This window comes from Talpa europaea (genome assembly GCF_964194135.1).
Source record: "Talpa europaea genome assembly, chromosome: 7".
Lineage (NCBI taxonomy): Eukaryota > Metazoa > Chordata > Mammalia > Eulipotyphla > Talpidae > Talpa > Talpa europaea.
Window position 1 is genome coordinate 62774042 of NC_140074.1, and position 122590 is coordinate 62896631.

At 41.7% G+C, this 122590-nt stretch overlaps 1 protein-coding gene across 1 annotated transcript; it reads right to left on the minus strand.

Moving 5' to 3' along the window:
* Nucleotides 1–6042: 6042 nt before the first annotated feature.
* On the minus strand, nucleotides 6043–94441 carry SUSD1 (sushi domain containing 1; the record flags this gene model as incomplete). Its single annotated transcript, XM_084237804.1, is given in 16 exon segments — nucleotides 6043–6174; nucleotides 8961–9219; nucleotides 12338–12434; nucleotides 28602–28788; nucleotides 29659–29788; nucleotides 39646–39653; nucleotides 39796–39896; nucleotides 39899–39904; nucleotides 48013–48199; nucleotides 49074–49171; nucleotides 57558–57737; nucleotides 71486–71665; nucleotides 72306–72458; nucleotides 77198–77353; nucleotides 80352–80465; nucleotides 94336–94441. Coding segments are annotated over 16 exon segments (2094 nt in total).
* Nucleotides 94442–122590: the final 28149 nt, after the last annotated feature.

Sequence of the window (122590 nt, forward strand, 5' to 3'; positions counted from 1 at the left end):
CTGCATAACAGGACTTGGGTTTTGGCTCCAGGTCCCATTCATTTTGGTAGAACATTTCCCAATTATGTTTTCTTGTTGTTTACTTTGTATATCTGAAAATCTGAGTCAATCCAATCAAGAGAGCCCATGGTGTAACCACCTAGGCTTCTAGGGGCTTCCCATGTCATCCCTTACTGAGAAAATTCACATCTGGACAATCTGAATTTCTGTTTTGGAACTTTACCATCCTCTTGTTACCAAGTGGTGACTGATGTGTTATATCCTAGGTTCTCAATGAACCATGTCTTATAATCTAGGTTCTCAGTTACTCATTAAGCCATCAGGCTTAAAGGTAACCAGTGGTTCCTGGTGCAGTGCTCAGGAGTCATAGGGCTCCATAGGCTTATCGTTAACCCTTTCTCTTAGGGAACCATCACAGATGCAAAGAGCAAGTTAGAAAGGCCCTATCTTACTCCCAGACTCTGTTATAGCTTGAGGATTTCCTATGAGTATGGACATTTTCTCACAAATTTACACAACCAGGCTAATTTCCTGAAAGCAACAATTCTCCAAAAGGTACACATAATTAGCACTGTGACTTTCATTTAGTGTGTTCAGTCTCTCCTTGCTGTTCTCACATCCCCTCACTTGAATTTCCAAGCAAGAAATGACACAGGAGACCAAAGTAGACAACTAATTTAGCGCTAAGTCAAGCCAATGATTCAGCAACATTATTGATTTTATTTTCTATTGCAGCATAACAAATTATCATAGGCTTAACTACAAGCAGTCATTTATTAGCTCAATGTTCTGTGAGTCAGAAGTTCCTTTGCTCAGGTTCTTACAAGGCTGAAATCAAGGGGGGCTGCATTCCCTCCTGGGCTCTAGGGGAAGAACCTACTTCCAATCTGATTCAGGTGATGGGATAAATTCAGTCTTTGCAGTTGTAGGACTACAGTCCCCACATGACTGGCTGTCAGCCATGGGCCTCTCAGCAACTACAAGCCACTTTCATTCCTTTCCATGTGATCTCTAGATCTTCAGAGCCAGCTTTGAAAGTCACCCTGGTGTAAATCCATCACCCTTTAAATCTCCAACTTCCAGTCTCTGACTTCTAGGCCCCAGATGGAAAGGGCTCAGTGATGAGGTCAGATCCAGCTGGATAAGCTCATTGGTTGTAACCTTAATTACATCTTCCAGTCTTCTCATAGCAACATCCTTGAATGAATAACTAAGACAGGTGGGTGGAAACCAGGAGTCAAGAATTTGTAAGACCATCTTACAATTCTGTCTACTACAATTAGGAAGTTGTACATGTGCGGGCATGTGTGTGTACATATACACTAGGATCTATCCTGTGTAAACGTCTATGATTTACTTAATTTGATAAGTATTGTACCTCTAGTGTCTCACTTTTTATCAAACTGTACTTCTGGTTCCCTGGTAATCATTCAAACCAATTTGATAAGTTCTGATTAAGTACCTAGGATACGCAAGGCATGGCTCCAGCCTTCAAACACACCCCTCAAGAGCATGACATCTAGTAAGAAGAGACAAGGACATCAGTTGCTCTAAAACATGGCAGAATGGCTAAAGAAAGGGACAGAGGGAGACCTGACCCATTGAGGAAATTAAAAAAAAAAATTAGGGAGGAGACAGAATTTTATTTTCATCTTGAAGAACAGGCATGACTGGAGTAAGCAGACATTCCAAGGGCTAGGGCAATCCAGGAGGAAGTGATCAATTAATTGTATAAGCAAGGACACTGAGGACTGAGCAGGGGCCCCCAAAGGAGAGCTGGCACATGCAATTGAATGGAGAGGAATGAAAGATGCAATGAGAAGGGTATGATGGTGTAGGGTAAGGGAAAATGTCAGGCTTTTCTGCCCTCCCGCCATTAGGATTGATGAAGGATCCTGGTCCTGAATGCATGCCTGATGGTGGGCACCTGGAGTAGGGTGTGGGCATAGGTAGATTCACCTGGGCTAAGACTGCGTTTAAGGGCGGCGTCATGGGGACGCCAGCAGCAGCAGAAGCCGAAGCAGAAGCTGAGCAGTAGAAGCCGAAAGAGAAGCCAAGAGAGAAGCAGAGAACGCCAGAGCCCAGATAGAGTGAGGATTTGCTGGGGGCTGGGAGGCCTGCCAGCCTGGCGAACCCCAATAAAAGACCTGCAAAAAAACCACTGAGGACTCTGACTGCTCCATTACCCGGTCTGCTGGATCAGAAAACCTGCACTGTGTCCTGTCCTGCCCTTTACAGATGGTGTCAAGTGGAGGTACTTGAAACCAGGTTAGGAAGCAATGGAGAATTATGGAAGAACTATCAGGGAAAGTAATAAAATTAGTACTGCAGTGCAGAAATGTGAATTAGGGTGTGGCCTTTAGGTTGGATTGAAGAGGGGAATCCTGAACACTTGTAATGAGAAATGAGAAAGGAGGCTCTGCCAGTGGCCCATTGTAGGGTAAAGAAAATGTCAGGCTTTTCTGCCCTTCCGCCATCAGGATAGATGATGGATCCTTGTCCTGAATGCATGCCTGATGGCGGGCACCTGGAATAGGGTGTGGGCATAGGTAGATGGGATTCAGCTGAGCTAAGACTGTGCTTTTAAGGGTGGCGTCACAGGGGGACGCCAGCAGCAGCAGCAGCCCCAGCCCCAGCCAGCAGCAGCAGAACCTGAAGGAGAAGCCGAAGCAGAAGCAGAGAACACCAGAGAGCCCAGATAGAGTGAAGACTTGCTGGGGGCTGGGAGGCCTGCCAGCCTCCCAGTCCCCCAGCCAGCACCCCTGCCTGCCATATGCCTGGTGAACCCCAAATAAAAAACCTGCAAAACTACTGAGGACTCTGACTCCTCCTTTACCCGGTCTGCATGGGATCAGAAAACCTGCACTATGCCCAGTCCTGCCCTTACACCCATGTTACAAATAAAGGCCTATGCTCAGGGGTGAACCAGCAGTGAAAGTCAGAAAGGCATACTCGAGGTGGAAAATGTGGTCTGTAAGAGAAAGAAGAGCAGTTGCTATGACTCAGAGGTTTCATGCTTATGACTGAAGAATGTTCCCTGGGTGCAGTTTATTATCACATATATCAAGTGACCTTGCTATGTTACTCAAGACATCACAAACCCATAGCACTTTGTGGCTGGAAGAGATCTCAGGGGTCTCAGAAAGAGGTAATTGAGAACCGTCCAGTTAAATATCATTTCAAAGACACTCAGCTGATTTAAGCCTTAGTGGCAAGGAAGTCCAGGCGTCTGCAATTCCCATCAATCCACCCACTGGTTTCTTAATCATCACAAAGCTCTTTTCGGGTGACTTAGCAAAAGGTAAATAGCATAATTTGTTGCTGAGCAAATGCAATAATGGGGCTGTTGCTGGGCATGTGTGAACTGAAACAATTTCAGGACTTGCTTAGATACCAGTTTTCTCCAAATTACTTTCTAAAATGTCAGTCTTTAAAACTTTTGCAAAGGAAAATTGCCAGAGGTGAGGCCACAACAATTTTGTACAGAGACAAATATGTGCTAGAACCATCTTCAGAATTTCAACAAAACCAGAGTTTTCCAGTAATTCGAATTCAAAGGTCTGACCTATTTTTCAATACTGATTCTTAAGTGGGCACTTCCAAAAGCAACTTAGATATTTATTTCCAAAACAAAATCCTTCCTGCTAACTTAATCATAGTAAAATGTCTACAGCTGGCCCTTCGGCCATTTCTTTCACTAGTTTGAGTATCTGCCGATTATACCAAACAACAGCTTAAAGGATTGGACTCTGGAAGATCTTGATCCTGTGTTTGTCCTGGTCACTCATACACCTTGATTCTTCTGATAAAAGCACCTGTTTTTCCTTATGAGAATTCCATTCACACCCTTACAGCTTTAGGACATGGATAGGCAGAAAATCTCTAAATAATGGGATGTGTGGTTTTCTTATGGGCTTTATTAAACACCAAGAAAGGGAGCTTAGCCTATCTGCAATGGAAGCTGACCACACACATCTTTGTTAAGAGAGGCCCTCACTTATTTATTAAGTCAGACCGAGGAAGACAAATACTATCTGATCTCATATATGGAATCTTAAAAAGCCAAACTCACAGAAGGAGAGAGTAGAATAGTGGTGGCCAGCAGCTGGGGATGGGGAAATGTTGCTCAGAGGGTACAAACCTCCAGTTATGAGTAAGTTTTGGGGCATCTAAAGTGTCTATAATTAACAATACTGGATTATATACTTGAAAGCTGCTAAGAGAGTAGATCTTAAATATTTTCACACACATACAAATATGTATATGGTGATTACGTGAGGAGATACAGGTATTAACTAACTTTACTGTGGTAATCATTTTGCAATATATGTGTGTGTATTAAATCATCACACTGTATACCTTAAACAATATTACATGTCAAGTATATCTCAAAAAGTTGGAGGTGGGGGAAAAGAGGTCTCACTGATCTACAATCTAAGATGGCTGACAGTAAGGTAATATGTCTTACCCAGTTGAAAAACTAAGTTGTCTACCCTTGTTGAAGTTGGTATAAGAAATGAGATTAGGGCTTAAGCAGACAAATGAAGGAAACCCAATTCCCTAGGTTTCTCCCAAACATTTCCTGCTAAGTACCCTCTGCTGACATGGTAACAAATCCCCCATTGTAAAGTACCATTCACTGTAATCTTCCTGGAAGAGAGGTTATGTTGGCTCTTCCTCACCACTTCAGCCTATTGTTTTATGCTGCACTGAGATAAGAGATAAGATATTAGGGGTTAAACTAATATTGTGAGTTGAGAGCAGGATTCCTCAGGATATTGTTAAGACTCATAAACCACAAGAAAATGTCCAGATTCAAAGGTCATAAACTTGACATTTCTGCTATTAGCTACAAACTAATGGAATTCCTGAGACTCAAATTCCCTGGCTGGCAATTTATTGGTTTAAAGAATTACACTGCCAGGGAAATCCCAAGCCTGGCAAACAAGGTCCTGTGATTGCTCAATCCCTAAGGGGATTCCCTGCCTGGATAACTGCCCATGTGTGAAGTAGAAGGTTTAAGCTGCACAGAAGTCAGCAGAGCTCCTCCACTGCATGTCCTAGGGCTGGCTATAAAGGAAACAGACATCAGGAAGACCCCAAGGCAGTCAGACTCCCTAATCAAGTGACCTACTGTGCTGCCAGGCCAGGGCATGCTTGCATCTCCTTCCAGCAGGATATGGTCTTTGAGTCCCCAGTGCATATTATTTTATCTTCCCCTTCCTCTAAATAAAAGTACTCATTGTGGTTATCCATTTTTCCCTTTTCATATTCTATTTTATGGCTTGAAGATGGTTAAAGTTGCCAGTTAGTCATAGATTGCTAAATGGATCACATGAAGCACATCTGGATTTCATCAATGGTTCATCTGCAAGAATCCTTGTCCTGGGGCTGGATGCAGTAATCGCTTACCTTTGAGTTCTCTCTCACTAGGGTTCTATTTTTGGTTATACAGACAATAAGTCCTCTTTCTTAACTGTGTGTGGGGGTAGAGGGGGGAAGAAGGCTCTTAATACCTTCTAAGCAGCCCAGTGGTAGAAGGTAGTGACTGTTGTAGCTCTTTGCTTTAGTCTACCAACATGTTTTTTGGTGCCCCTTTTCCTAATGGGGACCATATCTTCTCAATACAACCCTGGTGGGATTGTCAATCACAATGATCAGCCCCCAACCAGCCACATGAGTAAGCCTAAAGTTCAAGACCATCCATCCACTGGATGGTCAATTAAACTAGCAGAAAAGACACTCCCTGAATAGGAAAACTTTCTGTTCACACTGAAATTGCTAAGCTGGAGTGTCTGGTGCACCTCCCTCCCTCCCACATCCTTATAAGAAAATAAGACCAAGGCACACTTAGAAATAGAGAGGAGACAAGAGATGGCGAGAAAGGCAAATTCCCACTGATGGTGTCAAGTCCGGGTCCCAGTCCTGGAGTCCTGGTGATGTTGCTTTTGTTCTGATTCTGTAAGCTCCCTGCCCCCATCCTTTTCAAGCCACGGTTTTGCTTAAGCTAGTGTGAGACCAGTTTCTGCCACCCCAGACAAGTTAAAAGGAAATCTCATTAACATATGCTTGATGAGGCAAATTGGAATGAGGAGAAATAAGGACATCATTCTTAGGCAGAACATGGTTTTTACCTTTCACCTGAGCCCACACCGCACAGGAGCATCTTCTCACCTATAAAGGAACACAGCAACATATTTCACTAGGAGGCACATGATATCAATTTCAATAATACGTGGTCATCCTACAAGTTTCACAGTTTTCTCTCTTAATTTAGACTACAAGAGCTTTAAAATCTCATCTAACTCTATCATCTTACAACTTAGCCACATGATCACCATGTGGATAAACAAAAGGAAAGCTCTCAGCAGTTGGCTCTGGCTGCCAAGAGAACTATGCTGCAAAGGATCAACATACCTGCCAGGTTTGTAAGTAGTGGTGCATATTTCGGCAAGGCTGTGAGAAGTCCTGGTGTTTACTAATACTTCATCTTTCTAGATGATATTTACCTGCCACCTCATTTACGCAAAATGTAGCCAAGAACAAGGAAGAAAGCAAAAAGGGCATGTGTGAAAGCTGATCTGTAGGACCCACGAGTTCACTGGAATGAAGCACCTTCTCTTAGTGCCCCGCACCGTTACAATGTGCATGTCTGTCTAGGCAGGATGCTGAGATGACTGTCTATGATGGAACTCAGCAGAATATTCCCCAGAGGAAAATGAATAGCAGGAGTAGAGTAAGATTTTTTCCAACTTCCTTCAGAGTTTCCCCTTCAAATGACAGCCTTGGACATTCTGATTTTTATTTTACTAAAAATTGAAAAAATATACATTTATACTGAAAAAAAATCTGGGGAAAGGTTTAAATGGCTATAAGGTTAAATTGTGACTAAATTTTGCCTCTATGCTAACTAAGTGCATCAAATGCATTTAATGGAAGTTAATATGCAAGAATAACAAGTAAGGAAAGGGGACCTCAAATAGCAAGGCAGTTAATAGGGAACAGACTGCATTAAAGGAGAGAAATTGGCAGGGTGAGGTGAAGAAGTCAGCTCATGAAAATTGAGTGTCTTGATCAGATTTGTGTTTTATAAAACTTATTATAGCAGTACTATGGATCAAGAAAATAAGTAGAATCAGAGACAGGGAGATGAACTAGGAAATTGATCTTCAGACAAGAGATGACAAAAGCTCAACAGTGCTAGTGAAGGAGAAAGAAGGATGATTTTAAATAGCACTGAGGTGATAGAACCGACACCATTTGATGACAGACTAGACATGAGGATAAGAAAAGGGAAGGAGACAAGAATAATTCTTAGAATCTGTCTTAGCAAGGAAGAACAAAGTGATGGAAGGAAACAGAAAAAAATGGGAGAAAGGGAAAATTCACACTTCCTGATTTCACATTTGATTACAAAGCACCAGTAATGAAAACAGTATGACACTGGCATAAAGGCAGACATATAGACCAATGGAGTAGAATAAATTATTGTTTTTTTTTAATAGAGGCATTTTATTTATTTATTTGTTTGTTTGTTTGTTTGTACATGCACTGGGTACAGTCAGAAGCGCGGGAGGGTGAGAGAATTCACCAGAGCCAGAGCAGGGAGCAGAGCAGGCAGAAGGACCAAAGTACACTGCTGAGGGGAGTAGCGAGCGGCAGGAGAGGTCTGCGCGCCATGTGGTACCCTCCTCTGGTGGCTGGGGAGCAGCCGGTGGGACCCTCCTCCGGTGGCCGGGGAGCAGTCGGGGATCGAACCGGCACCGCAGAGGCCGCGGGCAGCTTCGCAACCCAGCGCTCAACCGCTGCGCCACCGGGGAGGCCCATCAAGTGGTTTTTGACAAGGATACCAAGATCATTCAGTGGGGAAAGGAAATCATTTCAACAAATAGTGCTGGTAAAGCTAGACATCCACATACAAAATATTGAAGTGACACCTTTACCTAATGCCACACAAAAACTTACAGTGGATCAAACCTAATATAAACAAAACTCCAAAAAATAAAACACAGAAGAACTTTAGGAAATTGGATTTGGCAATGATTTCTTTCTGTTTTTACACAGTTACTTTTTTTATATATATAGTTATAAGCACTGGTTATAACATTGTATGTTTTAGGGGTATAGCCCCCACCAAACTAAATGTATGTCATCACACCTTGCCCACCACCAAAGCTCCATGAAGGTTTCTCTATACTGTTTTTATAAAGACAAAGTATGCAACATATTTTTTTTTAAACACTTTTTTTTTTAATAGAGGCATGTTTTATTTATTTGTTTGTTTGTTTGTTTGTTTGTTTATATAAGCACTGGGTACAGTCAGAAGTGCGGGAGGGTGAGAGAATCCACCAGAGCCAGAGCGGGGAGCAGAGCAGGCAGAAGGACCGAAGTACACTGCTGAGGGGAGCAGCGGGCGGCAGGAGAAGTCTGCGCGCCATGTGGGACCCTCCTCCGGTGGCCGGGGAGCAGCCGGGGATCGAACCTGCGCTGCAGAGGCTGCGGGCAGCTTCGCAACCCAGCGCTCAACCGCTGCGCCACCGGGGAGGCCTGCAACATATTTTTTAAAGATTTATTTATTTACACTTACAAGAGCCAGGATGTAAGCCAGAGGTACGGGGGATGAGAGGATTAACCAGAGACAGAGTGCAGAGCAGAATAGGTGGATCTATTAAAATACACTGCTGAGGGGAGCAGCAGGTGAGACAAGAGAGGTCTGCTGTGCCATGTGGATCACCTCCTTGGCTGGGGATCGAACTCACTCTGCAGTGGCTGCAGACAACTTCATAGTGCTGCAACTTAACCCCTTCTGCCACCAGGGAAGCCCCAACATACTTTTAAGCTATAACATGCAGTGTCCATCTCAAACACTTGGAAAACAAATATTCAAACATTTAATGATTAACTGTTAAATTTCATGGGAAGAAAATACAGAGTTTATCAGAGCTTTTAAAGAAACATACCTTATTCCATTCACTGGTGATTCGTAATATAATGCAGTAATCACTGCCTGTTTTCAAGGGTGCATTATAATATTTCCCATAGTACAGCCTGTCTCCAATAGAGATCTCCATGGCATCATCTTTAACATCTTTGGCCAGTAGTTCTGCAGCCACATACCCATCAGCATCAGAGGTGTTGCTAAAAAATGAGGTAGCCCGTACAGAAGCACAAGAAAATGTGTTTTGGAGGACCAGGGGCAGCACCAACACCTGATAAGAACTGGAAGAAAAGAGAAAATGCCTATCAGACTCAGTCACTCATTTTTATATTTATTAAACACCCGCTATGAGACAAGCACTCTTCTAGATATAGGAGACACTGCACTGGACAAGAAAAAATTCTTGCCTGCATAGAATTTATGGTCTGAGGGCTTTAGCAACATCAGTTTTAAGCAACATCAGGTTTAACCTGCAGTGTGTTAATAGTGGCTGACAATGGGTGACAAGTTCTGGCTGTGGAGGCAGGTGAAATTTCTAGCTGGGAAAAGGGTTTGCATATATTCTGTCCTGTGCAGAGTATCGGAAGGTGGACCTAATTGGTGATCTGCACAAGGACAAATAAAGCTCAGCTGTGGGAAGTGTTTAGCAATCACATGGTGGCCAACTTCCTACATGAGTTAATGCACAAAGTATACAAAAAGGCTCCAGATACTCACATGGCAACCTAAAATGGAACTCATATGATCACATGCCCTACAGTTCAGAGTGATACCAAAGTTCATGTGAAATAAATGAGAGGCAAGAAGTGCAAAGTCATCATGAGCTCATTTAGTCTGACAAAATCCTGAAAGAACCAGAAAAGTAAAATGTCTTATGTATACCATGAAAGTGCTCCCTGAATGTGGACACAGAAACACACAAGTCATCAGCTGTCACGGGGTTTATAATTATTTATTTAATCAAATAGAAATCTGTCAGTGAAAGTAACTGAAAGAATAAAACTGCAGGGACTGAAACATGCCTTCCTTTTGATTCCTGTCTATTCAGTATTTCTCTCCTGCCTCTTATAGCAAGTGTGCGAACATCCACTTTCTCAATCAGGCTTTGAAACAGGGATTTGAAAGATTTGCTCTTATATCCTTACAAATCCTTACACAGTTCTTTGGCCACAATTGACTCTCATTCATGTTTCTTGAGCTGAAATTTTGATAAAGAGGAGGAACATGAATCCAAACAGGATTAGGATAATTGCTAAAACTCCTATTTTACCAGTAAATATATGCACTTCCTGCTCCACGTTCCTCATGCCCTAGCTCCCCTCTTTAAGAATCCAGGAGCCACTACTCAAGAAAAGGGTGCCCTTCTCCACAGTAGGTGCTGGCTCACTAAGCAACCAACATCCTGGGTGTCCTCAGGGTCTTGATTTTTGCCTCATCTGGGTTCACTTTCAGTCAAGGGCTTTCTACAAAAGGTACAAAGCAAAGCCTGCAGGCAATGCGTTGTCATCTCCCTCACCAGTAAACATTTACTAAACCTCCAATGCACGCAGGAAACACCTGCAACAACACCCTTTCCTCGGAACTTGAGGACACCTTTATGAGTCATGGTCTCAGGTAAATGTTGTCAATGTGGCAGTAACTGAGTCAATGTGGCAGCAATCCATGTCGTCCACCAGCATATCTTCACATCCCTGGTAGTTCCATGTAGGTCGAAGTGCTCAAGGACAAATTCAAAGTTCATCTGAATTCTCCTTCCTGACATTGCCCACAGGAAGCACTATTGACCAAGCATGAAGCATGATTCCCAATTATCATGATCATATCTGAGTTCCTTGATAATTAAACAGATCCCCAGGACCCAGGCTAGACCTATTGAATCAAAATCTCCCAGAGCAGAATATGAGAATTTGTACTGTTGGTAAAGCATGCCAGGTGATTCTGTAATCTGGCAGGTACAGGAGACCCTAGCTTGAAGGGAGCCCAGCAAGAGAGCTTATCATCCACAAAGATCACCAAGCGAAAGAAGGAAGTCTTGGTCCCAGAGCCCCCACTCCACTGGGGCCCCACCCACCATGCCCCCCAAAATCCACAAAGCAGACTCAGGCCTGTCTCACTGTGGCAAAACTGTACCCCCAGCTCAAAACAGGTAGTCAGACCAAAGAGCTGCCCGACTTGCTGCTGGTAAATCCTGATGACGTAAGGGAAGCAGTTGTGGCTGCATGAAACATGACTATTCTGGAAAGACTTCTCTTCTCTCTCTCACCACCACCCTCCCCTGAATGACTCACAGACCTCCATTTCCTGTTTTGGAGGTACCGGCCAACACAGAGCCACAAGGCCAGGTTGTCATTTGGCTTTTCCTTTTGCCTTACGTAACTGGCTTAAATATCACGTTTGCTCTCGTAAATTCTCATGGGCAGTGATATCACAACTTCTGTTCTCCTTATGGCACACAATTACAGTGCCTTCCAGTAACTTGTCAGGAATCAAGGAACAGAACAATGTATTCAATATCCATCCCTGGAAAGATCTCTGAGCACTTACTGAACTCAATCTAATGGAAAGGCAGAAAAAGCCTAAGCTGCATTAAGAAGCTTAAATTTCAAACAGATAACACCTCCAGACTTACTTTTTTACAATTTTGTATTATCTTTCTTCATTTTTACCATGATCTTACTTAAGGGTCATTAGATTGAAGGGTCAAGAGAGACATGGATAATGGAGGTCACGCCAAGGGCAACCAGATTATTGCCAACTCCTTGACTTATTCCTGTGAGTATCTCTCCAAGTGAACCTCAATCTTCCTCTCTAAAAAGGGAATGATTTCACATTCCCAGTCTTACTATGACCTTTGTAAAGAAAATGCTTAATTGAACACAACAGAGTCCTTCAACTGAGGTCAATTAATTCCATCCTAATACCACCTAGTATCCTAGAAGCAGCCATTAACATAATTCAATATGTGGATAAGTTAAAAGGCTTATCCATACAACCCTTTCAGAAACCACTACATGCACCCCAAGATCATACTTAGAGGAAAATATATTCTGTCTTTGGTAAATGAAATTGATTGGTCCCCAATCCACCATCACCAACAGATATGCATGAAGCCGTGAATGTGAAAGATAATGTAATAAGACAATCAACCAACGCCTGTTCAATGACCTAATCAACCAATGCTTGTCCAATGACCTCATTTCTTGAGCTAAGCTGCCAATGCTTGTGTCTGGTGCCTTAGATGTCTCATTACTCATTTGGAAGGACACCGCTTAGAATTAAAGGCCCAGCATGGGCCCAAGAAAGCAAAACAGATGTTCTGACCACACTGCCTCAACCACTCTATTGCAACTGCCAAAGAAAACATGCCATAGAAGCCATGGAAAATGGACAGCTACTGACCTGATAGGCCCATTATCCTCCTTAGCTTTCCTCAGTCTCAGGCGTGGAAGAGGCCATCCATGCACTGTAGAAAAGTCTACTTCTGGAAGAGGAGGCTCTGCAAACACATTGAAGAGAAGAAAGGGTTATCATCAGAACACACAGAAGAAGGAAGGCATCCCCATGAGCCAACAAAAAGAAAGTGTTTGTTTGTTTTTTTAAGATGTATTTAATCATACATACAAGAACTGGGTTACAGGGCAGAGGTGCAGGAGGGTGAGAGGATTCACCAGAGATAGAGTGGGGAAGAGAACAGGCAGACTGACTGAAATACACTGCTGAAGGGAGCAGCAGGTGAGACAGGAGAGGTCTACTGCGCCATGTGGCTATCTACGTGGCCCGCCAGGATTGAACCTGTGCAGCAGAGGCTGTGGACAGCTTCACAGTGCTGCGCTCAACTGCCTGCAACACCAGGGAGGCCCCCAAAAGAAAGTTTTAATGTAAGAAATAGTGAGCATATTCTGAAACATCCACAACACTGATGAATTTTGAAAACATTCTGCTAAGTCAAATAAGCCAGACACAAAAGAACAAACATCATATGATTTCACTTATATGAAATATCTCAAAGAGGCAGAGGTTGCCAAGGGTTAAGAGGGTGGGGAGGGAATGGCAATGGATTGTTTACTGGCCCCAGAGCTTCTGTCGAGAATGATGAAATAGACAGTGGTAATGGCTGTATAATATTGAGAATTACTGACCGCTGATGAATCATACGCTGGAAAATGGTCAAAACAGTACATTTTACATTATATGTATAGTACCACAACAAAAAAAAATTTTTAATCAGTAAGAGAAGTGATACCCTAGAACTGACAAAGAGTGGAAACCGTGGTCCTTGCAGAATACTTAATGGATAGGTTCCTATCAGGTGGGAAAGACCAGCAGGTTAGACTTTTTATCCTTTATAATCACAGAGCTCTCTGCCCTTATTTTGCTCTCCCAGCAACTGGATTTCCCAAGTAGATTTCCACTGGGAAATCTGAACACTGACATCAGTGTACTAACAGCTAACCGGGAGTTGCATTCATGGAATAAACCCAGCAGCTGCCTTATGCAAAACACAGCTAGGATGTACTGGGAACTAACCAAATATACTTGATGTGTTCTATTTGCCTCCTCTTGTGCTATCTTCTTAACAGTGCTAGCAAGTGAATGAGATTTACTAGAAGCAATTGCTTCCTTCTTGTCCTGACATGCCTACATGGGCCCAGTGCAATAGGAACATCTTTCCAAACTATTAGGGGAAGAGCTCTCCACCCCCCTGACTTGGGACACAGCTAGAATTTGGCTCTTGTTCCCACTGGTGCCTCTCCTGGCTGGGGCTGGGCACACCTGCCTACTTTCTCTTCCAGCTCCTACTCCATGCACTAGGCAACCTTGATTCAAGGTAGGTCTACATTCGTCCCATAGATTCAATTTCCCCAGGAGTGGGGCCCCAAATCTCCATGTGGGAGGAAATCCCTGGAAACGTCATGTGGACCGCAGGCCCATACCAGTTCTCCCACCAGTACAACTCATTTGATTCCTATCTTACTCTTTTGTATATTTTTCAATTACCCAAAACTTGGGAAGCAGGACAAGTATCTTTATCACCTCAGAAAAATCCCATTGTATTAACTCTAAATGTAAATGGACTAAACTCTTCAATAAAAAGACACAGAGTTGCAGCCTGGATTAAGAAACAAAACCCAACCTTTTGCTGTCTCCAGGAAACACATTTAGCTACAAAAGATAAAAATAGGCTCAAAGTTAAAGGATGGAAAACAATCCTACAAGCAAATGGACCAAAAAAGAAAGCAGGAACAGCTATACTTATATCAGATAAAACAGATTTCAAACTCAAAAAGATAAAAAGAGACCCCAATGGTCACTACATTATGATCAAGGGGACAATACTTCAAGAAGAAATAACACTCATTAACATATACTCACCAAACGAAGGAGCACCAAAATATATCAGACAACTGTTGTCCTCTCTGAAAACAGACATCAGAGAAAACACATACGTAGTGGGAGACTTCAACACACCACTATCAACAATGGATAGATCAACAAGACAAAAAATAAGTAAAGAAACCAAAGCTCTAAATAAAGACCTAGAGCAATTGGGCTTAACAGACATCTATAGAACACTAAACCCCAAAAAAATGGAGTACACATTTTTCTCAAGCGCACACGGATCATTCTCCAGGATCGATCACATACTGGGGCACAAGACAAACATCAACAGATACACCAAGATTGAAATCATATCAACCATCTTTTCTGACCATGAAGGCATCAAACTAGAAATAAACCATAAAAAGAAGGCAAGGAACTTTCCTACCTCATGGAGATTAAAAACCACACTACTGGAAGACCATTGGACTAATGAGGAGATCAAAGAAGAAATTAAAAAATTTTTTGAATTGAACGACAAGGAGGACACCAATATCCTAAATGTATGGGATGCAGCAAAAGCAGTAATAAGAGGAAAATATATAGCAATAGAAGCTCACATCAAGAAACAAGAAAGAACGCAAAGAAACAACCTAATCTCGAAGCTCAAAGATCTAGAAAAAGAACAACAAAAAAACCCCAAAACCAGTAGAAGAAAAGAAATAATAAAAACCAAAGCAGAAATAAATGAAATTGAAACTAAAAAAACAATCCAAAAGATCAATGAAACCAAGAGCTGGTTCTTTGAAAAAATCAATAAAATAGACAAACCCCTAGCCAGGCTCACAAAGGAAAAAAGGGAGAAAGCACAAATAAACAGGATCATCAATGAAAGAGGAGAAATCACAACGGACACAGCAGAAATCAAAAGAATAATCAGTAACTACTATGAACAGTTATATGGAAACAAGTTTAACAATCTAGAGGAGATGGACAAATTCCTACAACTCTACAATCAAAGCTAGATAAAGAAGAAATAGAACACCTAAACAGACCAATTACAATTAGCGAAATTGAAATGGTAATCAAAAACCTCCCCAAAAACAAAAGCCCAGGACCTGATGGATTTACAAATGAATTCTACCAAACATTCAGAGACGAATTAGTGCCTATCCTTCACAAACTCTTCCAAAAAATTGAGAAGGAAGGGACAATACCAAACACGTTCTATGAAGCCAACATTACACTAATACCAAAACCGAACAAGGACAACACAAAAAAGGAAAACTACAGGCCAATCTCCCTAATGAACACTGATGCAAAAATCCTCAATAAAATTTTAGCTATCAGAATCCAACAATGTATCCATAAGATAATTCACCACGACCAAGTTGGATTCATTCCAGGGGCACAAGGATGGTTTAACATCCGAAAATCAATCAACGTTATCCAACACATCAACAAAAAGAAATATAAAAACCATATGATAATATCAATAGATGCTGAGAAAGCTTTCGACAAAGTGCAACACCCATTCATGATAAAAGCCCTTGAAATTCTTGGGATACAAGGAACATACCTCAACATCATAAAGGCCATCTATGACAAGCCAACAGCCAGTATCATTCTCAATGGTGAAAAGCTGAAAGCAATTCCATTAAGATCTGGAACAAGACAAGGATGTCCACTCTCACCATTGCTTTTCAATATAATACTGGAAGTCCTAGCCAGGGCAATAAGACAAGAGAAAGACATCCAAGGAATCCAAATAGGAAAAGAAGAAGTCAAACTATCACTATTTGCAGACGATATGATATTATACATAGAGAACCCCAAAAACTCCACAGAAAAGCTAATTCAACTCATCAATCAGTTCAGTAAAGTGGCAGGATACAAAATCAACACGCAAAAGTCAGTAGCCTTCCTATACACAAACAATAAATCTGAAGAAGAAGAAATCAAAAAGACCATCCCTTTTGTTATTGAAACAAAAAAAATCAAATATTTGGGAATAAATCTAACAAAAGAGGTAAAGGACCTATACAAAGAAAACTATAAAACACTGTTAAAAGAAATAGAAGAAGACACAAAGAAATGGAGAGACATCCCCTGCTCATGGATTGGAAGAATAAACATTATTAAAATGGCCATCCTTCCAAAAGCAATATACAGATTCAATGCTATTCCAATCAAAATTTCAATGTCATTCTTCAAAGAAATAGAACAATTATTGATGAAATTCATATGGAATCACAAAAAACCCTGAATAGCCAAAGCTCTCCTGAAAAAAAAAGAAGGGAATGGAGGCATCAGACTCCCAGACTTCAAACTATACTACAAAGCCATAATCATCAAAACCGCATGGTATTGGAACAAGAACAGACATACAGACCAATGGAATCGAATAGAAAATCCAGAAATAAACCCACAGGTTTATGGTCAACTAATCTTTGACAAAGGAGCAAAGACTATGCATTGGAGCAAAGAAAGTTTGTTCAATAAATGGTGCTGGGAAAACTGGGTCGCTACATGCAAAAGAATGAAGCTTGACCACCACCTCACACCATACACAAAAATCAACTCAAAATGGATTAAAGAACTAGACATAAGACCTGAAACCATAAAATATATAGAAGGAAATATAGGCGAAACACTACGTGATTTGCACATCAAAGACATCTTTACAGACACATCACCCAAAGCAGTGATAGTGAAGGCAAAGATAAACAGCTGGGACTATATCAAATTAAAGAGCTTTTGCACAGCAAAAGAGACAATAACAAAAACAAAGAGAAACCCCACCAACTGGGAGAACATTTTTGCACCCAACACTAATGATAAAGGACTGATCACAAAAATCTGCAAAGAGCTGATGAGTCTCAACAACAACAAAGAAAATAATCCAGTCAAAAAATGGGCAGAAGAGCTTAAAAGAAACTTCTCTGAAGAGGAAATGCAAATGGCCAACAGGCATATGAAAAAATGTTCAACATCACTTGTCATCAGGGAAATGCAAATCAAAACTACCATGAGATACCATCTTACACCAGTGAGAATGGCACATATTAAAAAAACTAGCAACAACAAATGTTGGCGAGGGTGTGGAGAAAAAGGAACTCTTCTGCACTGTTGGTGGGAGTGCAAACTGGTCCAACCACTGTGGAAAGCTGTGTGGAGATTTCTGGACCTACTAAACATAGAGCTTCCATATGACCCAGCAATTCCACTCCTAGGTATTTACCCAAAGGACACAGAAACATCAATTCCAAAGAACACCTGCACCCCTATGTTTATAGCAGCACTGTTTACAATAGCTAAGCTTTGGAAACAACCCAAATGCCCAAAAATAGATGACTGGATCAAGAAGATGTGGTACATATATACCATGGAATATTACTCAGCATTCAAAAAAGATAAACACATGCAATTTGCTGCAACATGGATGGCGCTGGAAGGGATCATGCTCAGCGAAATAAGCCAAAAAGAAAAAGAAAAATACCGGATGGTCTCACTCATAGCAGGAATCTAGAAAACTTAAATAAGGGACCAGGAAAATGAATAACTATAAGAAAGTGAAAATCAAAATCAACAAAAAACTATGAACCAGAGACACTTTTAGGGGGGCGGGGGCGGGAGGGGAGGGATTGGGGTCAGAATGGGGGGCTGCAATTGTATGGGGAATATAACAATAAAATTTATAAAAAAAAAAAGAAAAATCCCATTGTATAGATGAGGAAATTGAAGCATGGAGGGATTAAGTAACTTGCCCAGAGAGCACCACTGGCATGCGGCAGAGTCAGGGTCTGACCCCATGATCTGCTACATGCCTGTCCTGCTCACCTGGGGCCCCCTGAGGGTTTGGCTTCACCACATTGATCCAGCAGGTTTTTAATCACCTTCAAGTGAACTAATAAAATCTCTTCTAAAAACCTGAATTCATAAAGATTCTATGAACACATCAATTTCAAGAAAAGACTTTGTTTGCATCATGACTGTGGAGAAAATGTTCTATGCAGCTCATGTTTGAGAAGCTGGACTATAATGAAGCAGTAGGAATCACCACTCTAATGTAGTGAGGAGGACCAGGGGCTCTGTGTTAGTGTGCCGGTCCTATCACTCATGGCTCCAGCTGTCTCATCTATAATACGGGAATAAAAATAATCCCACCGTTTAGGCCAGTTGAGGGATGGACGAGTCAACACAAGAAGGGAGCTTGGACAGTGTCAGGAACACACTGAGTGCCCGGGAGTGGTTTCCATAACAGCACCTGAGCTACATCTACTGTGTGCTGAGTATTGTGCTCAGAGTATTGGTGTTTCCTCCAATCCCCATGGCAGCTGCATGCAATGCTCTCTCTGCTTTATCGATTGCCCAGTCAGGCTGAGTCACATCATCGATGATGACAGCAGAGCTCTGGGTGGCACCCAGTTAAATTCACTCCGAAGGCGGTTCTGCCACATCGCCATGCCATCACCATGCCTGTGTTTACATTGCCAAAGACCAAACTGTGTCCTCGAAGTGGAAACCCAGAACTACAACCCCTGAAGGAATGATGGGGCTCCTGCCATCCCAGCCTCAGATGATAAGGACAGAGGTTGAGGAGCCTGAGGGTGACAGAGACCAAGGATCCCTTAAGGAACAGGTGTTCAAAAGGAAGAAGAGACTAGAAAAGAAAACTTGGGAACAGCCCCAGGCAGGGAGACCCTGGTGACAGATCTAGCCCCTCTCCAACCAGTGCACAGCGAACGTTATTAAGAAGCTGGGGTCTACAACACAGCAAGGGTGTTCTCCACAGTATGAGGGTTGGCAACATAAACCAGAAGAGAGACAGTGTCTCTAACGGGGGTGGAGAGGGCTTCCACTGAATGAAGAGCAAGCCAAAAGCGAAGCCAAAAGTAACCCCATCATTGCAAAGTTCTCAGAAGATGGGAGAATCAGGCCCATCTTCAAACACATGTACATGGCCTCTTTACATATCACATATGTTGCATGTTGGTTTTATATGCTCACATCCATACTTCTGGGAGAGTGTCTTCACAGTGCTCCAGTGTCCCTCCACCTGAAGCCGAGTCAAGGCCCACCACTCCCCAACCACAGGGTTGATCAGTGAGAGTCACCATTTAACTTTGGTAGACCTGAGGGCCTTACACCTCCTGGGGTATAAATGTGAATACCAGGAAAGCACAGAGGGCAAAGTTCATCCTTGCAGGCCAGTCTATAAGAGCTCAAAGGTGCAGAGCTGGGATAAAGACAGCTCTGGTTGCCTCATGGGTGGCTGAATCTAGCTGTGCTCCACGTGGCATCCACTCCTGGACTTCCCAGCTCTGTGAGCAAACAAATCCACTTGCTCGAGCAGATCTGAATTTGGAGGCTGTAACAGCCAAAAGAGCCTGATACAGAACACACTGGCACCCCAGTGTTGATTTTCGGCAGGTGCCCAGCACAGCAGGGGTGCAGGAACTCTAGTACTGGGCCAGCAGGACGCAGGAGGAAAGGAGCTCTGTGCATCTGTGTAAGAAGCGTAGTGCGAAGGCCAAGGACAAGATCATTGAAGTAGACCCCCCTCATCCTGGGGTGCTGGATACGAGGAAGACATCAAGGAGTCATGCTTTAACCAGACTGTGGAACAAACCTTCTGTCCTTCCAGGTCTATTACAGCATCAGCTCAGGAAGGGGAAGGAAGGCGGGAGTGAGAGAAAAAGAGCGAAAGAGAAAAAATACATAAGCATTCTCCCCACACTAGGACTGGCCCCTGCCACAATGAAATGAAGGGTCAGGAAGCCAAAGTAGATACTCGAGACTCTACTGACCCAATTAGAAAATAGCACTGGGATAGAAATCCTCAATGCAAATGATAGTAAAAACTTGGGCTTGCCCGGGTAGTTTTTAAAGCCCTATCAAGCATGTTATTCATGTATCCCCATTCAACACACTGATTAGCCAGATTTGTGTGCCCAGCACCATGGGGGACTGAGAAAGAGCTACAGAAGACACAGTTTCTACTTACCAAGAGCTTAGAGTCTGCTGGTAGAGACAGTTTTGTAAACAGGCAGCATTTAATGTGATTATAAAGTTCTACACAGCGTGCTGTGGGAGTGCAGAGAAAGTCCCCTGACTATGTGCAGGGGGTGGAGCCCATCAAGTGCAGAAATAGATAAACGTGGGGGCAGGAGGTAAGCGAGAGCAGAGATAGGACCACAGGTAGGCTGAGTCCTGGGTAGAGGTAAGCAATGAAGTGAGAGTCGCTGGGAGTAGTCAGATCTGAGGTTCTGAACATAATGAGAAGTTATTTAAAGATTCCACGCAGACATTTAGTTTAGAAATATAATTTACATGGTTGGCAAAGAGTAGACACACAGGTTGTCCAAAATCTAGGTAAGGAGCACCTGAGATATGAGAATGGAGACAGAGGGGACAGAGGAAGAGTCATGCAGGAGAGAAGTGAGCTAGTCTGTGATAGAAGGTGAGGAAGGAGGACCTCCTTGGTGGCGCAAGGGGTTAAGATGAAACCTATGAAGCTATCTGCAGCCACTGCAGCATGAGTTCAATACCCAGCCAGGGAGCTACCCACATGGCACAGCAGACCTCTCCTGACTAACCTGCTGCTCCCCTCAGCAGTGTACTTCAGTCAGTCTGCCCGTTCTGTTCCCCACTCTGTCTCTGGTGAATCCTCTTACCCACACCTCTAGCTTGTACCCCAGTTCTTGTATGCATAAATAAATAAATCTTTAAGAAAAAAAAAGGTGAGGAAGGGGAAAGAAAATGAGTCTTGGTTTTGGCAACTGAGTCAGGCATCAAGGTCTGTGGAGAAAATACAGCTAGGTTCCTGCAGCAGCTACTAGGAGAGGCTGCAGTTCAAAAAGCCTCTCTCAGGTCCCTCAGGGAAAGGTGCCCCTTCCAGTTTGAGAATTTCTCCTCAATGCTCTATGGTGTCAGTGAAGTGCCCTTTCACTTGTGATATTTTGTTGTCACAGTTAAGTAAGTGGCTTTTATCACAGATTTCCTGTTTTCAGCCCAAAGGGAGATAAACTGCTTACACTTTTCTGTGTGAGTACCCGCCTTAAGTTTCTTTTCAATTATTCCTCTGTTTGCGTTTCTCTAAGATTCATAATTCTAGTTCTTCTAATCTCTTGGTTGATCTTTTAAAACCACCCCATTTCTCATCACCCTCAGTAACACCAGAACAAAGCACCCACTGAGCCTGGAAAAGGCCATTCCCTGCTTGTTTTCCAGTCTGGCATCATTCTTGAAGATCTAAATGTGCCACTATCATCTGGTTGAGTCAATCAAATTGTAGCTTAGAGTCTGAGTTATGCTCTGCTGGTTCAGTCTTTCCCATCTTGCATTTTAAATAGAAGACTTTCTCTAAAATAAAAGCCTGAACTTCTTTAGACAGGTTCTCAGCCACATTTCCCAGTAACCTCAACTTCCAGTCATCTTTCCCAGAGCGCTGTCCTTGGCAGATCTCTCCTTTCCTTTAGCGCTGTGATTGATGTAAACCAAATCAGACCCAAGGCAAGAAATGTGCTGGAGAATGCAGTTCCTTTGCTAGGTGTATGTGAACTAGAAAAGACCCACAAGGGTGACCTTCATTATCATCCCCTGATGCCAGCAACATCCATCTTCTACTAGAAGCAAACAACAAAAATATCTGGGGGCTACCATAAGAGAAAGTTTTGAAGGATAGAGGGGGAAGTAATGTAGGAAAATGTGTTCTGCAAAATATTAAATATATTATAAAATTGCAAAAGTTGAAACAGTAAGGTGTAAGTACAGAATATGCAAAGAAATGGCAGAAACTAGGCCGTTAAGAAAGAGATAGTGCAAGACAGTGCAAGCCTCTGCAGCACGAGTTCGATCCCCGGCCAGGGAGCTACCCACATGGCACAGTAGACCTCTCCTATCTCATCCACTGCTCCCCTCGGCAGTGCATTTCAGTCAGTCTGCCTGTTCTGTTCCCCACTCTGTCTTTGGTGAATCCTCTCACCCCCACCCCCTGTACCTTTGGCCTGTACCCCACTTCTTGTATGAATAAATAAATAAATCTTTAAAAAAAAAAGAGAGAGAGAGATCCAAACAAATAAATGAGAATATAGTGTGTGATACGAACAGCTTTCAAGAGTGGATGGGAGAAAAAAATTACCATGTACATGTAGCCTTATGGCATGCACTGAAACAAATTCCAAATGTGTCTAAATTTAAATTACAAAGAAGCATTAGAAAATATTAGATAATATGAATTGATTTGGTAAAGGCTTTTCTTGGCATGCCAGTGGCAGACACTAAAAAAGGAATCAATGGAATTTATTAAATGAAAATCTTAAATGCCTAAATGTCAAAAAGCATGTGGAAGAGAAAGTTCAAGAGTAAATAACCTGGTGAGGGAAGCTGTAATATGGATGACAAAAGATTAGTATTGTTAATGTGGGTAAGCCATTAAAATCAGTAAGCAATAGGGATAGTGCACTGCAAAAGTGTTGAAATTCCTCTCTCAAAAACCCACCAAAATGTTAATTCAAAACAAAAATAAAATTTTATCGGCCCCAAACTAAGGTTCTAACTTTACACTATCAACTTCAAGTAAATGCAAGAAAATAACATACATAAATAAATAGGAACATACACCAGGCATTAGACATCAAAGTTGGTGGCAATAGAAAAAACAATGGCAACCTTCATCTCCCCTATCAGGAGTTAGGAGACCCGGCCTTCCAGGGAGAAGGAAGGAGTTCCTTTTCATCTTTACATCCCCATCAGCACTTAGCACTTAACCAATCAATAATGATGTGCCGAATTAAACTGTTAAGTTGCAGCATGCCCCACCCCCACTCCTACCACCCACAGAAACCCTGAATTTTAAGCTTCTGGTTTAAAGAAACTTTCCCATTCACAGTTTGTAAAAAAATAAAGTTAACACAAAGACTGCATCCAGCCTGTTTTTCATAAGCTGTATCAGTTTGCCTCGGTGCGGCCCGGGGCCTAAGATGTGACGTGTTAGGGAGAGGAGTAGGGAGAAAGATACCCATCCCCACATGAGGACCGGGATTTGACTGGAAGCAAGAAAGCAGCTGGGAAAATTTCTAGGGCTGAGAGGAGCAGGCGGCCATGGAGGAACGGGAGGATATGTCTGCCCTACTGTTGTCGCAGCCTAACATGAGGTCTCCAGACCACCTGGTCCACAAAAGGCTTTGAGAGTCTGGACAGAGAGAAACAACTGTGCAGAAAACCAGTTTCTCTCCTGACCTCTGCTGCAGTGTCTGCCCCTGGTGCCAGAGGGACCCACAAGGATAGGGGTGGTGCTCTGGAACCAGCCTGAAGTAATGAAGTTCTCACTGAGGACACAAAAGTGAGGTGTCCTTGGAAGGTTTGTGGGTGACCAACCAGGGAAAAGAAACTCATGGCAGAAGATATCAAGAGACTAGGTGCTCGGTGGTCCTTCCTGAGGACCCCCAGGAGGAAGATGGGAGGTTTGAGAGGCAGGGCTGTGGCCCCTGGACAGCAGGGGAGTCAGAAGTATGGTGACTGGACCTCCCTGTTAAAGGGACAGTTGTAGGGCTTGGGACACACCTGTGTTCTCCTCAACATCTTTTTTTTTTTTTTTTTTTTTTTTTAAATAGTTTTCATGTTAGGTTTTTTTATTATTATTATTAATTTTATTTATTTTTTATTTATTTATACAAGCACTGGGTACAGTAGAAGCGCGGGAGGGTGTGAGAATTCACCAGAGCCAGAACGGGGAGCAGAGCAGACAGAAGGACCAAAGCACACCGCTGAGGGGAACAGCGGGCTGCAGGAGAGGTCTGCGTGCCATGTGGGACCCTCCTCCGGTGGCCAGAGAGCAGCCGGGGATCGAACCGGCGCCGCAGTGCGGGCAGATTCGCAACCCAGTGCTCAACCACTGCGCCACCGGGGAGGCCCCTCCTCAACATCTTATGAATGCAGGTAAAGATGAGACATTTCCCACATAGATTGCCAGCCTTGCTGCTGAAGGTAAAGATTTCATGGGAGGAACTGTCAGGTGGAAAGGATGTCCTGGGCAAACTCCATACGGGTTTTGCGGGCGCCACCCCCACTCCAGACCAAAGCCATCAAGACACCAGGAACTATAAATCCCATCATCACTGAAGGGAGGGTTGCTGGGACCTGAGGGTGGAGTTTCGCAGCCAAGTTGGCCTGACTCTTGGCTTTTCGCCAGCTTTCAGCTGCCGGTGGGATTCTAGTTGGGCAGAACTGGTAGGACATGTTCACGAATTATCTTCCTCTTTTTCTCCCTGAGTTATTCATTTCTTCATTTCCCCTTCTTTCGTAAATAAACCCTTTGTTAACCTTTTTGTGTGTGCCTGCAGCTGAGTCTTATTATAAGTCCCTTTTAAGCGTGATGGTGAGGACCCACAGCCAACCACAGGCAACCCATTTCATGTTGGGGTTCCCCTGTAACAGAACCACTTTTTTCAGGTCTTTTCACTCCAGCACTCTAGGCACTATTAGAAACATTCAACTTCAAATGAACATCAAGTGTTTCATCTCTACACCGATGCATGCCTTTGCGCGCTCGCTCTCTCTCTCTCTCTCTCTCTCTCTCTCTCTCTCTCTCTGCCCCCACTCCACACACTTTTCCTTCGCAGGTTTTCTTTTTCCTTTTCTTATTCATTTATTTTTTATTTTCTCATATCATTCATTTTTGTACAATATCATTCATTGTACAATATCATTCATTGTACAATATCATTCATTTTGTACAATATTTGATTTCTCCCCTCAAGTGTACAATATTTGATTTCTCCCCTCCCCCGACCCCCCACGGCACCTGTGACCCATCAGCATCGTCTCAGGGCTCTCCCCTCCCGTTTTCTCTACCAATGAAAATGAAAATTGCCTACACGCCCTTTGACTTGGCTAGAAAACAGCATAACCGATGACAGCGCCTGTGGCTCTTGGGTTGGCATCAAGGGTTTTTCACCCTGTCCTGGAGGGAGGATAAAGAGCCAGGCTGTTGGAAGAATGCAGATCCATGGCTGTTGGAAGAATGCAGATCCATGGCTGCCAGACTGTAGGGTAAGGTAAAAAGTGTCAGGCTTTTCTGCCCTCCCGCCATTAGGATAGATGAGGAAACCCTGCGGTCCTGAATGCATGCCTGATGGCGGGCACCTGAAGTGGGTTGAGAGACTGAGTTTATAAGGGCGGCATCACGGGGACACCAGAAGCAAACAAGAATGAACGGAAACCGAGAGAAAGCCAGAGAGCCCAGATAGAGTGAGGATTTGCTGGGGGCTAGGAGGACTGCCAGCCTCCCATCCCCCCAGCCTGCCGTGTACCTGGTAAATCTAAATAAAAGACCTGCAAAAGCCACTGAGGACTCTGACTCCTCCTTTACCCGGTCTGCTGGATCAGAAAACCTGCTCAGTGCCCTGTCCTGCCGTTACACCGGGGAAGCACAGCAGCCACAGTCAGAAAAGTGCCGCATCTCCGTCTCTCCCACCCCCATCTCCATCTCTCCCTCCCCTCACCCTTTTCTCACTGTGACATTTGTCTCTGTCCTTCAGCCTGAAACTTTAACTCTCCTCTGAGGTCAGCAACATATTTAAAGTGCTTGTCTTCATCCTGTTCCCATCCGTAAGTTTAAGCTTAACTTAAGGTACTCAGAAGGGATATTCCACTCGCTTTCCTTCTGGGAAATCAGCTGTATTTCCAAGGCCAAATTCCTGGCTTTGCATTTCTGGTAAATCTTTTAAAAGTTCATGATTTTGAAACAAAGACTTGCATTAGTCAGCTAGGGTACCTCTTCACATCAACATATAAGATTCTTTCCCCTCCTTCTATTAAAAGGAGGGTGGGGGAGCTTTATCTTTTCATAAGATCTCAGCAACTTGAATTTACATTGTTTTAAATTGTAAATTCCTTAAAGTAGGGAAGAGTTGAAAAATCGTGGTCTCAAAAGAATTTAAACAGCTCAACAGTGCCCCCTGGTGGTGGTAAGCCCAGACACAGTGTACTTAAGCTAGTAGGGCTATACTTAAGCCACAAAACACAGAAGTGTCTCAAGAGGGGGCTCACTGCCCCAGCTCAAAAAAACAAGAAATTCTAATTTGAATCTGCAATACAAGCCACTCAAACACAACAAGAACTGAAGATCAGGAGACCGAATAACTGTACATTTGGATAAGTCAACACAGACAGGAATGCTCAACTTGAACATTACTCTCTTTTGCAGCTCCAAATTCAGTGAATTCTAACTAACCAGGCATCTCCTCATTACCAATAGCATCCACCAGTCATTTGGGGGTTGCCCTGTTGTAGGGTAAGTGAATTGGTCAGGTTCATCACCTGCATCCTTGAATACAGAGGCTCTTGGGAGCGAAGGCATGGGGCACACATGCCTGGTTGTGGACACCTGGAGTATGGCGTGGACACCCATATGTGTGCACACCTGAGCCTAGAAGCTGAGGTTATAAGGGCAGTCACTCAGAGACAGAAGACAGCTAAGGCGGAACAGCTACAAGAGAGCACAAAAGAACACCAGAGAGAGCTGAAAGAGATAAAAGAGTCTCCGGGGGCTAGGAGGCTTGCCAGCCTACAGGCCTGCCCTATAACAATTGACTTAGAAAGAGCATTAAAGCCTGAAAAAGCCACTGATGGCTCCTGGACTCTCCTTTATCCATCTGCCCCAATTGACAGAGAACCTGCCCCATGTGGGCTTGGCACTACACCTGTGTAACCAGTCTTTACAAAAATATTTCCTCATTGTGCCATGTGCTAGCATAGTCCATCCTTATTGGGGATTCAGTATAGAACCCACAGATGAAAATCTCTGTCTTTGAGGAGCTCCTATTTTAGTAAGGTAGCAACAAAATGAACATGTACATTTTTAAAATAGAATTTCAAAAAGCAAGCTCTATGAAGAAATTCAAGTAGGGTGTGTGGATAGAGTGGTGGGGTGGAGGGGGGTTTATTTTTGGAAGGATGGGCAAAGATTCTCTAAGGTGAGAATAAGTGGATAAGTGGATAAGGAGCAGGGTCTGGATGATTCTAAGATAAAGAAGCCATGTGGAGAAGTGTCCCGGGAAGAATAAGCAGTAAGTATGACCCATTTGAAGAACAGCAAAAAGGCCAGGGAGGCAGCTAATGCTTAGTGAGAAAGGGAGAGAGTGGGGGAGATGGAGTCAGTGAGGTAGACTAATATACCACAGTGAAGAGCTCAGATTCTATTCCATTCTAACATGAATGCAAATTCTTTGGAGAGTTCTGATCTGGGATGACATGCTCTTGTGTGCATTTTAAAAAGATTACTCTGACTCGTGAGTCAGAGTTACAGTAAAGTTACAGTGAAGAGTAAGACATGGGGGGGTGTTATTTATAGCCAACTGTGAACGTAGGAGACCTGTTTCAAGAAGGACAGTGTCCTATGCTGTAAAGGAAATCAGGAAAGAACAAAATTGGCCAGTAGCTTTGGCAAGATGGAGATACTTATAGTTAAGCAGGTCTCCAGTTGGAGCCAGTTAAAGAGAGAACAGGAGGGAAGAATGTGGAAAGCCCACACAACAGGCCCTTCTTTCTAGGAGTTTACCATAAAGGGGCACTGGCAGAAGACAAAGTAGCTGGTGGGGATGTAGGATCAAAGGAAGTGTTTTTATTTTACTTTGTTTTTATTTTAAAAGGAGATATTGCAACATGCTTATACAGTGTGGTGACCCTTTCTGTGTTGGGGAAATGTGATGATTAGGCAAGAAGGGCTGGAGTCCAGTGCACCTGTTGGTAGTTGGGGTTGGAAGCGCAGGTAGCAATGGGAGATTTGGGAGTGACATGCCCTCACCTGCTTGCTTATTTCTTGGTGAAATAAGAAGCAAGAAGCGAATATGCTGAGTACTAGCTCAGAGAGGGAGAAAAGGGTATCACGGATTTGAAGATGAGAAAGTAAGTGGAAAATTAGTTTGCTAGGGGAGTGGAGTGGGATTGACAATCATCTTCCCCTGAGAGTAACCAACTCGTAAACTTGTGATTCTTGCGACAGAATCACAATTAAATACGTTACTGAAAGAAACAGTAATAGGAAAAAATTCTAAGTATGAAATGTTTAAATATTTCAAATACCCAAATTTCAACACTCATGAAGATACCACCCAATTCAATCAATGTTACTCTTTGTTGCGGGTATCTTTTTAAGAATAAAACATGACGGTCACAGCTGCAGAATCTTAGTAGTTACCAGTCTCCCATTCCACACCCTTCCTCTTTCTCTTAAAGTTCATTACATAATGATAGAAAGCAGCTGTGTTCCTCTTGATCCAAGTATATCTACTGCTCTACAGTGACTTCATTCATCCATACGCTGCTATTCACGATTTACCTGTTATTGGGGTTGTCAGGGAGATGACCACAGGGAATTCAGAAGACAGAGCCTGGATGCTGACACTGTAGTTGGTGCCTGGACGCAGGTCCAAGCATACCTCAGGAGTCTGGCTGCTGATAGTGACATTAAAGATCATATCCTGGGCAAATTCCTTCTGATAACATCTCTGGCCCTGAATGTGGAACTGAAACATGGAAAGGTAAATTGCTAGCTTGAAAGGCTCTGAATGTCTGAATACTTGACTTGTCTTTTCTAACAAGCTCTCTTGCTCTCAACTATAAAGTTTCTTTAAAAAGTGAAATGCAAAAGTGAGCAAATACTAGAGTGGTAATGCCATAAATATTATTGTTACAATGTCAGGATAATAAATATATTCCTAAATAAAAATGTATGAAAGGCCAAAGCCCTCTTGCTGGCCACTTTCTCATTTTTGTGCTCACATACACCAGCACATGCCCAACACCGAAGTCTATTGGCAAAACTGCAAGACCAGGGCCAAAGAATTCTCCTACAAAGAAAACTGCAAATTGAAGCCTCTTCCAAAGCAGGATGTGAATTAGAATACTCTAAGGAACTGGGCTGGTAAAACCTAGGAAGGGTTGTTCTCCTCTGCCTACCCACTCCTGACACACCCTATGCTTTCCTGTAACACCCAGCTGCCAGGCCAATGCACACACCTTTTTTCTTACTTAACCAGTAGCAGTTCACCTTGTGATCTTTCCCTTTCTCACTCAACAAGCATATCTAGTTTCAAAGGTCCCCTTGACTCTGCAGACAATATATTCAGTGCCCGGTCAGAGACAAACATGCACAGGCACCCCCGAACATCAACTCTGCACCAGGACAGGTCCAGGGAAACTCCCGGAGCTTTCCCATCAACCCCCAAGCACTCTGTCTTCAAATCTGCAGCAAAAGTGCCCATTTTCCTACTGCAATTGTCACTACAAATCTCCCATTGACAATGGCAGCTTCTAAGTAGATTTTTAGGTTTGCTGATATTTGTTAAACCTCCTACATGAGACACCTATAACTAGAATAAGTTTTAGCGACTTACTAAATACATCTCCTGTGTATCAGCGGTCTTCATACTTCTCCATTTCAAGCAGGTTTCATTAAATATTGAAATGTTACCAATGGTCTGTTTTACTGCAGGAAAAAAAGAATGAGAAATGAATTTCCGGCCTCTACAAAAATAATGCCTTTGAATTGTACCGTTTTCCAAAGATATACAATTATACAGGATGATTTCAGCAGTATTTTCATTTAGAAATTACCAGTAGCTGTCCAAGAAACTCCACTTTTATACGGATGTAAACTCAGTCCTAATGAAAAGCTAATATCCAATATCCAATCAAAGTATTCCTCTATGAAAATATTTAAATCTATTTACTGCAAATGTCTTTGGTTTACTCAGTTAAAGCTGCAACTCACTATCCTGGCCTCGGACAACCTCGTTTATACAAATAAGCACAGTGTGAAAGGCTGAGCTGAGAGCGGAGGGTTGGTAATTGCTCCATGAGGAACTGAAAAGGGCTATCGCAAACAGTTCAGTTTTTCACAATGAGAAGCAGGAAGGGGTCCCGCTGGGTTTGGGCTTCCTCATCTATTATGATCAAAGAAGCATCTATGGCCTCTGTTCAACTTCATGGTAATCAATCCAGAAGACAGTTCAGATCTGGTGGTTTAGTATCGGGGCTTCTCCTCCAGTCTCATTAAAATAAGGACTACATGTTCAATACTAGGTATTCAAAACTCTATCAGAGTCACTAACTGCAACCCTGGCCCTTTTACCTAAACCGGAAATAAAACAAACTTGCCAAGAAGTTTCAGAGGAACACTCTGATGATAAAGACAACTCCCAAAGCAACTGAAGAAAGAAGGTCTCACGGAAGCCAAGCCTTCATTGTGTGAGCCCTGGCCTGACAGGTTCCTTTGAATGAAACCAGACTGGTAGACATGACCCCTCTCTATGAACCGAGCAGCTCTACACAGAGAAACCTGTTCCACAGGTCACAAGCTATACTTCAAATGTTGCAAAACAGAGCAGGTAAGAACTTAAGCAAAGGTGATTCAGGGTAACACAGCCTCACTATGGGATACATAAGGTGATTACAGAGATTAGTATTGGGGGTCTAAAGAACCCCACATTTATGAAACTTCCAAAAACCAAGTAATTCTATTTGTATTCCATATTCTACCATACAGAAGGATAGAAAGTTTTCCAATTCATCCACTATGATTAGGTAAGCCACAATGCACAAACTGGACAAGAATGGCAAAACCAATCATTAAACACATGAAGTCAAACTCACAGAAATCCCAAATAAAATATTAGCAAGTAGAAATCAGCAGGGCGTTCAAACAATCCAGCTAAGGGACTTTTATTCCAGGAACGCAGAGATGATCATTATTGGAAAAACCATGAGTAGGTTAAGAGAGAAAAACTATATGGTTACTTTTATGATCATAATAGTTAGGACATTTAATATACATTTCCTGACTTTAAAATCTTAGGTAAACTAGGACTTAATTTGACAAAAATGTCTTAATTCAAAAGTGCTTATCAGAAGCCATCATTCTGAGCAGTAAAACAATGAAAAAATTTCTAGTAAAATTAAGAAAAATACAAGGATGCATGGTCTCATAGCTATTAGTTAGCCTTAGGAGATTCCAAGCCATGCAGAAAGAGGCAAGAAAAAAAGGTGGGGGGGTGGGGGCAGCACACAGGGGAAGCATAAATATCAGAGAGGGCACAAATGAAGCAAATGCCAGTAAATCTGAGTGAATCAACTAAGAAAAAGATATGAAATTATTTTAATACAATAAAAAAATACAAATAGAGTTTCACAGTGTGCAGCCAAATACATGAACAAAAACTAACATCTTCTCAACAGCTACAAGAGTATGACAGACTGGAGTCCCCCCTAAAATGTGTACATCCTAGTACCTGGAGACTCTGACTATGGTACCTTACATGGTAGAAGGTCTTTGCAATGTGATTAAGATAGGGAGATTATTCTGAATTATCCAGATGTCCCCAGTGTGATAACAAAGGCCTTATACAAGGGAGACATGAAGATCAGGGTTAGAGAAAATATAAGGATGAAAGCAGAAGTTAAATGGATGAACTTGAAAGACAGAGGAGGGGACAATGAGCCAAAAAATGCAGGCAGGCTCTAGGAACTGGAAAGGACCAGAAAGTGGATTCACCCTGAGGGCCCCCAAACCTACTGAAACAGATTTATACTTCTGATAGTAAATTCACATTTAAACCACTAAGTTTGCAGTAATTTGTCATTCCACCAATAGAAAATTAAAATAAATCACAAAATACAGTAGAAAAATTAAAACATTCCTATTCACAAGAGAAGAAACCACCACCATACTTCAAATATGCTGAAGCAAATCTAACTAGAAATGTTCAAGATTCAAGTGAAGCTTTTTTTTTCTGAAGGATAAAATAGAAGACTATAAAGAGAGAAAGCCACATTCTTAAATAGAAAAACACAAAAGTGAGAGGGTGTCAATTCTCTACTAATTAATCTATACATGGAACACACTTCAAATGACAATTCCAATAGACCTTCCTGGAAATTCATAAGTTCACATTTTCATTCAAGGAATCTTTAGAAATTTCTTAACATGTGCCAAACAAGCTTTAGGAGAAAGGATAAAATGGTGGGAAAATAAAGTCCCTGCGCCTAAGAAAATTCATCCTAGTGAGAAAAGCAGTAAATAAACAAGCAAACAATGAAACAAAATATATAATCTTGTGCTGCTGTAAGACATCTTATGAGGATAGAAAGGATGGTCAGGGCAAGCCATAAAAGTGATATGTGAGCAGAGACCTGAGATATGAATAAGTCACCAAGAATGGAGGAAGAGGGGTCAGTCAGAGGATCTCCAAGGTCAAATTTATAGTTAGAGGAATCAGTTCAGTACACTCAATGCACAGAAAGCAATTACTGCCAAATTCCTTTGGGAAAATTACAAGAATAGCAAGAAAAAGAAATTTGAAAGGAAAATATTGAAAGAAGACAGAACTAGTTATCAGTAACTACAATAAAGCTAGAACAGCATTTCTCCGACCTTTTTTATTACAGTCCTACAAGGAGCCTTTTAAAACATTTTACCCTAATTTCTCACCCTCTATAAAGTTGTTACCATAGATATGCTACAATATTTTATGTACTATTATGTTTATCTATGCTTCATACATAAAAAGAAAAATAGTTTTCACCTCCTGAAAAACCAATTTTTGCCCCTTTGTGAGTAACACTGCCCTGCTAAGGACAATAACACCCCTAATGAGAATGCTAGAGTAATTAAACAGCCTGTTACTAGCAAAGGAATAAACAACTAGAACAATAGGACAGAGTAGAATCCACAAACTAAGCTAAGTACAGGGATTTCGAATCGGTGGGAAACAAACTGGGTTGGGAAATCACTATCCATATAAAGTAACGTTAGATTCCCACCTTCACATAACAGGCAAAAGTGATTCTAGCTCAGGTTTTCAGTTAAAAAAATATGCTAGAATAGGGTACAAAATATAGTTCTATAATCTTGGGTAAGTAAGAAAAAACTACTGGAAAATATGTTTCAACTTGACTAAATGAAATCTTAAATTTTCTTTATGGCAAAAGATGTGACAAACAAGTTTGAAAGAAAAATAACAAAAAACAAATGTAACAAATTTGAACAATTTTATGACTGAGCAAGAAATAGAAAAAGTGATTCATGGGAAAATGTAATTAGTTATAAATAATCAAGGGGTACAAATTAAAAAAAATAAAATATACTGTTCATTTGTTAGGCTTTCACACTTTATAAAATCATTATGTCCAGTGTTGGTGAATGTTTTGTGAAACAAGTACTCATCTACCATCTTTATTTTTCCATATAGTATCATTCAATGGGCCATACAAGTTTTGGTGAGGTAGTATGGCTTAAAAGGATGCTCTATTTTCGCCTAGATTTTCGGGCAACCCATTGACACCCCTTCTGACACTGGCATTTGCTTTTATACCTCCCTGTTCTGTTTCCACGGTTTTCTACATATACAGTAACTTTTTGTTTCAATATCAAATCATAGGGCAAACTTCTTTAAATAAGTTTTCATAGGCAATTAAACCTAAAATGCAAACTGTACCACCACTGTTCACAATTAAATAGAAGCAGCAACACTACTAGTAGCTATGACCAACCTAATGTATATATAAGGGCAATAAAAATTACGTTCATGGCAGTCATCTGACAATAACAATTGTAAGATTCAAAAAATATTAAAATGTGGGGAGGAAGTGGATGTGAGAATCAATAAAATATAATATACACAAGTAGATTAACCATAATATTCTCTGTAATAACAAAAACTTGATGGGAAAAAAATACCCTAAGTATCCTTCCATAGTGGGTAAGTTACAAATTACTTTGTCTTCACAGAGTGGATACTATGCTCCCCTTAAAAAGAGTAAGATTGCATGGGGAAATGTTCACAGATCATTATAAAGCCAAAAACAAAATAAGAAAACAAGATGAAGAATGGTATGTATATATACATATACAGATTCCATTTTTTTAGAAATGTATATACAAACATACATACACACAAACACACACACACACACATAAATACACACACAACACAACAGTATGGAAGGTCTACAACTTCTGTTCATGGGGAAAGCTAACTGGTTAAATTCAGTTCTGTCTCAAGCAAAGAGCCACTCCCATTGTGGATTCCCTCCCTTCCATTCAAGGGGCTTAAAATTTGAATCCCAGGCAGGTTGAACCTACGATGAGTTCACTGGCGAGAAAAGGATCCTCAAGTAGAGGACAGCTCTTACTAGGTCCCCTCCTACCCTGCTCTATGATTCTTCGCTATAGACAGTACATGTCCTGTTTTTCATACAAATATTCCTTCTTTGGTTCGTGATTAATGACCCTTTCTGTCTTATCTTTTTCTTTTTTCTCTACCCATCACACTAGTCTAACTTAGAATCCTGAAGTCAAAAAATTAGACCTGCAAGAATATCTTAAAGAAGAAAATATTTGGCTTTTAGTTCATCAAACTCTTTGAACCTTTGTCCCTGCTTCACCAATGTGGGTCAGCTACTCTGGGAAAAAGCAATCATTACTTTCTCAGTACTCCCACAGTACCCTGAAAATAACTTAATTTTATTTTATGCATTGGTATTATTGTTGATCCTTGTCTATCTCCCCACTGAACTGACTGCTCCTTAAGAAGACAATGTTTTGTTCAATTCCATACTCCATCTTTGTACTCCAGGACAGTGACTGGCCCAGCATTCCTAATTGTTTAAATGTAAACAGTTAGCAATAAGGAGAAAGCTAAGTAACTGATAACATGTTAGCACACTGGAATGCAGTCACTCTGAATAAAATATGGTTTCTGACTATTGTATTTAAGGTATTATGCTAGTTTTCTATGTACATTAACCTATTTAGTCCTCGTAAGAAACATATGATGTTACTCCTAATTTCATAGCTAAGGCAGCTTAGGCACAGAGAGGTTAAGTAATTTGCCCAAAGGCATAGCAACAGTAAGTAGCAGATCTAAGATTTGAATTTATAGCCTAATTCCTATGCCAAACTATTACCCATCCTTCCTCCCAAAATAGAGTATGTGACTTCAGCAAGAAAAAACTTATTTTTTGCTCATAATGGAAAGAGGAACAATAAGAATGGAAGACAAAAGGGAAGGCATGCCAGGTGGAAGAAATGACAAAGATAGAGTAGGTGGAAACGCTAGTATTCTAGAATTTATTACAACTTAGAGTTCCAGTGAGTTCAAGGATAATGATGACCCCTTATATTCAACTCTTTCCATACATTCTCCAAAACTGTCCTCATAACAACAAAAAAGAGCAAATAAAACTGATGTCATCAGAACTAGAACACAAAACACCAAAAACACTACAAAGGATGAAAAGTCTACAAGACATCAGGTAATGGCATGAGAAAGCTATTCCTTCTGGGAAAGAGGACCATAAAAAGGGAGGTAAAAGAACCCTCTGGAAATCAAGTGGTGATGGAAAAAAGAAACAAGGGCAGGGCCTCCCTGGTGGCGCAGCGGTTGAGCGCTGGGTTGCGAAGCTGCCCGCAGCCTCTGCGGCGCCGGTTCGATCCCCGGCTGCTCCCGGCCACCGGAGGAGGGTCCCACATGGCGCGCAGACCTCTCCTGCCGCCCGCTGCTCCCCTCAGCAGTGTACTTCGGTCCTTCTGCCTGCTCTGCTCCCCGCTCTGGCTCTGGTGAATTCTCTCACCCTCCCGCACTTCTGACTGTACCCAGTGCATGTATAAGCAAAACAAACAAACAAATAAATAAAATAAAACATGCCTCTTAAAAAAAAAAAGAAACAAGGGCAGGGGGAATGCAAAATCCTATGTAGCAAAAGAGAACCCCAAAATAGAAGACTACACAATTCATCCCACCTTTAACGGAAAATATTGAAAATATTCTTTAAAGAAACTGCACTTCATTTAATGACAGAAGAGGGCACTCTTAACTTAGAAATCTGGCTTGAACGACCAGTCTGTCTATGGAATCAATAGATAGAAGCAACTTTCATTTAAAAAAGAAAATTATTACAAAATAAGAAAATTATAATTAAAACATTTCAGTTCATGAAGAACTCTACATTAAAAATCCCCCACAAGCTAGGGGAAAAACTGTAACACAAACTGAAATAGATGTTCTCAAAGAAACATCACAAATGTGAAGGAAACACCTTGATTCAGATATTTTAAAAACTAAGAACAGAAAAGCAGGGAAAAAATAAAACAAAAGTGACTGAATTCAGGAAAGAAATAAAAAGGAAAAGACACTCATATCAGATATGGAGTTCAATTTTATGATAACCAAACAAGGATGATCAGAATGAAAATCTAATAAAGAGCCTTTAAAAACACAGGAAAACAGGGCCTCCCTGGTGGCGCAGCAGCTGAGCACTGGGCTGCGAAGCTGCCCACAGCCTCTGCAGCACCAATTCGATCCCCAGCCACCAGTGAGGGTCCCACATGGCGCGCAGACCTATCCTGCCACACTTGCTGCTCCCTTCAGCAGTGTATTTCATCAGTCTGCCTGTTCTTTTCCCCACTCTGGCTCTGGTGAATTCTCTCACCCTCCGGCACTTCTGACTGTACCCAGTGCTTATATAAATAAATAAATAAATCTTTAAAAAACAATTCTTTAAAAAAATACAGGAAAACAACCACAAAAAGTTAAGATGAGATTTTAAAACAGTAGAAAGATCAAAAATAAAGTACAGGCAAAAATCCAATATATTTATAATTAAGTCTCTAAAAGAAACACACCAGTACAGAATTAATACTCCAAACTATTACAAAATAACTTTACAAAAATAAGAAGACCCTAATTTATATACTGAAAGGGTCTACAAGATAACTGAAAGGTTCACCAACAACAATCAACCCTAAGACTTACCCAAGTAAAATTATTAGACTTTAAAGATAAAGAAAAAAATCCTCATGATCTTCACTTATAGAAATAAATAATAACCAAAGGTCAAAGAATGAGGCTGCATCAGACCTCTCAAGAGCTATATTAAAAGATAACAAAAGAACTAAATTTTAAGAAAATTCAAATCAAAAAGTATTAACCAATATTTTTATATCCAGCCAGACTATCTTTCCAGTATCAAAGCCACAGGAAAACAACTTTAAATCTGCAGGAACTCAGGGAATACTGTGCTGTTGAAGAATCGACTAGAAGATGAGTTTCATTCAGGAGCTATAAGAATAAAAGATACTTTTCAAATAATGAGGGGCATAATACTGAAGAAAACTTTCAAATTTTTTATGAAGCAAGGATAATATAAACACTTAAACCTGATAAAGACAGTATACAAAGGGAAAGAAAACAGTACACCATTGTCACTTAGAAAATACTTAAAAAAAACTAAAACAAATTCTAAAGAAAACATGAATGAATAGAATCCAATGCAATGTAAGAAGTAAAGTACCATGACCAAGTAAATTTATTTCAGAGAGGAAAAGAAGAGGAGGGGAGAGGGGGAGAAATTTTAAATTATATCAAATTTAAAAGTTATAAGGAAATGAAATAAGAATAGCTTATTGTTACTTTTCCTTCCCATGGTATTAATGGTTATTTTATTTTATTTTTTTAAGATTTATCCATTTATGCATACAGCAGCTGAGGTACAAGCCAGAGATGCAGGGGGTGGGGAGGTTAGAGGATTCACCAGAGACAGAGTGGGGAACAGAACAGGCAGATGAAATACACTGCTGAGGGGAGCAGCGGGCAAGACAGGAGAGATCTGCCTTGCCATGTGGGTTGCTCCCTGGCCTGCCAGGGATTGAACTCGTGCTGCAGAAGCTGCAGATTGCTTCATAGTGCAGTGCTTAACCCCTTGCACCACCAAGGAGGCCCCTATTAATGATTATTTTAGACAAAGAAGTAATTCACCTTTTCTCTGATTTCAGCCTAAGAGTTGAAATCTTGGAGGCTCTTTGTACATGTGATCAGAATATAGTAGTCCTGAAAAGAATGAGGGGAACCTCCATAGTTACTGAGGACCCATTTAGTGGAAAGCTCTAATTCTAATAAATGTGTGCAATTTATACCCCATCGGTATGGTCCCAGCTTCCTAAATCAACAACAATGTCTTTTAAAAGCAAACACCCATTTTCCCTCAACATTTTTGGCAGATGTGTGGATATTCTATGCAAAATATATGCCAATTTCTGGCTTGACCAATTGCAAACCACATTGATGGTTTATAAAGAGAAGCAGCCATATTTCAAATATAACTCTTTCATTGGAAAATAACAGAAACAATATTAAATTATTTGTTGTCGTTATTATCTTTTGTTTGGACTTTGATTCTATGAACAGGAATGAGTTATAGGGGAAGTTTTATAAGGTCAACATAGATCTCAAATTATGCATGCTGTTAAAAACCCCACCTTATTCCTAAGCCACTTTAACAGTTCTGGCTTTTCAAAATGGGACAGAGAAAGCAGTGATTTGTTCCCCTCTTCTTTTGATATTTTTTAAATTTAGCAACACTATTTCAGCAATATCTAAATGTATGCCATCCTCTGCTAAAGAGAACAGAAAAATAAGCATTCTCTTATTCATAAATGACAAGGTTTTAAAGCCTCTAATTAGGAGCAGCAAAGATAGACAGTTGGCTTTGTAAGGTAAATATTGTCAGAAAAAAAAATGGCTACAAGTCAACTACTTTCAAAGCAAAGTTACTATTTTTATAACTGCCCTATACATAATGGTCTCATTTTATTATCCTCTAGTTATCCTTGATACACATTTACAGTTTCTCTTAAAGTGACTCAGAAGATATATATATTTTTTTAAGATATATTTTTCAAGTAGGCAACTTTACTATTACTTTGTTAAAATTTTTCTTAAGACAAATGTAGTATCTGATTACAACGATCATGAACTGTTTTAGACTAAATGCATGATAGTATTACAGAGAGAGGAATGGGGATGGGGTATTAAATCACCCATTCACCCATGCAGAGCAGATTCAAACAATTTCCTTAGCTCGGTTCCCTCAAGTTAACCTTCTAACAGAGAAGGCAACCTCTAATTTCAGCACAAATTCTTGTCATTCAACTGGCAACACAGAACGACTGCTCACTGGCTACTGATGAGAGAGAATGATCTTCAAGCTCAATGACACCAAATCTGTATCAAATTGGAGTTGAAAGAAGCATTATTTAGGAAACATTACTTGAAAGTCAGAGTTCTGTCATTCCTCCAAGTGATCTAAAATAACCTACTCCCACCCCTGAATCAAGCCAGACTTCAGGCATGAAGACCAACAGCCTTACAATGAATTTCTTAAAAACCACACCCTAGTCTGAAATAGATGGCAAAATAAAGCAATGATTAAATGCACTAAAATAAAATATACATGTGAAATACCAGGCAGGGAAAACACTAGGAAGATACTAAATATAGTATTTTCTTTCCATTTAGTCCATCACTTACAGCCACCTCACATCTCACATCCGTGTCTAGAGACAAAAACAAACTGTCCAGAAGTTCATTCCATTTGTACTTTTTAAATACTTTGGATCCTCACCTCACTTGGAGAGCACCCAAATCTCTAAGAGATATGATTCTTTAATGGATCACATAAGAGGTCCTCTCTCTTACTTGGTACATTTGCTCTGATCCAGTTTTCCTAGAATGCCTGTTCAACTTCAAACAAACTTCATTAAGCAGTGAAATATTGAAAATGCCACCATCTTCTAAAGATCATCTTCTAAAAGATAAGAGAGAACATATGCAAAGGTTGTACAACCTTAACAAATCATTTCACAGGCTAAGGACAAGTGAAACTGACATCTTAAGAGAAGACAGTTAAGAGAAGGAGGGTATTCAACTGTATCTGCTCCACGCCCTGGCTCTGCAGCTTCTCAATTGCATGACTGCAGCTAAGTTGCTTAAACCCTCTGAACCTCAGCCTCCTTATTTTTGAAACCAAGTAATCCAGTTTGCTTTTCTTACATCACAGAATGTTGAGAGAATCAAATGAAATAATTCGTATTTTAAAATCACTAAACTAATAAAGCTGTGATATTTTTAGAATGTTAATCCTATGATTTGAACAGTCCAATATTCTGAAGGTAAATTTATCAGTATCCAGAAAGCCTGAGAATAAGGGTGAATAAAAGTCAAAGGCCACGGACGAGAACTCTCAAAGCTAGAAGATGGCCAGAAAGCAGATGATCAGAAGAGGATGTTTGTTCTCACAAAAGACAGTAAATATTTCAAGAGCTACTCAGATGAGTAGTAAAGCAGTAAAATAATCAGAGAACAAACTTATAGAATAGTCATTTCATATCTCCCATGGTCTGATTCATTTCTTCAATGTTCCATTTTTTGTCTTCCTTTTGTATTTTTGACCAAAAAAAGAGGTTTGTTACTAATGAAAAAAGAACTCCCAGAGCATCCAGGAGTACCACAAATCATTTTTAAGAAAATCCAAATTTCCTAATAAGACTGTATAATTTCTACCATTAAGAAAAAGTTTAAATATCTATTAGAGAGAAGCTTTTTACAACTACCTCTTATGTGTATTTCTCCCAGAGTCTCAGCTACCTAAGAAATAATGTTGGGCCTCCCTGGTGGTGCAAGGGATTAAGATGCAACCTATGAAGTTACCCACAGCCACTGCAGCATGAGTTTGATGCCCCGGTCAGCCAGGGGGCAACCCACATGGTGCACATGGCGCAGCAGACCTCTCCTGACTCTCCTTCTGCTCTCCTCAGCAGTGTGCTTTGGTCAATCTGCCAGTTCTGTTCTCTGCTCTGTCTCTGGTGAATCCTCTCACCCCCTCCCCCATACCTCTGGCCTGTACCCCAGCTCTTGTATGCATAAATAAATCTTTTTTAAAAAAGATATAACAATGTTAATAAATTACTCTCCTGAAAATCAGAAGTTATAAGTTGATGGTTATGGATCAGAGCAGGCCACTGCTGACTTTCTCAGTAAAGGGCCAGATAATATTTTAGACTTTGAGGGTTGCATGGTCTCTGTGGCAACTGCTAAGTTCTGCCAATGTGGCACAAAGTCAGGCACTGCCAATGTGTAAAGTTAGCATTATACTCAAACTTTAATCTTCTGTAAAAAAAATCAGAATTGGCCACAGCATTTTAAATATCACTGACACAGGTAGTGCAAAGCAATTAGCTGGGAGCAAATATTCTTGGCTATAAATGGAAAATGTAAAAATATAGTTATGGGAGAGAACTTGAAGACCTATCCTCTTATCTTTACAATTATTATTTTAAAGATTTCATAAGGACAATGGAAATAAAAAACTGCCACATGTATGCATGCTATTTTTAGGAGCACCAAATATATGTATGTAAGAAATAGCCCATAAAATATACATCTGTACACAAACAGAACATAAAGCAGAAGTTCTGCCTGCATCGGTTCCATCGCAATAGTGATTTTCCCACTTACTGCAGTTAGAGTCTAATTCGGGGGAATATGGCAACATGAATAAAGGCATCTAGCTCCCACTTCCCACCCCCAATCCTGACAGAAGTGACTGAGAATAGTAAAAATGGGTCAAAATTTGCATTGGGGTTGGAAAGAAGGGTCTGCTGCAGAAACAGAAGATGGCCAGAAAGATGTATGATGTGGAAGAGACCAAGCAAAAGGAAGACACTGAGAACTATTATACATTGCAATATGTCTTCCAAGCAAAGGAGCATGGCCTCAAGTTTCAGAGGAAGGAACTGGAGGAAGACTGGGTGACTAGAGGCGAGGTGGCCAGAAGCAAGGTCAAGTGACTGAACAAAAAACTGATGAATGTTCCACATCAAACCATTTAGTCCTGTGTTTCCAAATCCTACCTGCTCATCAGAATCACCAGACACAGCAGATCTGAAGTAACACCAGACATCTGCACTTCTTTTAAATTCATCAGGCATTCTGCCCAAAAATAGATGACTAGATCAAGAAGATGTGGTACATATACACCATGGAATATTACTCAGCATTCAAAAAAGATAAACACATGCAATTTGCAGTAACATGGATAGAGCTGGAAGAGATCATGCTCAGCGAAATAAGCCAGAAAGAAAAAGAAAAATACCGGATGGTCTCACTCATAGCAGAAATCTAGAAAACTTAAATAAGGGACCAGGAAAAAGAATAACTATAAAAGAAAATATCAAAATCAACAAACAACTATGAACAAGAGACACTCTATGGGGGTAGGGAGTGGGGAAAGGAGGGATTGGGGTAAAAATAAGGGGGTTGTAATTGTATGGGGAATATAAAAATAAACTTTAAATTTAAAAATAAATAAATAAATAAATTCATCAGGCATTCTGATAGGCAGGCAGGATAAAAAGTACTACTACTAATAATACCAATCCTTCCTGAGCACACTGGAGACCAGTAACAGGGAAGGACATCTAAGGCGGAGTTATAGAGACAACCTGACAGAGAGCTTGGGTTTGCAGAAGGAAGGACTTGGCTCTGCCCTGCCTCTGCAGGTAGCAGCATCATAATGAAGTCAGGAAAGACTGAGCTGGCCCCCCAAGCAACAACTTCACTGCTCAAAATGACAAAGTGGTCAGAAATAAAGCTCAGCACAGTGGGCTTTCTCACGGCTGCTCCCCGAAGAATGCTGGATCATCCTGCAGGCAATAAATCCTTCAAGATGAAATCTGCGATAAGTATACTAATATTATCTAAAATAAAGTAAGATCAAAGGGAATGCCATCCATTTTATTATGAGGGAACTATCAGACCAGATAAAACTTTTATCTTCCAAGGATAAATAATCAAAAGGAAAGAAAAATTCTATGACATGATTCTACAAAAACAAGAGAGATCGTGCTTAGGAAACAAAGAATGAGCACATTTTTTGGAAAAAAAATATTGTACAAAGGAGAGGTAAAATTAGGCAGCATCTGTTTTGTACTTTCAGTAAAAAAAATTTTTTAAATGGATTCCAATGGATGAGGTAATGAAAGAATGTGATGGCAAAGAGAAAACTGGTTGAGAGTCAAAAAGAAAAGGGGAACCAGATGAGGCCAAAAGCCAAAAGGAAGTAAAAGTGCAACAACAACACTACAAGTGTGTTAGAAATAGTGAAGATGAGAGATGGTTATGTGTGGTTGAGAACACACTACACACTCACAGGAGCAGAAGAGAATGAGAAGGACATCAAAAAAGAGAAAATAGAAGACCGATGCCGAAAGTCAGGATATTTCATATAGTGGAATATGAAGAGTCAAAAAAAAGCAATCAGAGATTTAATGAAAGAAAATTTTTCTTATATGTAGGTAGCTAAGAGCTGAAGATATGGCCTCCCCATATGGTGCAGCGGTTGAGCACTAGGCTGCGAGGCTGCCCACAGCCTCTGCAGCACCAGTTCAATTCCCCAGCCACCAGCCACCAGCCACCGGCGAGGGTTCCACATAGCGCATAGACCTCTCCTGCCACGCCCACTGCTCCGCTCAGCATTGTGTTTTGTCAGTCTGCCTGTTCTGTTCCCCATTCTGGCTCTGGTGAATTCTCTCACCCTCCCACGCTTCTGACTGTACCCAGTGCTTGCATAAATAAATAAATAAATCCTTAAAAATAAATAAATAAATAAAAGCTGAAGATAATAAAACTCATAGGATACCAAGAAAACTGAAAAACATTAACATTTATATTCCACACCCCCAAGACTGAAGCTTCATGAGAGAAGGGCTTTCTGACTTCTTTGCCATAGAATTTTCAAACCTGAAACAATGACAAACACATTCACTCAATAAATATTTACCATGTATATGAATAAATAATTAAAGTCTTAAATTTCACACAAACTCCTGTGATACCCAAGCTTAAAAGTTAAATTACCTACATAGGATTTTTTCACAATCACACCTTCTTTAAATTCCTCTTTCAAAATTTTAAATTCCCAAAGTCAGCCACAAATGCCTGCAGAATTCCAAGAACAAACCATGCAGCCTAAGAATTTTATCTTTAATCAAATATTCATTCATTTGTGAAGAAAACAAAAAGACATTCTCATGTCTCCTCAGTAAAGAGAAGATAGAAATCATTGTGCAAAGAGCTACATTAAAAGAATGAAGAATCTCTGGTATGAAAGCACTGGCAGTAAGTTCTAAAACTAGTAAAACATATACCTGTTTAAATAATTGTTATAAAAATCACTATAAATCTATATGAATTTCTTAAAGTTGTAATACATGTTAAAATTAATTAATAATAAGAAGCTGGCAATAAAATACTATATTATATCAATAGCATAAGAGCAGAGAGGGGAGATGGAATAAAAGGGGGAAAAGAACACTTATTTCTTTATGCAGGGAGACATTAACATTATTTCCATCTTAACACTGGTAATCAAACAAATAAACATTTAAATGGAATCTTTTGGGGTTTTTTGTGCGTATTATAGAATGAAAGTAAAATCTATACTGCCTGAATTAGTGAAAAGGAAAACCTGGTATATAAAAAGATAGAAAGCAATGGGCTACCAAATCATATCAAAAAGAGAAAAAAAAATAACATGATGACAGAAGACAGGAAAATCATTTCACAACAACACAAATGTAAATTGCTTAATTTATCGACTCAAAAAAGATGTATGCCCAAAAAAGGTTCTCCACATCTGCTGTTTCCTAGAGTACATCTAAGCAATGTTATCCAGATAACTTTTAAGAACTAAAGCAGACAAAGGCAGATCATGTCGAGAGAAGCACAAAGAAATCAAGAAAATGAACAATACCATCAAAGTATAATTCAAGCAAAATATAATTAACAGGATAAAGTGAACCAATTGTTATTCATGAAAATTAGAATCTACAATTAACAGTCATGAAGATAAATATCATATCAAAGTGTGAAACAAAACTATTAAATTTCTTAGAGGAACTGAGAAAAACAGCAATACAATTAAGCAAACAACAAAAAACAGAAGTGATGGATAAATATAGATACCCTCTACTTTATGATCACAAAATTTAACCAAATAGTAAGCCCTAAGAAAATGTCAATAAATCCCCCCAAAGAATACCAAAATGTAAAAGACCAGAAATTAACAATGAAGTGTAAATGTTAAAAAAAACTACTACTTGTGTAACATATAATTAATCCTTCAATCAATGGGGAAATCAAAATAGCAATTATATAGTGCTTTGAAAGTAAGGATAAAGAGAACATATATTAACACACTCACAAATAATTCAACAATCAAAGGGAAAATCAGAATAGCAATTATATCATGCCTTGAAAATAAAGACAAAGAACACGTATCAATGCCTGAGGAATCGTGCCAAAGCACACATCCGGAAGGGAGAAAGAAGCAATAAAGACTTTTACTATCAAACAAGAAAGAATGGAAAGATGTCGAATTGTGCATTCAAGAATTTAATAATAGGACAATATAATTTAAGAGAATCTGGGAGAAGGGAATAATAAAAATAAGGGGAGAAATTAATGAGATAGAAAAAGAAAAATAACTTTTAAACCCAAGAGTTTATTCCTTGGAGAAAAGAACAGTAATAAAACAGAAATAACCCGAGCAAAGTAAATCAATTTTTATAAAGAAAGAGAAAAACAAAATTAGGAATCAGAATAACCTGGGGTTATATAACCTATAACCCAGGAGGAATTGCAAATAAATATTCCACATAATAGTCAATGTATTTTAAAATTTCAACCAGACATTTTTAGGAAAATATAAATTATAAAAATTGACTGAAGGAGGGTCTCCCAGGTGGCGCAGCGGTTGAGCGCTGGGTTGCGAAGCTGCCCGCGGCCTCTGCGGTGCCGGTTCGATCCCCGGCTGCTCCCCGGCCACCGGAGGAGGGTCCCACATGGCGCGCAGACCTCTCCTGCCGCCCGCTGTTCCCTTCAGCAGTGTACTTCGGTCCTTCTGCCTGCTGTGCTCCCTGCTCTGGCTCTGGTGAATTCTCTCACCCTCCCGCGCTTCTGACTGTATCCAGTGCATGTATAAACAAAACAAATAAACTAAATAAATAAAACATGCCTCTATTTAAAAAAAAAAAATTGACTGAAGGAAACGTAGGAATCATATACTGGCATAAAAAAAACTAAAGAAGATATTGACAATGTTATCAAAGAATTATCTTCTACAAGAGGTGAAAATAAAATGATCTTATGAGCAAATATGTCCAACTTTAAAGGAAGTGGATAATCCCAAAGTGGCATAAACCTTCTCAGAACATAAAAAATATGGAAAACTTCCCAATCATTTTCTTTCTTTTCATATATTTATTTATGCAGAGAAGAACTGGAGTGTAGGCCAGAGGTGTGGGGTATTGGGTGGAGATGAGAGAATTCACCAGAGACAGTATAGGGAGCAGAACAGGCAGATGTACTGAAATACACTGATAAGGGGAGATTTCTGCTGTGCCACATCTGAGTTAGCTCCCTGGCCAGGGATCAAACTCAGACTAAAAGGTGATAGTGCTTAACGCCTAGTCCAGCAGGGAGGTCCTCCCAATTGTTTTCAAAGAACCAACACAACTGTGATAATGAATCAGACACCCAAATGTGCAGGATCCAGAGGAAGAGAATGGCAAATCTTTACAAGAGCAGAGAGCAAAGACAAAACTAAGTGGATGGTGAGTAGACAAAAACATGTTCTGACCCCTCCTGGGATGACAACTCCATAGAAATCACAATTCTCACTAGATTTCAGAGAGAGGAAAGATGTTGGGGAACATTAAAAAACTCAGCCATGGTCACTCAACTCTTCGATGTTGAGTTAAAAAGCAAAGCCAGGTCTGTCTGATCCCCAAAGACCATGCATTTGCCAATGGAGATTAACCCAAAGAAGTAATCAGATATTAAGAGAAAACCACCACTCTGACTGAACAGTGACAGATGAGTCTGAAATCCTGGGACAAACTTTAAAGAAGACATATTCCTAATAAATCCATAACAGTTTACTGTTATTACTAATTTTGTACCAAGTTTCTCTAATTAGTTACCATTTTAATTTTATATTACTTAGAAAGAAATCATTTTGTTCTATTTATAAACAAGTATCAGGGACCTAATTTGTGTAATTTTGTAGTTGGCCTTATATTTTTAAGATTGGAATTCTTTTTGCTTTATTTCTACCAAATCTGTGTCACTTTCCAATTTCTAGTGGCAGTTGAGGAATACCTTAAGTAGGACATCAAATAGCTGACTGGGAACTACCTCAACTCCCTCTAAGTGATAAATGACATCAAGGCTTCTCAAGATTTGCTTATAAGGTATTTGAGTATTTCTGAAAACCAGAGTTATGGAAAAAAAAAACTGATTGCATCTGTCACAAGGTTATTCTAAAAATCCATGTGGTAACTATGTGCAATGAGATACATTACTACTTGATGCTCCTTCTTGTCCGCTCTCCTTTTCACCCATTATCTTCCCTCCTGCAACCTAGGGCTTACTCCCTACCCATTCACCCACGTTCCACTTCATTGCCCAGCCCCATCAGTCCTGGGGGGCAGTTTCCAGCCTAGATGAAAAGTTTTGGGTACTTTCCCACCAAAGATAAACCACATGACTACCCTCTAACTGTCTTGGATAATGGAGGACTAACTTCACCATCACTTAATGTTGTCCTCTGGTTGAAGTGGAAGGTAACAGAAGGTTTTTAAAGAAAGACCCAGCAGAGTTACAGTTCAAACTGCCACCAACGGACAGGAATCTCTCCCATACCCACCCTGACTCCCGCACCTAGAGAATTACATCCCCCTGGTTACAAATCTCAGAAAGCAACTATGAGCTCTCCTGCCCAGTTGATCTGAAGCATTTCCTCACATCCTGTGCTTAGCATTTCCTAGGAGAGAATGAGACTTCACCTCCACATACCAGCTGTCCAGATCCCGACGGTGGCTGGCATGGAGCGCCTGGGAGGGGTGGTGGAAATTTTCACAGTGTAGTTGGTACCTGGATAGAGATCCAGGCACACTTCTGGAGTCTGGCTGTCTGTGGTGAAGGTGAGGGTCTCCTTATGATCTGATTCCACAGGGTCCAACTGTTGTCCTTTTATGTTTATCTTCAGGGAAAAGACAAGAAAGCCACATTGCTCTAGTTAAAACAGCTGCAACTTTGTGATGCTGGAGCCTCTCCTACCATTCCCTTTATACCACCTTGCTCACCCCAGGGAGATCAATGGGGTAAGCCTCTGCCTTCAGGTATTTGATGATGAAGCCTGATCAGCTCAGTAATCAATAAACTCTAAGACGTGACATAAAATGAGGAGTCTTCTCTGGGGCCTGCTTTTTTTTTTTTAAGATTTATTTGCTTATGCATACAAGAACTGGGGTGCAGGCCAGAGTTCCAGGGGGTGAGAGGATCCACCAGAGATAGAGTGGGGAGCAGAACAGGTGGATCTATAGAAATACACTGCTGAGGGGAGCAGCAGGTGAGTCAGGAGAGGTCTGCTGTGCCATATGGGTAGTTCCTGCCAAAGGGGACTGAACTCGTGCTGCAGAGGATAGCTTCACAGTGCTGTGCTTAACCCCTTGTGCCACCGGGAAGGCCTGGGCCTGCTATTCTGCAGACAAATGGCCAGAGATCAGTGGCACAAACTGAGAGTCTCTCCTAGCATCCTGCCACTGAGCCAGCAGATGCTTCCAGGCTGGCTCTGGGGGGAGTGAAATTCAAGTGCTTCTAAACAAGCAATAATTGATGATGCCAAATACATCCCCACACATACACCCTGTCAAATGACAAAGATATTAAACATAAAATGCAAAATAAAATAATCCAATATCTGAAAAATTCTGTACACTCTTTAAAAGGGTGATGGGACTACAAAGCAATTTGACTAAGAAGCTTTCCTGGAGCATGTTCCCATCCCTGCTCCCCCATATTCCCACCAGTTACCATTTCTGCCCTAGCAAGAAATAGTAGACCACTATACTTACCACATATGTGATCTTGGGATTTATTCTTCCCGCATTGATTTGCCACCTCACACAGGTATTATTAAACACGGATACATTATTAATTTCTATAATTATTTCTAAAATAGAAAAGCAGAGAGTCCACTCAAAAAATGCTTCAACAGACTTCGGAAAATCCCTAATGGTGACCACATTGGAGGGCATGACTTTGTTTGCCCAGGTCAGCTCTCTGCTGATCACTATGCATGCTCTGATAAGTAAACCTAATCAGGCCAGTCAAGACCTCCAGGCCAATCACCCAACTTATCTTCATCATGAATGAGCCTGGCCCACTGTCTGGCTTAGAGGAAAAGAACCACCACCACCAACCCCCACCCCCCACCCAACCCTCACATTGAGGATGGATGAGAATCCCAGCCTGTGCTTGGCCTGATGGGCCACTGGATGCCACTGGAGTCCTACTAGTGTGGGATGGGAAGAGGCCCAAGGTGAGCCCTGAATCTTGCCTACAGCCACACAGGTAAGATCTGCTCCTGGTTTCCTGGCCCCACCCAGCTGATGAGCACTCTTATTCAGGCTACTGCTGTTCCTGAGGAAAAAGAACACACATCACCACACAAGACTGTTCCTCAGGAGCAGCTTGGGACAAAGTGACAAAATTCACCAAGTCTCCCGATTCTTGTGGGCCTCCTATAGCTGATACCATTTAATCCTGATCATGAGGAGGCCACAGATCTCTTTGCATTGTTCTACTTCTTTTAAATATCTGCACTAAAAGAAAATATCAGGACAATATCTGCACTGGCAAAAGGCAATTCTCTTGCACACCTGTGACTTTGCAGGTGCCTCTATTTTTCTTTCTCCTTTTTTCTAATAAACCCGTCCTTTTAAAATGTAAATAATAATAATATTAAATAAATATTCTGCATGAATACTCAATGCAATGGATTTGGCAATACTGGTAACCATATGAAGGTCTTTGTTCCTGGGAGTAGCGGCTTCCAGTGAACCTAGTAAACACCCAAGAAGTTGTTTAGATGGGAAAAGAGCAAGGACATACCTTTTCAATCATTCAAAATCAAATTCCTACAGATAAGAAAACTAGCTCTAATTACACTTAGCATGATCTTTTTCTATTAAAAAAAAAAATCCTAAGAATTTCACACACCAAAAAATGGAGCTAAGAAAGGAATTTAGCCAGGCTACAGGATTTAGCGTCCATGTGCAAAAACGTCAATTGGACTTTTTTTTTTGGTAACATTGGTTTACAACACTGTATATGACTCAGAAGCGCAGGATTACACCTCTTCAGATGTATGTCACCACACCGTACTTACCACCAAGTCACCGCAGTCTTCCATCATAGTTCACTGTATTTTTAAGCAAGGGAGGAATAATTCAAAATTGAACTTTAAAAAACCAATTTGCTTAAAATACTATTGAAGGGCATTAAAATTCCCTGCAAATAGAAGCTACCATTCTCTTGTCCCTGGAGGAAGGAATCTTCATTCCCTCATTTCACCACAGTGCAAAGTCAGGCTTTCCCATTGAATCAGACATCCCTACCAGAAGTTTTTTGAGCCTCTCAACCTCACCTGTGCCTGCTACCACCGCTGCACTGCTTGGATAATATGACTATATTGTCTCTGATTCTGGAGCTTCACAGCGAGGGCACCCACACCTAGAAGTGCAGGGGAACAAACACCCAGTGGATAATGAATCCTCCCTTTCTTTACCCTGAAGGGCAGGCTGCAAAGACCTTTCAGGGTCTGTTGCACAGACAGAGGACCCCGGGCACTGAGCACACAGCATAACCAGGCAATCTTCGCTTGGCTCTTGCTCCCCCCCACTTCACTCACCTTAGCCCAAAAGCCTGCTTCCTGGGACATCCTTCTCTATTTGTAATGCATGTAAGTCCTCTGCCTCTGGGTCTGTTTCTGGAAAACCCAAGGTAAGAGTCCCAGCAAGAGGAGTGGGAAAGAAAACTCCATCTCAGAAAATGGTTCTCCTCAACCTAGTTCCCGCCCCTCCCTTCCAGCAAATCTCTCCAACCTCTAAGTGGAAAAGGGAGCCTTCACCTTTGGCACCTGGGGAGGTGGCTCACTCCTCCTGTACTTGAACTGTGCCTCCTCTATAAAGACCCTGTCCACTGGCCTCTTTCTCCAGAGGAGGATTTACATCTGTGCTACATTACTCCCGCAGCAGCACAGCTGAGAGGCTATGTCCCACGATATCTGGTGCTAGGGAAGCCCAGGTCATCTATCAGGCTGTGAGAATAAATAGAGGCAGACAGAGGAAAATAGGCAAACTTCTGAATAAACACTAGGAGGTCTGTCTGAAGCACTCCTGGGCTTCTACATCAATATTCCTCTCAGAGCACAGACCTCATGAAACCAAAGAAAAACTCCCATAAACTTGGGTTCCCGAAGAGCTGCAAAGACATATCAATTCATAAAGTTGATTTTGGCATGTGTCCTTGATTAGCTGGAATAAGCCCCATATACTCCTGGGCCCTCCTCCTCTCTCTACTGCCCTGTGAAGGCCTCGGGTGTGGACTCTGGCCACTCACACAGCCTCTGACACTCACCACTGATTGAGAAGGAAAGGGAAACAGCCTGCCCTTCACCTGCTTTCGAGGTTGCCAGAAAGCAAATTTCCTTCTCACTTGAGGTCCCTTAGTCACCCAGCAGAGATAAGAAAGGAGACACAGATATGGAAGTTTCCTTTCTTGTCCTTCCTTTTCGCTCATTCACTATGACAACTGCAAATGACATCTCAAAAGTGCCATCTGTCTCAGGCTGTGCTATGCTCTCTGCACAGATGGGAACCCAGATCTGATTACAGGGATGTCAGATATTGCATCTCAAGAAGTGGTTAACAAACCTTGGTTGCCATTCCCTCCAGGTGTCCACAAATCAGCTGGAAAGCCGTCTTTATAAACATGTCAAATACTAAACATCCACATTAATGCTTCCCTTTTAAAAGAGATGACTTGGGAGGTCATGCCCTATTCCAATAGTACCAATAAATGGAAACGTTTCTGAACATTCTCTTTGGAGCTGACTCTGGGACTCTTGACTTACCCTTCACCATTAAATGATGACCAGTGAATGCCAAGTGTCAACCTAGCCAGGCACCTAATGGGCTGTGCCATGACCATACCTAAGTACTTCCGTCGAGAACAGGGAAGTACTTATCCTGTATCCGATGGAGGGAGCAAACAGAAGCAGGTAAATTACAACTCAGTACGAGAACAAAGCTACACTCAAGCACCACAGGTATAAGAAAGAAGCCACCAGCCCTCACTGGAGGACCCTGGGAAGCTGATTTTACAGGACATGTGACCTTAATGGGTGAAAAGTAACAAATGGGGAAGATGTGGGAGCAGACCGCCAACAGGTGGAAGGCCTGAAACTGGAAAGGGTGCACAGTCAGAGTGATGGGAAGACAACCACCGTGGAGGAAGAAAAATGGAAAGTGAGGCTGCAGAGGGGGCTCAGGGTCAGACAGGGAGAGACCCTTGCCAGACTAGGTGCAGACTTAGTCCAATAAGCAACAGAGAGCTAAAGCAGGAACATGATGGGGACATGTTTTCAGAATAACTGGTGGCTTTTGAAAGGGGCACTGGAGTATCAAAGAACTGGAGGACACAAGGCAAGAATTCCATACCTCTTACTGATTACAGTGTGCCCAGCATTGATAGGTCTGTATAGCCTTGATCTCATCATCTCAGCAGACATGAGGAACAATAATAAAAACAATAAGTGAACATTTATTGAGTTGTTATTATGAACTAGATGGTATGTATACTGCTTTTAAAGTATTATTTATTTAAGTTTCACAATAATCCCACAAGCAAGCTGTTATTGTGTCCATTTTGTAGACCGGAGACTTAGACAAGTGACCAGCCAAGGGCCACATAGCTAGAAAGCAGTCAAGTCAGATTCAAAATCAGCTCTGTTAAATTTCAAAGCGAAGAGCCTAAGCATTAATGCAGTTTTTCAGCAAAGAGGTGACGAGATGAAACAAGGACACTGCATCTAAAACCCTGACACAATTCTGAAGGAGAAGCCATAGTTGGTGAGAGATAAGAAACAAGCAGGCTGACTGCCAGTTTTGGAGCTTGAGAGTATGAATGGATTGCCTTTTTACTGTCCTCCTGAGGGAAGGAGGAAGCTGACCAGTGGGTAAGAGACCTGTGAGTAGCATTTAGAACATGCTAAAACAGAGTTATCTACAGACTACCCAGGTGAAAAAACAGTCTTAAAAGTCGTCAGTGTGTGGACGGCAGCTGAAACCAGGGCTACAGGTGAAAATCCAGGTGGGACATAGAAAGCATCCCTGACAGAGCCCTGGGAAGCACAGAGACCCACGGGGAAACTAGGAGAGAAGGCAGATGAGAGGTGGGAGGCTGACTGAGAGAGTGCTGCCTGGAAAGAGAAGATCTGAAGGAGTGTCTGTTTCCTTGAAAGTTTTGTGTATATTAGAAAAACCAGACCTTGTTCAACCCATTCAAGATATCATGCACGTTACAAAGTGTCCTTGATCACTCTCACTTGACAGCAAAACGTAAATTATAAGTTTTCAAAATAAGCTGTTGTCAGAAACATTAAATAAATAATGCTTTCATTATGGCAAACACTGTCAGGGTGGTGAACAATAACTCAAGTTTGGGAAACACTGCAGTGGAGAGAGACAGTGGGCGTGCAGGGTTCAGATCTGAATTCAAATCCTGCCTTTACCATTTGTTACTCAATGACCCTGTGAAAGTTGCTTAACTTTTATGAGTCTGAGATTACTCATCTAGGAAATGAAAATAGCAATACCAACTTCACAGGGCTTTTCTGAAGACAAAATGAAAAGGAGCTGAGCACGGAAGTCAGGGTTCAATCAACATTAACTACCATGCTTGACGGTCCAAACAGTGGCACAAACATTATATATGTTATCAAAGAAATCCCAGCCATGTGGCTATTTATATAAATGTGTCCATTTATTCCAGCTGACCTTTCTTCTCCATCTGAAATGCATGCAGCGGCACATGACCACTCACTGAGCTGAAGAGGAGGATGAACAAGAAAATCGCTAACAGGAGGCCTGGAAGCAACTGAACTCAACAGCCGAGTCAGGGTAGGGGGCTGGATCAGAAAGGATCCCAGCAGATAAACAGTCTGTGTTTCAACAGAGATGTTACCCTTCTGAGAACACAGAGGGAGTGAGTGTCAACCTTATAATTATTAACTCAGATTCTAAACATAAAAAGCCAAATGACCTGTGCAGAATGAAAGCCAGGGACAAGCTTATCAAGAATGAATCAGCCTCTTTGATCTTAAGGCAAACCAACTCACTAAACATCAAGCTTCCACCTGGGGTTTTTCCAGACACTAAAGTGGCTGCCTAATTCTCAGCTGTCTGGAGTTTCCAGTCCAAACTGGCCTTTAAAAAAAAAGTCCCACCACCTTGCCAGAGTTCACACTCCATGAAAAACATAGACAGACCTGCACGACTAATGCGAAGAGAGAGGGCAGGAAGAAATGTTTTTAGGTAACAAAAAACAACCCAGGTGAAAATAAATTATTCCACCCAGTTTGGAACTGAACATTCAAGTGTGGAAAGAGGGGTGACAGGGTAAAAGAGAAGAGAGGTAGAAGGCGTTCACAGGGTAAGCAGGAATGCAGAAGAGAGGGGCAAAAGTGAACACTGAGGAAGGTAAACACAAATACACAGAGGGAACTGGGAGAAAGGAGGTGTGAAGAAATGGGTAAAACACAGGGAAATGAAGAAAGAAGAGGGCACTCGGGCAAGAGCTATGGTAATCAGCAATCGCTCACTACACTTCCAGAAGCCTTGCCTACCTACCCACCCAGAGATCATGTGCACTGCACCATGAATTAATCAGCATGTAAATCACCCCCTTTATCTGCGGAAATTGAATTTAGCTGCCAATCTTGATTGAGGGCATAGAGGCCTCCTCACAGAAAGATCACAGCTCTCAGGGAGAATGCCTTTTCTCTCCTTAAATCAAAGCTTGCACAAACCCATGGAACAGCTGCAGCTGGAGCCCCAGACTTTGTGAAAGGTGGCAGGCTGAGGACGGTAATTATAATTAGCAGTTACATAACATGTTTGTTCTTCAAAGTGCTCTACAAGCATCAGCTAATTAATAGCTTACTCTGCCCCATGCAGATCCACTGGTTTTTCATGTAGTGACTAATCCTTGTACCCCCACTGAATTCTGAACAGTGGAGGGCAGAGCAGCTTGAGCCACACAGTTAATGGCTCAGGGTCCAGACGCTGTGCCCAGCTCTTACCAAGGGGCCTCAGAGGGTAGCTCTAGGCCAGGAACATGGCCCCAAATGTTAAATTCAACATCCCATGAGGCAGCTGCCTCGATTCCTCCAAATAACTCAAAGAGGTTCTGTTAGAGATGCAATAAAAGGTGGGAATGTCCATCAGTCTGATACAATATGGCATTAGTTCTTTTTAATTTCTCCAATTACTAAGACTGGGACTCTGGAGTTCTCGATGTTAGTTACAGGTTTGCCTTTGCGTCTCTGCACATGTTGGGCAAGTCACTAAGACCTGAGAGAAGGCTGAACTAGATCTCTGGATTCTCATGCATGTCTTCCCGCCTTTGGTCCTGTCCTTGGTCTCTAGCCTGCATCCTCCTGCACTTAAGACGTCTGTGTGGCACAGACAGGGCCTTAGCAGCAGAAATAAGTTCTCCATCTGCTCCAGGCATGATTTATGCAAGGACTTTGGAGGTCCATGAACACCTTGAATTTGTAAGATTGTATGTGTGTATATACATTTCTTTGAAGGAAGGTCTATTTGCCCTATTGTTCTGTAAATCCCAAGAAGGTAGTGTCTAGAAAAGTACCTTACACATAGATACCTAGTAAGTCCTAAACAGTTATTTATTAAATGAAATCACAGCTTTCAACAAATTCCTACCCCCAACATGGTTATGAAGCCCAGCTCTGTGAGCAAATAACCACCATTAATCCACATGCCTTGTTTGCATGGGCTAGACTTTTCTGTATAGAACTCTGACCAGCAAGACCCAATATATTCTACCCTAATTCTGCAGAAGTCAAAACAAGGTTACTTTGAAATTTCACTCTTCAGAGCCAAGCAAGTCAACGTCTAGAATATATTGCCAGAGTCACTGAAGACCACGTGGTGATCACTGACCTACCATCACAAATGCTAAGACCCACTGCCTTTCTGCCTTGCTTCTTGAAAGGAGAGGTGCTTCTGGAAGTATCCACTGTGACTCATGAGAAGCCCTTCAAGCAAGGCTTGAAGTTAAAACCTGCCATGCATATGGTGCTTTAAATTTCTCAAAATGCTCCACCAGATGATTTCCTTTGATTTCCTCTCAACAACATTTTTTTTTTTTTAGATTTATTTATTTACACATACAAGAGCTGGGTTGTAAGCCAAAGGAGCGGGAGGTTGAAAGGATTCACTAAAGACAGAGTGGGGAGCAGAACAGGCGGATTGACTGAAATACACTGCTGAGGGGAGCAGCAGGTGAGACAGGAGAGGTGTGCTGCACCATGTGGGTCAGCTTCCTGGCCAGGGATCAAACTCATGCTGCAGAGGCTGCTGCAGTAGCTGTGGATAGCTTCATAGTGCTGCTGAGACTTAACCCCTTAAGCCACCAGGGAGGCCCCTCAACAACTCTTTGAAGTAGGAAAAGCAGGCTTTACTTTTCCCCTTTTGTATACAAGGAAATAGAGGTTCCAGAGAATAATGCTTTCCCTGATGACACACTGTTAATACATAGTACTACTAGAATATGAACTCAGAACTCCTTTTTTACAGGTAAGTTCATCTGGGGGTATATATTCAAAAGAATTGAAAGCAAGGTCTCAGTGCTAATATCTGTGCTAATATTCCTAGCAGCATTCATCACAGCCATCAAAAGTGGAAGTAACCCAAATGTCCATCGGTGGATGATTGGATGAGGGGGTGCGGGGTTGTTCATGGGTCTAGAGTTTCAGTTTTGCAAGATGAAAAAGCTCTTGAAATTGGTTGCACAACAATGTGAGTATACTTTAACACTTTTAAATGGTTAGGATGGTAAATTTTATGTTGTGTGTACTCTGCCACAATTAAATAAACATTAAAAAACTCTTTTTCATCATACCGCCTTTGCTCTGAAAAACTGTCAACAGAACTAAGTTAGGACTTTTAAGTGTATCCCCCTGAGAAAATGGTTCATGGAGAAAAATCTCTCAGCCAGCCAAGCAGAGAAACCAGGAATTGCTATGATTTAAGGTGAATTTCAAAAGACAGATGCACAAAATTTTCTAAGTTATCTTAAAATCACCCCCTAAATCTTCAGGATTTAGCCGACAAACCTAAAGCCAGGTGCCCACCAGCATACGTGACACCGCCAGGCACAGGTACGGACAGCAAGACAATAGAAGGGCTTTATGTTCTTTGTGCTGATGGCTTTGCTTCTAGGTAGGGAGCCCAGCAGAATGGAGTCCATACCTGTGCATGTCACAGTACTGTCTGTCCAGGTGCCTTTCTCTGTGCAGACAGAAGTGATCCTTCCTCCAGGACTCTCGAAGCCCTCTTGGCAGACATACTGAGCCTCGCTGCCCAGGCGGGAGCTGGGATTCCCCACAAGCATGGCGTGTGGCACATCTGGAGGGCGGCCGCAGCTGACCTCTGTAATGGGAAGCAGCACAGATTTAGGTGTGACCCCCAGCTTCTGTCCCTATAATCAGTATTTTAGAAACAAACATTTAGTAATGATAGAGTTTGCTCATGTGAACAAAGAGAAAATACGAGCCCCATTAAATAATCCAACTGCAGGTATGTAAGACTATTGGGAAGCAGAAGAGGGATGTCTGACTTTCATAACTTTACAGATATGCACACAGAAAATATTCTAATTATGAGATCATTTACATTATAAAGATTTTATAGTCAATGAAATAGTTCATCTCGGGTTTCTTTCAAATATTAAGATTTTCTGGTAGCCTTTACTGTGTACCTTAATTCATTCTTTTTTTTTAAGATTTATTTATTTATGCATACAAAAACTGGGGTACAGGCCAGAGGTGGGGGTGGTGGTGAAAGGATTCAGCAGACACTGAGTGGGGAACAGAACAGAACTCTGACTGAAACACACTGCTGAGGGGAGCAGCGGGCAAGACAGGAGAGGTCTGCTGTGCCATGTGGGTCAGCTCCCTGGCGGGGACTGAACTCTTGTTGCACATTGCTTCATAGTACTGAGACTTAACCCTTTGCATCATCTGGGAGGCCCCCAATTAGGTGTTTTCTCTTAAATGAGCTTCTGACATTGAGTTGGTAGACTTGATGAAACTGCACACTTCTTCAAGCCTTTATGGATGCTGAGTCTGTTGTAGGACCCCAGAGTTAATTCCCCAAGCAAGATCTCCCAAGCACCATTTCATCTGTTGTCACTGCAGTTAGTATAAGACCCTCAATAGAAGAGTTTTACCCACCTGGCCAGTAGCTTGACTCTGAGATTTTTTAAAAAACAGAGTTAATCTCTGGTCAGTACATGCAAAAAATGTGCAGTTATGGGACTGGAATGAGGTGGTCATTTCATGAACCTCCCACTTCCACCTCTGTCTACCTCTCAAGTCCCATGTTTGCTCATGGGATTTGTTCTCTGTTCATACATGTTTACCAGACATGAGACACCTTGGGCCTCATTGTGTTTTCCCAGCATCAAACCTTTGGACATATTTACCAACCCAAAATAATCCAAGACATGAGAATATTTGTGTGTACATGAGCAACCAACCGAACAGCTGGTTAATGTTTCATAAGTTGCCCAGTCATTGCTGACATCCAAAACATCTAGGTTAAGCCAGGGGTTAGTTACAGCAGAAAAGTAGGGGGAACATCCGTGAAGAGATTGATGATACAAGTTTATGGACCTTGAAGCTGGAAATATAATCAGCGCATTGAAAAGGTTTGGGGGGGGGGTGCCAGGCAGCTGGATAGGGGAGATGCAGATACTAAAGGGAAGATAACCAAATTGGCATCTAAGTAAGTTGACCAAGAAAAATGGATAGCATGGTAGCTTTTATTGCAACTGCAAGATTTTTTTTATTAATATCAAAAATATTAATTTGGATGTTGATAAGAGCTCAATAGCCTGGTCTTTGGGAATTAAGGTTCAAAGGCTCAGGCTAATGCCCAGTGGTAGACAACCAAGACCCGTGGCTCCATGAGTTCCCACCACAGAGCTACTCAAGTTGGGCAGTACTTGGCCAGAGATGTTCAGAGCGGTCTCCAGCATGGTTTAAACACATGGTTCCTAACAATAGCTGTACATATGAATCACCTGGTGAATTTTTGAAAAATACACACGCTGGAGCCCCACCCAACCTCTACCCAAAGAAATTCTTCTGAATGAGTAATAACATAGTGAGATGTATTCTTGGCATCCAAATTATACGAAACTTCAAATTTTATATTTTGGCATATGCTCAACTGAGAATCTAAATTAAATCTTTAATGAATGGCTATTATTTATCATCATATTCACCCCAGTAGAGCTGTAAATATAAATCATTACTACTCATAGTAAGCCTCCATGAGGGGATTATTTTTCCGTATTATAGATGAAGATGGTTCAAATATGTTAAATAAACATACAAAAGCACATAGGTAGTTATGTGAGAGCCAGGAGTTGGATCCATGCTCCCTACAACCACTGCCTCTTAAAATCTGCTCCATCTCTGAAATCCTACAATAGGATTTCAGTTTAGTCCCCTCCCTTGCTCACACCTTTCTCTCCCAGGTATATTCTTTTTTATTGATACCTAGCAACCTCCTTCCCAATAACTAACAAAGGGGCCCCTTCTCCCTCTAAACTTTTACAACCCATATTCATTTGTTCATGCATTTACTCATTGAGCACCTAGCACATGTCAGACACTGCGCTAGTCACTACTTCAGTGAGAAAAAAAAGGGCAAGGTCACTCTCTTGGGGGAGAGTAAATAGACAAAATCATAGTAATATATGAACAAGATAATTAGATTGTGGTGGGAAGCAAGGAGGAAGTAAGATAGGAATTTGTGAAGGAAGTAAGATAAGGTGATAGGATGGGAAAGACTTTTTAAAAATATGGTGATCAGGAATGGCTTCACCTCTCTGAAGAGGTAAAATCTGAGTTTAAACCTGAAGGATATGAATGAGCCATTCATGTTTAGGATGAGATGAAGAACATTTCAATTGAATGAAACAGCCAACAAAGTCTCTGATGTGAGCTCTTGCTGTGTTCCAGAAAGGAAAAAACAATGAGTCAGCAAGGAGAATGGCATGAGATGAAGGCGGAAAGAAATGAGGACCAGGTCGTACAGAACCTTGGGAAAGAACTTGGATTTTACTTAAGGGGAATGAAATAATCTGATTTAGATTTTTAAGAGACTATTTTGACTGTTGGTGGAGGCTGGCTGGGAGAATAGGAGCAAGAAGAAAGAGATCAGTTAGGGTCTAGGGCAGTAGCCTAACAGACAGAAGATGAACTTGACAGGAAATGATAGAGATGGCAAGAATAGGATGGACTTGAAATATAGTCTGGAAGCAGAACAGTGTCCTGGTGACAGACTGGATGTGACAGTGAGAGAAAAGGTAGAATCAATAATAATTAGGGCCTCCCCTGGTGGCGAAGGCAGTTGAACGCCACGTTGTGAAGCTGTCCGCAGCCTTTGCAGTGCCAGTTCCATCCCGGCCAGCGAGGGTCCCACATGGCGTGGCAGACCTCTCCTGTTGCGCCCACTGCTCCCCTTAGCAGTGTATTTCGTCAGTCTGCCTATTCTGTTCCCCACTCATCTCTGGTGAATCCTCTCACCCTCCTGCATCTGGTCTGTACCCCAGTTCTTGTATAAATAAATAAATAAATCTTTTTTAAAAAAAAAGAATAATTATCTATGCTATTCATTTGACCTTTACTTCCAACTTGAGGATTTAGTGTCTCTTTACAAATATATTATGTCGGGCCTCCCCGGTGGCGCAGCGGTTGAACGCTGGGTTGCAAAGCTGCCCGCTGCCTCTGCAGCGCCGGTTCGATCCCCGGCTGCTCCCAGGCCACCGGAGGAGGGTCCCACATGGCGCGCAGACCTCTCCTGCCGCCCGCTGCTCCCTTCAGCAGTGTACTTCGGTCCTTCTGCCTGCTCTGCTCCCCGCTCTGGCTCTGGTGAATTCTCTCACCCTCCCGTGCTTCTGACTGTACCCAGTGCTTGTATAAATAAATAAAATAAATCTAAAAAAAAAAACCAAATATATTATGTCTTTCCAAATACATGGACACTTTGTAAAGGACAGACTCTTTTATAATCTCTTGGACCTTCACAATGTCTACTTAAAATGGTAATTTTACATAGCAAATAATAATTGTTCACTGATAGCTTGCTATTACTTTATCATTCTTCAAGATATAATAAATTCTTTTATGTGATAAACTTTGGAGAAGGAAATAGGTATTAGTAAATTTTAAGTATACATATCAAGACAGGAATATATTACCTCTATATTTTTATCTAACAGAGGTAATGCACACCTACCAAACATCACGTTGATGAAAGCTGAGAAAAAGACCCACAAAAATTAATATCAGTCTTGTGCCAGGGAATTCTGGGAAAGTGATTCAAACTGCAATAATTTTAATAATAATAGCATTCCTTGCAATCTCCTAAACACAAAATAGTCTATTAGATATACAGTATCTTATTTATCCTTCACAGAAAAACACTACAAAAGAGATAACTTTTTCTCATATAGTTTGCACATAGGAAAATGGAAATTCTAAGAGCTTAAGTCATATTCCTAATAAAAGACAGAACCAGTATTCAATCCAAGGTTTATATAATCCTAAGGTCCAGATCCATTAACTCTGAGCAACTTCACATTGCAGGGCCACTCTGGACCCTGGCTGGACTGACCTCAGAGGTCGGCTGAAACCTCAGGAGAGGTTGCATGAAGGAGCATTCAAATCAGTCTGGGTTGTTTCTATTACAACTCCCTCTGCATAGCCTTTTCTCTGAGATCTTCCCCAGACAAGAGATCTGCTGGACAGACAGACAGACATCCTCCTGCAGCTGTGGTAACCTGCTAAAACCTTCTTGGCACTGATGTCTCACCCCTGGGTCATGCCTGGAACACAGCCCTGTCTCAGATATTCCCACGATGATTAATAGAGACGGCAGCTACTGGTATCATACCAAATGATACCTAAAAAGGAAGGTAATTCCTAGTAAAAAAATACTCAAATATCAACCCAACAGAGGCTGTGATAATAAAAATACAGTTCATGAAAACCCCAAGATCTCACTATCACAAAGAAAAGACAAAAATAAGCAGCACAAATTTGCATTGCATATGCATTAGGGGTGTTCATTAAAGCACATGTTTCTCTGTTTAATTACATTAAGTAACAACGTTTGGGTCTGCACTGGGAATATGGTCAACTAATTATGAACACGGCTGGGTATTTTTCCTTACTATCCTATTATCTGTGATTTTATTCAAATAATCAGCTTCAAAATAGGTCTCCCTGGAGGGAAAAATGTCTTGCTGATTTCAAGAACCACATTTATAGTCTAGCTTATTTCACATCTTGAAGGTAAAAATGTTTAGCCTTACTGCTAGCTTTAACATTCTGGCCAAGAAATTATCCCTGAAGGAAATCTGTTTGGTGAGAGGTATAGTCAATTTATGGCATCTAATCAACAACTGACTGTATCACCAATGGCAACCACCTCGGCCACTGTTTATTATCAACATCAACACAATAAAATGATTGATGACAGAAATAACATAGTGATATAAGGTGTCATCTGCGACTGCTTTAGAGACCAATAAATACCAAGCTGAGAGGGGGAAAAATGACCAATAATGTCTATAAATTGAGGCAGATATTCTGCCAACTGCCAGGAAATGAATGACAGACCTATTCAACTTGCTGATATTGATCTCCCATTTCTCCCCTCAAAAAAAAAAAAAATCTTCCTGGAAAAGTTAAACATTAGATGGAAAATTGTGGCAAATGAGTAGGAAAAAAGCACCAAAACTCCAAAAAAAAATCACACTATAGTCAGTTTTCACCTTTACTTGACAATAGAAATAATTCTCTATGTACCATAGTATCACATCAGAATTACCCAGAATCAGGGTAATGTGGTTGGTGGTAAGCACCCAAGCACTGCAAAGATCAACCCTGGAGTCTACACTAAATTCATGATTAGACAATTCAGCTCTTATACTTTCTTCATTCGTTTCATGTGTTGCTGAATGGTCAGTTTTTTTATGGGCTGTGTCTATAGCCTACATTTTTAAAATATCCCCTGCAGTCATTCGAGTTATTATCACAAACACTCACCTTTGTGACATTTGTATGTAATAAATATGGCCTAAGGAATGGAGCTCAAAAGTATAACCTTATTACAAAGTCTCATGCACTTTACGGCATGTTCTGAATTGGCCAAATGCCTTCAGCCCCTCATTCCAAGATCACGTGGGCGCTAAATGACACATACCATCGAAGCTGGGGGTTAGAATCTTACCTCTCAATATGTGGCAATTTGAATGTAGAAAATGTTAGTGCAATCATCAAAGGGAAGTGGGGGGGGGGGTTTACAGAGCCATGAAGCACATTCTCAAGAGAAGCTTATTAACTGCTGTAACTAAGCTAATGAGCTCATTAGGACCAAAAAGTCCACTTGCCCTTAAGGCAGTATAAAGAAAAAAAATTACTTTTTGATGTTATTTTGTATTCTAAATTCTTCCATGAACTTTGATCTCAACTAACAATACATTTCCTTCCAATCACATTCATAGAGAAAGCTTATCTAAAGGAAAAAGAACATTTCCATTTCACATAACACGTATTGTCAGCAGATAGTGTCTAATATGGAAACACCTAGAATCTGAACACCTCAGGAACTGCAGAGGAGGTGACAAGTCGGTAAAAGCATGTAGATTAGGAGGGAAAAAAAAAGTTTATCAGCCTATCTCTCAAAGGATCTTCCATTTGTAAAGGTGAGGGTGGTTTGAGATGCTTTCAGCTGCGGATGAGTTTTTTTTTTTTAAAAAAAAATATTAAAACTCTTCATTTTAATGTTCTAGTTGTAAAAAAGAATATTTCAATCAAAAACCAATAATCAAGGTAAAGTGGAAACTGAAGAAGTTTAGCCCTTCCCACTCAGCGATACGAAGTGTCGGAAAGATTGACATTTTTATTAGAAATATTAACTGCCACTCCCCCACTTGATTAAAACCCTCTTATGATGACTACTGCTTCCGCAGCAGCTACTTTACAGCATTACCTCGTTACAGCTTCACAGGATGAAAACCACCTTATCCCCTGCTACCAGGGGAAACTGGAGAATAGAGAATTTTAGAGGTGGACGCATAACTAGGAAGCAGTTAAGCCAAAACTCTCGTACTTTTCTGTTCTAATGCTCATGCCTCACTATCTTTTGATAAACTTATAACCTATATCATTGTTCAAAACTCTAACCATGTATAAGTGACATGTGTTAATATCATTCACTTGGCAATGGGTAACATGGGAGATTTCTTGCAGGCGGTAATTTAATACAGCTTTTTTAAGTATAAGTATATAGTGAGCCACCAGAAAATCTATTTCAGCTAAGCAAAACCTCCTGTCACCTGGCATGCAGATAATAAACACGAGATAAGTATGCTGACACTCCATCCTACCCAGCCAGGTGGATTCTGCCCTGCTACGTCCAGATGTGGTCTCAGAATCCTCTCCTCATCACTGCTCAAAATCCATAGACACACTTGGTTGCCACCCCTCACCTGAATGCACTAATTTGTGTTCCGACTTTGGTCAAAACCTCCCATCTTCCCCAATTCTGTAAAGAGAAGATGGGGCCACACTTTTGCTATGGACTCAGCCATCATTCCTTCTGGAGGATTCTAGATCACACTGAGCAAGCAGATGTGTGTGCCCAGTGTCTTCTTTTAGGGTCCTCCAGTTTTTCATCTTCATCATCAGAGCTCACTAGAGCTCATCTATATAGAATCTGCCTTCTAAAAAAGTGTTTTGGGGGGGCCTCCCTGGTGGCAGAAGGGGTTAAGCACCGCACTATGAAACAATCCACAGCCTCCGCAGCACGAGTTCTATCCCCCGGCTGGCCAGGGAGCAACACATATGGAGCAGCAGACCTTTCCTAGCTTGCCTGCTGCTCCTCTCAGCTGTGTATTTCAGTCTGTCTGCCTATTCTGCTCCCCACTCTGTCTCTGGTGAATGCTCTCACCAACCCCCACACCTCTGGTCTATACCCCAGTTCTTGTATGCATAAATAAATAAATCTTTAAAAAATAAATAAAAACAGGGCCTCCCCAGTGGCGCAGCGGTTGAGCGCTGGGTTGCAAAGCTGCCCGCGGCCTCTGCGGCGCCGGTTCGATCCCCGGCTGCTCCCCGGCCACGGGAGGAGGGTCCCACATGGCGCGCAGACCTCTCCTGCCGCCCACTGCTCCCCTCAGCAGTATACTTCGGTCCTTCTGCCTGCTCTGCTCCCCGCTCTGGCTCTGGTGAATTCTCTCACCCTCCCGTGCTTCTGACTGTACCCAGTGCTTGTATAAACAAACAAACAAACAAACAAATAAATAAATAAAACATGCCTCTATAAAAAAAAATTAAAAAATAAATAAAAAATAAATAAATAAAAATAAAAAAGGGTTTTGGGTTCTCACCTCAAAACACAGGCTTACATAAGGTAAGCCACTTCCTCTCTCTGGTTCGTAATGGGAAATGATACCCACTATCAGTTGGGTTCATATGAAAATACATATTTGTGAGATGGGAAACAATATCAACCTAGTAACCGCTTCAGGAGGCATTTCTACAGATCAAATGAGACAACGTTTATGAAAAACCTCGTAAATCTTGAAGTGCTAGCCACCCCTAGAGAATCAGGCTCTGCTGTTAGCAGGCTTTAAAAACCAGGACCCATCCTTATTTACAAACACAAAGGAGAAACTCTCTCCAATCAGCAGTGCTGTGCCATCCATCCTGTGAAGGCCATTTGTGTGAAGAAAGGGGAAACTGGGAGACAGCCACAAAGTCTTGTTCCTGGTTTATCAAAGGAGAGAGCTGTCACAAGAAGCAAGCAAGAAGGTCCAGAAAGCAAGAAGGTCCAGAAAGTAAACGAAGAAGGTGTGGTATCAGAACAGGTGCTGAAGTTTGAGGGGTGAGGTAAGAGAGGAGGCCAGGGTTTCTACAGACTCAGCCACAGGACAAGCTGGGAGCACAACTCAGGAGCCCACCCCACAACACCTGCCATTGTCTGTGCCACCTTTTGAGGCAGATTCAGGAAGCTTCCAAAGCTCAGGTCTGCCAGACAATGCCAGAGGCTGGAGAGGTCACGCTGGCAATGACGAGGTGATCACTAGCTACCAAATTTAAACCCATGAAAATAATCAAAATAATATACTTATTATTTCTGCCTATTCTGTCTGCCTATTCTGCTCCCCATTGTAGGTCATGGAGTCCCTGACCTATAATGGTTCAACCTGTGATTCTTCAACTTTAGCTGGCGCTAAGTGATATGCATTCAGCAGAAACTTTAAATGTTGAATGTTCAGTTTCCCAGACCAGTGCTTTACTATAACACACAATCACGATGCTGGACATGAGCAGTGGGCACCGCTCCCAGGTACTGTGGCAGAATGGGAAGCAATGCAAGCTTTACAGTGTCCTGTGCAGGCAGCACAGTGCTTCAAGCAGAGGGGAAAGCATATGCAATGGTCCTGAAGCTATCAAGAGCTTGACGTATTGGTTGGGAGAGGGAGATAGGAGGTGTAACCTATACAGAAGCCAAGAGAACCAAAAGCATGGGATTCAGAGGCCTGGTTAGGAGTTTGGATTTTATTCTAAACACAATGGCCACATCAATGTTTTCGGGGGTTTTAACTAAGGGAAGAAAATAATTCAATTTATGGTTCAGTAAGTTCATTTTTGCTGCTGTGTGGAGAATGGACTGGAGGTAACAAGTGTAGAAGTGGATCTTAAAGGAGTGGTTCAGTACCAGACAGGGTGTCCAGGAGAATTCCAAGTCTGAGAGGAAGACAAGGCCCCAGGGAGCAGGGAAGCATGCCTGGAGGAGAGATGTCCCCAGAGGCCTCCCCCGGGTCTGTCTACACTGAAAATCACTTCTCACTAGACTCTGACCCGCAAAGAGAACTACTCGAAGGGAAGACCACAGTAGCCTCCCTCCCCATCTGAACAGCTTAGTCTTCCCCTTTTCTTCTCACATCACACTTAGGATCTCAGCTTAGGTCAGAGTGGGTGCAATGCATACATGCCTCCTCCCTCCAGGATTTCTGGGTCACAGGGTCTCTCAGTCATACACCCAGGCTCTGGATTTGTTGTTGACGATGACCTGGTCCAAGTGACTCCCTCACCTTGCTCCATGCTTGAGTGGACTTTTAAAATCCAAGTTATTTAAACTGTCTCAACTGGGGCCTCCCTGGTGGCCTAGGAGTTAAGTCTCAGCACTATCACCTCTATGGCCTGAGTTTCATCCCCAGCCAGGGAGCTAACCCACATGTGGTGCAGCAGACCTCTTCTGTCTAGCCCGCTGCTCCCCTAAGCGGTGTATTACATCAGATCCACCTGTTCTGCTCCCCACTCTGCCTTTGGTGAATCCTCTCACTCCCGCACCTCTGGCCTATACCCCAGTTCTTCTTTACATAAATAAATAAATCTTTTTAAAAATAATAATAAAATAAACTATCACGACTGGCATCTTTTCCGAATATTGAAAAAATAATACCAAAGTAACAGGAGAGGCAAGCTAAAAGAGTGCTATTTTTCCCCCAGAGAATTGATGGAAATGAGGGACTGATGTTTCAAAAATCCTACCTAAATCAGAAGAATCAAAGGGATCCCTGCCATTGGGAGTTTGGGCCCCAATTCCAGCTCCAGCCTCTGAGGCTGACTCAGAAGAGGGGGAGGGGGACCATGCCACAGTCACCCTGGCCCTCAGGCAGTAGAGCCTCCGCCTACACAGTAATTGGGAGTAGGCAAAAACAGGATCCACCAACTTCCCCTTCTCTGATGGGAAGTTCATGATCAGCCACAAAAGCTGCCATCTGTAATGCACAGCTGCTCCCTTCACAAGGACCCCCGCCTCAGCACATCACCTTCACAGTTTGCTAGTATTTCTAGCGGAATTCCCAATTCCTGCAGCTTTATAACTCCGAGCTAAAAATATAGTGCCGCTGGCACATGGCCCAGATTCTAAAGCCCCAAAAAGACTGAAGGGTAGATAAATAAGAAGGGGTGTGCTGAGAGAGGAGCAGGCAGAGCAAAGAAGCCGTGGCCATGTGGTGAGGTGGGGGAGGAGGAAGAGGGTGTCAGCAAGCCCAGGAAGCAGTTATTAGAGGAGGGAACAAGAAGGGGAGATCCAAATAACAGTTCTTTGGGGGGACAGAACAAGCACTCCCCTCTAAATTAACTTCTCCATTCTCAGTCCAGTAATCCAGAGGACAACTAATTTTCAAAGCAACACAAATGGTTTTATATGGGGTTTTCTATACAAATCCTTAGGGAGTTCTTCCATATGCATTACCGCACATTTTAATCGAAGTTCTGCATATTACTGGTCCATTAAAATATACTTTGTATGTACTTTTTGAATTTCTTAACCCCCAGGTAATAATGATCAAAATGTGTTTAAAGCCTGAATTGCAAATGGAAGAGCAAAAGGATTAATTTAACCAAGAACATCACTGAAGTTTCTTAGCTATGCAATAAATTCAACGAAACTAAGGCTTTTTCTTGCAAAGATAAACAGTTTTGTTTACCCAATGTGTGAAAAATCCCTTCAATATAGAAAACACATAAAATGTAAAAATCATCCAGAATCCCTGCCAGTGGAAATTACCATTGTTAGCATTTTGATAAGGAGCCTTCTAAGGTTAAATATTTATGTATACATTATGGGCCTCCCTGGTGTTGCAAGGGTTAAAGTCTCAGCACTATCAATCTATGGCCAGCCACCACTGAGTCACCAATTCGATGCTGCTCCCCTCAGCAGTGTGTTTCAGTAGATCCGCCTGCTCTGCTCCCCACTCTGTCTCTGATGAATCCTCTCACCCCCAACACACACACTTCTGTCCTATATCCCAGTTCTTGTATGCATAAATAAATAAAAATAAATATCTTAAAAAATATTTATGTTCACATGAACTATTCCAAATTAAGATTATGTTATTCATACAGCTTACAATTCATAATATGTACCTATGTCAATAAAAACTCTTTTCCAACACTTCTATTGGATACACAATATTTCATCTTGCGTATATACTATAATTTATTCAACCAATCTTCCATTGAATGACATGGGATTGATTCAAATATTTCTCTACTCTAAGGAAATAAAACTACAGAAAATTAAAAGCATGAGTGCTTTACACTTCTTTCTACAAATCTGAACATCTAGATGAAACATGATATTCTAGGAATACAAGAACTACCAAAGAGGATAGGAAACTTAAACATACAGTAAGTATAGAATTTTTAAAATAGCTCTCCAAAAGTACCACATCCAGATGGCTTTTCAAGTGAAGTCTCCCAAATCTTTAAAAATTCTATTTATAATATACCAGAGAATAAAGAAAAAAGGAAGTACTTTCACAGTCTTTTTTGCTTTAATGCCAAACCCAACATAGATGGCACAGAAAATGAAAACAGACTAAACTAGCTTATGAATATCAAGGCCAGAATTCTAGGTAAAATTTAGCAGCTATAATCCAGATTAAAATAATAAAATACCAAAGACCCAGAGTCAGTTCAGCAATTAGTATTGAGTATTATCAGTAATTATAACAATATAAATGACTCTATATATGACTTTTTAAAAGGAGACAAAATATATAATCATCTCAATGGATGTCTAAAAGATTTGTGATCAAAATAAGTCATTTCTGATTTTTAAAACAACCTTGCAAAACGAGAAAAGATGGGTGCTTCCTTAAGATTATATATAGCAAAAGCTAGTAAAATGCTAACCGAGAAGCAGAGAAAGCCAAAAGTAGAAAACAAACCAAAAGTCAGTATCAGCATAAAAACAGAGGCAGTGTATCAGCAGGATTAAGAGCATGTGAGTCCAGTCCTGGAGCTGCAATTTCTGCCTTCAAATCAGGTCTACCACTAGCTGTATTGTAACAGGGTGGTCCCCAGGGAAAGAGGGGGTTCCAGTGGAGATCTAAATAACAGTTCTTTGGCGGGGGACATAACAAGCACTCTCCTCTAAATTAACTTTCTTCATTCTCAGTCCAATAATCCAGACGCCTACTAATTTTCAGGGAGGAGAAGGAGCAGAGAGGAGACTGGGAAAAGAGAAAAGGATGGAGAGCAAGAAGAAAACCTGGAAAACGCACATGGAGCAGAGAGACATGTGAAGAAGCTAAACCTGCTTCTCAGCCTTGGATTTGTACCACGGACTTGGGGGACATGGTACAAGTCCACTTGAAACATATGTGGCTGAGAGACCCATGGGGAGGTTAACAATGGCAGCTTTTATCTTGATTTTGATTTTGCGCTTTTCCTTTTAGACTCGTATGGCCGTTCCTGACCTTTTCCTATGGGTTCCCACCAGAAGGTGCTTTAGACTGTGGCAAACTTTTGGGCCTCAGCAGTCTTGCTTTGGGCCAACCCTGTTTGAATGGGCATTTCCCCACAAGGGGATGGGTAATTTTGGTTGCTTGATTTAAGAACTTTGTTCTTTTTCTTGTCTTCTTTGCACATTAATTGTATTAAAGTTCCTTTCCATTAAAGGTCTTATGCACTAAAGCATGTTTTGTCTTAATGTGGCAGATGACAGAACCTATTAAAGCAGGCAGGTTTGAGGTTCCTGGGGTGCCCCTCACTCTACCAGGAAACAGTATAACCTTGAACAAGACCTTAACCTCCGTGTCTCAGTTTTCTCATCTGTAAAACATGATAATAATAGATGTATTGTCAGGATAAAATGAGGCGATATGTACATACAAATCACTTGGCTCATAACACTGTGTACACAAGAATATAAGAAGATATACTGTTGTCAAAACATCAAAATCATGAATGATGAAACAGTAAAACCATTCCAAGGAAGTCAGGAATAAAAAAGGAATATTCAAAGTCAATATCTGTATTAAAATTTTGGTTCTGAAAACACTAATCAAGTGGTCAATCAAGAGAAAAACAACTTTTTTAGATGTAGACAAATAAAAGATTATTGTTATTTGCAGATAAAACACTATCCCTGAAAAAAAACAAGAGAATCAACGGAAAACCTATGAGAAACAATAGGAATTTATGGGATTTATTTCATTCACTTACCTTCCAAAAAAGAAAAATGAAAACAATCTCAAACTTGTATGAGCTGGGAACCTAAACCTTCTGAAAACTCACCTTGGCAATTTAATTTGGGAGGCTCCCATGTGCCCTGGGCTGTACAGCTTGAAACCATGTCTTCTGGGCCACTGAAGAATCCTTCTCTGCAAGCATAATGAACCTGGCTGCCAAGCCTAGAGGTATAATTTCCTAGGATATAGCCATCTGGGACGTCAGGAGGGGGGCCACAGTCTATTTCTGAAAATAACGTAATATCAAATTCATTACTATGTGCATGTGAATTTTCAAAATTCATACTCTCCCTCCATCTCTATCCCTCCCCCCTCCCTCTTCACACACACACCCTAAGGCATATTTTAAATAGGCTGTTTCATTTCCATATGCCTTCTGGTTCCAATGACTGTCTTCAATCTTCTGACCTTCCATGGATAATAGCATCTATACATACACACAGATGAATGAATTTGGCAATTAACTCACTAATCCACACCAAATAGAAGCCTAGACTCTGAGGTGAAAATCTGAATAGCAAAATACCTTAAGCTTATATATGCCTTTATGACTTTTCAGGGTCACATCTGAGATATTGATCCTCCCAGATCAGCTGCGTTTACTATCTAGCATATTGAATTAATGTCAATTATTATTATTAACTGCTACAAATGTCCAACGTTTACTAATTTTAGCATTTTAAATACACCCCCTTCTTTCTTGGTCATGTTATTTGCTTTACTTCACAGTTTGTACAAATGTGCAAAGAACAGATCATCTCCACCCACATCCCCAACCCAAGCCATAGACACAGGCTCAAAGCAGGAGAAAATCATGACCAATAGAATCTCACCATCAGATGCTGCATGCTTAGACAGAAACCCACCTGCACAGGACGTGGCATCTCTGGTCGGGTGGAAAGGCACAGGCCCATTCTTTGGCAAATATCCATCCATGCAGTAGCACTCAAAACTGCCGTGAGTGTTCACACACTGACCTCCATGCCTGCACAGGCCGGAAACCTCACATTCATCTATGTCTTGAGACCCATCCCAGATTCAAGAAGGGAGACAAAAAAAGGAGGGAGCATTGTGATAGCCATTTCTCACATTCTCCAGCTGCCTTCAAAACAGATGCAGCTGTTTTTAACTGTGCTGTGAATTTTATTTTACTCTTGGGGCAACTTATATAGTCCTTTACATCATAGGCACTAAAAGGAGCTCAAGAAATACTTGTTGTTGTGTTCTGGAAATTTATAAAAATCATCACCAACCCTCTGACACCCAACAAAACATCCCCGAAAAAGTATGCTTAAAAAATTCAATTCTTATAAAATAGGGATGGTCTCAACTTCATAGTAAGGTATCTGAAGTCATACTCCAAATACAAAATAATTTAGGTGGCAGTGGAAAATGCTTTCCAGTTTATGAGTATAGGATGGTGTGGCAGGTAGTAAGGGAATAATTTAAAAGGAGTTTACTAATTTTACCAAGATCAGAAGGACTTAAAACAGGCTTCCAGAAGGAGAAAAAAAGAGAAGAATGGAGTAGATGTATAAAAATTAATCAAAAGAAAAAATCCCCCTGCTTATGTATTTAAATCCAAATAAACTTTTAATGCAACAGGCATAAATGTTGAAAAATAAGTCAGTCATTCTGAATTTCACAGAGTGAGAGAAAAATCTATAAATTTCCCAAAAGAAAGGAAAATCTATAAGAAAAGAAAAGCAGATGACCTAGGATTTCTTGTCTGAAAGACTAAGTGCTAAGTATAAGTAGCAAGTAGAGAAATATTTACAAATTCTAAGGGAAAGGGACAAAACGTCATGCTACATTTAAACAAAAAAATGACCTTTTAGACCATGAATGACTTTAGAAAGTTATAACACTGACATTTCTTTGCAGAAAAAGATTTTAAGAAAACACTCAAGCCAGCAAATGGCACCAGAATAAATAAGGTCAAGAAAGGAAAAGACATAAAACACAACAAAGAGTGGTGAGAAATGAAATCATAAAACTTAGTTAAGCAATTGCTGATAACATGATCATGGTGACAATATAATTGTGGAGTTTTTGATAACTGTTAAGAAAGGATTCCTTAAAAATAATATAAATCATTCTCAATCTAGAATAAATTTTAGAGGTGATTTCAACACGGCAAAAAAGCAACATGTGTGCCTATATTTGAGTCATCGTTTAAGCTCATCAAGATTTTTTTATTCCAACGAGGAATTTGTAAAATGTATATGTATAGCTTTGGCACAAATCATTTTTTATCCTGTTTTACTAACCCCAGACTCCTCAAAAAATAGTGGGAATGAACAGATTTCTCAGTGGACTAAAGAGAAGTAGTGCAAGTACATAGGGCAAAACTGTGACTAAGCGTCAATGGTGGGGAAAAATTCATTGTTTCTAGATATTGATGATCTCTATAGGAGTCACTAGAGACATTCATCAGTTTGCTTTGTGTAAGGTTATTCGAACACCTAACAACAATAATTGTTATAATGATTGTTAATAAATATAATTCTCTCATGTCATTTTCTTCTTTTTTTTTAAAGATTTATTTATTTATGCATACAAGAGCTGGGGTACAGGCCAGAGATGCGGGGGTGAGAGGATTCACCAGAGACAGAGTGGGGAACAGAACAGGCAGACGGACCGAAATACACTGCTGAGGGGAACAGCGGGCGAGGCAGGAGAGGTCTGCTGCGCCATGTGGGTTGCTCCCTGACCAACCGGGGATTGAACTTATGCTGCAGTGGCTGCGGATTACTTCATAGTGCAGTGCTTAACCCCTTGTGCCACCAGGGAGGCACTCTCATGTCATTTTCTATATGCCAGACACTGTTCTAACACACTTCATTATTTATGACTGCTTATTTTCATCTTATTTAAGCCTCACAATAGCTCTGTGAAGTAGAAGCAATTATTCTCCTTTATAGATGAAGAAACTGAAACACAGCATAGTTAAGTAATTGAACTATAGTCACACAGAGAAATAATGGGAAGCCAGGATCGGAAATCCTATATCTGGCTCCAGAGACCATATTATTTTTTAATATTGTTATTATCAATTTCACTTATTTATTTTCTTACATCACTGTTCTTTTTTTGGACAGTAATTGGTTTCTCCCCTCAGGTGGAGTCCCCACAGTTCTTCCACACCATAGCCCCTGCCCTCTTTTGACCACTCTCTTATGTATTGGTGGGGAAGTCCCAGGTATTGGTGATTGGCAAAGTCTCCACTCCTTTCCTTCTTCCTTTTTTTCTTTTTTTTTTAAGATTTATTTATTTATGCATACAAGAACTGGGGCACAGGCCAGGGTGCTGGGGTATGGGGGTGGGGGGATGAGAGGATTCATCAGAGACAGAATGGGAAGCAGAACAGGTGGATCTACTGAAATGCACTGCTGAGGGGAGCAGCAGGTGAGACAGGAGAGGTCTGCTATGCTATGCCATGTGTGTCAGCAACCTGGCCGGGGATTGAACTCAGGTCATAGTGGCTGCAGATAGCTTTTATAGTGCTGAGACGTAACCCTTATGCTACCAGGAAGGCCCCTCCTTCTTCCTTTCTTTAGTCCATTCCCCATTTCTCAGTCATTACGGCATAGGCCCTGATACTGCAGGAAAATGAGTTCATGACAAATCAGGTTGCTGTTGCCATCAAAGTTGAGACGGATTCCTGAGACAAGGAGGATATAAAGACACAGAAAGGGTATATGGTAGTTTTCAGCAGGACCTACTAGGGCCATGCCCATTTGGAGTCACACTGGGGAAGTGACTATCCCTGGTCCTATTTCCACACCAGTCTCATTTCTCTCCCCTGACTCTGGGCCCATCCATGTAAAACCACCCTCACACTGGCAGTGCCAAAGCATCTTCCATTGGGTTGTGCCTTGTGGCCATATTACCATGATCCCCAAGAATCATTCAGAAGACAGCTCTGGGTACTTCTCCAGAACTAGAGGCCCTACCCTAAAATCCTTGCAACCCATTCCTCATTTGTCATTGGTGACAACCAAAGAGGCGCACCTACAACCTGCTGCTGAACTTGACCTGAACTCTACAGAGTACAATAAATACCTGGTTGCAGGATTCCTTGGAATTCAGGAACTAGGATTCACAGCTTGTGGCTGGAGATAAACACTGGATAACTGCTGATACCCCCAAACTTGATAAGCCTCTGCCCAGTGAAAGTTCACTGATGTTTCTGTGGCAGATTCTGAAAGAAGCTTAGACTCATCAAGAAAAGTCATTTTCTTTTGGGGGTGGCAGAGGTGTTCTGAAATTAGGTAGTGTTGATGGTTGCACAATTCTGTGAATATACTAAAACCTGCCGAATTACACTTCAAAAGAGTGAATTTGAGCATGTGTGAATGACAACTTTTTTTTTTAGATAAAGGAAAGATCACTAAATCATTACAAAAAATAGAATAAACAGAACAGAGCCTGGCATCTATTTGGCTGGGACTTGTCTATACTGTCTTCCTTCCCCTTTCTTTTTTATAAATGTCAAATACATCCTTGAAACTGTTCTGATATAGTTGCACAAGTTTTTCCCTGGCAAACTCCTACGATCTTGAAAACACAATTTCAGGTCCTCCAGAAAGCTGCGCCGATCCCTTCCTCACTTCCCAGATAAGTACATGCCACTAAGTCCCTTGGTTTGCCCATGACTAAGGCTATTATGAAATTCACACTCTACCGTTACCTCTCACTGGCACAGTCATGGCACATAGGAAGTGCCTGGTGAATGAGGACTGAATGAACTGAACTCTAGATCATCATCTTAGAAGATGTTGCTTTTTTTTAACTGTGGGTTTTTTAAATGCACCTAATTTAATGCTGTCAAGAGTGACTTCTGCAATCAGGTAGCAAATAACTTGCTAACCAAACAACAGGATATTGTAAAATGGTTTCTCTGAGGGAATGTATTCACTTGTGCCACCAATAAATCGAATGTACTTTTGAGGGATTTTTACGTTGGTACAGGTCAAAAGGGAAAATGAACCAAAGCTCGGAACCCGCAGTTCTAGTGGGGACGAAGATAAAACATTTTCTCCTTTCACTTTAAATATCACAAAGCTTTTAAGCAAAGTCATTAAGTTTCTATAAAACCATCTTAGAACCAGACATCCTTTTCCCCCTCCAATCTTCATGACTCCCCAAAAATTTTCTTAGAAAACCAAAGAGCTGTGTTATCATGATGTGCCATAAACAGAGTTCAGATAACAGAACAGCCACTGAAAATTAGGAGGGTTTTGCTCACCCCTTGTATTCGACCAAAATACACCCAGAAATCTGACCTTAGAAGCTATTGAGGTCCTAAAGGTTGCACTCCTCACTGAGGTTATTCCTCTGGGAGGAATTTCTACATCTCACAGGTTAGCTCCCCTAGCTGGAGAGCTACCCACATGGTACAGCAGACCTCTCCTGTCTCACCTGCTGCTCCCCTCAGCAGTGTATTTCAGTCAGTCTGCCTGTTCTGTTCCCCACTCTGTCTCTGGTGAATCCTCTCACCCCCACACCTTTGGCCTACACCCTAGTTCTTGTATGCATAAATAAATAAATCTTAAAAAAAATCCTAAACACCATAATACCATCCTTCTAAGTGAATGAAATCAACAGTTCCCTAATATTAGTGAGTAATCAGTCCCTTATGGATATCCTGCTGGGATAGTCCCTACATTAAATCACACAATGTCCCAGCCTGTCCTTTCCTCTTATACCCCAGGTCCTGCCCACCATCACCCTCCCACAGCTCCCTCATGAGTACCTGCACAGAAGGTGCCATCGTTGGGAATGAAGGTCTTGTTGTGGTTTGTGGCTCGATAGCCTTCTAGGCAGATGCAATAAAAGCCTCCGAGAGTGTTGTGGCAAGATGTGTGGTTCCCGCAGACCACGGTGTCTCCAAGCTGACATTCGTTCTTATCTGTTGATATAAGAAGATGTGGCACAGAGACAGCGATCCATCTCCCCCATGTTCAGCACCCCACACTGCCCTCCTGTGCTGTGGACTCGGGACCAGAGCCTGGGACAATACCTTCACAGTATATTTCCCCAGCTCTTTCTCTTCTCACTCTGCTTCACAGACTCCAGCCACAAGTCTATGAAAGTGCATGTTAGGGGTCTCTGCCCAGCATGTCAATCTCATAATCCATCTTATTTGCAGAGTGGGAGAAGAGGGTTCTTTTTTGAATTTTTCCACACTTAAAAAGATCTTGTCAGAGGCCTAAGTTACAAATCCAGCAGAATCTCACTTTTCCAGCTTAGCCATTCTCTTATTTTTTTCATAAATGCCAGAGAAGGACAATATTATATCCAGTGATTAACTGGAAAATTTGTTACTTCTGAGTTACCAGGAAACACAATGGAATTAGTGCTTAAGCCTCATCCGGGAGTAGGGCTAATACGGTGGCAGGAATAGCTCCTGCTAATCATCAGTGACCCCTGTAAGTAATGTCAGACACCAGTGAGGAGGAGCTGGACAATGTATAGGGGCCTGCCTTGATTATCTGCATTAAATAATTTGACAGAGATGTAAAATGTCTGTCCTCTAGCCCCAGGGTCAGCAAACTTTTTCTGTTGCTTCATTTATTTTCTTTGTATTTTTCTTTCTTCTTCTGCCTAGGTCCTTTGTGCATAATTATGTTCAAGGTCACTGATTTGATCCTCCATTTGGTCTAGTCTGCTTCCCTAGCTTTTTGTGAAAATTTATGTCTCTTCTATTGATCTTTTTACATCCTACAGCTCCCTTATTTTCTTAGTTAAATCATCAATTTCTCTTTTTTGTTCATGAGTTATACTTCTCATGACATTTATTTGTTTTTCTCACTGTTGTAACTCTTGATTAGCTTTTCTGGGTACCCTTATATCACTCTGACTTGTTTTTCTGCATTTTCTTCCATTTATTTGAATTTCTTTATCATGGCAATTTTGAGCTCTCTATCTGATAGGAAGATAAAATCTTTCATATCTTTGCAAGCTTTTCTGCAAAGAATCAGTCAGCCTCTGTTGCAACTGCTTACCCTTGCCCCCTGCATTTGGAGGAAAAAGCAGCCATACACATTAGGGAAACAAGTGAGTGGTGGTGGATTCTAATAAACCTCGACAAAAACAGACAGCAGTCATATTTAGCCTGCAGGCCAGACTTTGCTGACTCTGCCCTACACTCTACCTTCAGAGGAAACTCCAGTGACCAACTTCTTAAGCATCCTTTTAATCTATCCAGCTAGATTTGGGTTTTGTTTTATTCTGTGGGGGGAAAGAATTAACTTATGAAACAGTCTTTCTGGTTTTTATTTAGTGTTTCATTAAACCTCAAAGCAATAAAATTGCCTCTCCCAATTGCATTCATTTCCTGCTAACTCAAAAGTACCCCCCAAAACTTAGGGTTGCTTCCCCCTTTTTCTTCATATTATCTTTTTAAAAACTGAATTGCACCAAGAGCATGATTTGTGGTTGAGACTGTCTGGGATTAGCTTTGCATGTGTGATGACAGAGACAAAACAGAAGCTCAGCACAGCCAGGCCTAGTGTCCAGTCCAGTTCACAGAACAAGGGGTATCAGACACAAGCCCAGTTGCCCATAAAATGAGATATTCCTGCCCTTGCCATTGTTTCTAAGGCATGTCCCCCATGAAGACTTTCATGGAAGGGATATTTGAGTTTGTAGGGATTTCTAGAATTCTTAGGTCCCTTGGCTCAGAGCATTTTGTCGCTTCTCTGACACAGGTGGAACCTCACCTGTAATCTATGGCTCAGTCTCAGCAGACCCAAGCCTGGGATATGCAATGTCCAGTGTCTGGGAGCTAATACCATGTAAATAAATAAAGCTCCCTCCTCACATTATGAGAAGTTTCTACTGTTCAGAAGTCAAAGAACAATCAAGAGTGCAGCCAGCTTTCAAGAGAGCAGCATTTCACAAGGGGCAGGAGCAGAGAAGGCTTGTTCATGCTCCTCAACTCCAGCTTCATTTCCAAACCTCTGCTACAAGGGGGTAAGGTGGGGTTTCCATACTCCTCATGAGCAGAATTCCAAAGAGAGAAGGTCAAAGAAGGCACAATTGCAGTCTGCAGGCCCTGACAAGGGAGGGGGAGCAACTGTGAAAACTGGTATCTTGGGAAGGTGATATAATTTTTTAAACTCAGGACTAGACTGTTACTTTTCTGTAGGGAGAAGAAACCCAAAGATATCACAAGGTTGTAGATTCTCAATCCAAAACCCCAAGGAAAAACTATCAATATCTTCACTGTATGTAACAAGGTTGCTGGGAGGAAACTTGAGATTAGAGATTATCATTGTAACATTCATTATTATAAAGTTGCTGTGCTGACTCTGGCCACGGTGGATGTCACAAGGCAAAAAACAACCTCAGATGCTTCTAGTCTAAAGGTCTTTGTGTTCCTTCACACAAAGGGTTATAATTACAAAGACTCTGAGGATGGATTTTGGGTAGACATAAGACACAAAGCAATAGTATTTCGCCATTTAGTCAAAAGTCCAATAGGAAATTGGATTTTGTCTTTCCTTATATTACTAATATTAAGTTTTATATCAAAAAAGAATGTTGCATCAATAAATGCTTAATAATTAATATTATGATAAATTAATACTTTGTTAACAAATTAGTAAGAATTAAACTCAAGACTTGAAACATTTCAAATGTGTGCTAATTCAGAGAATATCTAGAAATTTAAGTTCAATGACCTCTAGTGTGAAGGATAGTTACTTGGAAGCCCACAAGAATGGATATATTCTAACTCTAAGACAAAGACTATAATTGACGAGCCTTCTTGCAAAAAAAAAAAAAAAAAAAAAACAAGTGAGCAAAATAACAATGTTTTCTTCCCAAGAATATCAATTCTCCAACACTAGAGAATCTTTTTTCTTGATTCAACTTTTCAACTTAACCAAGGATTCAAAACTTACCAATACACTGGGTTCTCCCATTGCCCACAAATCCATAGTTGCAAATACACATCTTCTTCCCCTCTCCTTGCTTACATGTAGCATGTTTATGGCAACTGGCACAGACATCTGAACCTGAATCATAAATTGCACATTTTAGGAAAAGAAAATTTCGATCACCTACTCTAGATGAGTCATATTCAAGGTAGTAGAAATTTACAGTAGAGGGCCTCCCTGGTGGCGCAGCGGTTGAGTGCTGGGTTGTGAAGCTGCCCGCAGCCTCTGCAGCACCGGTTCGATCCCCGGCTGCTCCCCGGCCACCGGAGGAGGGTCCCACATGGCGCGCAGACCTCTCCTGACGCCCGCTGCTCCCCTCAGCAGTGTACTTTGGTCCTTCTGCCTGCTCTGCTCCCCGCTTTGGTTCTGGTGAATTCTCTCACCCTCCTGTGCCTCTGACTGTACCCAGTGCTTGTATAAATAAATAAATAAATATTAAAAAAAATAAATAAATAAAAAAACTTACTTAAAAAAAAAAAAAAGAAATTTACAGTAGAGAATCAAAATAGGAATACCAAAGTTGAATACTCAACATCAAAAACATGCAATGGTCACTCACTGCCAGCAAAGTCAAGTAAAATCCCTTCCCTTGCCATTCACGGCTCTTAGCAGTCTGACTCTAGGTTAACCCTCCAGCCTCATCATTCTCAGACCCACACAAGGTATTCTCCAGGGAGGAGGCTGACTACTTTCAAATTTCAAGTCATGGGCATGGTGCTCCCTTGAGTTTCAATGCCTATTCTTCTTTCTCTACCTAGCTAGCACCCATTCCCATTTCAAGATCCAGCATGAACATCACATTCCCGAGGTGTTTCCTATCCCTCCATTCTTGAGAAAATGTAAATGTATCTTCCTCTGTGCCCCCAATCCTTATACATTCCCTATCAACCCTGATAATGTGTCATTATATTCTATCCAGCTCTTGTGCACTATGGGTGAGCTTCTCAAGAACAGGGATTGTTACTTGCCCATATGTCATTACGGCACAGTTTAAAGAGTCAATATATTTTTCTTAAGTGTCTGGATAAGGGAATCTGCCATCATACTTAATACAACTCAAAAAGTGAATGGAGGGAAGAAAAATTCATCTATTACCTTATCCATTTTCCTTTTAGGGTAAAAGTGAAAATGTTTTAAATGTCAGTGAGATAACAGTGCCCAAAAGAATGATCAGATAGAAGTTATTTAGATAAACAGCAAAATGTCTGGGGCTAAAACTCCGAAAACATCCAAAGCTACCAGATGGTAATATATGACCCAAGATCAAACAAGAATTTCTACCCCTGGCTATGTGGCTATTGTGTTTCATTCTCAGTGTCTGTAATTTCAGAAGTGACCTAGTAAGGAGAACCTTGCCAGCATGGAATTTCATCTTGGTCTTGGCCCCATTACTACACAGGTAATAAAGCCTAGCGCCTCAGGCTGCTCCAGGCATGCAACCAACTAAGAGAGGGAGGTTTCCAAATGATCCTAGCCCTCTTGCTTTATTTTTTTTAAACAAAAGATAACGCAGATATGAGATGAAACAGCTTTATCACTACATAATACAAAATTAACCTTGGAATTTTTACAAATATCCCAGAGTAGAAAGAAAAATGCAACAAAGTTCAAAAAAGTAGAAACTGCACAGGTCATCCTGCCTGACAACCTTGTAATAAAACTACAAAGTAAAACATATGACTTAGCATCCCCCAGAGAAAACCTACTTGGAAATTACAGGGCACTCTCAATTAATTCCTGGCATAAAGAGGATATCAAAATTGAAATATTAATATTAGATAGCATATAGTCAGAAAATAAGAGTTTTACATTTTTATACAAAAGAGAGGGGGTAAATGTTAATACAAGAAGTTTGGGGGAAAAGAAAAAAATACAACAGAGGTTTGTAGGTGGTTAGGAATTACTAGACTAAAAAAAATATATAGGAGGCCTCCCTGGTGGCGCAAGGGGTTGGGACGCAACCTATGAAGCTATCCGCAGCCACTGCAGCATCCCCAGCCAGGGAGCTGCCCATATGGCGCAGCAGACCTCTCCTGACGTGCCCGCTGCTCCCCTCAGCAGTGTATTTCAGTCAGTCTGCCTGTTCTGTTCCCCGCTCTGTCTTTGGTGAATCCTCTCACCCCCCACACCTCTGGCCTGTACCCCAGTTCTTGTATGCATAAATAATCTTTAAATATATATATAAAGAATTGTAAAATATATTTAAATTCATTGAAAACAAATACTTTCCCCTAAGTCAGTGCATCATAAAGACCAATAAAGTAGTCAAAACTCAGTTAAGAAAGGTGAGGGGGAGAAAGAACAAGGATAACACACATTTAGAATAAGAAAAAGCTTGTAACAAAAATACATAAAGACTTAATGAAAGGGACCTCCCCGGTGGCACAGCGGTTGAGCGCTGGGTTGCGAACCTACCCGCAGCCTCTGCAGTGCTGGTTCGATCCCCGGCTGCTCCCCGTCCACCGGAGGGTCCCACATGGCGCGCAGACCTCTCCTGCCGCCCGCTGCTCCCCTCAGCAGTGTACTTCAGTCCTTCTGCCTGCTCTGCTCCCTGCTCTGGCTCTGGTGAATTCTCTCACCCTCCCACACTTCTGACTGTACCCAGTGCTTGTATAAATAAATAAAAATAAATCTTAAAAAAAAAAAAAAACTTAATGAAAGACTTCCAGTTAAACACTACAGATGTAATACACTCTCTGAAACTGCTCCCTCCACCTCCCCAAAATGACATTAAGGACTAGAAAAAACACAAACCTTGGGAGAGAACATGAGGGCAGATGAGGATATCAACAATATTCACAGAAGGACACATGGTTGCTGCCTGAGCAACGAGAAGAGCCAAAAGCCAGCTCTGAAGGGCCCGGGAATTGAGTCACTGAGTAAAAACCTCTGAAAACAAGCTGAAAGGTCAGGGCTGAAGGTTCAAGAAAGTGGGTGAAAATGCTTAAGGAGTAGTAAAATGCCTGGAGCCGCTCACTAACTCCAGTATGAGATGGAATTTTACAACCTGGAGAAAATGGGCCAGAAATGCTCCTGATTATTTGGGCCACAGGCACAGCTAAATGAGAAGGAGATCTAAACCTAAATGGTCCACCAGTATGGGTTAACTATACTGAATCGCTGGTAATATATAACAGTTTAAAACAGTACCATAAGGACATTGCCAATTCATTAAAATCCCATGCAGCCAAAATCCTGGAAATACTTCCTGAAATAACTGAGCACAACTATGGGAGCTTGGATGGGGGCTGGACACACATTGGAGGGGGTGTGAACCCTGTTCCCGCACATCATATACAATGTTATAAACCAATGCTACTTCAACAAAGAAGAAGAAGATGATGATGATGATAATGATGAAGAAACAATAGGCTAAGACCACAAACTCAACTGTGTTAACTCTGTAGCAGAAACATTTTCCCCAGTGTGTGTGTGTTGCATACTAAACAGCATACTAATGAAATCAACAATAAAACGGTACCTTCTCTTACATGAAATATTTGTCTGGATAAAGATAGTAGAATTGATATATATTTCATTCCACAGACTTCCATCAAATGGAAAACATTACTTCATGGAACTACTGAGTGAATCTAATAAACATAAAAATATTAAGAAGCATAGTGCCACCCAATCAAACAAATTAAAGATAGTCCAGTCTGAATTAGTGAAGAATAGATGTTAGAATTTTTTAATAGATTAAGTTCAAATTCATTCAATAAATACAACCAGACAAGCAAAACACAGCCTTAACGGGAAGGCAACCAGGTATAGGGGAAACCACTGGACTGGAGTCAGAATTACATCCTGAATGAACAATGATGTAAAAAATTTTTAAAAAGAAGAATAAATAAATAAATGTCTTTATAATGCTGCTTAAAAAAAAATCACATCTGACACTAGCCTAGATGCCTAAATGAGTCTAACTCATTGTGTGACCTTTTGCAAATTACTTAACCTGTCTGGGTCTCAGTTTTTTCATACATAAAACAAGAGCTTTGGACTTCTCAAATGTTTCATGTTCAATTACCTGGGGCTCTTGTTAAATTGCGGGCTCTGATTTGATAGGTCTGGGGCCTCTAGTTCTCATTTCTAACAGGCAGACCACGTTGCAAGGAGCAGGAGTGAAATGACCACTAAAATCTTTTCCTTCTAAGGTTCTAACACTTCATCCTTAAGGTGACTGTTTCAGTGACTTATTAAGAATAATTTAGTAAGGGGGGATCGTACACCTCTATTATGGCAACAACAATGTAAACCAATATTAACTCAATAAGTATTTCTTAAAAAAAGAATAATTTAGTTTAAGTATAAACCCAAGGACAGTACACAGCATGTAGTAGGACTCATAGCAATGAAAGTTTACTCCTCGTGCCAGCAGAAAAAGACCAGCTGTATGCCAGGTTACCAAGGGCCTATCAGACCACATGCAGAAAAGAATGTGGTTTTCAGAGAAAGAGGGCCTCACTGAAGCTGGCTAATCAGCCATGATTAGCTTAATCTTAGGGCCCTATAGGGGAGCTTCCTGGGAAAAAGTTCTTGAGATAGAAGCAGGGAGCACTACCCCAGTGCAAGGAAAGGCAGAGGATGTGCCGCTTCTGACCACACAATCATGTCTATTGTTCAACAGTCCCTTAATTACAAATCACCTGGAGATAGAGGGACCAATCTGTCCCAGTTAAAAAGTGCTGTGTCCCGGAGTACCCCTCAACTCCATGCAAACCAAGACAGTTGCTCACCCTACCTGGTTAACACCCCCAGAGATTCTGATTTAGCAGGTGTGGGGTGGGGCCTCAGAATCTGCATTTCTGAGAAGCTCCCTGGGTCACTCTAGGAGTAGCATGCAAAGTGTCTCTTGGCCTCAAGGACTTGGTTCTAAATCCTGGGAAAGCAAAGGCAATGCTTGGGAAATCTTTTACCAAGTCTGGACTAATGCAAAACATAGCTCTGGATTAATGGTACACAGACAGGAATTCTCCAGAACTTCTAGAAGGATCACTTTGCCCCTCTGTAACTTGAAGGGGGTGGTGTCAGCTGAGGAGGCAGCTTCACATCCGTGTCAGTGACTTTATGTGGGTCATCAGGAACTGCTCGGGAGAGCAGAGAGGTGGCTGCCAGGTAGCAACTGAGAGATCTACATCAGGGGTGAAAAGCCCCAAACCCCCACCCAGGAGTGTCTAAAATTACTGCAAAAAAACCAGGAGTGTGGGGATTCCAAATCTAGGAGGAAAAGCCTGACAGATACTCTGTTTCTATGATTCTAACGCCCCAACTAGGGCTACCGCCCCTAGACTCACTTCCTGCCTCCACTCTGCAGAAACTAAGGCAGCAAAAACTACATCCAACAGCAATAGGCTGTGGCAGGTTTTAGTGGGGACCTAGTTTGGAGTCTTCTCTCTCGCTCCCTCATCGTGTGATCTCAGGCAAGATAAACTGTCAGTCCTCCAGTTTTAATCTGTTGGATGGAGAGCATGTTGTGAGGATTAAATGAGAATATAAATGCTGTGTGAGCGCGAGAGCACTGTACAAAGAGATAATTTGCATGAATATTTATGTCTCTTTCCATAGCTACTGTTATTGTTAGACACAAGTCCCGCAAGATGCAGAGCCTGGTATTTGGCAGGGTGGTTAAGAGCAGGGTTAAGAGAGATTATTTGAGCCATAATTTTCTTTCTGCCTCTTGTTAGTTGAGTAATCCTTGATTATCTTTGTGCCTCAGTTTCTTGTAAGTCTGTAATCTGGGATAATAATAAATCTACGTCTTATGGTTTTTGTGAGGATTAAAGAGTAGAGAGTTAATACCCGTAAAACAATTAAAATGTGTTAGGCATTCAGATAACAACCACTCAACAGCTCTTTGTTAATGAATAAATGAAGGTGCTGACAGCTAGCCAGTTCCCAATTATACTAATGGGGAGAGTGATGAAGCACCCCGTCAAGCAAAAACCCAAAGCAGACGGGATGCCCACCGATTTGTGGGGTTGATAGTCTAGGAACCGCTCTAATTTGCATAACCACTCCCCCTTCCCAGTCTCCCAGGTAATCCAGGACACAGAGGTTGGAAGTTCCGTTTCCCACCCTTTCACCCTGGCTCACCTGCCTCCTCTCCACCACACACTAAGTGACCCATAGGCTGAGTGGATTGGGGGCTGCCAGCTTGGGGGAGTCACTGTTGCTCCTTATTTTATTTTTTTTATTAATTTTTTATTTTTTACATCATTTTTCATTTTTAAACAATATTATTTGCTTCCCCCACCCCCTCAGGTGTAGTCCCCATAGAGTTTCCTTCACCAATGCACTGGTGCACCATCACCCCTGGCCCCTGTACCCCTCCCTCCCTCTGATGCTTCTCCCTCCTCCTCCCCTGCAGTATGTCTCTGATTTATAATTGTCTGTTTTTGCTTTGTTGTGTTTTGTACTGTTATTATTTTTTTTACACTGATGTCTTATTTGGGTCCCCTATATTCCTGCTATAAGTGAAACCATCCAATATTTTTCTTTTTCCTTCTGGCTTATTTCACTGAGCATAATTCCTTCTAGCTCCATCCACATTGCTGCAAATGGCATGAGTTTATCTTTTTTGAAAACCATCCCTTTTATAATTGAAACAAAAAAAAATCAAATACTTGGGAATAAACCTAACAAAAGAGATGAAAGACCTATACAAAGAAAATTATAAAACACTGTTAAAAGAAATAGAAAAAAACACAAAGAAATGTAAAGACATCCCCTGCTCATAGATTAGAAGAATTAACATTATTAAAATGTCCATCCTACCAAAAGCAATATACAGATTCAACATTATTCCAATAAAAGTCTCAATGACATTCTTCAAAGAAATAGAACAAATACTGATGAAATTCATATGGCACCACAAAAAAAAACACAAATAGCCAAAGCCCTACTGATGAAAACAAAGAAGAAAGGAGGTATCACACTTCCAAACTTCAAGCTATACTACAAAGCCATAATAATTAAAACAGTTTGGTATTGGAGCAAAAACAGACACACAGACCAATGGAACCAAATTGGAATGGAACCAATGGAAACAAATAGAGCCCAGAAATAAAACCACACTCATATGGACAACTGATTTTTGACAAAGGAGCAAAGAATATGCAATGGAACACGAATAGTTTGTTCAATAAGTTGTGCTGGGAAAACTGGACCACCACATGCAAAAAAAATGAAACTAGACCACTACCTTTCACCATGCACAAAAATCAACTGAAAATGGAGAAAGGAACTGGACATAAGGCCTTAAACCATAAAATATATAGAAGAAAATACAGGTAAAACATTACAAGACATACACCACAATAACATCTTTAAAGACTCATCACCCAAAGCAAAGTAAGTCAAGGAAAAGAGAAACACCTGGGATTACATCAAACTGAAAAGCTTCTGCACAGCAAGAGACATTAACCAAAAGAGAGACACCCCCTGATTGGGAAAACATCTTTGCACCCCTGGCAACTGATAAGGGACTGATCACAAAGATATATAAAGAACTCACACGACTCAACAAAAACAAAATAAACAACCCAGTCAAGAAATGGGCAGAAGAACTTAAAAACATTTCTTCAAAGAGGAAATGCAAATGGCCAACAGGCATATGAAAAAATGTTCAACACTCCTTATAATCAGGGAAATGCAAATTAAAACCACATTGAGATACCACCTTACACCAGTAAGAATGGCACATATCAAAAAAACTAGCAACAACAAACGTTGGCGAGGATGTGGTGAAAAAGGAACTCTCCTACATTGCTGGTGGGAGTGCAAACTGTCCAACCACTATGGAAAGCTGTCTGGAGATTCCTCAGTCTACTAAAAATGGAGCTACCATAAGACCCGGCAATTCCACTCCTAGGGATCTACCCAAAGGACACAAAAACATTGATTCAAAAGAGCACCTGCACCCCAATGTTTATTGCAGCACTATTTACAATAGGTCAAACCTGGAACACAAATGCCCAAAAATAGATGACTGGATCAGAAGATGTGGTATATATACACAATGGAATATTATTCAGCAATCAAAAAAGACATGCTCCTTATTTTAATATGCACGCCACAACTTATGGGACTTCTGAGATATCAGCAGATGGACAGTAACAACTGGATGAAGAGACTGCGTCCACTATCAAGGGAGGTGGTTTAAAAGCAAAAATGCTTGAATGTAAGTCGTAATCTAACCCCCAAAGAAACCCACTGCACTGCCTTCTTGAGGTCCTATCTCTCACATCTTCAAGGATATTGAAGCAGGTCAAGTGGCCTGAGTCAACAAGCAAAAGGAGACCAAAATTCAGTAAGACAAAGCATTTCCAAAGTTTCTACACTAGACTTACGAGACTGCACCCAATTCCAGAGATGGAAAGAGCCTGAGAAACCCCATCTCTTCTGCCCAACGTCCCGGACAGACAAAAATAAAAATAGAGCCTCTGCTTTAAAATCCCCCAAAAGAGAACCCTGTATAATCTCAAGCAATATAAACCTTTCAGGGTGATGTAAACCATCAACTATTTCTCTATCCCTAACCTCTCAAGAATCACCAACTTCTCCTCTAACATGGCTACAGGACCCCCAGTTTCATTTTGCCCTAAGCCCCTTCAGATTCTTTCCCGTCTGGCCAAGACTAGGTCGCAGTGGGGCCCTCAACCTGGCCTCCATGCCAGGAATCAATGTGCACGGAGAGGCCTGATAGCCATGCTTTTGAGCTCTGAGTCATACAGCGCTTCGATTACGCCCCACCCTAGGTTCCTGTCCAGCGAGTCACCTAGTCCCTGGCTGTCTCACACTTCCCTCATGCTCTTGAGCAGGCGGGATACCTTTTCTTAATCCATGCAATTAATTCTCCTTGTCTCCTCGGCAGAGCTCAGGCCACCTGCTACGTGGAACTACAGAGAATTAGGAGACCATTTTAGGATTTGACCAGAAAGCTGAGAAGGGGCCAGGGCCAGTCCCTGGAGGTGGAATGTGCTCCCTTACTTTGAGCAACTTCACTGCCAAACAATTAATTCTCCATTTCTCCTCTTTCCTTCTCTTCTGCATTTAAAGAGCAAATATGCTGTGTGATTCATGATGCGGGAATGAAGACAGTCTTTGAAATGCATTATTAGTGAAGTCAGGTGCACTTTACACCCCAAGAACTTGCCCAACCCTCTCCACCACTGCAGCCCCAAGATTCTCAAACTCTCTGCCTGCCCTCCTTCCGGCTACCCAACCCCAGCCAGGCCTGAGTCAACAAGTTCCCCAGCCACTCCCAGACCCAGTGCAATGCCAGAGAAAGGTTAAGAAACAGGAATGGCCAGTTCCACCCCTCCTCACCCATTCCTAACCTCTCCATTCCCCTCGGGGCTGGCACCCCACCCACCTACACCCTCTCCCTCTATGCTCTGAAACATATTTGATAGCAATGGAATGTAATTCAACATATGTTACCGGTGAGAGTCTGAACAGACAAAGGGACAATGGCCAGGCCACACATAAAAACAGAACTCTGACCCACACTCTGTAGCCAACGGTCCAGGAAGTTAAACCACAGCCTTTGTAGCAGTAAGTCCCAAATGGTCAGGATTTAATCAATAACTGCTAGCTTCCCTAATTTTGTGCCTTCCACCTCCAACTTAGGACCAATCAGAGAAAGCCTAATATGCTCCTCTAACTAATCACACAGGATGCCTGCTGTTAGTAAGCTGTCTCCAGCTTCCTCCTGCCAACATCCTTTGTTCTACTGTAAAGCTTTTACAGTCCCCTGCCTGCCTCTGAGTCTCTGCCAAATGTGATGGCTGACTCTTGCTACAGCAAGCTCTGAATAAATAAATAGCCTTTATTCTCATTTGGGTGGTCTTATTTATCTCTACACCAGGTTCCTAGTACAAGCCACATTCCCTACTCACAATGCTTTCTTAGGCAAACAATTTCATTGCAATATGGTACAATGTGTAGAGTAAGTGTACCATACAAACATGTATACATGTGTAAGTGTCCATACTGTACCTGGTGCAGAGCTACAGGTATGGGATCACTGGAGCTGCAAATGGAAATGGAAAGTTCCATGGGAATTCCCAGGAGGGAGGATAACCAGACTGGTTTTGAAATATGAACAGCACTTGCTAAGTATATATTGTGGGAGAAGAAAGAACAGTTCTTCATTCTCCTTCCCTTCCCTTGCAGGGACTCACCTTTCCCACCTGTACACCAACTTTGCTTTCTGACCTGCTCCATTAAATATCTTGCATTCTCAATTTCTCCTCTATTGAATCATGCTCCTCAGTCTAACATGAGCTTAAGTATGCTTTACCTTCCCCCTCCAGCCCCCCCCAAGCAAAAAAAAATCTTGTACTCACCCGATGGGTCCAATTCAATGCTACCTTCACTCTCCTCATGTCTTGAAAGAGGGCCTACTCTGCATTTGGCTCTCACCCTCACTGCTCTCACCCTCACTGCTCTCTCACAGCCTTTCTGAATCTCCTTCATGCCCTCAGTTTCTTCTCCCTTGAGGTCCCTGAGGATCAACTAGCTTAGTGTTCTTCTGGCTTGTGAGGCAGCTGCTCTTTGTCCTCTGCTTGCCTCTTCCCTCAAAATTTGTCTTTCATCCTCTTAATCTTATCAACCGCAAGTCTTCAAGTGGATCAGTTCCATATCACGTGCACACATTTACTGTCCAGTCCCTCTTGGTTTCCTCCCTCAAAAGGCCCTAATATCACCTCAAATTCAGGATACCCTAAACAACTGGTCATCTTGTTTCCGAACTCATTTTCTCATCCTATACAACCATATATCCAAGTCACCTGGTCTCCAAGTGGTGTCATCTTTCCACTGCTATTCCTTTGCCCCTTAACATCTGTGACTAATCCTTCCGGTTCTAGGTCCACCTTGTCATCCACATTCTGTCCTTCCTGCTGTCATTATGTTAGGGGGAAAAGGATGTCCTAAAGCTAATTCCATACAACCTGGAAAAAATGTTCATCTGAGACTGCATCCCAACCTCCATATATTTGATCTTCATCACCATGGAAATGGTGGCAAAAAGTGAAAGGGGGGAATTGTTAGGGGGAAAAGGATGTCCTAAAGCTAATTCCATACAGGCTTTGTGGACTCCACCCCCACCCCAGTCCAAAGCCAAAGACACTGGAAACTCCAAATCCCATCACCACCAAAGGGAAGGTAGCTGGGACATGAGGTTGGGGTTAAGCAGCCAGGTTGATATAAAAGGCAGACACGTGGGCTTTGGGGGGTCCCCCCCCATTTTGGCTCTCTGCCAGCTTGCAGAGTCCGGCCAGCTCTGAGAGTGACTTTGGGTTTCCAGGTCGTCGGATCAGGTAGGACGCATTAAAGATTTTATTTCCCTATTTTCTCCCTGAGTTGTACATTTTCCTTATTTCCTTTTCTCTTGTAAATAAACCTTTTATTAACCTTTTGTGTGTGTCTGTAGTGGAGTATTAATAAGTCCCTTTAAAGCGTGCGGCTGAGGACCCACAGCCAGGAACCCGTTCAATATCGGGGCTTCTCTATAACAATTACTCCACAGGTCCGATCCTCAGAACATCTAGGCCACAACCTCCTCAATGGCTCAAGTTCCCAGGCATTCTCCACATGGCCCACTGGAAGGAAACCTGCCCTTAATAAAATCAGATTCTCCAAGGCTGTAAAGAAAAGGAGAATGTCAATATAGGAAGAGGAGGCTCAATGAGGAAACCCAATTTCCATTTCCCCAAATTCACCCCAATCCTTTAAGCAGTTGCAGAGGGCTGATGAGGGTTTAAGTAGTTGCAGAGGGTTTCTTGTTCACCCATCTTAGTGCAGCAATTTGATGAGATCACATAGGCATTACCTAGACCAGAAAGTCTTAACACAAAGGTACTAAAATCAGCTCTCAGCTTCTACAAGTTTTTGTGGATATTGCAGTGGGAGATCAAGTTAGGGAAGGAGTCAGAAAGTCCCCCTCAGCACCTCATGTACATAAGTGGCCACTCCAGAAGGTTGAGCCATCAAGAGAGATATCCACCAGTGAAGATAAAAGCTCCAAGGCAAAGAAAATTTGGGGGAAAGGAGTCTGAGCTACAGAATCCTCCCCAACAGATCTCCTAATATGAAAGTTCCCTTCCACTTTGGGAGCAGTGTTTGATTTTATTAAGGAAGCTGTAGTATATCGGTACTTCCACCTTTTACATCACTCCTTTTTTTAAGATTTATTTTTATACAAGAACTGGGGTAAAGGCTAGAGGTACGGGAGGGTGAGAGGATCCACCAGACAGAGAGTGGGGAGCAGAAGAGGCAGATCTACTGAAATACACTGCTGAGGGGAGCAGCGGGAGAGACAGCAGAGGTCTGCTGTGCCATATGTTTATCTCTCTGGCCGGCAGGAATCGAACCAGCGCTGCTGGTTAAAATATAAAAATTTTATTTATTTTTATTAAATCCAACCCTGTTAGGGGGAAATGATGTCCTGAGTTAATCCCAGGACCCCACCCCCACTCCAGACTAAAGCCATCAAGACATTGGGAAAGACAAATCCCGTCACCACCAAAGGGAAGGTGGCTGGGACCTGAAGGTGGAGTTGGGCAGCCAGGTTGGGTATAAAAACCAAACACGTGGGCCTTGGGATGGGTCGCGATGGCTCGCCTCCTGGCCTCACGGCTCCTGGCTTGCAGCCAGCTCTCAGAGTGCCATTTTGGGATTCCAGATCGGTGGATCGGGTAGGACTCATTTAAAACTTTGTCTCCCACTTTTCTCCCTGAGCTGTACATTTCCTTATTTCCCTTCCCTTGTAAATAAACCTTTTATTAACCTTTCGCGTGTGCCTGCAGTAGAGCATTGATAAGTCCTTTTAAGCGCGCGGGTGAGGACCCACAGTCAGGCACCCCGTTTTGTGACGGGGTTGCTCTACAACAACCCCATGTCCCATCCATCTCCCAACATGTCAGACAACTGAACTACAGGCCTCATGCTTTGGTGCCTCTATGTGCTCCCTCGTGTCCTCCCTTGCATCTGAAACTCATTCCTTCTGTGCATGTTTGTGGAGAGCTCACTGGGCCCTCCACTAAGAGCTGGAATGCCTTTCCTCAGCTTCTCACATCCAAATACTACCAATCCCTGATGGCCCAGTTCAGGGGTCACCTCACCCATGCCACCACCAGATTCCTTCCGCTGGAAGTAGTCTTCCCTTCTTCCTCCGCCCACCCGCACCCTCTCTAGCAAGAATGATCCTGTCACTCCTACCACAGTCAACCCTGCTTCCTCAGAAAGGGGGAAAAAAACTACTCCCACTGCTCCTACACGGGTTATTCGCTCGTCTGCCTCCTCCAGAATATGAGCTGAACGCTGGGCAGCACCTCGACCTCACAGGCTGCCCAGAGAATCGCCTCCAGGGCCATCTGTTAAACGAATGAATCGATTAACGAATGCTTGATTTTTGTCAACTTCCTTACAATTCTTTCGCACCACACTAGCATCCAGTTCTTCATCAAAGTGAAAAAAAGTTAAAGGAAGAAAGAAAATTGCTTCAGGTCAAAAAATTGTCACACAAAAAGCCACAGCTGGGCCGGAAGCGTGACCGTGCAGCCTGAACGCCCTCCCACGCCCTCCCACGCCTTCCACGCCCTTCCACGCGGGGCCTGATGCTCCCGGGGGCCGGCGCTCACGCCCAGCCCCCACCCGCCTGGGGTCCCGGGAGGAGCGCGCGGCCGGTCCGGGTGCAGGGGCGCCAGCCTGCCGGTCTCCAAACAGGCCTTCCTGGACGGCCCTGGGGCGCGGGGCGGGCGCCCCTTCTGCTGGGTAGAGATCCGCCCTCCAGATGCCCAACGGCCGGCGCGGGCCCCACCTGCGCTCCACGCCCCGGCTCCGCGCCAGTCGAGCCCAGGGGCGGGGAAGCGTCCCGGGCGCGCCCGGCGTCGAGAGGGCCCCGCCGAGGCCCCCGCGCCCGCTCCCCGCCCGCACTCACCGTCCGCGCCCGGCGCTCCGGTGGCGCCGCGGGCCAGGCCGAGCAGCAGCAGGAGCGGCAGCAGCGGGCGAGGCGGGCGGCCCCCGCCCCGGGGCCCCCGGCCCATGCCGCTGCGTCCCTCCCGGCGCGCCCGCGGCTCCTCCTGTGGCCCGAGGCGCCGAGATAAGGCGGCGGGCGCCGCGGGGAGGGGGCCGGTCCGGCAGCTTCCGGCGCCGCGCAGGGGAGCGGGGAGCGGAGGGCGCCGCGGGGTCCGGGAGAGACTGGGGGGGGGGCGCAGCCCCTCCCTCCCGCAAGGCCGCGCGCGGGGCGGCGGCTCCTTCGGGCACTCGCGCCTTCACTGGCGCGTGCACCTGCTGCGCGGCAGCCGCGCGGTGGGCCCTGGGGACCCGCGTTGGGCAGAGGTGGGAGGCGGCCCTCGGGGCGCACAGCCCCAAGGGGGTACAGACGCGGGCCCAGCGCGTGTGACACAGGTGCACGCGGAGTCCCAGGCTGAGTTAGGGGGCACGGGAAGCGGACACGGGCTCTACGCGAGTGAAATGAACGGGGATCCTAACCGACACGCGGGCTCAGAAAGGCACTCTGGGGTGGCAAGAGAAGAGAGGTGAGGGCAGGAGTGGAAACCTCCGAGAAGGGAAAAGGTGAGGTGGCTCTCCAAGAGCAGAGAGAGAGCAAGAAGCCACAGGCCCAGGCCACCCAGGGAAGACAGACTAGACCGTGACAGCTCTCAAGGGGAGGCAGAGCTGGGGGAGGGGAGGGCTGGCGCTAGTTCCTCTTGCTTCTAGATCACCCTGCCTGGGGCTTCAGGGAGGGCTTCAAGGAGGAGGTAAACTAAGACTCTGAGAAAAGAAAACCAATCTATACTTCGTGAGAAGGGCGTTTTGGAAGGGACGCAGGCAAGAATGTATTCTATAATAAAGTAAAAATCAAAATCAACAGGCACCCATAGCCCAGACACGTTCTGCAGGGGAGGAGGAAGGAGAAGGATCAGGACAGGGGGGAACACCAGCCCAAGGGATGATGGTGATGGTGCACGGGTGAATTGGTGAGAATTTCACGGGGAAATCATACATTGCACAAAAATGTAGGATAAGGTAATATATATACATAAGGTAATATATAATACATATATATAAGGTAATATATATATGTTTTACATTCAAATATTCATATATATATATATATATGACTATATGAATGTATTCTGGAAACGTGGAGGAGATCCTCCGTGAAGTGGAAAAGAGGATTGAAGAGAGGCATCAAGGTGCAGGAGATAAATGAGACTCATAAACCAGCTGAGAAGCTGTTGCAGGGTTTTAAGCAGACAGTGACCTCATCAGAAAGGCTCCCTGTCTGCTCTGTGGGATTGAGATTGGGGCATAGGAGGCGGGAAGATCAGCCTGGAGCTGCTGCAGGAATCTGGGCAAGAGAAGACATGACCAGGTCATTGGCAGAGTATGGAGAGAAGTGGCAGCTGAGAGTGGTACTGAGTGGTAGCCACTGGATTTTGTGGCTGGTAGAATGTGGAGGGAAAGGAAAGAAATTACAGACCTCACCTAAATTTCTGGTGTGGTCAGCTGGGCTGATGATGGTGGGAGTCACTGAGATAGAAACCCAGAGGGAGTTTTCGCAAGTTGGAGGAGAAAATAAATTCCAGTTAGAAGGCTTTCAGCTTGTGATGTCAGTGGGGCTCTCCAAATGCAGAGTCCCCCACTGTTCACCCACATCCTCACTTGTTTTCTCTTGGTCCCATGAGCTTGCTCTAAATCTAACTATCCGTGAACACACCCATATAAGGGCTAAACTTGTTGTGCAGCCTTAAAGAGAAGTAGTTAAAAATAAACTTCCTAGGCTCTTTGCAGCAGGTTTTCTTGCTAATTATTTTTTGTTCAGCAAAGATAGGAGTCTGCTTTGGAGTTTAGGAGATGGACAGTGAGGGTACTGCAGTCCTTTGCCTATTATTTAGATAATTTTTTGTTAAGCTCAATTCCCCATGAACTTTGAAATCATGTAATTGTTTCAATAAAAATACTATTCAAGACATTTTTAGTCAATTGTACCTCTTCTCTGCCATGTCTCCCCTGCAGAATAAATAAATGTATATATAATCATATTTTTTAAATTGATGATATTGTTATAGAGCAACCCCGATATTAAACGGGTTCCTGGCTGTGGGTCCTCACCCGCGCGCTTTAAAGGGACTTATGAATACTCTACTACAGACACACGCAAAAAGGTTAATAAAAGGTTTATTTACAAGAGAAAAAGAAATAAGGAAAATATACAACTCAGGGAGAAAATAGGGAAATAAAGTCTTTAATGCGTCCTACCCGATCCGACAACCTGGAAACCCAAAGTCACTCTCGAAACTGGCCGGATGCTGCGAGCTGGTGGAGAGCCAAAATGGGGTCCCCCAAAGCCCACGTGTCTGCCTTTTATATCCACCTGGCTGCTTAACCCCACCCTCAGGTCCCAGCCACCTTCCCTTTGGTGGTGATGGGATTTGGAGTTTCCAGTGTCGTTGGCTTTGACCTGGGGTGGGGGTGGAGTCCACAAAACCTATATGGAATTTGCTTTGGGACATCCTTTTCCCCCTAACAATATCAGGGAAAATGCCCAAAACTTGGAAATGGACACAAGAGATTACCAGTGTCTTTTCAGTGGGGTGCTCGGTGTTGTGTAGTATCCCTTCTGGAAATTATCTGATTCTATAGCGTTGTACACTTTTTTTTAAGATTTATTTTTATTTACGCATACAAGAGCTGGGGTGCAGGCCAGTGGTGTGGGGGGAGGGGTGAGAGGATTCACCAGAGACAGAGTGGGGAGAAGAACAGGCAGATCTACTGAAACACACTGCTGAGGGGAGCAGCAGGTGAGACAGGAGAGGTCTGCCTTGCCATGTGGGTCAGCTCCCTGCCCAGGGAGCTAACTGTTGCTGCAGTGGCTGCTGATAGCTTCATGTGCTGAGACTTAACCCCTTGTGCCACCAGAGAAGCCCCTGAGAATTTTTGACTTAAAAAAATGTTTTAGGGGAGCATGACCTACAGCATGGGGCCCATAGACAATACTACAGTATAACAAACTTGAGAAATTCTTAAGTGTGATGGAAAATAGATTTCCTGTGGTGATCTTTTCTCATTGAATATAAATGTCAATTCATTATGTTGTACTCCTGAACTAATATACTGTTACATATCAATTACACTTCAATTTTTGAAAAGGAGACTATGGCCAATACAACAACATCTTCTGAAAGAGAGTTGAGAGAGCTCTTTTTCCCATAACATCTAGGTTTAAATGACTTCATCAAAGAGGAATTTGGCTTTTCATTTCAAGATGGCACTGTAAGCCCGGAAAGGTCTCTCTCCCTCCTCCCAGTCTTACAGTAAAATGGCCAAAGCTACACACACACATACACAAACATTCCTAACAATGAAGTATGCAGTAGTACTTTCAAAAAGGGAAGGATGGGCTTCCCCGGTGGCGCAGCGGTTGAGCGCTGGGTTGCGAAGCTCCCCGCGACCTCCACGGCGCTGGTTCAATCCCCGGCTGCTCCCCGGCCACCACAAGAGGGTCCCACATGGCGCGCAGACCTCTCCTGCCGCCCGCTGCTCCCCTCAGCAGTGTGCTTCCGTCCTTCTGCCTGCTCTGCTCCCCGCTCTGGCTCTGGTGAATTCTCTCACCCTCCCGCACTTCTGACTGTACCCAGTGCATGGATAAACAAACAAACAAACAAATAAATAAATAAACAAAAAGGGAAGGATGATGACATCAATGAACCAACTTTGAAGAACTCATTGAAATCAATTTGCCACATGTCCTCCACAAAAACATCCACCAAATGAGACAAGACAAGGTTAGAAAAAGAAAATACAAAAAGAAAAAAAGGAATAAAAATACATGTTATTTAGAAAAATAATTAAATTTTCATGCAATTTAAATTTTTTTAATTATATGCATGCTTCAAACTATTATTTGTACATATTAATGTAATGCACAGATTTTAAAATATGTTAAATTTTAACTCAGAACCACTATGTAAGAAATATTTTTTTAAATGCAAATACAATTCTTGCCAACTCAAATCATTTTATTTTGCTCATCTGTATGCCTATTGCTCACTACAATTAGCTCCTTCAAACTTCAGGCCAACCAAATACCAGTATTCTGGGCTGCCAGAAATACTGTCAATTTCTACAGTTTAAAAAATTTTACCTTTACTTTTTTTTAAAGATTTATTTATCTATACATATAAGAACTGGGGTACAAGCGAGAGGTTCAGGGAGTGAGAGGACATACCAGAGACAAAGTGGGGAACAGAACAGGTAGATTGACTGAAATACACTGCTGAGGGGAACAGCAGGTGATTCAGGAGAGGTCTGCAGTGCCAAGTGGGTAGCTCCCTGACCGGGGATCGAACTCTTGCTGCAGTGGCTGCTAATAAGCTTCATAGGTTGTGTCTTAACCCCTTGCACCACCAGGGAGGCCCTATCTTTACTTTTTTTTTTTAAATAATTATTTATTTATTTATACAAGCACTGGGTACAGTCAGAAGAGCGGGAGGGTGAGAGAATTCACCAGAGCCAGAGGGGAGAGCAGAGCAGGCAGACTGACGAAAAACACTGCTGAGGGGAGCAGCAGGTGGCAGAAGAGGTCTGCATGCCTTGTGGGACCCTCGCCCGGTGGCTGGGGATCGAACGGGTTCTGCAGAGGCTGCGGGCAGCTTCACAACCCAGCGCTCAACCGCTGCGCCACCGGGGAGGCCCTATCTTTACTTCTTAAGAAGTTTTTCATAGTATCTGTCATCAAAGGACCTTCATGTGGTTAGACAAAATACTTAAATCCCATCTAAAATATTGAGATTATTGACCAATACATCAAGTGATAATAAAGGACCTCAAACAGGGACACATGATTAAGAGAGCCTCCCAAAGAAACCCCTTCCAGAACAAAAGAATATCTTCTCTTCTAGAAGGTATGGGAGAGATGTTTCTGATAGTTCTAGAATTACCAATTTGTGTCTGTCTCCCATCATCAAGGATTAAGAACTATTTAAGTCTATCTTAATGCATCTTGCTATGCAACCAAAACATTCAGTGATAACAAAAAGACATTTCTACACCCAACTTTACAGCAGGAGAAATTCACAAAAGAAGAAGGGTGAAAACAACCCAAAAATTCTTCAAGGAAATAGTAGATACATAAAGTATGGTATATTCACATTATAGAATATTATGCAGCCATTAAAAGGACTGGAATTCTGCCACATGCTACAATGTGGATAAACCTTGAGACTTTAGGTTAAGTGAAATAATAGAGTAAAAAGAAAAAAAATCTGCATGATTTCACTCATATGAGTTACTAAGAGTAGTCTAATTCATATTGAGAGAAAGTAGAATGGTAGTTGCCAGTGGCTGGAGAGAGAGAAATTCAGAGTTTGTGGTTAATGGGTAGGGTTTCAATTTTGCAAGATGAAAAAATTCTGTAGACGGATGTTGGCAACAGTTGCAAAACAATTTGAACGTACTTAATGTCACTGAACTACATGCTTAAAACTGGTTGACATGGTAAAAAAAAAAATCAGTGACAGAAAAATGTAGGTGCCTATTTTTATTTTACCAGACAGGCACAAACATACAGGACTTAAATCATTTTGGGATCCTGGCAAATCTACATGAGATCTGAATTATAAAAGGGGTCCCTTAGAAATCCCAGTCCCTCCATTCCTGAGATGTAAGTGGATGGGATTGCACTGAGAAGGCTGTGGGGCTACCAGGGGTGCAGGGAAGGAAAGGGAAGACCAACTAAGGTGGACAATGTTCTAGTCTATCTACGTTTTTCCCTCCAGGCTGCTCTTCACTGTGTCTGCTTCTAATGTAAAATTGGGGGTTTGCAAGTAGATTACCATCTAGATATAAAACCAAGAGAAGGAACAGAAAGGCTGAATGCCAAATATTCAGGAATTCTGGAAAAATCCCTTGCTTGATCATCATACTCATAATCAAAAATGATGTCCTGCTTTTCCAGGGGCTGGCTGGGAATAAGACTAATGGGCTTACTAATTGTAAATAAATTTCTTATAGGTGGGTATCTTAATGTAATTAGCTTGATATGCACTGGCATTGAACTTATTGCTTAACAGGAAGTTTGCGTTAAGAAGAGTAGTTTCAATGTTCGAAGTCTTTGGATTATAATGGTTGAAAACTGTGTTTGAAACAGATAAAAGTGAATCCCTCTGTAACACACCACTCCTCCCCCACAAGCATCCACCCCTAGCTGACACTACATCTGAGAATACCACAAGGCCCCCTTGAAAGAAGTTCCATTGCCCCTCCCAGAACGGAGTCTTGGTCTCCAGGAGATTTGTCAAGAGGGTTAGGAGGGACCTGCTGCTTTGCAGAAATGCCACGGTGAGTGTTAAGTCAAGCAAAAATAGATTTCTCATTCTTGCAAGCTCAGTGACTCACAGACACTTTGTTGCCAGGTGAGAAACCGTAGCATTGCTCTGCCTTCTTCACCAGCCTCTCCCTTACCCACAACATACACACTTGGGTAGCAAATGTGCTATTACTAGCTGTGGCACATGGCTGTGCAGAACCAGCATGATCTGCACTTAACCACCCTAAACACCAGGGTTCTCAGAAAGCAGAGCCCAGAAGTTCCCTAGCACTCCCGGATTTTCACATCAACACACTGGCAAATGCACACTAATGAAACTCACCCCTGGAGCCCACCCACAGAAGTTGGAGAAGCAGATTTGGATTTGGAAGCAAACTTCAGATATTCCAACGGACTCAAGTTCAGAGAACTGCTGGTATAATAATTTTCTCCCATCCTACCTCTGACCTCAGGAGGTGGGGGCAACGCCAAGTGAGATTGGGGCTCTGCCACCCAGTCTCTCTCTCTCTCTCTCTCTCTCTCTCTCTCTCTCTCTCTCTCTCACACACACACACACACACACAGAGTCACCTGCCTCTCTTGAGGAAGCCTCAGCTGTCTGTCTGTCTGTTCCACAAACCCTGAGAGGAAGCCTGCTGAGAGCCCATTTCCGGACCCAGGATCAGCCCGAGGACCCTTGCAGCTCCCCACAGCCCTGAGAAGTGGGCACATCCAGAAATGACTAACATCATAGCTGAGGAAGCTCACAACAGCTGTGAAGGCTGGACTCTTCCTGATAAATAGCAGCTGACAGCGGAGACCAGTCTCACAGACCTGGGCAAATAGTGCACTCTCCAAAATATAAAGCCTTCATGCAATTATTTTGCAATGGTTTTAGCTACAGGTTTTACAGGTTTTGGTTGTTGTTGTTTTTTAACATACCACTGTTTTTGCTGTCCTATATCTTCCTCTTTCTCCACTCCTCCTCTTCCTTCTTCATTTTCTTCTGATACATCTTGGCATTTTTCTTTCAGAAAGTATTCCTGGATGGCAAACTTGAATCATCTTTGCACATCCAAATAGATTTTGATTTTGCTCTGATAATTGAATTAAAGATGAACTGAGCATAGAATTCTGAATTCAAGATAATTAAATGATATGTTCATGAGTTCTAGGATTCTATGCTCATAATAATTTCCCCTCAGAATTTTGTCTGTTAGCATTAGTGTTCAGATGAGAATCTGGTTACCAATTCTTTCCAAGTGATATGTCTCCCATGACCCCCACGCAAGCTTTTGGGATTTTTCTCTTTATCCTTAGAATTCAGAAATGGCATGAGGATGTAGGTTTTCATTATTATTGCTCAGCACACATCAGACACTTTCAATTTGTAAGCTAAATTCTTTGTTCGGCATAGATTTTCTTTTGATTATTTCATTCTCTCAATTCTTTCTAATTATCCGTCCTCGAATTTATGGTAGGCCTCTAGCTTCCATGACTCAGTCTTTGTCTTGTTCTTGTCATTTTCTCTGTTTATTCACTGAAGTGGGAGAATCCCTAACTCAGTCTTCCAGTTCACTCATTTGATCTTCATCCAGGACTGTCTGCACCTCCATCTATTTGCTGAAATATTTTTTATTACAGCAATCATGCTTTTAATTTCCAAGAACTCTGCTGCTTTTTTCTTTGTGTGTGTGTGTGTGTGTAGAAGAACTGGGGTGTAGGTCAGAGGTGAGAGGATTCACCAGAGACAGACTGGGGAGCAGAACAGGCAGATCCACTGAAATAAACTGCTGAGGGGAGCAGCAGGAGAGACAGGAGAGGTCTGCTGCACCATGTGGGTCATCTCCCTGAGAGGGGATCAAACTCTTGCTGCAGTGGCTACGGATTGCTACATAGTCCTGAGACTTAACCTCTTTCACCACCAGGGAGGTCCAAACTGCCTTTATTTTATTTTTTTTAATAGAATGATTTTTATTTCTTTATTTTTTATTTTTTATTTTTTTTAATAAATTTTATTTTTATATTCCCCATACAATTGCAGCCCCCCCATTCTGACCCCAATCCCTCCCCTCCCGCCCCCGCCCCCCTAAAAGTGTCTCTGGTTCATAGTTTTTTGTTGATTTTGATTTTCACTTTCTTATAGTTATAGAATGATTTTTATTTCTATAGAAACAAATCTTCTTGAATTCCTCTGTGTATACCAACTGTTACATTTTTTATGTTCTTTTCTTCCCAGTTCACTGTTTCATCAGGAGATTGTTGATTTGTTCATTGAGTTTGATGACTCATCCCCTGATTTTCTTCAATTGTTTCATGCTTTTTAATGGTCTGTTCTCATTTTTACATAAGGGTCTCTAGCATTTAGAATTAGTAATGTGGATACAGTTCCCCAGGGCTAGCAGAACCCTTGCTTTCTGAGGAATAAATGGAGATTGGTTACATTGACTCCAACTCCATTGTCTTGAGGGCTAGAGGATCTGGCTAGTGGCCACTTTTCTGGGGAGTCTCTTGTATCATGACTTCCATTTTATTCAGTTAACAGTAGCTTTAATTAAAAATTTCACTTGGGGAAAAAATTCACAGTTAGCCATTTCTAAAGGAGAAAATGGGTACAGATGTTTACAGCTCCTGAATTAATTGCAGCTCATATTCCCCCTATCCCTGCTGTCCCTGAACTTGGGGTTACCTGGAGTTCTAATTAGAAGGGTCATTTTTTTGGAAAGCCTCGCTTTCTGTTTCCATGGGATTAGAGTTGTCTTTGTTCTGTCATGCTTTTATTAATCTGATCACATCTGCTTTATGTCTTCCTCAAATCATCTCTGTTTTGATAATATCCAGCCCAGATTTCCAGTACTGCTTTCAAGTGATTACTTTTTTCTTCTATTTTTTAAAAATTGAGGTATCATTTGCATACTGTGAAATACATAAATAGTAAGTGTATATTCCTACTTTCAAATTCTCCCAATAAATCATATTTAGCACTTACTTGTCTGTCTTCCCACCGGACTCTTAAGTTGAACGAGGTCATAGAGTACGCACGTTAACCAGTTATTCCTATCCCTGGCGAAACTCCTTGCATCTGTAAAGTGTTCCACATATTCACAGAAAAAGGAAGGAATAGGGCTTCCCTGGTGACAAAAGGGGTAAGTCTCAGCACTATGAAGCTGCAGCACAAACTCAATCCCCGACCAGGGAGCTGACCCACATGGTGCAGCAGACCTCTCCTGTCTCACCCACTGTTCCCCTCAGCAGTGTATTTCAGTAGATCTGCCTGTTCTGCTCCCCACTCTGTCTCTGATGAATCCTCTCACCCCTCACACCTCTGGCCTACACCCCCAGCTCTTGCATGCATGAATAAATAAAACAAATCTTAAAAAAAGAAAAAGGAAGGAATAGAGCCGGTTACTGTCAGTCCTAGGTTGCCAGTGGGTGTTAGTATTCCACTCATCTATGCATCTTCAGTGCATGCTGATGTAGAAAAACTACAGATTAGTCATCTCTCTATGTGTCTCATTTCCTGTTCATTCAAAAGCTTGGTGGTTCCTAGGTGATGTAGCCCCCGTGTCTGTCTCCCACACTGGCAGTCTCCAGGACTCAGATGACACCCCCCCCCCTCATTGTACTGACTTGCTCACGTGGTTGTTTTAAAATGGATATGAGTGAGAAACTTTGAATGAGTGCCAAAATGTGCAATGACAAAGGAAGCATGTATTAGCCAGTTCAAAAGATTTCCTATGCTTTGATTTTCTTTGGCAGGTTTGTGGGAGACACCCTAAGTACTCTTGGGTCATTTTTAAATCAAATCACTCCTTCTCATCATCGTTGTTACTTCTTAAATACAATTTGCCAGTACCTGCCATAAAATCAGACTGACAAGTCACAAACCTTAGGTGCTCACAAGAAGCACAGGTTGTCACACATCATCAAGCCACCTGACCTGCCCAGACAGGCCATCTCTCCATATTGGCCAGTTTGCCAACTCACCCTCTGCTGACAGAATTCCTCTTTCCTGGGTCCCTCTCCTTCATAGCCCTGCTCTGTGCTACCTAGTCTTTGGGTTCAAGTGACTTAAAATGATCCAAAATGTCGAAAGCAATTAGAATGACTGACTCCCATCATCCAGAGGTTTCATAGACTTAAGTTGACCAAACTTAAAGCCACTGGCCTCCAGCTTCTTTCTCCCAGCTCTGCTGGGTCCACTCTGGGGGTTTTTCCCTCCTGGTGATATACACCTGTGGCTGTAGCAATTTATATATCCTCTTAGCTTCAAATCCCCTGGGCAGAGAAAGCTTCTCTTCCCTAAGAGTTACACAAAAACCTAGTTATCCCTGGGGACAGGTGTCCATAGTTAAATCAACCACACCACTGAACTGATAGTAGGATCAGGGCCACCGAGGGTGTGGGGTCAGCCTCGCCCAAGCCCCAGAGACTGAGCTGGGGAGGAGTGGTTTCTGATGGAAACACAGAGAGATGTTTACTCAGAAGATTAAATAGAAGGTGCTGGTAAGACCAAAGTTTGTGGCACGCTGGCGATTCAGAATCATTCCCTTCTCTATCTAACTAATACACATTTTCACAAGTCATAGCTGATTGTAGCTAGATGTTTTTTAGCTCCTTCTCCCTGCAGCATTCTAGAGCATTCTCTCATCACTCTGGGTAACTTCTTTTGTTCTGGTGTTATTGTTTTAAACTACATCTACCTCAAGAGCTATTTACACCCCAAACTAACTACAAACCCTGGAAATTGTCGGACCAGTGTTGCAGCAAATGGATCTTTTCCCATGCGGCCTGAGATCAAACACTTATGAGACCCTCAACTTTTATATAACTCAAGTATAGAACCTTAAAAGCATACCCATTATATTTTATGTCCTTAGATTTAATCCATTGCATCTACCCTCTGGTCTTTCAGAGCATGATGACTCCAAAATGTACTATAAATGGCTTTCTGGAGACCAAATCTCCACCTCACCCAGGAGTTAAGAACCTGAAATGGCCTCTGACTACCGACCAGGACCTCTCTAGGGTGGTCTAAAGGGGAGATACCAGCCAAGGAGATTCCCCAGCTTTCTTAAACCACACGCTGCATTTGGAGTCTTTGCAAAGATGTAAGAAGCACTACCTAATTTTTAGAAGTATCGTTGTTAGAAGTTTTCTAGAAGAGTTTTGGTCTGATTAAAAGAAAGTTTTATGGGATCTCAGAAGAGGGAGACACCCTTCCAGTTGCCATGTTCAGAGTCCCCATTGCATTGAACCTGTTTCTTTAAAAATTGCCAGAAATGGGTCTCCCTGCTGGCACAAGGGGTGAAGTCTCAGCACTATGAAGCTATCTGCAGCCACTGCAGCACGAGTTCGATCCCTGGCCAGGGAGCTAACTACATGGCGCGGCAGACCTCTCCCGTCTCGCCCACTACTCCCCTCAACAGTGGATTTCAGTAGATCCACCTGTTCTGCTCCCCACTCTGGTGAATCCTTGCACCCCCTGCACCTCTGGCCTACGTCCCAGCTCCTGTATGCATAAATAAATAGAATAAATCTTTAAAAAAAAAAGGAAAAGAAATTGCCAGAAATGTGGATGCCCTGCAGCACACAAACACCAACGTCCTGCCCCACATGAACAACACTGCTCTGCCCAGCAGTACCTGCTTGGCTGCAATGGAGTCCCAGAAGACTGGAGTCCAGGAGACCTGCCCCTACACCACCACCTGCGGCCTCCTCAGCGTGTAGGATGTTTTACTACAGAATAATTACAAAGAAGAAAAGGACTTGGCATAAACATAAAAATTAATTTGTTAAAACTCACATGTGTGCTCCTTCACTCAGGAACCTCAACTGAGCATCAGCATAAGTAACCTTAATTGTAAACAGCCATTCCTGGAGCCACCCCTTCCAGACCCAGGAGTTATTTCTCCACATCTCTTGCCCAGCTTTCTTTCAGTAAGAGGGGACAGTTGGGACCTCCCTGGTGGTGCAAGGGTTTAAGTTTGTGAAGCTGTGAAGCTTCACTGTGAAGCTATCCACAGCTACTGCAACACAAGTTCGATCCCCAGCCAGGGAGACACCCACATGGCACAGCAGACCTCTCCTGCCTCGCCTGCTGCTCCCCTCAGCAGTATACTTTGGGTCAATCTGCCTGTTCGATTCCCCACTCTGTCTCTGGTGAATCCTCTTACCTCCCACACCTCTGGCCTGTACCCCAGTTCTTGTATGCATAAATAAATAGTCTTTACAAAAAAAAGAGGTGACAGCTTCTGACTACTGGGAAATGTTCTCTTTGTGGTACTGCTGACATCAAGGTAGATGCTTCAAAGTGTAGGGAAGATTGAGAACTAAAAGTAACAGAAAAGATAGAAGACATTAATCTATTCAAACCCTTTTCTCTCTACTCAGAATGTGACAGACTCTTGCCTGATGAAGTGTTATATCCCAATAGTCTGTGTTCATTTTCTGTTTTTCTTTATGTTCTGTCTAACTGTGACTCCAGGAAGTTCTTACAAATTTGCAGTTTTTACAATTGCTCATGTCAGATGAGGAATATTTAGTAACATTAACAATTCATATTCATTTAAAAGTTGTGAATATTTAGCTCTAGTTCTAATCCATATGAAGTATATCAGCTCTTTCTGTCAGCAACTAAATCAATATGAAAGTCTAGATTTGTGAATAGTTTTACTTTTATGAAAATATTTCATAAGATGTAATCAAGTCTTTATTTTTTTTTAAAGATTTTATTTATTTATACAAGCACTGGGTAGAGTCAGAAGTGCAGGAGGGTAGGAGAATTCACTAGAGCCAGAGCAGGGAACAGAACAGGTAGACTGACGAAATACACTGCTGAGGGGAGCAGTGGGCCAGGCAGGAGAGGTCTGCCATGCCATGTGGGACACTTGCTGGCGGCCGGGGATCCAACTGGCGCTGCAGAGGCTGTGGGCAGCTTCGCAGCCCAGTGCTCAACTGCTGCGCCACCAGGGGAGGCCTTATTTGGATTTAAAGAGTTGATATTAATTAATCATAATTTGTATTCTATTCTAAACAGAGGATTTGGACATTTAGAGGCTAGCTTACTGAAAATGTATAAATTAACTTAAAACTTTTATTTTGATTAACTGCATTTGATCAGACATATTCAAATTTCATACCTGGGGAATACAATTACATTTTGTTTTCAATCCTGCAGAATTAAGCTGTTTTTGTTTTGTAAAGAAAGTCTTATTGCTTTCATATTAGAAAAGCAGAATTGAGTTTTCGCAGAAACCATATGACTTAAAAATCCTAAAATATATACTACCTGGTCCTTCATAGAAAAAGCTTGCCAATCTCTGCTGTAGGTGAATATTGCTAATGGAATACAAATTGTGTGAAACTCTTTAATTTATCAACATGGTTTTCCTGAAATGAATATTTTAAAAAAGCAGTTTATGGATATATAGATCTTATAAATGATACGTGTCTTCATTTTATTACTCATCCTCACATCATTGCTTTCTCAACAGAACACCCAGACAAGTGCAATAATAATTAAATTCAGTCCTCTTTAATAGCCTGCCAATTTTCCACCATATAAAAGTCAGCACTTTCTGGCTTTTCACCTATTTTTCAATACAAGCTTGGCTTCTTTGTGCTTCAGGCTCTGCAAATAAAGGGACAGTTCTGCTGAAAGTTCCGTGTCCTCTGCACCAAGGCTGAGCCTGGCTGCTGGTCCTTGGGACACGGGCCCCTGTGCTGTGAGGGGAGTTTGTGCAGAGGGCAAGCATCAGAACAGTGGTGACACACTTCACCCTGCGCCCTGCTTCAGGCGTGGGGGTCATAAGGACATCTGGACAGGCCCAGTGCCCGGAAGGACTCCACTTTCCTTCTGTCACCGACCACGTAGAACAAACTTTGACCCTTCAAGTCCCTGAGAGCATCCAGGCCAGATGTGTGGGAGGCTCTGAGAAGGGCTGCTGAGGCATTATCAGCCCAGACAGTTCTCCTGCCCACACCAGCAGCCCTGTGTTTCCCCAACAGCTGTGGTCTTGCGGCTACTTACTGCCTGCACTTTGCTCCGCCTGCCCCAGTAGAGCCCACATGCCAGCCAGAGTAACTGGTGCCCATGGCAGCTGTGCCTCTCAAAATGTCAGGCTGGAGCTCATCCCTCTCTGTGGCTGGGTCTGGCAAATATTTCCAAAATATCGACAAAACATTCCAGACTGTTTGCCATCTCTAGCAAATAAAAAAAATACAAGAGGCTCAGTTAAATTTGAATTTCAGGTATCAAGTGTTGCAGTATCGGTATCTCCCAGGCAATAAAAATGGCTAAGCACATCCCATTCTATATTATTACATGGGAATAACTTTTACTAAAAGAGTGTTCCTTGTTTAGCTTGTATTTTATCTGACAACACTAATTCCAGCTCACCTCATCATCCCCAGATGGGTCTTTTCTACGCTGTAGTGTCAAGACTATGGAAAAGATCTTCTACACATGTCTCCCAGCTGCTGACATTCTCGTCATACTAACAGAGGATGGAGCTTTTTATTTTGCCATCCATTGCACATTTGATCTAAGAGGCTAGACTGACAATGAGGAGCTTGGAGAAAGATGAATGGCCTATGGCGCAGAAGTCACATTGCATCTTCTCTGTGTCAGGTACTTTCTTTCTTTTTTTAAAGATTCATTTATTTATTTATTTATTTATCTATCTATTTATTTATTTATTTATTTATTTATTTATTTATTTATTTATACAAGCACTGGGTACAGTCAGAAGTGCAGGAGGTTGAGAGAATTCACCAGAGCCAGACCAGGGAACAGAACAGGCAGACTGACAAAATACACTACTGAGGGGAGCAGCGGGCTGCAGGAGAGGTCTATGCGTCATGTGGGACCCTCGCTGGCAGCTGGGGATCCAACCGGCGCTGCAGAGGCTGTGCCACCAGGGGAGGCCCTGTGTCAGGTACTTTCTAAGCACCTCACATACTTTTACTCATTTCATCCTCACCACCCTTTATAGACACTCTTATAACCTGGCTCTTATTGATAGGAAGCTAAGTCACAGAGGCAAATCACCTTCCCAGAGTCTCACAATTACTAATTGGCAGCACCAGCATCAAGCCTGGGCCTCCCAGCCCAGAATCCATGTTTCCATCTCTTCTGCTCTGCCCATTCTCCGAGAGAGCCAGGGCCCTGACAGGGTGTTGACAATCAACATCTTCATACTCAAACCTCATCTTGCTGAAAGTCTCGGGATTCACGTCAGGAATGGGGCTGGAAAGAGCCTGCACCAAAGTCCACTGCTTCTTGTTTAATGCTCCTTCGGCCCATAAGGTGGCATCCTAATTCCCAGCCTGGCATGGCTCTGGCAGTTTACAGCACACCCCACTTCCCACTCCAAGACTCCCTGAACTCTAGCCTCACGCCATTCATGGCTGCTCCCCAAACCTCCCACACACCCTGTTCCCTTTCCTTGGCATATTCTGCTCTCTCCCTGACTCCTCTTCAGGTTAATTCCAATTTATCATCGGTCCAGAGAGGGTGCCACCAAATATCTGTTTACTCCTCTAAATTCCCTAGCCTCCCTGGCAGTTACGTCGGAGCCATATAATTCTGGCCAGCGTTCCAGGAGCAGAACGAAGCTTGTAAGAACGATTGCTCTTTCCCTGTTGTGGAGGCTCTGGAGGCTGTGGGATAACATGGCCACAACATGGAGGGCGATTGCCTGGCCCATGGCGATGAACGTTGCCTCATTGTTGGAGGCTGTAAATGCTGTGCATCTGCTCCATAACTTCACTCTCCTCCTTCCCCTTCCATTGTGTGCGCCTCTGGTGTTTTAGAACCTCCTCTTGCAACAATGAGTAAACACCTGATTAGTTGTCCATACCTGCAACCAGAGCACTGGAGCTTCTTTGGCTTCCTGACCACAGAGCCTCATGCCCCACTTCAGCACATGCTGAGTGAATGGATGGGGGGATCATTCCCCCAGTATAGAGCCAAGCTATCTGCAGACTCGCCGTGGTCTCATGAAGGACTTTACCTCTCCAGGTTTTATCTCTGTTACTCCTTAAATAAAGGATGGCCTCCCTTTAAATAGGTCTGCAATCTTGGGAAATTCAATTACATGTGACTGTCTCATTTATATAGTGGCTGGTAATCAGAGTGATGGTGGGTGATGACATTCATAGTCACAAATTAAAAGAGAAACATGACAACGACATTTCCATGGTGAGAGAAAAGGTCACTGGCATTCAGAAGCCCTAATTGCAAGGTTGTGTTTGCATTCTAATCGTTTATACTTCCTGGGGATGTCATTGCTACTGACGCAGAAAGGCTGAGCTCATGATCTACTGAGAAGAAGTGTTTTTAAACCAGTGTTTTTAAACCAGGATATGGGGAGGGTGCATATCAGAGTCTCAGAATGGGGGGAGGGAGGAACAGAAAATAATATTTTACATACTTTTTTTTTCAATAGAAAATAACTTTTTCAATAAGATTCAAGTCAGGGGGGACTCCCGGGTGGTGCAAGGGGTTAAGTCTCAGCACTATGAATCTATCAGCAACTACTGCAGCTCAAGTTCTATCCCCAGCCAGGGAGCTGACCCACATGGTGCAGCAGACCTCTCCTGTCTTGCCCGCTGCTCCCCTCAGCAGTGTGTTTAAACCAATTAGACACCCAAAGTTACCCAACCCCTTATTGATAAATGCCCAGCCAAATAGGGTTGGCCCAAAGCAGGACCACTGAGGCCTGAAAGCTTGCCACAGGTCTAAGCCACCCTCTGTCAGGAACCAAAGAAAGGGGCAGAAGGGGCCAGGCAGGTCTGGGATGAAAGGAGCAAAAGTAAAGTCCAAGTCAAGGCAAAGGCTGCCATTGTCAGACCCCTGCGCGGTCTCTCACCTATGTCTCTTCAAGTGTCTCCTTCCTTGTACCCTAAGTACCTGGTGCAAGTCCAAGGCTGAGAAGCAAGCATGGCTGTTGCCTCTTCACATGTCTCTATTCCATGCCTCCTCCAGGTCTTCTTCTCCAGAAAATAATATTTTATTTTTAATATTTTATTTTTAAAACTTGTTTTCCTAGTATAAAATACAGAAATTCAAGTGTGACAGTCCAAGCTGAAAGGCACGGGGAGAATAAGGAATGAGAAAGCATTCAGAACAAGTAGAACCAAGGTGGGGCTCAGCACACATTTGTTAGCCAAACGGTGTTATTTGTATTGCATGCTTAATACCATCTGTGCTCCAGTTCCTGCTGCAAACACTAAGGAAGTAGTCTGTTGTTTGAGGGGCAGTGTAGGTTTTTATTTTAAAACTACTTTGATTTTGAGTTCTTACGTGTGGCAAAAAAGAGAGCTTTGATGAGGGTAGGAAAATAAAGAAGCAGCAGCCATTCTATTTGGATGTTTGACTGTGAGGGGGAGATGAGAATTAGGAGGGAAGACAAAGGAGCATGGAGGGCTTTCATTCCTTGTTTAAGACTGAGGGGACTTGAGCATATTTGCAAGACTGATAGGAAAACCAGTTGAGTCCATGAGTTGGAAGAAGCAGGAGAGAATAAACATGGCAACAGGCCATAGATTGAGATCCCCAGTTAGGTAGGGGTGATTGCTAACACAGGAAGAGGAAAAAAGGAACAAAGAGTTGGCATGGCTGCAGGAAGTATTAGGAGCCCTGGCAGGCAGCTGAGGCCTGCAGGCCACCAAGGCAATTTGCTTGTGACAGAAGACAACTGGGTTTGTTTGCCTATTTTTGTGAATGTCTGAATGCTGATGCCAAAATTTGCACCATTTTCTTCAGTTCCATAGTGAAGTTCCAGGGTGACCAAAGAAATATTCGCTTGGCTAAGTTTAGAAACTATTATCCTACTTTGGTGTAAGGCTGACTTTTTCAAATGTTTTTAAAAATGCAATCACACTTGTTTTGTGTGGAATATAGAATCGAAGCCCTGAAAGATACTGAATCTGAACTACAAAGGCTCAAAAAGCCTTTATGTGTTTGTTTCTTTAAGCATTTATAACAAAAATCCATTTTCAGTTTCTTCAAGTAGACACTAACAAGTCTTTTCATGTTCTCATCTTCATGATGCTCTAAAGAACAAGGATTTTCAGATTGCTTTCCAAGGAAAACAAAGTCCAACCTCATCGAGGTCCAGCTGCAGGATAAATTCAGGCTACATTTTTCTTGTGCAGGGATAGACCCAAATTTCCTCTGTGAAACTCCAAGGGGAAACCTTTCCTTCCTGATGTTCAATGTTTGCCAGAAAAAGCCTCCAGAAGTGTTTAAGTGACACAATTTTGAGCCAGTTGCCTAGAAAAGCAGTTAGACAAGCCTTAGGGATCAAGCAGTTTCTGAGGATCAAGCAGTCGTGTGCCATCATGGCACTTCCATCCACATGCAGATTTGTTCGTACATCTGGCTATATAAAGCAGTGTCAGGGGCCTCCCTGGTGGTACAAAGGGTTAAGACGTAACATATGAAGCTGTCCGCAGCCTCTGTAGCACAAGTTCGATCCCCAGCCAGGGAGCTACCCACATGGCGTAGCAGACCTCTCCTGACTCACCCACTGCTCCCCTCAGCAGTGTATTTCAGTAGATCTGCCTGTTCTGTTCCCCACGCTGTCTCTGGTGAATCCTCTCACCCCCCCCCCACACCTCTGGCCTGTATCTCAGTTCTTGTATGCATAAATAATCTTTTTTAAAAATAATAAAGCAGTGTCAGGCTTGACTTTAGAAATGCTGTCTCCTCCATACCACATAAGATGCAAGGTTGTATAATCAGTGCTCACAATGATACCATATTAGCAAGGTTAAACACAGATTCATTTAAATACCAAAATACATTTGTTTTTCAAAGTTGTCCTTGTTTTGTTTTAGCCATCACATTATTACCAGCGTTGCAATGACACTAAAGGGGACCATGAGGTTTGTATGCTTTTCAACTAAAGAAGAGTTGAGAAAAGCAACTCTAAGTGGAAAAAATAGTGCAGAGAATTAAGGAAGTCACTAATAGAGGGATAAGGAAAGCTGTTTGCTAAGGCTCTCCCTTGCTGACAGCTCCTTAATTCATTTGAATTCCTGCCTTAGTTGGAGGGTGGAGCTGATTCTTTGAGGAGGGCTTTAGGATAAGCAACACTTAGTGTGAAGGCATTTTAGATCTCAAGCTTTGGGGCTAAGATGCTTGGGCACCTTACCCCTTCCTGTCCACTGAGGTCATGAATCCCAGTTCCTTCCCAGATCTTTGGTGGATTGTCTCGGGCCAGAGTAGGACCTGGTGAATCCTGGAGCTCCCTTCAGCTTTATGCTAATTTCCATCATTTTCTGGTCAAACCATTTACCTAACTGACACGTCTCTAAGGTGATAGTATAAAGTTAGTACTTAATCCCTCTAGTTTGGGACATCTTTGAAACATTTAATATTAGGTATTAAATTAGCTCTTGAGGCAGAGATAAAAGTCTTTCTCCCCTCCCCCACTAATTATCTAACTTCATTCTTGTAGAAAGAATTATGGGAAAAGGAAAAATATCTATTCACTGAAAGAAAACATAGAACTTCTGGGTCATTTCCTTATAGGGTATGAAGGTCAAGAATGTAATTTGAGGAACTGGACTGTTAGATGACTGTTAATAATAACTAACTTTTGCGTAACATTTATCAAGTGCAGGCACTCTCCTAAGTACTTTGCATGTAGTAATGAACTTATTCCTCACAACTCTGCAAGAAAGGTGTTATTATCATCTCCATTTTATAGAGAAGCAATCCAAAACTCCAAGTGCTACAGACTGAATTGGTGCTGCAATTCATCTGGCTCCTCCACCCATTCTATTCATTTAGTTAATTTCTCCTCCAGGAAGCCTGCAGTGAATTGGATATTAGGCCAGAAGTCAATGTTCACAATTAAGGTCCAGGGCTGGCTGTTATTCAAGGAGACTCAGGATGAAGGACAATGTGTACTATATTCTATGGTATTTCTGTGGTAATTTTATTTATCTAAAACTATGAAATAATATAAAATGATTGGGTGACTAACAATCCTATAGTGTTAGCGGTTAACTTATAGAAAACTGTTAAGGATGTGATTTATTAAAAAAAAAATCCGGTAGAGAACTCCACAATGTTATGATCTAATTGCCTGCAGAAGGTTCACAGGTTTTATATCTAAATTAGCACTCTTAGAATCCCCTTTCCCATGAATTATACAAAGCCTAGTTTTCCTAACTCTTTTTTCTCCAGCTGTCATCCTGCTGTTTCATTAATAAGTTAAAAAAAAAAAAAAACCACAACTTTTACTCCTACTGTTCTTTTCGTGAGACTCATTTTTAACAATTTAGTTTTGTTTTACAAACCTCTGGAGTCTCAATTCTGTTTGTTCCTGCATGCATAATAGAGCCCAGTCAGTAAGATTAGAAGAGAGAGTTTTTCTGAGTGTGGCTTCTAAGACTCTGAAGACTGTCTCAGCAGGATCACGAGCTCCTATGGGAAAAATATGTTCTGGGCTTGTGTTCCCCCTCCTTTATACGAAATTCCAACCCCTAATACTTCAGAATACAGCTGTATTTGAAGATAGGACCTCTACAAGATCTTACTTCTTGGGTGGAATAATCAGCTGACTTGAGAATGGTTTATAGTTCCTTGCTCAATTACAATCATGTTCTGGGATCTTCCTGGTGGTGCAAGGGGTTAAGACGCAGCACTCTGAAGCTATCCACTGCCCCTGCAGCAAGAGTTCTATCCCTGGCCAGAGAGGCGACCCACATGGTACAGCAGACCACTCCTGACTCGCCCGCTGCTCCCCTCAGCAGTGTATTTCAGTCAGTCTGCCTGTTCTGTTCCCCACTGTCTCTGGTGAATCCTCTCGCACACACCCCCACACCTCTGGCCTGCACCCCAGTTCTTGTATGCATAAATAAATCTTAAAAAAAAACAATCATTTTCCAAAATCCTTTTAATTGAAGTATGATACACAAATCATAAGTGCACAAGGTCAATGAATTATCAGAAAGCAAACACTTGTGGGTAACTGGTACAAAAGTTAATAAAACATTAACCATATACCAGAAACCTTTCCTCATATCAATTACCTTCTTCCCAAAGATAACCATTATCCTACTTTTGAGCTTGATGTAAATAGAATTATACATTATGTATCCTTTTGTGTATGGTTTCCTCAGTTCACTATCACATCTGTGAAATCCTTCCATGTAGCTTTATTGTGTTAATTTGTATAAAGTATTTCATTATATAGCATAATGAAATATCTTCACCTTTAATAGTGCCTGTTGCTCTCAAGTGTTCTTTGTCCTACATTAACATAAATAATAGCAGCTTTCATGTGTTTAAAGACAGTCTTATAAGTTTAATATTTGACTTTTGTATTCTGCAGGATCAAGAATTTGGCAGATATAATCTAAGAGGCACAGAACAAGGATATACATGCTTATTTAATCTGAGGACAGTTTATTTCAACAGAATCACTGCATTCTGTTACCGTACCCAGAAGTGAAAGAAGATATATTTGTCTTTATGGAACATTAGAATTCTTTTCTTCAAATTTATTTTTACTTATTTATGCATGCAAGAGGTGTGGTATAGTCCAGTGGTGAGAGGACTATACCACAGGGGTGGTGTAGTCTATACCATAGGGGTGTATACCACAGGGGATGAGAGGATTCACCAGAGACAGAGTAGGGAGCAGAACAGTGGGATCTACTGAAATACACTGCTGAGGGAAGCAGCAGGTGAGACAGGAGAGGTCTGCTGTGCCATGTGGGTCAGCTCCCTGGCCGGGAATCAAACTCGTGCCATAGGGGCTGCAGATAGCTTCATAGTGCTGAGACTTAACAACTGTGCCACCAGGAAGGTCCCAAGAATGCAGTAATTCTAACAAAACTGTTATTAGAATTTTCAATTCAGATGTGAACCAAGGTTAATTTTTTACTATTTTAAAATGTTGCATCATATTCCATGTTCTCAACTTCCTTTTTCATTAAGTCTGTATCATTTACAATTGTACACTGAATGGTGTAACAACGTTTAAAGCCTGTCCTCATTTGACTACAAGTTCCTTAAGGGCATGGCTTTATCAGCTTGGGCTCAAGGTTGAATCACCAGCAGTATATACTGCAGATGCATTGTCGTGTTTGTCAGTGTGCGTGTGTCTGTGTGTGATATTAGATAGAAACTTGCATCATATGAAAAAAACAATTTCAGCATAAATTTTGATAGTAAAACATAGGACAATCAAAAAATCATTGATACAGGAATAGTCACACAAATTGTAAATGAAATGGATTTAACACTGCCAACTCTTCCTAACCTAGCATCCCAGTTCAATTATCACCAAATGTTGGTACTGGAAATTAGGCACAGCTTGCTTGGCAGTGTCTTTTTACTTGAGTATTTTTTAAACTGTTTAAGTAATGGCTTATGTTGTAGAAATAATCATCGCTTTCAAACAGCTTATTTCCTCAAGGGAAGAATTACTGCAGGGTGTGTGTTCCTATGTGTTGTGCTCACAATTAGCTGGAGGAAAGCTTCAGTCATGTGTATGGTAACTAGAGCAGCCTAGAGAGATCTCCTGACCCATCTTTGCGACTTCCTATTGAAGGCAAGAGTTCAAGACTATTTGATATTTGGATTTAGGCAGGATTTCTACAAGATTACACACTTCTAAAATGTAAGTCACCATATCTGTAACTCTTTGTATCTTTCCCAGGATCTACTTCAGTAGATGGCACAATCAGAACTTGGTGAAATGAGTAACTTTTATTTAAATGTTATGGCTTGAATCGGGTAAGCTCACCCCCCAGTCTTCTGTCGAAGTCCAAAACCCCACTGTTTCTGAATACAATTGTATTTGGAGATAGGGCCTTTATAGATGCAATTAAAGTGAGGTCAGATGGGTGGACCCTACTCCAACACGGCTGGTATTCCTAAAGATTAAGACACATACCCACAGACAGAGAAGACCTTACAGAGGCACAGGGGGAAGGTGGCTTTCTATAGGGCAAGGAAAGAGGTTTCTAAAGTAATCAACACTACAGACACCTTAATCTTGGTCTTCTAGATTTGAGAAATTTAAGGAAATAAATTTGTTTTTAAGCTAGTCTGTGGTATTTTGTTAGGCCAACCCTAGCAAATGAATACCAAGAGTAACAACATTTTAAATTATGAAATTCACACCTTGAAATTATCTACTTAAAAAAGTTCATAAGCAGGTTGGCATTTTATCTTTCAGCAGAAATAAAACCCACCACTTCCTTGACAAGGCCAAAATATAACACCCGGGTGCAACTGAGAGTACTCCAGAACACCAAGGAGACTAAGGTTCTAGTCCAGACTCTGCAGTTAACTGGCACGTGATCTCAGGCAAGTCACTTCTGTGCCACTTTTATTTTATTTTTAAATCTTTTTTTAAAAAATTTATTTATTTATACAAGCACTGGGTACAGTCAGAGGCAAGGGAGGGTGAGAGAATTCACCAGAGCCAGAGCAGAGAGCAGAACAGGCAGACTGACGAAGTACACTGCTGAGGGGAGCAGTGGGCTGCAGGAGAGGTCTGTGCACCATGTGGGACCCTTGCCCGGCGCCGCCGGGGATCGAACCGGCACTGCAGAGGCTGTGGGCAGCTTCGCAACCCAGCGCTCAACCGCTGTGCCACCAGGGAGGCCCACTTATATTTTAAAGGTGGTAATTGAACCAGTGTTTTCTTTCAATTTATGTTCAAAATTACATGCTCTTAGTGATGGTTCTAAGTGTTCTGTGATGCAAATAAGCACTACATAAACAAGTTTATAAAAACCTAATTTGGATATATGTTTATATTTTCCTGATAAAAATGCTTCATGCTTAAAAGTACATTTATGTACTTTATAGGTGAGCCAGTAGTATTGGTTGATCTAATTTTCTATTTCATTAAATTCCCACTTCTAAAAGATCCAAGAATAAAAGATTAAAAGGAATGCTTACATTCTTACAATCTAATAACTCTAAAGAATGTAGAAATAAAATATTTGTCTAAGAAAAAGCAATATATAGGCAGCTGGCATCTGAGTTATCCTTTAATTACAAAGAACACAAACTTGATTTGAGGTCTGACCTCATGTCTTAAAATTTGTATATACTAATTTCGTAGGGAAGTCAAAAATTGAATTAAACTGGAGAAAATGTACTTATTTGGCATTGCCCAACATTATGTGTCTGTGTGAGAGAGAGAGACAAAGAGAGAGGAGAAAAGAAGATACACAGAAAGAGAAAGCAAGAAGCACTCACAAGTGTGCCACCGTGTTCTTGTACTGAAGAGGGAGTGCCACAGAAGACTTTGCTCTAGAGGATTAGAAAAACAGTCATTCCTCAAAATGAGAACAATTCCTTAAATAAAAGAGAGGTGGTTAATTCTCCTAAGCTTTTATTTCAGTTTTTTAAGTTAAATGAATATGTGCTTCCTTTTTAAAAATTATGACAAGTCTACATGGATGGCTATGGAAAAGAAAAGAAAATAAGACATCATTAGAATTACAGATAAGACAAGGGAGAAACCCAAAGTACAGACAAGAACACAGAAAAATTTTAAGAGGGTACAGATGTTATGACATTTATTAAAAGGCATGCTACAATGTTATACTTGTTAGGAAAGAGCTCAGAGATACCAAATAGTTTATACAAACTGAAAGAAATGGAGTATATTGTAGTGTACAGAAGCTTGAATTAACCATGCACTACGCATTTAGAAAATATGTTTTTTAATATTTTATCTTCTCTTTGCATTTATAACATAAATCACATCAACAATCACAGAATCCTTTTCTTCCAATGCCACAAACTGTGTTACAAATGAAAGCTGGTACTGCTGCTTATCAAAATATACAAGACAATTGATGTGTTATATAAAACCACTTTATATGTTAACTTGTTCCCAAAAACCTTTTTTTTCTTTTTTTGGCCTGGTTTAAAAAATGTTGTTACAAATATTTACAGCATCTTCTTACGTTAGATGAACATTCTCATAAAATGAAAAAGGGAATTTTATGAACAGACCATACAAAACACGAGACAATGTAGAGGCTCCTAGCTGTGCTATTTTTTCCCTTTAAATACAGTACTGAAAATGCCCATCAAACCCTTAACATCTTAATCCATTCTGTTCACATTAAATCCCCATTTTCTCTAAGTAGTCTAGTCATCAACAGGACATAGAAAGTAAAGGCCTCTTAGCAATGAGTCTTCTTTCTGAAAGGAGCTTGGGAAAATGCATAACAGAGAGGAGTTAAAACCAGAACAGTCAGTCTTTGGTCAGAGCAATGAGGTGACATACTGATGAAAACTTTGCTTAGTCAGGAATCTTTATCATTAGTACTTTCTGGATTGTGGGATGAATTTTTAAAAGATCTGGTAATAATGCTAAGGGAAAAAGGTCAGAGTATGATTGTTTAATGGCATCAAAAATAGCTACTTAAATATTTGTTACTACTACTACCACCTAGATGCAAGAACTGAAATTAACACACATACAAAACAACCTGTTTACAGTGCTCATGTAAGCATGCTGCAGCAGCTTCAATCATGACTATGATCACCAAGGTCACTGGACCAGACAAATATCCCTGTTCTCTGGAACATATGCCTCAGGTTATGGAAACTAAGATGACTACCACAAAGATTTAGAGCAGCTCTGTTCTTGGACTTATATGTACAATGCTATACAATGAATATTATGGGAAAAAGGCAAAAAAAGTGTAACTGATTCCACTTATACAGTTACAATTCTTTGCTTGTGTAGTCTGTGGGATAACATTCTTTTAAAACTATAGCACATACTTCCTGAAAACCAGAATACTGATACTACCTTAGTCTCAAATAGGAAGAAAATTAAGACTACTAAAGAAGGCACATAAACTTTGGTCCTGTTTTTTTTTCCCCCAATATAAACCATCCCCCCAAACTAGTATGCTAGCAATTTTCTACTTTTTAAACCATTCATAAGAAGCTGTTAGAATTTGCTCTGAAAAAAGACTGCAAATAGTCTTGTAGGTAACAACACAGTTCTTTTATAAGACAGCTGAGTTATAATTTCTTTAAAGGAAGTTTTGTGCAATCTAAACTACATTTCTTTTTAGCACAATAGTAGAATATTTAAGTCTGGCAGTTTTATTTTTGTTAAAAACAGATCAAGACAAAGGAAAGGCTAAGAAAAATGCTTCTACACATAGTCATGCTGTTTTCTAGATTTTAAAAATAGCAGTATAGGGGTCCTCCCTCGTGGCGCAAGGGGTTGAGACACAACCTATGAAGCTGTCTGCAGCCTCTGCAACACGAGTTCTATCCCCGGCCGGCCAGGGAGCAAACCACATGAGCAACAGACCTCTCCTGTCTCACCCGCTGTTCCTCTCAGCAGTGTACTTCAGTCAATCCACCTGTTCTGTTCCCAACTCTGTCTCTGGTGAATCTTCTTACCCCCCACACCTCTGGCCTGTGCCCCAGGTTCTTGTATGCATAAATAAATAAATCTTTAAAAAAAAATAGCAGTACACATTAGGTTTTCTAAGAGATAGGTTTATAGTTTGGCAAACTTAAGGTTTTAACTTGAGGTTTTAAAGTGAATCCTGGGAAGGCAACCTATACTTTTGAGCTTGTCATCTTTTATTCAAAAATATTTAGTGGATATTTAGAAGAAAATATTTAGAAGAAAAACTGCATGATAATATGCTCAAGCTATAAATCTTGCTGGATAAGACATGGGAACTTTGAAAGTTTTTGAGATTGGAACAGACATTTGTGATAGTACTGCTAAGCAAGCAAAGCAGATTCAATGATCACAGTCCTAGGTGGAGCCAAAGAAGGAACTGCTTCTGTAAGGAATCAGGCTGGTGGAAGCTGTCTCTAAAAACTGTGAGATCTGCAACTTTCAGCAATAAAAATCAGAATCATTATTTTAAATGTTACATATTTAATATCAAACAAAGAATTTATACCATTCTTAGGAGGTAATTCTGATACTCTCCAATAAGTTATCAAGATAACTGGTTCATTTTTCTATTTGTCATCTCACACAAAACACATTTCACTGCTATGCAAGTTACTTAAATCCCAAAGTAAAACATTTTGTCACAAATTGCTACTGTCAAATGTGTACTGCTATTTTTTTAAAGTCCTGACTATATATACTTTGTGTGAAAGTCAAGATACTTCCAAAAGTGATGACAATACTCCTTAAGAGAAAGTAAATAAACTTAAAAACAGGATACAATTCAGCAAAAATAAAACATCGTTTTAAGATAATGAATGAATGCATGCCAAACAAAAATACAAAGATCTAGTTTTTCTACTATTCTGATAGTTAAAAAATATTTTTACAGAAGCTATGCCAACACAAATATTGTAGACCTCTAAAATTCAACAGCAAATATCCCAATATGGACAACATCCATGTACAACAGCTAATTTTAGACACAAATGGATGGTGTTAAACACACTATTTTAAACAAGGATATCTAACTTTTCCAAATCTTAATTTGATTAATTTTCTTTGTCAATAAATTAAAATGTAATGTGCATATGTATGTACAACATTAGAAGAGTGTATATATATACACTTATCTATACACACACACACATACACACATACACACACACAAACAAATCCCTGAAAAGGATGCAATATGTTCTTAGATTTAAAGGCTATTTACTAACCTCCAAGTTACATTCAACACCATCATGATCTTCCTTCTGCTACACTTTGCTACACTTACACTGAATGTTGTGAGAATCACCAATTAAAATTGCACAGAATTCCTAACTCAAAGTAAATGAATCAGTCCAATTTAACATGCCACTGAAAATTATAATAGTACTTATATAGAAGGGAAAAAGCAAATTTTGGGAGATTTCACAGAGATTCCCCCCACCCCCCCG